At 49.3% G+C, this 123470-nt stretch overlaps 5 protein-coding genes across 14 annotated transcripts; 1 reads left to right on the top strand and 4 right to left on the bottom strand.

The window, feature by feature from the left end:
• Positions 1–2050: 2050 nt before the first annotated feature.
• On the bottom strand, positions 2051–29006 carry FLNC (filamin C; the record flags this gene model as incomplete). Its single annotated transcript, XM_081038123.1, has 48 exons — positions 2051–2929; positions 3042–3251; positions 3851–4069; positions 4269–4445; positions 4538–4670; positions 5369–5484; positions 5767–5904; positions 5998–6267; positions 6382–6624; positions 6760–6882; positions 6975–7127; positions 7566–7769; positions 7880–8041; positions 8661–8834; positions 8931–9059; positions 9359–9499; positions 9791–9890; positions 10211–10291; positions 10733–10980; positions 11090–11113; positions 11280–11469; positions 11544–11700; positions 12193–12316; positions 12395–12562; positions 13166–13326; positions 13565–13727; positions 13816–13989; positions 14684–15281; positions 15649–15911; positions 15999–16116; positions 16335–16504; positions 16596–16686; positions 16901–17061; positions 17261–17384; positions 17613–17756; positions 18390–18503; positions 18605–18798; positions 19014–19150; positions 19287–19413; positions 19833–19970; positions 21047–21247; positions 21416–21578; positions 21715–21792; positions 21962–22080; positions 22168–22318; positions 22471–22568; positions 24074–24322; positions 28652–29006. 48 exons carry the CDS (start codon positions 29004–29006, stop codon positions 2742–2744), a joined length of 8163 nt encoding a protein of 2720 aa, XP_080894249.1. The 3' UTR covers positions 2051–2741.
• Positions 29007–34826: 5820 nt separating this feature from the next.
• CCDC136 (coiled-coil domain containing 136) lies at positions 34827–61772 on the bottom strand. Of its 6 annotated transcripts, XM_081038801.1 has the most exons (18): positions 61634–61772; positions 60774–60881; positions 58963–59205; positions 58800–58874; positions 52974–53288; positions 50750–50861; positions 50009–50177; positions 49654–49794; positions 49159–49317; positions 48712–48882; positions 48110–48295; positions 46359–46553; positions 45695–45919; positions 43799–44299; positions 43222–43440; positions 41873–42124; positions 40899–41231; positions 34916–35164 (listed from the first exon to the last, which is right to left on the bottom strand). In XM_081038801.1, exons 1-18 carry the CDS (start codon positions 61683–61685, stop codon positions 35054–35056), a joined length of 3567 nt encoding a protein of 1188 aa, XP_080894927.1. In that variant the 5' UTR covers positions 61686–61772; the 3' UTR covers positions 34916–35053. The 6 variants fall into 6 exon arrangements, with proteins under 6 accessions (XP_080894926.1, XP_080894924.1, XP_080894927.1 ...); XM_081038796.1 differs by lacking the exons at positions 48712–48882; positions 49159–49317 and adding an exon at positions 39137–39243 and having other exon boundaries at positions 35027–35164; XM_081038797.1 differs by lacking the exons at positions 43799–44299; positions 45695–45919; positions 46359–46553; ... (1 more) ...; positions 48712–48882; positions 49159–49317 and adding an exon at positions 39137–39243 and having other exon boundaries at positions 35027–35164.
• A 443-nt stretch (positions 61773–62215) lies between these two features.
• On the top strand, positions 62216–78204 carry OPN1SW (opsin 1, short wave sensitive; the record flags this gene model as incomplete). The annotated part of the gene is given in 7 exon segments (XM_081038314.1): positions 62216–62605; positions 75261–75498; positions 75759–75966; positions 76290–76406; positions 76408–76457; positions 76853–77088; positions 78085–78204. Coding segments are annotated over 7 exon segments (1359 nt in total).
• Positions 78205–79281: 1077 nt separating this feature from the next.
• CALU (calumenin) lies at positions 79282–102692 on the bottom strand. Of its 5 annotated transcripts, none has more exons than XM_081038682.1 (8): positions 102574–102659; positions 95794–96025; positions 91430–91623; positions 91163–91356; positions 88110–88276; positions 87308–87368; positions 82942–83141; positions 79282–81696 (listed from the first exon to the last, which is right to left on the bottom strand). In XM_081038682.1, exons 4-8 carry the CDS (start codon positions 91353–91355, stop codon positions 81592–81594), a joined length of 726 nt encoding a protein of 241 aa, XP_080894808.1. In that variant the 5' UTR covers position 91356; positions 91430–91623; positions 95794–96025; positions 102574–102659; the 3' UTR covers positions 79282–81591. The 5 variants fall into 5 exon arrangements, with proteins under 5 accessions (XP_080894808.1, XP_080894806.1, XP_080894807.1 ...); XM_081038680.1 differs by lacking the exon at positions 91163–91356 and adding an exon at positions 101613–101812 and having other exon boundaries at positions 102574–102655; XM_081038681.1 differs by lacking the exon at positions 91430–91623 and adding an exon at positions 101613–101812 and having other exon boundaries at positions 102574–102655.
• Positions 102693–109512: 6820 nt separating this feature from the next.
• Positions 109513–122285, bottom strand: GARIN1B (golgi associated RAB2 interactor 1B; the record flags this gene model as incomplete). The annotated part of the gene is made up of 7 exons (XM_081038313.1): positions 109513–109572; positions 109954–110126; positions 112935–112972; positions 115451–115572; positions 118997–119249; positions 120816–121000; positions 122040–122285. 7 exons carry the CDS (start codon positions 122283–122285, stop codon positions 109513–109515), a joined length of 1077 nt encoding a protein of 358 aa, XP_080894439.1.
• Positions 122286–123470: the final 1185 nt, after the last annotated feature.

Raw genomic sequence — 123470 nt, 5'->3', positions numbered from 1 at the left:
ATGGGTTGGTTGGTTGGTTTGGGGAAAGGAAGCAGAAAGAGCCCGGGGGGCTTCCAGGCTTCCGGTCTGTGCAGCTGTGTGGACAGGAATGACGTTCCTGAGAATGTTCCCTTGCGAAGTGAATGTGTTGACGAGGAAATGTCCACTCTTTCCTCCTCCCTTTTTAACAAACCGGCACCCTGGCGTCTGGCATGTGATGTGGGAAGTGAAGAGTACTGGAGACCTCCGGAGGGTCTGGTCTGCTGCTTGTCTGTATGCTAGGCTTGGGCACGTCTGGTTTGCATCTCAGCCCTGCTACCTAGACGTGTGATGTCGGACTCCTCACCAGCACTCCTGGGGCCGTGGTTTTCGCAGGTAACAGTGTGCCCACCTCGCAGGCTGTTGGAATGCAGTGACGTGGAGCCCGTAAGTGCTCAGCTCCCAGGGCCCTCCTGTGACTGGGGGAGAGCAGCTGGGCTGGATAGCCACAAACACATCAACACACAGGTGGAGGGCCGCGAGTCATGCAGGAGAGCCCTCCCATCGGGGGGCCAGGCCGAGGGAGGGCAGAGAGGGAGGGGGGGTGTAGAAGCCCGTGGCTCATTCCCTGGCACGGAACTGGCCCTTCGTGGCTACGAGAGGTTGGGTACTTAAGAGGACAGATCCCGCCTCAGTGGGTCTGTCAGGTAGTAACGAGCTGGGACCGCCACATTCATCACAAACTCCTTCATTCAGCCGGCGTTTATCAAATGTGGCCACGAAGTGGCAGAGGACACAAGATTAATGAAATATCATTTCTGCCCTCAAGGAGCTCCCTCAGAATTAAGGGGAGAGTGAAAAATACCACGGGGAGCGGGGCAGACGTACAAAAAGAATTCTTCAAGGGCAGAATTCCGAGTAAGCGAGGGAGGGGAAGGGAAAGGAAAAACAGAGGAGCAAGGAGGCAGCTAGGCTGCTCGTACTGAGTGACGAGACGAGGGGGATTCGGAGCCAACCGACCACCACGCACTGCAATGTCCAGGGACGGGTCCGGAGTTGGGGGATCAATTGGGTGAAATACCTCTTTGCTTATTCATGTGTTCATTCCTCACACCTGTCTGTGTCAGACTTCCCAGGGTCAGGAAGCTCCGTCTGGCGGGGGGGACCGCCCCAAGGATCCAGTCACAGATCAGGGTAGTAAATGCAGCTGGGGATGTGCCCCAGGGAGTATGGGAAGTGGGGAGCCATCCGGGAGCGGTCCAGGAAAGCTTCCTGTTGGACAGGAAGATGAGGAGGGTGGAGAGGCGAGGGTGTTCCCTGGCAGAGGCCCAAACTGCAACCTGGGTGCCTGGGAAACGAGAGGCTGTGAAGAGGCCTTGGAGCTGGAGGGTGCGCTGGGGGATGAGCACACCGCCCAACTTGGGGGGCTTCTGGAATGAATAGGCGGGGAGACTGGACCTGACCCCAGAGGCCTTGGATGCCTTGTTAGGAAGAGGAGGATTGAGCCTGGAGCAGGAGGGAGTCACAGAAGGGCCCGGAGTTGGAAAAGGGCATAATCCCTTTAATAGGACCCTCTCTGGCCAGGGCACGGAAGGCGGGTTGGAGGAAGCTCGCTGGGGCCTGGAGGCTGGTGGGTCAGGGAGGCTAACGAAGAGGCCAGGGAGATTAAGTTAAGAGGTTGGTTCAGGAGCGCGGCCCTGATTGGACCCAGGACCTGGATGGAGTGAAGTTTCCAGGATTTGCCTGCCTGCTGGGTGAGGAGCATTCTTGTTTGAGTCAGTGCTCACTGTTTTAAGGTCCTAATTTGGAGAACATCCTTCGGCTCAGGCTACATGGAAACTGGCCTCCCGGGGCAGTCTTCTAGAACATAGTATCCACCTCCCCTCCACCCCCACCACGTCCCTGGGTCCTTTCTGGCAACATCCCAGACCTCACCAAATAGATGGCCCAGAGGGTGGCCCTCTGCCCCAGGCTCTTCCGCTTGCCCTAGGTCAGTCCTCCAGGGGATAGCTAGCTGGCCTCTGCCTCCCCAGGGCCTGATTTGGTGTCAGAGGGCCAGAAGGTGGCCAGCCATGGAAAGCACGCACACAAGGACCAGCCAAGCCTCTGCGACAGGCCGCACTTTATTTGGAGTTTTCCACCTAAGCGGCTCCCAGCTGAGCCGCATGACATGTGCAAAAGTCCCCCGAGAAAGCTGGGCCTCGCAGTGTGTAAAAAAGGCCCCCCATGGGGCAGAGCTGTGCAACCATAAAAAAAGAGAGAGAGAGAGAGAAATCCGTCCCCCAGGAAGCCTGGCTGGGATGTACATCGCCCGGGCCAGGCCAGCGGCCAGTGCTGCCACTGGTTCTGGGTCCTTTTCTCCTCCGATTGTGCTTCTTGGCCAAGTCCTTAACAGTCTGGGGTTGTGGCCACCAGAGGGCCAGACGCCGTCCTCAGGGCAAGGAGGCCTGGCCAGCCGTGCGGTTGAAGGGTGCCCTCTCTCACACACACAGACACCCCCAAACATGTGTTCCCCCACTGGGCTCATCCCCACCAGAAAACAGGGCTTCCCTGACCCCCTGAACCCCCAGCCTGCCCTCATGTCACGTTGGGGGGGGAGGGACACTCCCCTGAGACAGACAACCCTTGGGGGCATGGCAGTGCCGTTCATTTCACACCCCAAGGCCGGGTTTGTGGGGGCTCCTTGTGTGCATGTGCATCTGGGTGTGGCCCATGTGTGTGTGTATGTGAGTGTGTGTTTGGCCAGAGGTGGGGGCCGAGGCTGGGGGAGGCACTTCTGGGATTCAGGGCACGTTGACTTTGAAGGGGCTTCCGGGGACACTTTCGTCGCCCCACTTGACGATGAGGATATAGTCCCCTTTCTCCTTGACGGTGTAGGTGACGTTGTATACCCGGTTGCCCATGTGCTTCACGTACACCTCTTCACAGGGGGTCTTGGGCCCATGCACACCCACCATCATCATGTTGGTGCCTGGAGAGGGAGGCAGCAAGGGTGGGCTCACACCAGGGCCCCCACCCACAGCAGGCCCGCGCCCCTTCCCGCTCCGGCCCGCTTGCCCGCCCCCTCTCTCCCCGCAGCATGCCTGCTTTGCTGCAGTCCACGGTGAAGGAGTTCTTCTGGCCCACGAAGGCCTGCGACAGCCCGGGGCCCCGCGTCACCACCTTGCTGGCATCCGAGGAGAACTTGGGGATGGAGCTGTAGCTGGAGCCCCGGCTGGAGGATGACTTGGTCACTGTCTCCACCAGAACTGTGGAGGTTTCATGAAGGCTGTGGCCTCCAGACAGCCGGGGACCTGAGGGCAGAGAGGGACGGCCGTGAGCCAGATCAAAAGCCCGCCCTTTGACAGACCCCTGGGCTGCACTCCTTCACCTAGCGGCAACACCCCATTCCAGACGAGCCCCAGTGACGCCCCCGGGCAGGTGTCCCCGAGGTCTGGGCCTCTGCTGCCTCTGCCCCTCAGCCTTCTGGGCTCTGTCACAAACTCGAGTCACAGGCTAAGAGTCTTGCTTTAAAAAGGAACACATATCCAATGAATCCTTCAGGAAGCTTCCAAGAGGAAAGCTTGCTAACAATTTAGTGAGCTCTTTCTTTTTGGAAGCAAGAAATGTGGGAAGCCAGGAAGGCAGAATGTTAAGCTCACGCTTGGGGAGCCACCATAGGGAAGTGATGGACGACAAAGAGGAAGGATTTGAAAAATGATTCTACACGAATCCACATGTAGAATCTGGGAAATGGTGTGCTGTGTAAAGTTAGGTCCATCTTATTCCTGGTAACTTGACCGTGATGTTTGGGGCATACTGTGACCCGGATGAGAGTGGTCACTGGAGCCACCCAGGTTGGGATGGACTGCAGGTTGGTTTGAAGAGACCTTCCCCTACCCAGGGTACTCACCTGTGACTTTGGCCTTGAAGGGACTGCCCACGATGTGCTGGGGACCGCCATACTTAATGGCAATGAGGTAGTTTCCAGGGGCCATGGGAGTGTAAGTGACCACGTGGCCCTCAGGACACTCCCGACAGTCCAGCTGCACCTTGGAGGGGCCATCAATGGTGACAGACAAAGCCCCCGAGCCTGCGTTCAGGGTGTTGACGATGAACTCGGATGACACGCCTGGGGGCCAGAAGTAGAAAGGCTGTAGGCAGGAAAGGCTTGGGGCCCAGCGCTGGCATGGCCATGCCTCGGGCTTCCAGAGCAGACCTCTGCGAGGACTCAGGGCCCTTTGGCAGCGCCCCTCCTCTGGGGCTGGGCAGTATGGGACCAGACTGAGCACCCCGATATCCACCCTTCCTTCCCAGCCCTAGGCGCTCACCGGTAGTGCCTCCCTCGAGCCCAGGACCATAGGCTGACACCAAGCCAGGGTCCCCAGCCTGGCTCTGCTCCCCAACACGGATCTTGAAGGGACTGCCAGGGATGTGGGAAGCATTGAACTTGACATCAATCGAGTGGACGCCATTCTCGTGGGGGATGAAACGGATGGTGTGCTTGTCTGCGGGGAAGAGGGTTGGTGGGTGAGGCTTTATCTCTCCCCTCCCTTTCCCAGAAGATTCTAGCCCAGCAGGGGTGGCAGGGCCAGCTCACCGCTGTCCAGCTCGGAGACGTAGCACTCCTCCACCGCCCCCGAGGGCGTGTGCACCCTGGCGTCGATCACGCCCCGCGCGCCATTCAGCTGCACTGCAAAGGACGCTGGCTGGTTCACCTTGAGCCCCGTCTCCTGCAGAGACCGCAGAGGACGGGTGCTCAGATTCCTGGGAGGGTCTGGAGCGCTCCTCTCTGCAGCCCAGCACTGCTCACACTGTCCCCCGCTGTCCCCCAGTCCGTGAGGCTCCTACCTCCCATCCCCAGCCTTGGGGAGGCTCTCACCAAGGCCATGGTGGGAGGTGCGGATGGGGTCTGTGGCCTTAGCATCTACTGCTGGGGGTGGAGCCCCCTGGCTGTGCTGGGCACGGTGGAGGAAGTGACATGATGTGCCCTGTCCTGGCTGAGGGGGTAAAGCCAGCTGTGACGTGGACCTGATGGCAGAGAAGCCAGTGCTAAGGCAGGTGCGGTGTGGACTCTGATGAGGAAACGGAAGTGGCCTGGGCGGGCCTGGGAGGCCGCCCCAGGGGGGTGGGCTAATGGGGAGGCTCCCGGAGAGGCGAAGATGAGCGGAGAGGCGAAGATGAGCGTGGGGGTGGGGCATGGAGCCCAGTCTGGGGGGGTAATAAGGAGAGGCACGGGGCTCCTGAGGCTGATAAGATACCCTGAGCGCAGACAGAAGGCGGCATGGAGCCCCGTGATACAGACACTGGGAGCGAGAGAACATCTGGCCAATCCAAGGTCACCGCTACGCCCCTGGCCACATCAGCCTGCCATCCTTGACTTCTGCCCACCTCTCAGGGCAGCAGAGGGGTCCCAACCCTGGACACACACCTGGAGGCTGGTGACAGTAAGGCGGCGAGCGTCATCTGACAGGGAGGCCACGGGCACCACAAAGGGGCTGTCTGGGATGTGCTCGTCGTTGAACTTGATGGAGACCTCATAGTCACCTGGGGAGGGGAGGCCAGTCAGCACAGGCCCCAGGATCGGGGGTGGCAGGGGAGCGACCACCCCCACCCCAGCCTCATCCCAGGACAGGCTCCTTGGGTCAGGGCTCAGCTCTAAAGACAGACACACATTCCCAGGGGTGTGGGTGGAAGATGGGGCAGAGAGCAGGGGTGCAGGAGAAGAGTCAGTTCTGCAGCCCCAACCATCTCCTGCCTGGCTGGTGAGGAGAAATCCCATCTGGAAGGTCAGGCAAGCCCACTGCCCATCCCCACGCGGACACCCACCTGGTTCCTGGACAACGTAGGAGACCCCGCAGGAGCCATCTTTGCGGTCTTCAAATGCAATCTCTGCCTTGCTGGGACCCTCCACGGCAATAGATAGGCCCCCGGCACCTGCTTCTCGGGTCCAGATGCTGAACTCAGCTGGAGACAGGCAAGGGGGGGTGGCCCTTTAGTACCATCAACTGTCCTGCTGGCCGCCCTGCCCCCACCCCCTCCTGGCCACCTGCCCCTCACCTGGCACGCCAGCCACACCTCGCTCCAGGCCAGTGCCTCCTGCCCGCACCTTATGGGCTCCACCTTCACCCAGTGGCCCCACGGTGAACTGAAAGGGGCTGCCAGGCACGTGCTGGCCGCGGTACTTGACAGTGACCGTATGGGGTCCCATCTCCTGGGGCACAAAGCGCACACTGTATGCGCTGTCCTCCCCCTCGACGATCTCGGCAGCTTCTATCTTGCCCGATGGGCTGGTCACCTGTGCGGTCATGTCCTGAGAGCTGGCCTCACCTGCAGGGCGTGGGGATTGTCACTCCACGGCTCAGACCAGCCCCGAGTGGCTGACTGCACCCTCTCCATCCTGTCCCAGCCGCCCTGTGACGACCCCAGCCCAGCCCTGCTCACCCTCCTGCTGCCGGGTGATGCTGCCAAAGGAGCCCAGGCGTTCCCGGCCCAAGAAGTCCCCAAAGACCGCGGGGAAGGGGTCTCCGCCGACCTGGGTGGACTCCTCCACCCGCACCTCGCGCTTGGTCTCCCCGCCCCGTGTCTTGCTGATCTCTGTGCGCTCTGTGCGAGTGTACGTGTGGCTGCTGCGTGTGAAGGTGCGTGTCAGGCGCTCCTGAGCTGACACCATCTGGAACCAGTTCCCTGTGGGAGACACACCGCCAGGGAGACGCGGGAGGTGAGAAATGAGGAAGCAGGACAGAGACCCCTTAGGGCAGGTTCTGGGCTCATGGGCGCCCCCCACCTCGCTGCCCTGCCCAGGCTCTTCCTGGCTCATACCTGGGATCTTGAGGTTAAGGTCGCAGGTGCTGCCGATGGTGGCGATGGAAGGCGCCTGCCTGCGCCGGGTGATGCTTTCCTTCATGCGGCCCTCACCGGTAACCTTCACCGTGAAGGGGCTTCCTGTAGGGGCAGAAAGGGCAGGGCAGGTGGCTCAGACCACCCGCCTTCAGCCTCCCGGCCTCTCCCCGCCCAGCTGCAGCCCAGAGCCTTACCTGGCACGTGCTTGTCGGCAAACTTGATGTTGATGATGTAGGTGCCGGGCTCAGTGGGGCAGTAGGTGACTTTGCATGTGCCGTCCTCCATGTCTTCACAGTTGATGTCCACCTTGCTAGGGCCTTCAATACTCAGCCCCAGGCCCCCATAACCTGGCGGGAAACAAGAGACATGTCTTAGTCCCGCCACCTGCTCCCCTCGGCCCTCCCCTCCCAAACTGCAGGCTCCCTCTGCAATGGGCACCCAAGGTGTGTAGTAACCACTAAGGGAAAGATGGCTCCGTGGGAGAAGGATTGAGCCTGGCACTGACTCCGAGGGCAAAGGACAGGCAGTCTGGAAAATTCCCTAAGGTAGGCCGCTTGGGTTCCAGCCCACGAGGGAGAGACAAACTCAGGACAGCCGAGCCTTCCCTTAAACATGACAGAACTGACATGAGGACATTCTCTTTCCCCTAAATGGACTCTAGAATGTGAATCCCCATAGACACTGGGCCAGGAAGTTCAGGGAGGAGAGGGTGGCCAAGGAGGTACCGGGCAGGGAAGAAGGACCCGTCCTCACTGCGGAAAGGAGGGGTCTCTGGGGAGAAGCACCTGCGTTACGAGTGTCCACGATGAACTCTGCCACCTGGAAGGTGTGTCCCTCGGAGAGGCCCTTGCCCCAGACCCGCACTTTGCTAGCGTCCCCAATCTCCGACGGCCCCACCAGGATCTTGAAGGGGCTGTTGGTGACATGCTTGCCACTCTTGCGCACGCTCACCACATGCTCCCCAACCTCCTTGGGGGTGAAAGAGATGCCTGCGGAGAGGTGGGGGGTCAGGCAAGGAGCCCGGGGCCTGGTAGAGCAGCCTTCCCAGCTCATCGGGCCTCCCTCTCCCTGAGGCCCCGCCCTGTGAGCCGGCTCTCACCAATGTGCCGGTTGGGCAGGCGCTTCAGCAGGCAGGGCTCCTCGTTGCCCGAGGGGGCACGGATGCTGGCAGTCAGCAGGCTCAGGTCACTCTCGGTGATCTTCAGGGACACGTCCGTGGAGGTCCCTACATTTAGCTGTGATGTCCTCATGGAGTCATCGCCTGGTGGGGGAGTTGGGGTGTCAGGCAGTGGTGACGCCAGGCAGGCCCTGCCCTCCTGGGGCTCAGGAGACCTCCTGGCAGATCCCACTGACTCAACAGACACGGGGAACTGCTCAGAGAGGCCCAAGGCTCTGGAGAGCACAGTCGTCATTCACACGTTGGCTGTCACAGATTATGGGTGGACCCAGCACCCCAACTGCCCTGGGGAGGCCTGGGTCCTGAATGGGTGAAATCCCTGATCTGGGTGTTTAATCCTGAGTCACACGGTTTCGTGGAAACAAAACACTACACTGGACCCTACCACACAGACCCTTCACTCTCTCTGTGTGGCTCTGATCTAGTTGCTTAGCCTCTCTGAGCCTACCACATTTCTCATCTATTGAAGGGCTTATCAATACCCTCACCTCACAAGCGTTATTTCAAGGGCTGAATGAGGTGATGTGTTTCAAAGCATGGGGGTTGGCTGTTTCTCACCTGCTGTAGAGAATAGAGTGTTCCTTACATTTGTCCCAAAGTGATCTCTTCCACCCTGAGGCCCCCGTGCCTTGAACATGCTGGGCTTGCATGTCTGTGTGTGCGGGGCGTGTGTCACAGGCTGTACGTGCCCACATGTCCCCACCTGTGATCTTGGCTGTGAAGGGGCTCCCTGGGATGTGCTTGTCATCAAAGCGCACGATGATGCTATAGTCTCCAGGCGCTGTGGGGAGGTAGGACACGGTGCAGGTGCCATCCTTGTTGTCCTTGCAGGTAATCTCCGCCTTGGATGGGCCCTCCACAGCCAGAGACAGACCCCCTGTAGGTGGAGGGAAGGCTGAGATGAGAGGTCCTGTCCTCACCCCTGCACCTGGCTGGCCCCCCACCCCAGACCCCTGCCTGCAGCTCCCCTCACCTTCCCCAGCATCCTTGGTGACAATGGTGAAGGTGGCCGGCTTGTTGACCATGCCATGGCTCAGGCCTGGCCCGTAGGCACTGACATGGCGGCTGTTGATGGCATCCACATAGAACTGCAGGGGGCTCCCTGGAGGTGGACGGAGCAGGGGGCTGGGTCAGTAGTGAGGACAGGGGTTGCCGGAGCCCACCTCTGTCCCCAGCACCATCCAGTGGCCTCCCTGCCAAGCCTGACATCTCTGCCACAGGGACCTGACTGGGCAAGTCTGCCTCCCAGCAGACCATCAGCCTCCCCAGGGCCTCACAGGATGTCTGCACACAGCAGGCACTCAATAGATGTTTATTGAAAGAAGGCAGGCAAGAACGAAGTTGCCTGGGCTTCTCTCAGTCAGTCCAGCCCAGCCCAGCCCAGCCCAGCCCACAACTCACCGGGGATGTGGTTGCCATCATACTTGATCCCCATCTGGTGCAAGCCTTTCTCAGTGGGCGCGTATCTCACTGTGATGGTGCCGTCCTTGTTGTCGGTGATATTGGGCCGGGCAGTCTTCCCAGAGGGCATCCGCACCTCCCCTGCCAAGCAGACCCAGTTACGCGGGGCATGCCAGCTTCTCCCTCCACGCCCCCCACGCTATCCCCATTCCGGCGTGGCTCTGCTTCCACCCTGAGGTGAGGCACCAGCCTAGAGCAGTGGGATGGAAACTGAACTGGGAGACAGCAGGCTTGAGTCGGAGTTCCAGCTCTGCTCAACTTGCCGCATGACCTTGGGTAGCTCACTTCCCCTCTCTGGGCCCCTGTCCCATCCCTAAGACCAGCTGGATCTGGATGAAGGGCCCCTCATGCCTCAGAGCCCCAGGGCAGTACCTGTGAGCTCCCCTTTCTGCACGGTGAAGGGGATAACCAGGTTGAAGGGCCTCAGCATGGACTCCATTGGCTCCACGGGCACTACTGGCTCCTCTGTGGCCTGTGGTAGGTGAGAGGGAACAGTCATTGGTTAGGAAAGACCGGGTAGCTTGGCCTGAGCCATGACTGAAGTCAGAAAAAGTGAGGCAAGAACAAGATGGTTAATGGTGAAACCAGAGCAACAGGAGAGAGACGTCAGCTGCAAGAGAAGAGGTGCTGTGCCCAGCTCAGGGAGCCCTTTGCCTAGCCTGCTCCCTGCCTGCTCCCCGCGATGGCCCCAAACCATGCCCAGCCCTGGCTGCTGAGGAATAGAACAAAGAACTGAAGGGAGAGGAGGAAGAGGAGGAGGGCAAGGGCTGGCCCAGTGGGAGGTGGCAGTACCCAGCGTGGGGAGTAGGTGCTGGGCCGATGCAGCTGCAGGACGTCAGCGGGCTCCTCCACACGGGGCGCAGGGTCACACGCCTGGGGGCAAGGCACGAGCTCAGGGTATGGCGGGCCAGCACACCAGTGTGAGTGACCAGACGCTGACTCATGGAATGACCCCAGGACCTGAAGTCCTGGGCTGCCCAGGGGGCAGGATGGGTACCTTGGGTGCTTTAGCCTCTGGAGGGCTTCATCTTCCTGCAGAGCCACCTTGGGGAGATGTATGGGGACAGGGGGCCCGAGGGTCAGAGAGAAACATGGCAAGTTCCTCCGAGAGAGCTGAGCCCTGCCCGAGGAGCCCGACGCAGAGCTGCGCTCACCTCCCAGGTGGGGAGGCAGCGGGAAAAGCAAAGGCTTGGCCGTGGAAGACTCTGGGCCCAGAATCGTTCAGACGTAGGGGCACAGGTCCTGGGATTCCTTGCTGTTGCTAAGAGGGCCCGACCCACAGCCCTCTGGCCCCGCTTCGGCCGTGGCACTTACCAGCACGTGGAAAGGGCTGTTGGGGATGTGCTCGCCTCCAAAGCGGATGGTGATGATGTACTTTCCCGGCTCGGGGGCCGTGTAGTAGATGTCAAAGGTGCCGTCGTGGTTCTCCACCACGTCCACGTCGAGCTCTGCGCCGTCAGGTGTGGACACCGTGCACGTCACCTTCCCCTTGCCGGCTGCCTTGGCGTCTACTGTGATCACTGTCTCCTCCCCGATCTGGATGCGGGGGCCCAGGCAGGCACCTTCCACACACAGAGTCCTGTCAGGATCTGTGGGGAATGTGCAGCCCCTCCGTTCCCAGCCACCCCCCACCTCAGCCTACAGCAGGAAGAGAAGAGACAGGGCACTCACCCAGGCCGTGGCCTCCAATGGACACTGAAAGAGAGATGAGTGTCAGGCCATGCAGCGCTCAGGAGGAGTGGGGTGGGGGCGGGGGGGAAGGGCAGGCGCGCGAACCCCTGGGGACTGGGCCAGGGAGCTGGGAGAGCTATGAGGGGTGCTGGACAGTAAGTATGGCCAGAGGAAGCGGGTCGGTGCCCACCTGTCACGAGGCACTTGCTGGCATCCCCAGTCGGCAGGGCATGGATGCGGAAGGGTGAGTAGGGGATCTCGTCACCGCCATACTTGATGGTAATGGTATAGCGGCCACTCATGTCTGGCAGGTAGGACACAGTGTACGTGCCATCCCCGTTGTCCCGGATGTTGGCCTTCTTGGGCTTACCCTCGGGGTCCTGGGGGAGAAGCAGAGGTCAAGGCCTGCCTGTGCCCAGAGCCTGACTGGGAAGTAGGCTGAGCATGGACTCACCAGGATCTGGACGGTGAGCAAGCCCTCCCCTGCATCCCGGGCATCGATGGTGAACTCCACAGGCAGGCTGGCAGGGATGCCGGAGGCGTTGAGGCCAGGGCCACTGGCCCGCACCTTGCTGGCATCGTGGGCTGGAAGCACCTTGATCTTGAAGGGGCTTGAGGGGCAGAAGGGATGGACAGTTGGCTGGGGGTTGTGGGGGCAGGTCCCGTCTCATTTGGGGCCTGGAGTCTTCCCCAAACATGAGCAGGAGAATTGCCTCCAGAGGGCAGGGAGGAGGGACTAGTTCTCAGGAGTCAGATCACATCCTGAGTCCTGGGGGAGGCTCCGCCCTTGACAGAGCCTGAGCTTTCCTTCCTCATCCCAGGGAAGATGCTGTGGTTTGTTTCAAGAGGCGCGGGGGGTTAGAGGCTGTCCTCTCCATCCTCCTGCCTTTTCCCACGGCGCTAATGTTGTGGCTACATGGTGGGAAAGCCCAGCTTGAGGAGAGACCCTGAGGCTGTGCTGCCTCCAAAACAGAGACGGGCAGGGAGCCCTGAGGAAGAGTAGGATGGGGCACTCCCAGGGCCTGGCAGTGGCTTGCAGGTGTGGCCCTGGCAGGAACGCCCCAGAGCTCAGCACGGCACGGGCGCTCGAAGCTCGTCCTCACCTGCGTGGCACCTCTTGGTCGGCATACTTGACGGCTACCGTGTAGGGCCCATCAGTGGCCGGGGTGTAGTGGACAGTGTGGGTGCCATCTCCATTGTCACGCACCTCAACAGGCTCGGCCACACCTGGGCAAGGCGAGCTGGGTCAGCAGAGCCTCTGGCACCCATCCCGCCTCCCGCCATCCTGCCCCAGACATTCCATACCTGTGGGGCCCAGTACAGCCACCTGCAGTGGGGCTCGGCCAGCTTGACTGCAGTCCACTGTGAAGGTCTGGGGTACCCGGGCCCTGACACCGGCCCCCAGCCCTGGTCCCGAGCACTTCACCTTCCCAGGGTCTACCACGTCCTTCACGGGCACCCGGAACGGACTCCCTGGGAGGAAAAAGGAAATCAGCCCCTGCCCACCTGCCAGGAGGGTCTCTGACTCTGAGAAACCAGGAGGAAGCCTTCTCTGCCTTAGAAATGGCCCTGAGAGGCTAGACCAAAATGTGCAAATGCTAAGGTACTTGCTAAGAAAATGTAAACAAGGAGAAATAACCTGGGCTGCAGACTGAAGCTGGGTAAAGATGGGGGGTGGGGATTAGGGTAAATGTCGAGCAGCTTGGCCTGCAGGAGAGCAGGAGTTCTTGGCTTTACAGACAGAGAGAGGGCACAAGGCTGTCACTGAGCCAGTGACAGTGACTGGAACTGTGTCTGAGTTACAGAACCCATGAGGTCTGGTTCTCCAGGCAAAGACCTGGGATGCATTGGGCCTCTGGGAATGAACTGAAGATGTGGTCCCACCAACAGCACCCACCAGCCTGCCTCCTGGCCACGGCCTCAGTACCCATGACTGCCCGCTCTGCATCCCCCCTGTTGGCTGGGCTTGTGGCCATCCTGTCCTAGGGATGAATCTGCATATTCAACTCCCTTCCAGTTTCCCTCCCACCGAGCGGGCATCCTGCTGCCCTGGGGGGGGGACCCCACTCTGCACACCTGGAATGGGCCGCCCCCCGAAGGTGATGTTGACATCGTAGTCTCCAGGGGTGAAGGGGACGTACTCCACTGTGCAGCTACCATCCTTGTTGTCCTTGCAGGACATCTTGGCTTCTGAGGGGCCCTCGATGGCTAGGCCTAGGCCCCCAGTGCCAGCTCCCCTGCAAGAGGACACCCCCATCAGCTCTGTTAGGACCAGAGAGTGGGGACAGAGGAGCAAGACGGGGAGCAGAGCAAGCTGCTGGGTCCCCGACTGAGCCAGCACACTGGGAGGTTTGCTCCTGGTTGCCCTTGATGGGGAATGGGGACTTGAGGCACCCACAGAGGACAAAGGGGGCAAGTGGTTGAGACCAGGGTGGCTACCACATCAGGGTGCACGTTAGGAAAGGGGGAGGATACCTGGTCTCCACAGTGAAGCGGTTGGCTTTGTTGACCAAGCCACTCTCCAGGCCTGGCCCAAAGGCCCGGACGCGGGTGGGGTCACAGCCCTCGGTCACGCCCACGCGGAAGGGGCTCTTGGGCACCGCTACCTCATCATACAGCACCTCCACCAAGTGCACACCTGCAAGACGCCACAGGAGCAGGTTAGCGTATGCGGCCACGCAATGCTGGGATGAGACCCCCCGCCCCCCCGCAGCCCGGCTCCTCACCCTCCTCGTAGGCTGTGTACTGCACTCGGTAGGTACCATCCCCGTTGTCCGTCACATAGGTGTCCGTTTTAGCGCCCGAGGGGTTGAGCACTCGAGCGCTCACGTGGTTCCCACCCGTGGCTGTTAGGGATCTTGCGTCCACAGTGAACTCAGTAGTCACCTCACGCAGGACGCCTGGGTCCGAGGAGAGGAGAGCTCAGTGTGGGTTGGGGGCAGCTTCCTACAGTAGCTCATCCCCGCCTCCCTTCCCAACGCCCAGGCTGCTCCTTCCCAGAGCCTGGCCACCCTCTGCCCCTTATGAGCTCCAGGCCCCGTCTCCCACAGCCCCTGCCTTTACTCCCTTCACCATAGGTGACATTCTGTTCACATCAGTCAGCCCAGCAGGCTGTGTGCCCCACAAGGGCAGGTCTTGGTCTTATATCCTTCTGCACTCCCACCCTCACGCCTAGCTCAGGGCTTGCCCCCAGCAGATGGTAACTCATATTTACTGAACTGAGCTGAACCGTCTCTTCTGACTCTTGTCATCTCTACCCCAAAGCATCCCTCTGTATACTCTAGAGCAGGGTTCTTAGCTTGTTCAGATCAGGGTGCCCTTAAGCTGATGAAAATTCAGGATTTCCCCAGAAAAATGCCCAAAGGCAAGATGCAATTTTGCCACAAGAGCAGAGGCAAAGCTCCATGCCCTGCCCTTGCCCTTAGCTCCTTCCTGGGGTGTCTGAGCCCTAAGGACTCCGGGGCTGCCCCGAAGCCCCCCTTTACCTCACGTGGGCACCCTAAGCCCTCAGCCCTGCTTCCCTCCCTCCTGCTCACTCCTCTGGCTCCCTGACTGGCGAGTTGACAGGCTCCTGGCTCCTTCTATCTCACTCACCGTGTGGCTCCACACCAGGTCCAAAGACCTTGATTCCACTGGTGTCGACAGCAGGCTGCACGTGGACTCGGGTGGGGAACTTGGGTACGGGGTGCCCGCCATACTTGATAGTGATAGTGTAGGTGCCAGGGAAGGCGGGGCTGTAGGTGATGTGGTAGGTGCCGTCGGCATTGTTGTGGATCAGCACCTCGGCCTTGACGCCAGCGTCGGACAGGATCTCAATGGTCAGTTCAGCCTCCCCGGCCTCCGAGCAGTCCACAGTGAAGGTGGCTGCCTCGCCAGCCTTGCCACGCTCCAGGCCCGGCCCACTGGCTCGCACCTTGCTTGGGTCAAACACGGGCCGGATGGTGGCCTTGAAGGGTGAGCCGGGAATGTGGGCTTCAGCGAATAGGATGTTGATGGTATACTCTCCCGGCTCGGTAGGCAGGTAGCTGACAGCACACGAGCCATCACCATTATCCTGGCACTCAATCTTGGCTTCACAGGGGCCCTCCACTGTCAGCCCCAGGCCGCCGGTGCCAGCCCCCTTGGTGTCGATGGAGAAGGGTGCTGGGGTACCCACCAGCCCACCCTTGAGTCCAGGGCCATAAGCGCAAACCTAGAGGGAGAAGCAGATATGTGGGCTCCCTACACCAGGCCCCTCCTTGCCTAGCCTTCAAGGCTTCCCACCCGGCTAAGCTCCTTCATCAGTAGCTGCTACTATAGACTGAGCTGCTACAGACTGTGAGGAAACAGAGGCAGAAAGAGTCAATCATTTGTCCCAGTTCGTGGATCTGGGACTCAAATCCAGGTCTGATCCAAGGTTGGCTCTTAAGGCAGGTCCTGGGATGGGGAATTGCCTGGGCACTGGGTCCTTGGCTATGCCCGCTCCAGGACATCAGGCCCTCTGGCCTCTGCCCCTGTGTCTCATCCATCTTCCCTACAAGCCCCCAACTCCCAGCTCCCACCAGCCCCTATCTCCTCACCTTAGAGGGGTCAGGGGGCAGGACACCCTCCACCGTGAAGGGGCTGCCAGGTATCGGGTGACCATCGTAGGTGATGTCCACTTTGTAGGGCCCCTCCTCGGGGGGCATGTAGCGTACGGCCTGGACTTCAGCTCCAGCCCCGGGTTCCAGCTTGCAGGGGATGGGCCGTCGGGAGGGTGAGGTCATCCGCACGTCCAGCTGGCCCTGACCGCCAGCCCCTCGTGTGTTCACGGAGAATGCCTGTTCTTGCCCTACAGCCACCTCTGCACAGAGGGCAAGAGACGCTGTGAGCAGAGACTCCAGCCCACCCCCAACACCCTCACTCCCAGAGCAGCTCTTGCCCCACTTACTGCTGTTGAGCCCTTGAACTTTGACTTTGCTGAGGTCCAGCGGAGGTGCCACATTCACCACAAAGGGGCTCTTGGGGACGGGGTCTCCGCCATAGGTCACTGTCACTGCCATGTTACCCTGTTGGGTACAACAAGAGGTCAGAACTAGTGGCATAGACACAACCTGGCAACGTCTCTTTGGCCGGCAGATGGGGACTAAAGGCTCAGAGATCCACATCGAGCGAGAAAGGGAGGCAGGAAAGGGGCCAAGATCCAGAAATGACCCTGAGCGTGGAGGAAGGGGACCCAGCATCCTGTCAGCCAGGAGGGGCGGGGCCTGGGCAGGACGGGGCATACCTGCTGGACGGCCGTGTACTTGACGGTGTAGGAATAGTCGTGGTTGTCGATGATTTCAAAGTCCCGCACGGCCTCACCCTTGGCAGCGCCAGCAAACTGCACATCCAGCTTGGCCTTGCCCGCTCCCTTGGTCAGCACCGTGAAGTGAGTGGGCTTCCCAACTTCCACACCTGGGGAGCCACCCCAACATGGTGGTGAGGGCCTGGCGGCCACCTCGCCCAACCCCCACCAGCCTTGCCCGGGCCTTGCCCAGACACCCACCTGTGCGGTTCAGCCCAGGGCCCTCGGCCTTGACCTTGCTGGCATCATGGGACGGGTCCACCTTAATGTGGAAGGGGCTGGCAGGGATCTCCTGGATGAAGGAAAGGCTTGGTCAAGGTGGACCAGGGCGGCTTCTGAAAAAGCCCCCTTTTCTTTCCTCCGAGGCTCACTGCTCACGCACAGGAAGTGCCCAGTCGATGGCTGTGGACTCCTTTCCCCCACCCCCCGATGACAGCATCTCAAGCTGCCGGCTTAGACTTGGGGGCAGGGGTGCAGGTGACGGCCAAAAGCGGAGGGTGGGATACCTGGTTGGCAAACAGCACCATGATGGTGTAGCGGCCGGCCCCTGGCGGTGTGTACTTGACTGTGAAGGTGTCATTGTCATTCTTGATGATGTCAAAGTCAATGTCAGCCTCTGCGGGGCCCACCACACCGGGGGCGCACTTGATGCCAATGCTCACGTCGCCTGAGGAGGTAGGCACGAGGCCATGAGGGGGACCAAACGACCTCCCCCACCCGACCAGTCCCACAGAGCTCCACTGTGTCCCACAGAGTCCCACAGAGTACAGCCACTGGCCCAGATACCACCCAGGCCCCACCCTCCCACCCACGCCCCACCTCACGCCCACACCCCACCCTCACGCCCACGCCTCGTCTGGACGCACCTTGCCCCGCCTCACTGCAGTCCACAGTGAAGTAGGTGGGCTCGTTGGCCTTGAGGCCCGTCTTCTCCACACCAGGGCCGTACACCTTCACCCGCTCGGGGTGACTGCCCTCTCCCACGTTTACCTGTGGGGAGGGGTCGATGCTCAGCACACTGCACCTCCCCCGAGGCTCATCTTCTTCCCCAGGATTACCCGTCCCAGCCTTAGCGGGACCCTCTTAGCCTCTAGGAGGGGGCTTGGAGGTGGGGAGTGGTGATGAGGGTCCAGGGACAGCCAACATCTCCTGCCTGGGGCTCCACACATCTTCTGGGGCCACTGGTTTATAGGCAGGGGCAGGGCGAGGTAGACGTACCCGGAAGGGGCTCTTGGGCACGTTGACACCTCCCCAGGAGACGATGATGGTGTGCTTAATGGGCTTGGTGGGCACATAGGAGCAGCGGAAGGTGCCGTCGCCATTGGGAATGACTTTGATGTCAATGGGGCAGCCGTCAGAGTCCTGTGGGCATCACCAAGCAAGTTCTTAGAGGGCTCAGGCTTCCTCAGAGGACCGGCACGCTCTGGGGGCCTCGGGCCGGCGCTCCTTCTTACCCACCATCACAGGCTCCTTCCCCACCCAGATTTCAGGCCATGTGAGCCTAGGGCCATGTGCTCTGGTGGCCAGAGAGCACCCTAGGAGCCAGGAGACCAAGCTCTAGGCCATCTGCGTGGCCTGGTCTCCCAGCCTACATCTGAAATGTGTTGGCAGGGGAGAGGCCGGATTAAATCAAGGTTCCTAAAATTGAATAATGAACCTTTTAAAGAAGAATTACCCTTCTAGACCCAAGACTACGTTGATTAAATTCTAGGAGTCAATAGAGACAAGTTTGAGAAACTAACTTGCGAAACTAATGTCTTACTTAATCAAATCATCTTTTAATTGCAGGTTATTACTATGAAAATAGGTTTTTGATAAAGTATGTTTTTAAGATTATCAGTAAGAAAACACAGAATTTAAAATTTTCCGTAGTTCTTATGGACCCATGAAAATCAGTCCTGTGATTCCTGGAGGCGCCTGCCTCTTACCTGCCCCCACCGTCCCAGGGTCCCTGCCCAGGGCAGTGAGGGGCAGTAAGATTGGGCAATGTCCCACCTGGGCATAGAGCTTCAGGTCTCCCTTGCCAGCTGCACGGGCATCAATGGTGAACTCTGCGGGCTTGTCCACAATGCAGCCAGTGGGCTCGAGGCCAGGTCCAAAGGCCTTCACCTGAGTAGGGGCAAGAGAGGAGCGCTGGGTTAGAGACTGGAGACCTGGAGGAGGGTCCACTCGTGCCACCCCAGGCTGGTGTGCAGGAGCTGGGACCTCACCTTGTCAGGGAAGCAGTCAGGGGGGGCTGGCTGGATGTGGGCAATGAAGGGCGAGTCTCGGATGTCCTCGTCGTCACAGATGACATGCACCGCATACTCCCCAGGCTCCGTGGGCCAGTACCGCACGTCGCAGGAGCCATCCCCTTTATCATCACACTCGATCTTGGCCTGCGAGGGTCCCTCGATGGAAAAGCCTACGTGCAAGGTGGGCAGGGTCAGAGGGCACTAGAGGCAGCTCAGACACCCCGCCACTCCCCCAGCCTCCCCACCCCAGTTGCCCCCATGTCCTATCTCCTTGTCTCATCCCAACATGCGCTAACATTCCCACCTCTGGTCCCCAGTCACCCCTCGATGTCCCTCTCTCGTACCACTCCCCAGCATTCCCTCTTGCTGCCACCCAGCCACTTACCCAGTGTCCCCACCTCCGTGCCAATGGCCTCCACCACAAAGTCGGCTGACTTGCCCACCTGGCCAGTTTCCAAACCAGGACCCCAGGCCCGTACCTTCTGTGCTCCCGCCTCTGGGCTCACCTGTACCTCAAAGGGGCTGGGCGAAGAGAGAGCCAGTGTCAATGCTAGGAAGGGGTACCCCTCCTCTCTTCCCTCAGAGTCTCCAGCAGCTGGCTCCCTCCTCCCACCCTGTGAGGGCCCAGTCAGGAAGGCAGGGGGCACATGGTGCTTACCTACGGGGGATGGCATAACCGCCCCAGGTGATGGTCACCACATACTTTCCAGGCACCACGGGGTAGTACTCGCACTCGAACACACCGTCCCCAGCCTCCCGCACCTTCACCGGCTCCTCTGTGCCCTCTGAGGAGATGCGGGAAGAGGGAATCAACAGCGTGTGAGTCCCAGCTCCTCAGTGCCCTCAGGGAGCCCTGGGAACCCAGGCCCAGCCTGAGGGCAGTGCTACATGGGCAAAGCGGCACCTCAGGGCCGGGACCACATGTCATCCCTGTACATTACAGCCCAGGGTAGCATCTCGGGCAGAGAGCACCATTCTCAGCTTGCAGACTGGAAACTGAGGCAGAGTAGAGATGGTGTGCCTGAGGTCCCACCATGCCTCTGGTCAGTGTCCCTTTGGAGTCTTTCCAGGGGCCGTCGTGCTGACCGTCATGGCTCTCAGGGAGTCTTAAGCACTGGCCACATTCCTCCCTGCTCCCCCAGCCCCACCACCTCCACCCCCGCCACCCTGACCCCCATCTCCTACCCTGGGCTCTGGCACTCACTTGGTCCCTTGACTGTGACCTTGAGCTCCCCACTGCCAGCACCCTTGGTGAACACCTTGAAGTCAGCCACCTCTTTCACACGCACACCCTTGGGCTGCAGTCCCCGCCCAGAGGCTCGGCAGACATTGGGGTTACAGGCTGGAGGGTGATGGGGAGAGAAGAGGGCAGGTTGGGGACGCTGAGGGGTCCTGGACAGAGCCTCAGCCCCTCCCCACTCACCCCCCCACCTCACTGTGCAGTCCTCCTGACCCCCTCACAATTCTCCCCCATGCTCCCTGTTGTCCCCAACACAACTGGGGCTTCTGGGAGCAATCATATTGACCAGGGAGCCAGGCACAGGCCCCCATCGGGCTCATTACCAGAATCCCCTCCTGCTGGGCTCTCAGAGGCAGAGCCTGGATACACAGTGGGGCAAAGAGAGATAGGGAAGGGCCCTGCACCTTGCCCAAAGCCATCCACCCAGAGACATCTGAGCAGCTTTAGGAACTAAGTCCTGCCCACGACGTTCAGCAACACCATTAAATAAGACATATTCCATATTACATGAAGCCTGTCACAGATCACAGGCAATGCGTGGAAATCCGCCTGCCACAGAACACTGCCAGTGGCCATGAACCAGACCTTGCTCAAGAATGGTGACCTCAGGCTGCTACAGAACACATAAAATGACGTAGAACCCACAGAGTGCCACAAAACGGGCAATGGCATGTGATCCAGGCCCTCCATGAAACCCAGGCAGATGTGCCTCAGAACATAGGCAGTGGTGTGGAACCTAGGGCCTGGCACACAATGCCATGGAGGTGGGCTGATTCCATACCGCTTGGGTCACACCACATAGCACAGGGAAGGCCAGTCGGCTATGGCCATGCCTGGCCCCACCAGTGCTAGAGGTACCACCTGAGGGCCTGGTGTATGGTGCTCACCATACATGCCCCTACCTTGTGGCCCTGTTGCTTCCCCCTCAACCCTTCCATGGTGGCACCTGTCTGTGGTCCTCTGACCCTCCTTGGGGATAGGGGGTAGAGAGATGATCAGGATGAGATCTCTCCAGAGCCCCACTCCCTGGCTGTTCCTTCTGCTCATCCGAGGCCTTCAGCTTGCTCTGCACCCACCCCTGGATTTAGTGCTTCATTTCCCATAAATCCCCAGACCCGGAATTTGGTGGTAATTCTCTCTGTGTCCTGGCCTCGGTGGGGATGGTGAAGGGCCTTTACCTTCTGCCACATGGACGGGGAAAGGACTGCGGGTGATGGGGGCACCCGCGAAGGCCACGTGCACTGTGTGAGGCCCCTCCATCACAGGCCTGTATGTGCAGCGGAACGTGCTGTCACCCTTGTCCTCCAGAGCCACCTCCACTGTGTCCCGCCGGCCCTGCGGGTCCACAATCACCACGGCAACGTCACCAGTGCCGGCTCCTGCCAAGGACAAAGGCCGTCAGCCCCCACTCTGGACACACACCGCTGCTCAGGGCTCCCTCACCGAGATCACCCACCCTGTGGCTGGGACCTCGCCCCAGTCCCCCATCCACACCCCCAGGCACAGTCAGGGGCCACCTGCCTGACAGCCCCGAGGCCTGTCCTTACCCGCAGTGTAGATGTCAAAGTAGGTGGGTTTGTTGGCCACATTGCCCATGGGCTCCAGGCCAGGGCCACGGGCTGACACCTTGTTGGCATCCCCCAGCGCCATGCCCACATTCACCTCAAAGGGGCTGCGTTCAATGTTCTGGCCAGCAAAGAGCACGGTCACCTGGAGGTTAGGGGTCAAAGGTTAGAGTCTAGGAGAGAGCAGAGCCAAGGAGAGTGAGAGGTAGGCGGCTGGTGCCCTGGGGTGGGGTGTGAGCTGAGAAGGGGGTCCACGCAGCCAGAGCCTCGTGGGGAGATACCTTGTGCAACCCAGCGACCTTGGGCACGTAGGAGACGGCGTAGGTACGGTCCTTGTCGTTATTGGGAACCACCTTGGCCTATGAGGGAGGGAAAAGATGGGAGGTCACAGTGGTATATCCCCTCCTGGCCCCATAGAGCCTGGTGGCCCCATGGCGAAGCACAGCCGTGATGCTGGCAGCCGTGTCCAGGCCATTCCCATTGTTCCTGTGTCACACTAATCCTCCTGTCCCCATAGTCTCTCCATACCTCCTCTGTGTGGCCTTCGGGGTCCTCAATGTAGACCAGCACCTCGCCCACGCCGGCATCCGCAGTCTGCACGGTGAAGTGGGCGGGCTGCAGCACGGTGTTGCCCTGGGGCTCGATGCCTGAGGGGCAGAGGCAGAGGCACATTACTTAGGGACAGCCGTTCTAGCAGGCACCCAGCTGCCCGGGGATGGGGGCTCAACACATACCAGGCCCATAGGCGATCGCTTTCTTGGGGTTCAGTTGCTTAGAGCGCACAGGGGCACCAGGTTTGAGCTTGGCCTTGGGGAACTGGGACAGGTAGGTCATGACGGAATGCTCATCCACGTTGGGGTCCACAATCTCCTCGGGGGCAATCACCTACCATGGGAAGGAGTGCAGTTACAGGGTGCCCTCCTCACCTAGCAACCCCAGTTCTTACCCACATCCTGACCAGGAATCCTTCTAGACCCGCCTGCCACCCTTGGCCCTCTTACCCTTATCCTCTGCCCTCACCCCAACTGTGAGTGTACCTGGGGCACCCCGAGCCAGTCGTCCGCCTGCTGCATGGCCTCCCGGGCGTTCTCCACAGGCTGGTTGGGATCCCAGGCCGCCCAGTCGGGGCACAGGCCTGCAGAGATGTGGGGACAGGATGATTAGGGGGAAGCAGTTAGCCAGAGGCAGAGCATGTGCTCATCTCACACCCTCATGGGCTGTGGGTTCACAGCCAGGTCCCTGCTGACCCCGACATTCTGGCCCATCAGCTGGGATGCCCATTGCTGCTTAGAGGCAGGCAGCCCTCCTAGCACCAACAATGAGGCCTTTCTGTCCTGGCTGACGCAGCCTGGCACCAGCCCTGCCAGCCAGCCTCCCAGGCCCCAGTGCAGACCCTGAGCACCAAACCCTAAACAGCAAACCCCTGGGAGGGCACCCCTCCCGGGCCTCTCCACCTCATTCCAGTTGCCTCCGGGTGGACAGAGGAGGTCAGAGTCCACGTTCCACATATGCCTCTGGCCCATCCCCTAGAAGGCACCTCACGGCTGCTCCCAAACACTTCCCACATCAGCCTTAGGGCATAAGACACCCTCTCCTTCCTAACTGCCTACTTGGGGAAACTGAGGCATTGAAGGGCATGTTGGGAGAGGATGAGTTCTACTCTATGGCCACCCACAACCCAGCTCTTCTCAAAGAAGGGATGCTAAGGCAGCCCCAGATCACTCCTGTGAAGGGGTGCAGGGGTTAGGGGGTGCTTGGTCTAGGCTAGACCCGGAGGAGAGGGGCGATGCTCACTGGCGGGGAGGGGGCCATCTCAAAGGCTGGAATCCATGAGTGGCCGGAACAGCTGAGCTCATTGCTGGCAGCCGCACCAGCTGTGGGCAATGGCTCAGCAGCTGGGAATGCTTCCCAGGCTGCCGGTGCCCTCACCTCCCATCCCCTGCTCCCCAGTTGACCCCAGGCTGGGGGAGGATTCTCCCAAGGGGCCCTGGCTCCCCAGTGGCAGCGTTGACCGACCCAGGAGGAAGAAGCCCTATTTTCTAGGAGAGGAGGCAGGGTTCCAGCTGTGGTGCCTCCGTCTTCTTACGAACCCTAAGCTGCCTCTGCCTGACCAGGCCAGGCCTGGGTCACAGGCCACTGGGCAGTGCCACTCCAGCCTCAGCCCTCAACATCCTGGGCCCCACCTCCTTCTCAAAGTGGTTCCAGGGTCTCACGAAGAAGAGCGTTCTCTGAGTCTAACTCCTGACCTTCTTGCTACCAGTCCCACATTTCCTTTCTCTCAGCTCGGCAGAAACGGTACCCATGTGGCAAAGCAGGAAGTTCGTGGAGCAGGGAGTCGAGGCTTTGGGCTCTAGATCAATTCTGCCACCCAGATGAACCGTGTGATGTTGGACAAGTCACTAGCCCTCTGGACCTCAGTGTCCTGGTCTGGAAAAGGAGGGGTTCTACACCTCTTCCTGCTGCTGCAGGATCAGGAAGGGCCTGACTCCAGCAGTGATTCTCAGCTGGGGAAGGTGGTCCTGATCCGCCAGCTCTGAGGCAGGCATTCTGACCACCACAGCCCTCAGTCCCCGCAGCCCAGCAGGGTCCCAGCTCTCCTTCCAAGCTAAGGGACCCATGTGTGCCAGCTGGCCCACTCACCAGGGGCACAGTTGTCCACCAGGGCGCCCAGAGCCTTGCCGTCCTGCCAGTCGCGGTTGAAGTTGGTGATGGGCAGCTGGGGCACCTTGTTCTGGATCCAGCCGAGCAGACGCTGCTTGGGTGTCTGCTTTCGGGCGTCTTCATCATCCTCGTCTTCCCACATGGGCATGGAGATGGAGTAGTGCAGGATCAGCGTCCAGATGAGGCCCAGGATCAGCTTCAGGTTCCCATCCACAATGGCCTTGCTGTCTGCAGAGCAGAGGGAACAAGGTGGGCTCAGGAGGGCCCCACCTTCTACTGCCCAGGCCCCGCTGCCCCCAGGCGCCCTCCCTCCCCAGCAGCCTACTTCTGGAACCTACCGCCTTCTCAGCCTACCAAATTCTCTCCCTCCTGAAGGCCCTGCCCAGAAGTCAGTCCTTTCCGGGATCCCTCCCTTCTCCCTTCAGAATGAGGCTGCATCCCAATGTCTCCCCACCGCAGGGACTCTCACCTCTATCACAGCACTGGAGTGGCTCTCCTTATTGGGTTATAGGTATCCATGCAATTATCTGGTATGTAAGCCTCTTGGGGGCAGACACTATTTTGTTGTGTCTCATTTTTTAAGTTTTGTTGAGGTATGCTTTACATACCACGAATTGCACATATTAGAGTACAACTGGATGCGGTTTGACAATATGTAGGTATCCATACAGCCATTGTCTTAAGATAATAAACGTATCCTCCCCACCCCACCCCGTGCAAAGTTTCCTAGCATGTACCTTTTTGTGATCCATCCTCCTAACCGTCCTTGTCCCCCTTTTCCAGGCAACAACTGATCTGCTCTCCATCACTATGGATTAGTTTGTGTATTCTAGAGTTTTATACACATGGAATCGTACCGTACGCATTCTTTTTTGTCTGGCTTCTTTCACTCTAGACCCTGTACTTTATTTTTCTACACTCAGAGCCCAGAACTTAGTAGGGTCTCGATAAACACTGAGCGAATGAATGAATACTTAAAAAACTGAAGTTAGAGAGGAGTAGGACCCACCTGGTTTCAGCCAAATTCTACTCTGAAGGCCATAAAAGGCTTTAGGAACAAAGTTTCTGGGAGGAGGGAAGGGGTACAGACATGCTCTGTTAAGGCTTGGAAATCATATGTTAAAATACTGGGGGCCAGTGGGATTTCACAGGAGCCAGGGAAAATGTCATTATGTGGACTCAAGTCTCAGATGCTGAGACTCTCGACTCATCCCCTCCTTTGAGGAATAGGATGGACCAGAACTCTTTCCCCAAGATTTTGGGAGCCTAGTTCCCCTTTAACAGCCAGAAAGAAATATCCAGGAGCAGGGGGTGTCCTAGAGTATATAGATCTTTGGAAACCAGCTTATTTGTAAATATGCAGGCCTAAAACCCATCGGCTTCCCAGAGCAGTTTTTAGGAGGTTGGGAGGGGGTGGAAGACTCAGTCCTGTTTACCGGTGTTGCCAGAGAGATGGGAAAGGGTGGGGCTGGAGGCACCCCTTACACATTTTTTCCTGCCCCCCTCTGGATCTTGGGGGACAGCCTCAGGGGACCAAGGGCCTGGGAAATCCCAGCGTCCCCTACCCCACCCCCACCTGTCCCCAAGAGGGAGAATCTCAACTTCTCTTCCCTCTGGCCCAGGACTCTGGCCCCCTTGACTCCCCCACCCTTTCACTGATTCATCCTTCCTTCCCCAGCAGCTCCCCAGCCCTCCCCCGCTCCCCCTGGCTCCACTGCAGCACAATGGTTTGGCAGCTTTCAGATTCCATGACACACTCACTGCCGGCCTCCCGGTACTTCAGTGCATTCCCTCTCAAACACACAGGCCCACAGCACACACATTCGCAGTCTTGACACCCAGGGTCCCACAGCCTCTCCCAACCCTGACAGCCTCCAATCTCCATGCTGACAGAAGTGCTTCTAGCCAACTGGAGCCAGATCCCCAGGAGGGAGGCCTGGAGGCTGCTGGGGTTGGGGGATGGGGGCGTGTTTGGGGAGGTCATTCATATTTGCTGCAGGAAGAGGTTTCTCCCCAGCAACTGGCCCTGGGCCAGACAGCAAGTGGTCCACTGCGGCTTGGGGCAGGGGAGGGTGGGCCTAGATTCCCACTTTGGGAGCAGTGACCTTCCTTTCCCTTTCCCCCTTGGAGGCCAGGCAGAAGGGAGGGGAGCTCAGCTCAAGCAAGCCTTCCTCTCTTGTACCCCACCGAGCCACCAGTTCTTCGCCTGCCAGGGGGTACCCCCAAAGGGGCGGGAAGAGCCCAACAGCCACTGCCTGAGGCTGCCCCAGGCCCCAAGTGGAGGGGGAGGAGAGAGGGCTGGGCGAGGGAGGGGCTGGGACAGCTGCTGCCCCCTCCAGCCCCTCCCTCGGCTGTTGGCTCAAGGAGAAGGAATAGCAACTGGGGAACAGCTGCGGGACAGTGCTGCCTCATAGGTCTCTTTGTTTGGAGGGGCTGGGGGGGGCTGAGGTGGGGGGAGTGGGGTAAGAAGGGCACACAGCTCCTCCAACCCAGGCAGAGTACCCCCTTCTTCAGGTGGACTTCTCAGCTCCCAGCTCCCACACCACTCCTAGAGAAGGATGTGGGGAGTCTTTCTGACTCTTCTCCCAGGTGCCCAGACACTCCATTTCAGTCTAGAGACAATGCCTAGAGGAGGCCCCCTGGACGTCCCGTTCCAATCACTTATGGGAACCGAGGGCACTAGAGGAAGGAGGATGCCAGCCCTGGTGGGGACCCCGCTACGTCTCCTCAAGCTTGGGAAGCTCCTTCTGCCTGGGCTCCCTCCCCTCCAACCTCAGCCTCAGGCCCAGCAGCAGAATTGCTGACAGCTTATCTCATCACCGGGAGTGAGCCACTTGGCCCAAATGGGGAATGGTTCCCTTCCTTTCGGCGGGAACCGAGGCACTTCCCTCCCCACCCCAAACCAGCTTTTGCTTCTTCCCCCTCTACTCTGAGCCGGCCCCTCCACAGTTGAGCCAAGGGGCTGGAGCCAGGCACCACCATGGGGGAGGGGAGAGGTGCGCACAGGAAGGATGAGGCCTGGAGAGGGGCTAGCCGCCCCACAACCCAGAGGGGAGGGGAAAGCAGAGAGCAGCTTCCTATAAAGATATGCTGAGGCCCCAGGCTGTCCCCTGGAGACCCCACCTGGGACAGCCAGTCCTGTCCGTCAAATCCCAGCGTGCAGGGGGGTGACAGACCAAGGGCAGACTCCCCTCAGACCCCCGCCAACACACACACACTCTCAATAGCCCTCAGCCCCACTACACACCCCAGGGCCCCTCCCCCACTCCTGTCCTCAGGCTTGTCCTTCTGGAAAGCTCAGAGACATCTGCTGTGTCACGGAGGTAGGGCTATTTCCAGGCCAGAGCGGGTGGGGTGGGAGGGCAGTATTGGGGCAGGAGGGGGTAAGGCCTAGAGAGGGGACTGGACAGGGCAAAGGGCCCCCGACTGACCTCAGCTGCTAAATCAGGAGGCCTAGAGATGCCCTGAGGGAGAGTTGGGGGTGGACAGACATTCAATTATCCGGAATAGACTCTGGGGCAGTCTGGCAGGAGAGGCATCTGACCCTAAGTTAAACCCCTCTCCTGAGGCCTTGGGGTGAACCCTTCAAGGGACACTTTCCTGTAAATCACAGCTGGACTCTTTAAGAGCTCACCACAGGGGTACACAGGAGTAGGGGGTCTGGCCCAGGCCACCAGCCTGCAGAGAGGACGGCAGAGCTAAGAGGGGAGGGGCCGCCTTTGGCCACTCAGAGTCCAACCTTGGCCTCTGGTTCCCAAGCCTAGAGTCTCCCCACCCCCACCAAGCACAGACACACCTTCCAAATCTGGTTACACTGAATGACTTCCTCCCTTCTACAGGCCTTCCCCTCCCTCCCCTCGGCCCCGAGCGTTAGTTGCAGCCAATCCCAGCTTAGGGGGTGGGCTGGGGCCGGGCCGGGCCTGGACGTGCGGAGACCCCTCCCTGGCACGCTGAGCCCGAGGAGGGCTAGCGGGGGTTAAGGCTCCCGCGCTCACTCAGTGCCTTTTTAGGTTTCTGAGGCTGGGCTCTGCTTGCCCCTGCCCCCGGGCCTGAACCCAGCTGCTTAACACATGCGGGCCACCGGCTCTCCGTCTGCCCCGGAGCCCCGGGATCGTCAGTGGTTGGGACCTGCCTCCAGCCCGCTCCTCCCGGTGGAGCTGCTGCAAGGCTGGGAAGCCTTTGCTTTGTTTGAGGGAAGACGCCCCCAGGAATCAGTAATGGGTACTGGCCCTGTCCTCTCAAGTATGGCTGGGGTTGCCCGATGGCAAGCAGGCGCACGAAGAGTAGAGAGGCGGGTCGGTGGGAGCGGTGGGAGAAGGCTGAAGCTGGGGACTCCGGACCCTCCGGGTAGCTCCCCATCCCCCACGGCCCGCCGCTGAGCAGAGAGGGGCGTGAAGGCAGGGCCGTGTGGCCAGTCGGTGGTGGCGGCAGAGCCGGGCTTCCCTCCCCGTGTCAGGGGGCTGCTCTCCGCCCTCGCAGCTCCCCGCACCCACCGGCACCTGTGTCCCGTCCCCACGGGCCAGCCCGTCCTCGGGGCACTCCCCTGCCCGCACTGACCTATGGACACGAGTTTGATGTGCTCGCGCTCGAGGAACTCGAGGGCCACGGACACGTTCTCCAGCTTCATCTGGCGGAAGTTGGGGCGCGGGTGGAACTTGCGGTACATGCGCTTCTGGCTGAGCACCTCGAGCAGAGCGATGAGGCGCAGGCCGTCGCTGAGGTCGCGCTGCAGGTCGGTCAGGCGCTTGCCCACGCACTTGAGGTGCTCGTTGCACCAGCGCGTGAATGTGTTCTGCTGGATCTTCTTCCACGGAGCGTCCTCCGCCAGGTCCTTCTCCGTGGACGGCATGTCGTCCGCCTCGTCGCCCAGGCCGAGGCCCGCGGGCTCCGAGTAGCCGCTGTTGTTCATCATGCTGGCAGGGGCTGGGTGGGGGTGCGCTGCCTGCTGGGCGCGGGCTGGGCAGGGGCTGGGGGCGCAGTCGGGGCGCTGCCGGGGCGACCGCGGGACTCGCTCTGCGCGGCGCGGCGCTCAACTTCTCTCGCGCCCCTGGCTGGCGGGACTCGGCGGGACTCTTCGCTCCTCGGCCGCGCTCTCTCTCTCTCTCCCTTCGGGGGCGGAGCGGTGCTCGGGAAGTGCCGGCCCGGCCGGGGCGGGGGGTTTAAGAAGCCCCGGGCCGCGCTCCCCCCGCCGCACTCGCAGCCCCCGGGTCCACGTCAGAGCGCCGGCCTCCCAGGAATGCCGCCCGGCCTGCGGGTGGGGGCCGCGCACAGCCCGACCGCCCCGCCTCTGTCCTCCCCTCCCCCACGCGGCCCGATTGGCCCAAGGGGGGGCTCCCCGCCCCCCAGTTAGCGCCCCGGAGGGGCTAGTCCCTGGGGCGCTGCGCTGGAGAAGTGGAGCAGAGCTGGAAGGTGGGGGGTAGGGCACCCAACACCCCAAAACTAAGCATTGCCCGTCAGAGATTAAATATGTCCCCTCCACATTCCGCAGGACTAAAGAGATCAATGGGGAAACTGAGGTCAGTGGTTAGGGTAAAACACAGTGATCTAGTGTTGACAAAATTTTCTGGATGAATTGGCGACAGGGCCATTGACAGGGCCTGGGAGTCCTGGCTCCTAGCCCAGGGTATTGTCCACCTGTGCCAGGGAAGGGAAGTGTGTGTGCTCCTATAGAGATGGACTGAGAGGAAATAGGATACGGCCCAGGCCAATTGGGGAGAAGGTGTGATGGTGGTGATGGTGGGGTACTTCACTTTTACAGGTAGAAAAGCCTAGTTTGAAGCCCAAACCCAGGGTCCCAGGAGAAAGACTGAGGCTGTCCCTGACTCAGTGTTCCTGTCACCAGCCTGTTTGGCCTCATCTCCTCAGAATGAAGCTGAGCTCAGGAAAAGAGTACCCAGTGAGTCACACTGTGCACCCCCCCAAGTCTGACTCAACCAAGGTGATGAGTGGGAAGGGAGAAACTGCCCTGTAGTAGCAGGGAGCCCCCTGGGCAAGGTGCCCATTTGGGCCACAGGGCAGATCCTTCCAGTGAAAGGGCGGGTTAGCCAGACAAAGAGGGAGAGCCCTGCCCAGAGCAGCCAAGGGGAAACGTGACAGGGGCTGGTGGGCAGAGAGAGCCCAAGGGAGCAAGCCAGGAAGCCTAGGCATAAGCAAAAGGCGAGGGAATGGTGACAGCAAGGAAACTTGAGGCAGTCAAACAGGAGCTGGCCTGGGATGACGGAGCTATAGAATATATTATATATACAGAGAATATAAATTCCATAATTCTGTAGCATGCATGTGGTCCATATCCCCTGGTATTCCCTTTGCGCTGTATTTCCTCAGCTTTCCCATTCTTTAAGTAAGTTTGGGCCAGACATTCCCCAACTCAAGCTGTGTGATAATTGGAGTTTGGGAAGATTCTGGGACCTTAGAGGTATACCATTCTACCTTATTCCTCTTCTTCCCCCAGGTAGAAGGGGGATAGCGGGCTGTCTTCCAAGGACAGAATGAGGGCAATCTCCATTATGGAGCTCAGAAAGAAGTTCCCAGGTTTTGTGGGCGGGAGTGCTTATGTGAAAGGGGTCCATGAATGATTTCTTTCCCTTCTCATTATGTAGGGAGGGGGAGGAGTAGAGAAGGGGCCAGAAACAGAAAAGAGAACTGCTGTGTGTGGCTTGTGAGGGGGGAGTTCTGGGGGCCCTGATAGTGACAGGCAAGGTATAAATAGCTTGGGCCTTGCGGCTCATGTTCTGTCGGCTGTCTGTGACGAGGTGCTCAGGAATTCCACTCTCCTACTGGCACCCCCCTTCCCTATCTCCAGAATTCTCATTCCCCCATGCCACCTTTGTCCCACGGCCAAAACCAACCACCAGGCATCAGTGTTGACCATCCACTTTAGATGCTGAGCTCTCCTGTGGAGAGATGCCCAGCTCCTGGGGACACATGACACATAGCTGGGTCTCATAAGGGAAGTGTGTGTTTGTGTGTGTGTGTGTGTAAAAATGGCAGACTTCTGACACCTAACCTGAGGTGCCAGCTCAGGATTCAGCGATGTCTCTGAAGCCCTGATGAAGGAACTGAGGTACAGATCTGAGAAAGGATAGGTTCCTCTCTCTGAGCTGCTGGGGAGAAGAGAAAGGGGTAGAATGGGTTTCCTTGGAGCCATCAGCCCCTTTACAAATCCTAGTGGCTCATAGTCCTGTTTTGGGGCATTACTTGGTGTGTCCCCCAGTCAGTTAAGGTCCTCCGTTAAGGTGGGAGGGTTCAGAGGGAAGCCAGTGAGTGGAGAAGTCTCTTCTCTCCCCCCTCTCATTTCCTCTCTCCAAGAGAGGTCTGTAAGAGGCCCCTGAGGAGTAAGTGAATGGTCTCAGTAGAGCAGGGTACCCAGTGCCAAGGATGGTTCCCAGCACCCTTCTTACCCCCCTTCCCCAGAAACCTGAGCCTGTTGCTCTCCAGGATAAATCGGGGCCTGACTCAGGCCCCAGCCAGCCAGTCCCAGCAGCCTGACCCAGGCGCAGGCTGGTGACTCAGCTCTCAATATAGCCCATGAGCCCAGGCCTCAGGCCTGGCCATGAGGGCTGGAACAGACCGTGCACAATGCTGGTCCTAGGGCCTGCCAAGTGGGGCCGCCTCCCTGAGGAAGGGCCAAGCCAGGCAGGGGCACATAGAGGGGCTTACAGGGGGTTTCATCAGCTGAGTATTTGGGGTGACGCTGGCTGGGGCCATAGGCTGTTTATAACCCCTGACTCACCACCCGCTGACCTGTCTCAGAGGACCAGGTTGCCTGGCCTTTCACTTGACCCTACTTCTCCCATCAAGGGGCTCATCAGCCACGGACAGTGGCCATAATTAACTTGGGCTAAACAGAGTCTGAGTGAGCGAATCCAATGGGCCATGTTTGAGAGTCCTGTTTTTCTGGAGCCAGGGACATTTCCACAGTCACCCGTTATGAGAGGAGGCTGGCCAGGCTCACAGCAGGTCCTTGGGTCAATCGGTGACATTGACTGTGGCCATGACCTGGGTGCCAGGGACCGTGGGGTCGGATGGAAAGATCCATAGACTCTATAACCTTGGGCAGGTAATGTAACTCCTTTGGGTTTCAGTTTTCTCGTCTGTGAAATGGAGTTAGTGTTGTCATGGCGATGTTTTATGTATGAAGATGAAAGGAGGGAACATGTAAAATGATGAGGGTGGTGCCTGGCAGCTAATAGGTGATTAGAAAAAAAGTTCGTCTGCTTTCTCTGCTGGTATCTCGGGGACCGTCTGGGGTCTGGTGAGCAAGGCCTTCCTCCCGGCTCTGTCTCTATCCCTTGTAGAATCCACAGCCAGGATCTTCACACTACTCCAGTCTTCCCTTCCCTGAACCCTGAATCCACCTGCCAGAATCAGAACCAGGGTACCTCTGATCTTTAGAACCACCCACCCTGCTCCTTCATAGCAGTTGGCCCTTGACAGGAGCGGCAGCTGGTGTGCTCTAGCACGTGGCCTGGGAAGAGAAAGCCGAGGGGGGCTGTTGTGCTGGGAGCGAGCAGAAAAGCAGCAGTGACGCAGAGGGCAGTAGAGCGGGAGAGGGAGGCCCCGGAAGCTGCTTGGAGTCCCTGGTTCTATGTGTACCCCAGCCTGGGTGCACGCCTGCCTGTGGCTTCTAGGAGACACCCCTGTACACTTAAAACAAGCTCAAGGGACGGTTTCACATTCAACCCGGAGAGACCTCTTTGATCTACTCTGGTAACAGTGTATGAAAAGGCTAGGAGTCAAAGCCTAAAGGGATGAAGAGGAGAGCACTCTAAAATGAGCCAACAGGAGCCAAGTGTCCTAAAGGGAAGAGCTCTGTATTCGAAGCAAAAAGGCTACGGAAAAATGACCATTTTCCCATCGTTGCCCAGGCTCTAGATTTGGGCCCGGGAAGGACCTGATAAAGTCCCAACTGGGGGCCAACTGCCTACCAGACCGTGACCTGACCTTGACTTCTAATTCCAAGTTAAATCAGTGATCTTTGATGGTAGGTAACCTTCCACTCTTTTTTAAATTTTATTAAAATTTATTGGGGTGACAATGGTTCAGTCTTTTCCAGCCAACTGGTGGCCGGAGTAAAGTGAATAAAAAGCAGGGTTTCACTACACTCACCAGCAAGGGGCCAGTCGCCCCAGGTGAGTTGTGAAGAATTTCTTCCATTAGGTTACAACTGAGAACACACAATCTAATTGAGGGCAGTGCCTCTCAAATGTTATTGTGCCTAATAACTGGGGATCTTGTTAAAATGCGGATTCTGTGTCAGCAGGTCGGAGGTCGGGGCTGAGCTTCTGCCCTGCCTATGCTGCTGCTGCTGGTCTGTGGACCCGTGGGAGTAGCTGGGGGGCTACGCACCCCTAGGTCAGCACTATCGTCACAGAGTAGTCATTTAGAGGGAGGCAGAAGGGATGCGTGTCACTGCCCTTGATCTGGCTGGGTGTGGCCCTGTTTACAGGCACTGGCCCGGGACTGCCAGGGTGGACTCCCAGTCCAGCCTTGTCACTCCTCTGGGCTGCACACAACTTAAAAATCTAATTCGGAGTGGCTGGTTAACTCAGTTTGGTTAGAGTGCGGTGCTGGTAACACCAAGGTTGCCGGTTCGATCCCTGCATGGGCCACGGTGAGCTGTGCCCTCCTCAAGAAAAAAAAAATTCTCCTAATTCTAAATCTCGCTAGGAAAGGCCAGGGAAGAAATGAATTCATTTAATGCTTTGCAGTGCCCACCACTCTACATGCTCTATAGGTTGCTTTGGATTATTGGGGTGAATGAAACAGACTCCTGGTATCAGGTGGAAAGGAGACAGAGGTCCCAGGAAACCAGCAGTCACAGGGGCCATTCTGTCCACTGTGGCGTATGAATACACTTGGGGCCTTCTTTATGGAAACATTCACGATCAGAACAACCAATCACAAGGACACTCATAAATTATCATCATTCTGTTGTCCGCACTGAGACTCTCCATCCTTTGTCCTGCTCTGAACTCCAGGAGGCTGACCTTGAAACGGCACCTGGGCACCTCTGCTCTCTGGCTCCCAATGGGATCAGCCAATGAGAGACACCAACAGGAACTTGGCAGGTGGGAAGAGGGTGGGGGAGTACATAAACTCACTTCGTGGAGGCTTTGCCAAGAGCTGCAACCCCCTGTGCCACTGTGTGTGTCTGGGCCGCTTTTCAGGCTTCCAACTCCTGCTTCCTCCCCTTTCCCATCAGGCCTGGCGTGGTGGCCTCTCTCCACTGGTGCCTGGGGACTTCACTATTCCATACTGGTTCTCCTAGCTGCCTTCTGTACGTTGTCCCTTCATTAAACTTCTCAGTTAAAGCTTTTGAGCGTGCCACTGTTTACTGCCAGGACTAAGTGACTGATAAGTCATCTCTGAGAGCGAATCCCTGGAGAAGTCAGGACTAAGCCATGAAGACCCACACACTGACCTTCTCAGGGCATCCTTTCCACAGGAGACAGGTGTGGGCACAGAGCTTAAGGCAGGTCATTGGGCCCCCCTCACATAAAGTACCTGGTTCGTTCCATTTCTCTGTGCTCAGATGAGGTCCTTAAGACAGGGTTAATAGGCCAGACCAATCCACCTGCGATTCAGTGGGCAGCACAAGGAGCCAGGCTCATTTCATTTGTAGGGTGAGAAATCGTATTTGGGAGCCAGACCCTTATGTGAGGGCTTAAGGGGAACCGCTCCGTTCTGCTTGTATTGTGAGGTATTTAACAAATAAAGAGCCACACAGTCTCACGTAATTAGGTTGAGATTTAATGACAAGGAACCCAGGTTTTTATACAAGGCAGGAGATGGGAGCCAGCAGCTCCCCATAAGCCTTTCCAGCGTGGGTGACTGAGGCTAAGAAGATGGGGACACAGGACATCTGGGTGGCTGAGGGCTCTGGCACAGTGTGTCCTGTCCAAAGCTGAGGGTAGTGGCCACTGGGGATCTGCCCCTGCGGCGGGCCCAGGTCTGCCATCACTCCATGAGGCAGAACTCTGCCTCCTGCTGTCGCATGTTGGGTAACACATACAGAGCCACAGCTGCAAGAGCCAAGAACACCATAGGCTTCCACATCCCAAACATGTTCTGTGGGGACCAAAGACAAAGGGTGAGTGCCTCGCTTTCCAAACCCTTCCCGACGCCAGAGAGCCCTGCCTACTGGTGCCAGAGGCTGCTCAGGGCCATCACCTTCCGGTCCCTCTTACCTCATAGGGAACTGCTGCGTCCCGGCACCACTAGATACCTGGAGCACCAAGTGTATCACCTGAGGTGACTGCCCGTTTGCACGCCCCACAGGACAAGAAGAATGCCAGTTCCTGTGAGCCACACTTCAGAGGATCCAAATGGGTGCAGAGAAAGGGTCAGAGGCCATGGCAGAAAAAGGTCAATGTGGGCCTTTGGGAAAAGCAGCAGCACCTCGTTAGCTTCACGGGGGAGAATGAACTGAGTCAAGAGGATGTTAAGACTGAGGGGGAAGTAAAGAAAGGACACTGCAGAGTGCAGGCAAATATGAGGATCGTAGGCAGCCCAAAGCCTTTGTGGAGACCGATGTCGGCTCAAGGAAATTCAAGGAAGCTGGACACTGGCCCTGGGAGGCAAATGCCAGGGTCACTGAAACACCCCCAGTTGATGGGTGTGCTCACTGGCTTCCTGAGCAAGTGCTAATGTGCACGGAAGCTTCCAGACTCTGGTGGCCAGAGCAAACCCTGCTCATTCGTGAGACAACAAAAAGCATCATTTAGGGAACATGAAATCTTGGACAAAAAAATACATGCTTGGGGAAATATTTCTTTTTTTAAACTGTATTACTGGAAAGACAGAATTTGGGTTTTGAGTCGTAAGCTCTGGCGTAAAGTAACAGAAGAATGGTTTTAGGTAAGGACAAACAGCCCATTCATGCTAAGAATGCATTTGCTCAGAGAATAATGGATCTAAAAAGAGGATTTTAAGCCAACTAGAAAGAGCAAAGAAAACCTCCCACACCTGTAGAATTACTAAAAAGAATATAAGCTATGAAATGGTAAGCAAAACAATGTTGGAAGTGAGTATACAGAGCAATTCATGTAAGAAAAATACCAGAAAAGGGAGCTAGAAACAATATTTACATGCTCAGATGCTTCTATCCTAACGTGCACTACTAAAACTGTCAGGCTGATGCTCTTGAAGTAGGAACCCATCGATGTGAACTAACTAATGCCTGTTACACGAGGCAGAGGCAAGATTCTGGGGAAGGGCCGGCCTGGGCGGCACAAAGCAGTAAGACTTGTCAGATGCTCCTTTCAGACGGGGTTACTAACTTCACAGATCAGGAAAATCATGGTTTAGACTTTCCTCAAGGGGTTTGAAACAGAAGCAGACTCACACAGAGAACAAACTGACGGTTGCCAGATGGGAGGGGGGCTGAGGGGAATGGGTGAGAAAGGGGAAGGGATTGAGAAATACACATTGGTAGGTACAAAATAGTCACAGGGATGTAAAGTACAGCATAGAGCACACAGTCAGTAATGTTGTAACAACTATGTATGGTGCCAGGTGGGTACTAGACTTATTGGGGCAGAAGATGACTTGGTAAGTTAACTGTACATGTCTAACCACTACGCTGTACACCTGAAACTAATACTGAGTATCAACTGTAACTGAAAAAAACAATACTTTTTCTTGAATATTCTGGCAAACAAACAAAAGAGATGGTTGACAATGTTTTCCATGGTATCATTGGAGAGACTATTAGGAAATAAGAGTGGGATGACAGCACAGTTTGTTGTATGACCAATGAGCTGGATAGAAGTGCCTGGAGAGACGACACTGGAGGCTGGGCCCTCACCTGTAACGTGGATGACGATACGAAGGTGGGCTTCCGCCCCACCCCCCCGAGTATGTGAAGCTGGTAGGGAAAGGGAATAGCTTGAAACTAGAGTCAAGATTTAAAAAACAAAACAAAATCACTTCACAGGTTAGATCAACAGTTTATCTCTAATAGGGATGAATGGAAAGTTCTGCCATGGACCCAAAAAATCAACTGCAGGTAGAGAACGGGGCGGGGACACTTAGCAGATGGAATGTGCAAGGGGTTTTATCAACAATACGCGAAGTAAATTACAATGTGGTATTAACTATCAAGAGAGCTAATGTGAGCTGAAGCTGCATAAAAGCACGGATGGTGTCTTCCTAATTGCTGCGAAGCAACCAGGGAAAATTGCCCAAAATGAGGAGAGAGAAGGGGGGAAGCAGGATCGAAACGTTGTCTGTTGCTAATGTTAAGTCCTCAGACTCCGATTCACAATCTCCTGGCTCTATTACTTAACCTCTGTGCCTTAGTTTTATCACATATCGAATGACAATAATCATAGCTACCTCACAGGGTTGTTGCAAGAATTAAATGAGTCAATATACATATGGCGATTAGAACAGTGCGTGGCCCATAGTGTGCTTTATGTAAGTGTACGCTTTGTATTATTTGCAAAGTGCTTTTATATACATGAACTTATCTGATCCTCGATGAGGAAGGCAGAGGTTTTATCATCCTTTGCTTACATTCGAAGAAACTAAAGTTCAGATTATGCATTTTGCCCAGTGGGACTAAGCTATAAGAAGAGACACACTCAACCAAATTCTCGGAATTTGTCAGCCAGTTTCTACTGTACTACACTGCCTTGATTCCTGGCTGGGGAGCTGCATATTGGGGCGCAGTCAGGCTCTGGGCATAACAGGCTCCCCCGAGAGGACCCTTATCCTGGAGTTCCTTTATCTCTGCTTGGGCCTGGCGGAGTTTGACTTGGTGAAAGGTTATGGCTGAATGCTCTGGGTGTCATTCCAAAGGGACTTAGAATTCTGGAAGTGTACAGGGCAGGAACAGGTACAGGGACAGACTCTTGTCACTAAAAGAATTAAAGACTGTCTGTGGGGCTTAACTGGAATGCCTGAAAGAAATGAAAAAAGAGAAGCATGGAAGAGAAAAACAAAAGTGAGAAGGGAATAAAGGAAGGAGAGAGGAGGAAATGGTGATGAGAGGCACCAACAAATGCTTCAGCTGCCACTCTGAACCTATGTATCAGGCCACACTCCATTTACAGGAACATGAGGAGAGGGTGAAGGAGAGGAAATGGCAGGGGGAGCAGGAGAAAGGAGCCAAAACAGGCCAAGAGAGAACAGCTTGTAGGTTCTGGAAGGCAGGTAGAACCCTATCTCAGGCTGTAAGACCACATTCTGCCTCCTGAGTTTGGGACCCTGTTGACTGACCAGATCACATGACTGGCCAACTGGAAGGCGCCCTGCACATCCCAGCCTTGGTTCCCCGAGAAGACTTGCATCTCTGCTTGGAAGGAACATTTCACCAGTACCACACTCTCCCCAGAAAGCTCAGCTTGGGAAGCCAATTACAATAGAATCCAGCCCCCAAAAGGGAGAAACACAGAACTGGAAACTATTCCCTGGCAATTCTTACTCTGATTTTCCTGGAGACCAGAAGCCCCAAATCAGAGTTCTCAGTAGAAAGTATATAATATAGTAGAGGTTTCAGTTCCATTTTCCCCAAGGTTGAAGGACAAATTGAGGTTGCCCTCATACATATGAGTTTGGGGCGGGGTGGAAGGGTGGGGGCTGTCACAGCTCTCCAGACGTCCTCTCTCACCCAACAGTGGGGACAGTGATTCCTTGTTTGGCCATCCTGGTTAGTGACAACAGTAAGAGCTTGGCTCTGAGGTTAAACAAAGACAAAGAGTGCCCAGGCCAGCCTTGCAGGCAGCCATCAGTAGTCAGGCGGCTTCAAAAGTAGCACAGTGCTGGGGTCATGCCCATCTTTCCCAGCCAGAAGATAGAAACTTTAATCATGTCAGCAGTAAGCATTTCAACTCCCTGTGTGTTATGAAGACACACTCCGAGATGTCCCGGGCTTTGCAGTAGCCCAAGGAAAAGCCAGGGCTAAAATTCAGACCCGAGTAATGGCTGTTAAAAAACGGCAAAAGCAAGAAGCAGCTGAGAGAAAAGGGAAAGAGAAGAGGCCAGGGCAACCTGCACCCTCCCTCTATCCCTCAGACGGAGAGCACGCAATACCAGTACCTGCGTTAGGACGACGTCTCGGCCCACCAGCACCAGAGCAAAGCCAATATGACCACCAGGCCTACGAGAGGCAAGGAGAAGATGGGGGGATTGGGGGCAGGGGATGGCTGCAACATATCAAATGACAAAGAAGCACAAGGAGAGACCAGGAGATGAGAGGTGGCAAAAAAACAGATATAAACACATGAATCCAACAGATAATGAAGATGAGGAAACAAAGGGAAAAGAGAGAGAGATCAAGACGTTAAACAATTGGTCAGCGAGAGCAGTATTTCTTCTCTGCTACCTGGGCCTGGGTTTTCCCACCGGTAGCCTCCAGAAGATGTGAAATGGAACGGGTTCAATAGCAGCTTAAGTCCCAGTCAGGTGGTGGGTCCATCTTCCTGGCTCGTCACATCCCTCTCACATCTTGTCGAGTGAGGTGATTTGCACCTCGACCTTTCCTGTAGGTCAGTAACTGGGAAAGTGAGGCTCTGGCGAGTAGAGCTGGGCTCTCCAGAGGAGTAGGATGTATACTTTGCCTGGGTCACCCTAGGAAGCGCCAGTCTTCTCTGCCAGGCCCCGTCCCCTTGTTAGCCCCTTGTTCTGGCTGCTTCCCCCGAAGTCTCTCACTGTTCGGGGCTCCGGTCCCTCCAGTCCCCTAGGAGTGTGACACTGTCGTTGTGAGACAAAATGAACTAAGACAAGCTAAGAGTGGAGAAGGGCTAGTTCTTTCACTGCAATAATCTTCCAGAGAGAAACTGAGTTTGCAGACGGTAACACATATGCCAGTGGCTTGCACCCACTTTGCACACCCCAAGTAATGGCCTGCCACAAGGTTAAGAGAGCACTGCACGCTGGATCTTCAGCCAGTGCTGCGAATGAACTGCCGGAAAATTCCAGTTACTCTTACAGTCGACTGGGACATCTCACCACATGACACATATTTTCGTCCCCTGTGTTTAGAAGGACAGAAAGAACCTGTACTGTAGACTTGAGGATTCATTCAGAAAATACTCAAACTCTTCAGGGAACCAGAGCCCCCCGTTAACCTCAACCAGAGCAGAAATTCAGCTGCTACATACCTGGACAGATGTACCGGTTGTTAAAATACAGAAATATGTTTGTACAGTTGGTAAATTACCCAGGATACTCCCATCCCAACCTCTCAAGAACCAGCCACTAAAGGGTTAGGGCTCTGGCTGGTGTCCCTGGACTGGTCAATACCCCTGATGTACAGACTAAACTATTCTATAACTTCTGATCACCTCAGGCCCCTACGCTCATGCCCTGTAATATACAGAACTCAGTGGGTGACACCAGGCCCCCTCCCCCAACTCCTAACAGCAACAACAAAGGTCAAACTTTACAGGGTACCTTGGGAAAGGAGGACTGAGTGACTGGCCCTGGCTGATGGAAGGCCTTGTATTGCCAGTGTCCTTAGTGCAGGAGGAGGGGGAGCGCCCCCTTTGGTAGGGGGAGTGCTCTCCTGACATAAGTAACAAGGGCTACCACGTCCACGAAACTAATGACCCCACCTTGGTTTCCAGCATAGCTGGTCTTTGTGAGACAGTTCCCTATTGGTCTAAGCCTGCCACTTCCCACAGAGAGACCACTCTCCCTAGTCCCACCTCCATGTGTGCTTTCCCCAAGTGATATGCCTCAGAGCTCAATGGCCTCTACTCCTGTACAAGTCCGTCCTGGGGCTGTGTCACCCTGAATACTGGGCACCAAAGCCCAAGAGCCCGTTTCCCACCTTGGTCCAGCCTTTGGCTGCAGTTACCTTTTTGCTCTCAGACACTTGGAGGGGGTTGTTTTCCTCTGAAGCTTCGTCCTCCTCATCTTGGCTGTCTTCTTCCTTACCCTCCTGGTCTTCAGACTCTTCAAGTCCCTCCTGGTCTTCGAACTCTTCAAATCCCTCCTCCTTCTCATCTTCTGTAGGCTTCATGTCTATAAGATCTGAGGGCTCAGAAACTAGTTGATCCCGGGACTCCTTCTTCGGTTCCTCTTCAACTTCTTCCCTCTTTTCCTCCTCCATTTCCTCTTTCTTTTCCTCCGTTGTTAGAACATCTAACTCCCCGGGGCTGGCCTTGTAGTACAGCACCACCTCCAGACTCTGTGGGGCGGAGGCGGGGCAAGATGGGCAATGCTACCTGCGATGACCCCGACTCCCGACATGCTGACCTAGCTCAAGAACCTCTCAGGGTGCGGGCAGCATGTCTTTGGGACCGAGTGGGTCCCCTGCACAGTGTGAGGGCAGTCACACCCAGACAGACTGATGTCCCACAGTCTGTCTGGACATCAACCATTCCAGACAGCTCCAGGTTCTTGAGCTCTGCACCTCAACTGCTCTCCCTACTCCTACATGAAAGTCTTCCTTCACGTATGTATACACAGCTGCTTTGAATAAATTCGTCTTTTCATCCATTTGGTCCTTCTCTTGGTGGTGGGACCCAGGAAGAACAGGGGCCCCAGAAAATTGGGCTGAGTTAACTGAAGCGGTCATCCAGCCTAGGGGCTGTGGTCCTTTGGGGCTGTAACTCCAGATGTGAGCAGTCTATATCCCACTCTCTCCTTAACTTCACAGGAAAAGGGAGGACCAGATTGGTACTAAGATGGGACTACTCTAGACACCTCAAAGACCCCAGAAACTTCTCTACAAATCTCTCACCTGGTCGGAACGGTGGCAGAGATGATTTTTCTTCCCAGGATCTCCTCTACCTTTCTGCTTCTCTGGTTACATAGGTTACTACTCACCTTTCTGGTCTCACAGTTGCTCTCAGAACTCTCCAGGCTTGGTGTGCTCGACTTTTTATTTTTAATCCCATTCTCTCCCTTGATGTTTTTGGTAACAGAGGACCTCTTCTCTTTGAGCTGGCCAAGCTCTTCCTGGCAGCACTGCAGCTGCCCCTCCAACTGCTCCTGCACGGCCAGGAGCCGGCCCCGCTCGTCCATGCTGGCCTGGTACTGCAGCTGCAACTCCCGCAGCCTGCTCTGCAGTTCTCTGATCTGTTGGTAGTGGAGGGCCCATTACCCACTGGGCCCTGAGCGGTCCGCCTGGGCCCTGCCTGGCGCTCACTGCCGGGGCAAGTGCCCTGCTAAAGCCCACGAGGGAGTAGATAATAAAGAAAACACAGAACTGTGGAATATGAGCCTCTACAGCAGGTTTACAAACAGCTCCTCCCTAACTGGAGGCACCTGATCATTTATATCTAATATGATCAAAAAAGGAGAAACTAAATTATGTTTTTACTGTGACCTGTCTGGGGAACAACCATATGGCTACCCCTTCTGAACCTCAGGCTTTACTCTAATGTGATTTTTGATGGGAACTCTGACTTCACCAAGCTACTGCTCCACAAGGTACACTCACCTGAGGAACTGTTGGACATACCTGGGAGTGTACCTGGGCACCCGCAACTCCCTGGAAACAGTGGCAAGTCCCAACCCTGCTTCCTAATCTCTGGATCTGTCTCTCCTGACTTCTGGCAGCACAGCAGGCTCTCCTTGTTGGAGCCTATACTAGGCCCTAGACCCATGTGCCTACCGCTGTCTGAGCCTCTCCCGTGCACACACAGTGACCCCCACTGGACCGTGGACTACTCTTGGCCCTGGACAAGGCCGTCTGTCCCATTGCTAGTAGATGCAGAGCCCTCTTCTCGGCTTTAGGAGAGATCCAAGAGGAGACATGGCCCTGTCCCGGAGATGCTTACAATCTAGCTGAAGACACAAGATAAATACACACAAAATAACTAAAGAAAATTGGCAGGTGAGAAAACACAACTCTACAGAAGTGCTTTAGGACACAGAGCAAAAGAGAGACCAGAAGTCGCAAAGGGAAGGAAAAAAAAGAAAAACTATTCAGAGTCTTGATGATTAATGAATGCCAGCATGTGGGAACCTGAGAAATGTCCATCTCTGCTGCAGCAGACTGCCCGGCCTCCTGAAACGCAGCCCCTGCTCTGTCCGTCTGACCAGGAAGGGGGCAGCCATACTCAGTGGGCAGTGAGCTCCTGACGCTCTCTTCTGAGCCGCTCTGAAATGGCTACGACCTCCTCTGCTCCAGGGCCTCCTACAAGGAACCCTGCCTCCCTGATAGTAGTTACCTCCTTGTCGCTTTGGGAGTCAGCAGGGTTCTCCAGGCCCTCCATGCACTCCCGGAATTCCTTTTCGCAGGCATCCAGCTCTTCCTTCAGTTCCTTCTGCTTGTCCAGCAGCTTTCCCATCCGCTCGTGCAGCAGGTCATGTTCCTCCTGGCTGAGCTGGTACATGGCCTGCATGCCTTGCAGCTTGACCACCAGCTGGGAGACCAGGTCCTCCAAGTGCTGTGGAGGGTGGGGGAGTAATGGCGGCACCCTGCGAAGCACCTGCCCTCCACCCTACTCTCTTTGCTAGGCCCTTCCTTGGGGAGGAAAGAATGGCCACGGGAGCTGAAGCTGCCCAGGGGGAATACTGTATTCCTCCCCAGCGACGGCACCGTGACTGCACTGATGAAAAGTCCTGAGTCTCAGACCTCCATCCAGACAGAGCACCTCCACATTACGTGGGCAGCGTGCCTCATTTATGGCCAGTGAGCTCCCCAGCTCAGCTCTGACCCCACTGCCCACCTCACTTCTGTGACTTCTCTCTTAATAAGCTAAGAACCTTCTTTCCCGGTCTGACCTGTCAGCTGGCTGCTTTTACCTCTATATCTTCAAGCTCAGCCACTTCATCCTCAGTGCTGCTGGTGACGTAACTCTTGTAAGAGGTGACAGAAATACTGCTGCTGCCGTAACTCTTCTTATAGGTGACACTGCTGGCGCTGGGGGTGCGGTCACTCTTCACACAGGTCTCATTGGTGGTGGTGCTGTCATAGCTCTTGAGAAAGTTCTCGTCACTGGCCTGGGTGCTCCTGCAACTCTTGTAGTAGCTCTCGCTGCCGTCAGTGCTGCCATTGTAACTCTTTTGACAGTTCTCGCTGCTGGCGGCCGTGCTACCATAACTCTTGTTGTAGGACTCAAGGCTCATTTTTAGAGAAGGGGACTGGGCTTGGAGCAACTGCATTTCTTCCAGGCAGAGCTGCAAGTCGGCCTGCAGCCCCTTCCGTTCCTCTAGGAGCTTCTTCTGCTCCTGTTGCAGTAGCTCCTGCTTGGTCTGGCTGGTCTCATACAGCTCCTGCAGAGCCTGCACCTGGGCGATGATCACCTTGGAATGCCGGGAGGGGTGGGGACAGTATGGTTACTTGAACCCCGCCGTCCTCCTAGCCGCACCCCTGCTGGTGCGGACGTCTGAGAGCACACATTAGAGAACTGCTCATCTACACTCCAGTCTCACCACAGCCGAGATCCACGACTTGGCCTGCAGGTAACTGGCATGTGTCAGTTTCTTGCTCATTGGGGGAAACCTCCCCGGGCCGATAACTCCAAGATTTCTGGGCTCCCATTTCTGCTGTTTCTGCACTCCTTGGAACAGTGCTGAGTGGGTCTGGGGAACACTCAGGCTCCCCTACCCTACCCTCTTCTCAGGCAGGTGTACCCATTATCCTCACCTTTCGGACTCAGTCCCCTCCCTCACCCCCAATTCTAAAATCAGCCCTGGCCTTGAATGGGAGCATATGAAGAATTCCTTCCTCAGAGGATGGGGACTTGTCACTATGAGTCCCTGTCCCTCCTGCCCCAGTGGAGAATCTGGCCTCTGGGCATGTTTCCCAGGCCCTCTGGGACTGGTTTCTTGGCTGCTGATGGCCAGGATGAGATCTGATTGGTTAAGAAAGTATTTTATACCTGGTTCCGGTCTCTGTCATCCAGGCTGAAATCAGATGCCCCTGGAATCTGCCGAATCTCACTTTGGACTCCTGCTAGTCCCTGGATCTCCAGGCTAACATCTGAATGAATCGATTTTGTCTAAATCGAAACTGTCTACCTGTTTTTCCTTGCTCCCATCGAGACGTTACACCAAATTCATCCCCCAAACCTGAAACACTTCTGTGGAAATCTCCACCAGTGAGACGTCAGAGGCATCACCCCCGGGCTGGTGTTTAACCTCCCTGACCGGCTGTGATTGTTGCCAATGTCCCAGTGAAGACAGTGTGGTGACTGCCAAGAATCCCACATGCTAGCACCTCTGCCCTTGGAAATAAATGGCTCCATATTGGCGTCATGTAGAATACCAAATGGTTATAGAGTTTGATCACTGAAAAGCATACTTCTCAATTATCAACCAGCTCAGGAGAAAAGAATGACACCTTTAGAGTCAGTTCCAAGGAATCCAAACGAACATGAAAATGACATTATACATCTGGAAAATGAGATGTCAAAGGGATTGAGTCAAATTATCAGGCACTACAGACTTCCGGGTCATCCCGGTTCTAAGTGTTTACAGGGCTTCGGCTGGGCTTGCATGTGGATGAGGTCCTCAGGCCATATCTAAAGTCTCGTCTTAATTGAGCCCACGAGTGGTCATGGCTGACTCAGGCCAGGGCTTCAGTCCCATCCTTACTCCTGGCCAAACAGGCCTTCCTCACTCTGACTCTCTATGCAGCCCCTTTTGCTGCCGTCCTGCTGTCCCCATAACCTTCTCCCTGCCTCTTGCTACAGTTACCTTGTTTTGACATTTTGAGGATTTAGGCGCTTTGGAACCTTCCAGATTCTCCACCACTTCCCGAAAATGAGAGTCTTTGAAAAGATGCAGCTTTTCATGCAGCTCTAATTGTTCTTTTAATATACTTTCTTGACTCTGTACCAGTTTTTCTTGCTCCTCCTGTATGGCTTGGTAGAATAGCTGCAGTTCACACAGGTCTTGTAACTTAGAAAGCAGCTCCTGACTCTGTGAGATAGAGTGGAAGGAAGGGGGCAGGAACTGTGGGGGTCACATGGGAAGACCTCTGCCTTCCTCCTGCTAGGGACCCTTCCTTTAGAAATCTGCGGGGTGGGAGGAGGCCTTCTGTGGAGACCTGCTAGTTGATAGTAATGAACTCATAAGTTTGGTGGTATTTCGTAGTTTACAAAGTACTTTCAAGTATATTTTCTCTAGACGGACTAAAGAGCTAAATATAAAATGTTGGACAGATTCCAAGGTATAAAATGTATTTTAAGATGTACAACCCTTGTCAGCTATATTCAACTTTTTGGTTTGAGGAGCGTGGTGAGAAAGTAAGAAGTGGTTGGTAGATCCCCACCCTTTTCTTTTTCCCAAGGATAGTCACACCTGGGAAGCTTCTGAAAGCAGCCTGTCCAGGTGGCAGCCACTCCCTGCCTGTGGTTACCTTCTGGAGGAGACCAGATTTGGGTAGCGGGATGGTGAGTCTATGCAGCTCTTCTTGCAGCTGACCCTGCTCCTCCTGCATTCTCCTCTGCTCTTCTAGGAGCTCGCACTGCTCCGTCTGCAGCTGCCCCATCTCCTTCTGGCTGGCCTCGTACTTTTCCTGCAGTTCTGTCAGTCTGGACAGCAGTCCATCACACTGTGGGTGGGGTGGAGCATGAGGGGTGATCACTCTGTCAGGTAGTTCTCTGCCTGTGCGGCTAGCAGAGCACTTCCGGGTCCCCTGCTTCTTGCGATTGACCAGGGTCTCCCGCCCTACACGGGTCATCTCGAGCCACGTGGCACCCACACAGGTTGTGACACTGAATAGGGGACTCCAGCAGGCTGCTCAGGACTGCTTTTTGGCTGTGCTCTAAATTTCTTCCACTCATCTCTTCTGAGAGCATTCTGAGCGGGAGTGTTATCAATGCCCCTCCCTTCTACTTCCCCGCCTCCCTTTCCTCTCTTATATACCACTTTCCTACCCTGCTGGGAATTCGAGTTCCTGTTACTCTCATTAGCCTCAATTTGTTTTTATACCTAAGTATGCTCCTTACCAATAAAGACTTAATTTCACCCTAATTTTCCCCCATTTTTGGTTTTCATCATCATTTTTTAAAAATCTTTAGAAAAGCATGTGCTATTGCTGCTAAATTTGGGTTGAGAAGACTAAATTATCCCATGATTGCAAAAACTCAAATCTTCTAATAGCAGACTAATTTCAGTGCTGTTTGATGACCAGAGAAAAAGCGGGGTCTGGATGCCCCCGCTTCCTCTTCCACTAGGACGGGTTATGATGAGGAAGCCATGGATCCCCGAGCTCCTACACTGAACTCCAGCCATATCTAAAACTGACAGGTAGACTGTTGGGGGGGCCCAAACAACGTCCCCAAATTCTGTGTTTCCTGAAGGCCTTTCCCTGAGGACACAGCCTGCTGTTGGCTGTGGTAAGGAGCGCTACTGAGTATTCTGGCAGAATGTGGCTTGTTCCACTGTTTTTTGAGAATCTTGTGCCTGTTCTCTATCATGCTTCAACACCTTTCCATTTCCTATCAGCGATCCTGTAAGTGCTCAACGCAGGGTCACTGATAACGACTTGCATTTTACACATTACGGAAAAAAGAGAAAATGAGTAAGGAAGGCTTTATTTATCACTACCAAGATTTATCACTGAAAGGAAGTGAGATAAGAGTAGTCTCCTGTTCAGTTAAAAGAGGGGAACATTCAAGCTTAGAGGACTTAACTACTCTGAAGTCGCCAAATAAATCCCGGGACACCCTCGGTCCTTCTAACACCCAATCAGTGTTCTGGGCACAAGACCATGCCATCTGACAAGAGCATCTGCAATCTGCCTCAGAAAACTGGACCTTCTCTTTCTAGTTCTAACAATAAAAATTACATATATGGCCTATGTGTACGTTCTTCTCCACGAATGACAAGATACCACTACACACGCAATCATGTGCAAAACCTTCAGGTGTTCAGACTGGATCCAGATGTACTGATCCTACGAAGCTGTGGCTCAGGCCAAGGTCAAGGCAAACTGTTATAATTTATGTTAACAGTATGGGCTCTGCCTGTTTCCTGCCTTGCCACACGCAGCTGTGATTGGACAAGAGCCCACCATGGGGTGGATAGATGACTTTATCACTTGCCCTCACCTCCTTCCTCCAGAGAAAGTGCCCAGGAGATCTCACCTCTCTTAATCACAGTTACCTTATCAGCACATTTTCCCTTGTCCTCTGGGATGGGCGTGGTGGCCTTGAGCTGCTCCAGCTCCTGCTGGCAGAGCAGGAAGTCCTGCTCCAGCTGATCGTACATGTGCTTCTGCAGCTCCAGCTTGTCTTGGCTGCTCTGGTACAGCTGCTTCATCTCCTCAAGCTGGGACTGCATCTCTGTGTTCTGGGGCAGGGGAGGCAGGCCCCACCGTCATCCCAGGAGCCCTGGTGGCTGCACTCTCCTCTCAGGCAGGGACTAAGGGGACCCTACCCTGTCCTTTCCAGTCTCAATTTCATCTCATTGGAGGCTCCCTGAGATGGACCAGTCCCTAGCAGGCTCTACACAGGGCCTTCTTGGGCTTCCATTTCTGGGAGTGGGGAAGGGAAAGGACTTCCTTTTTTTATAGACTGACTTCCTGATTTAAAATCAAAGGAAGGTGAGAGCATCGTGAGTTTCTGAGGCCACCTTTCTACTTTGTATCCCCCTCTCTCCAGCAGCTACTCCACAGAACAACTATCATTCCCAGTCGTCCTCTGTACGGGTTCTGTCACAGAAGCTTCTGCCTTGCCACCTTCTCCCTCATCTGAAGCTCCTTTTACCTTCTCTCTGCTCTCTTGGAAGCAGTTCGCGATGCCCCTGAGGCGCTGTACCTCTGCGTCGTGGTACTGCAGGTTCTCTCGCAGTTGCCGCTGCACGTCCAGCAGCTTATCCTTCTCACACGTGACGGTCTGGTACTGGAGCTGGAGCTTATGCAGCCGGCACAGTAACTCCTATGATGGAGGGGGGCCTTGAGCAGTACCTCTGGGATCCTCAAGCCACTCACTCTTCCGCCTCAGTCATCACAGACACGGATAGTCTAAGAACTGCCTTCTCCCTGCCCTTCACTCACTGGTTGTCCTCTCATCTACTGTAGTGCTCGAGGGCGGCTGGAGTTCACCCATGGTGCTGCACAGGTGGTGGGTGGAATCATTTTAACTCGCTACTCTTACCCAGTTTCCCAAAGCCTCTTAGCACCTTTGCTGCCCCTCACCTCTGGTTGCTGTTACCTTCTCACTTTGCGTTTCTACAACTGTGGATTTCATGACTTTGAGCTGCCGGAGCTCGGCCTGAAGTTGGAGTTGCGCCTTCAAGAGCTCAGTCTGCTCATCCTGGCTAGCATCATACTTTTGCTGCAGGGCACAGAGTCTGGTCTTCAGCTCCTCGTTCTGTGGTGGGGAGGATGTGGGTAGAACAAGTTACTCCCAAGCAGCAGCAGACGCCTCTACAGACGAGTTTGGTTCTTTTCCAGACGCAGACATCTTGAGGCTCTCCCACAGGTCACTGGCCTGGTTTCTTCTCTAAGGCAGACACTCCATGATGACTACCATTTCTAGAATGCAATGCTATGTGACTTCTCCAGTGGGTCTCCAGGAGACTGTACCCCTGGTCGCAGGGCAAGAGTCAGCCGAGCACAGGCTTACTCTGCGCTCATCCTCCCCTGAAGCTGCGACTCCTTGGAGGCCCTTGTGCCCGCCCCAAACTCCCTTCCCATCAGTGTTTACCTGGGTGGCATGGTGGGAAGTCTGAAACCGAAGCACCTCATTCTGTGCGCACTTGAGCTCCCTCTGCAGCCGCCTCTGCTCCTCTTCACTGGCCTGGCGATGGTGCTGTAGCTCTTGCAACTCACAACACAACTGCTTACACTGTGCGGGAATCGGAACGGAAGGTGGCTCGCTACAGGTACCACATGCACTCCGAGAACAGGCTTGGGAGAATAGTTACGTCAGACAAGCAAGCAACACCCGAGTCCTATCTCCCGCCACGGCGCACGCCTCTTTCCTCAGCCCCGTGTCAAAGGAGATGTTTCTCCCGCAGGCCAGAAGGTAAGAGACGAGGAAAGGGGCTGCTTCCCCCTACCTGGTTCCGCATGTCATGCATCTGCTCCTCAGCTCCTAGCAGCTGCTGCCGCAACAGGTGAGTTTCCGAATCAGGCTCGAGGAAATCCATTTCTGAAGTCTGAGACTCAGCTGACAACATATTCTTTAGTGTTTGGGAGTCCAGCCACTTTTCTGTTGCTCTTCGTGTCCTGTAATCCAGAACCCCAGAGCCACGTTTGGGAGAGGGCACTGCCTGGCATCACCTGCCACATGTGCTTGGTCCTGATGCCTTCATTTTAGGCAAAAGATGGTAAGGAGCCTTCTATTGTGATTTACCTCTCAGAGAAACATGCTTAGAAGAGTACAGAAAAAGTCCCTAGCTCCTCAGTCTGCAAAGGCCTGCTGGGCTGTAAGAGACCCTAAGAGTGCTAGTCCAGTGGGTTCGAGGCTGGGCCTGGTGTCAAGCCAGCTCTACTCTGGAGGCCATTAGACTGAATCAAGTCCATATGGACAACAAAGGAATCACTTCTGATCTACTTTAGGGCACAGCAAAGCTGACCTTAATGCCTAAAATGGAAGAAAACTAATTTCAGAACTCACTCAAGTCCTAGACAACTGGGCTGGATGCCCATGCCTGCTTCTGGCGGTAGCCCTGTCCTCTGGACACCCTGGAAGGACCGGTTCTCCAGGAGCGGGATGAGGCTCTGCAGCCTGGCATCTGCCTTCACCAGCTCTACTCAGGGCAAAGCCCAACAGAGCCCCACCAGCCTCCTGGCTGTACCTCTCACTCTCCAGATCTGCAAGCTGCCCTGTGAGGCTGCTGTTACTCTCCTGCAGAGCCCGGTACTCCTCGTTCAGGAAGTGGTAGCGTTCCCGCAGTTGCTGCAATTCTTCTGCAGAGGACAACAGAGAGAAAGGAGGTCCCAGGGAGTAAGCACTGACGTCCAGTCCCCAATATTCCTGCCTAGAAATCCGAGAGCAGAAAGCTGAATAGTTGCGCTTTTACTAAAGACCAAAGGGACCCCACATGCAGAGGCTTAGAAGACAAGGCCCAGAAGATTCCACACTGCAGTGGGTCTTCATCCTCTTTCGGGAGGCTGCCCTCCTTTTCATCTTCTCAGAAGATTTGCCCTTGTGCCTATCTGCAAAACCCCAACCAAGGGAGAGTCTTGGGATTTTAGGAGATTGTGAGGGTTTAATTGTTTGGTTTATTATATTTAAAGTTTTCATCCAACTGTTTGATTACCTTCCTATTACACTTTTAGTACAAAAAGCTGAGAGATGTGAACTGCCAGGTATCACACCACCAGTCCTGGCCTTTCAGAGACAACCCAGGTATCCTGAATGTGCATTTACTTCCTTTATCACCCCACCAAATACACTGGCCTACATGTGGTCAAGAAGTCTTTCTAATGATCTTTTATCTGTTGACAGAAGGGCCCATTCTAATCGGACCCACATATCTTCCTCCGGCATCGGCAGAGATCTGGTTGAAATACCCCAGCACAGGTCCCTACGTACCCAGGTACCCATACTTCTTAATGCTGTGATAGTACAAACAGCCAAATCTGTTTTGTTTCTTCAGGATGAAGAATTAGTTCTCTTAGAATACTCATTCTACTGATATTTAAAGAACCTTAACTTGCTCTAATTAGAACACAAAGGCCTATCTCACTTGCTGTCAGCTTCAACACCCTGAAATTCACTGCTAATGTTTATTCCAATCAGAAGTCCTTGGAAGGCTGCAGATTATCATAGAGGGAAGGAAGGAAACTAACCTTTAATGAAAACCTGCCATGTGCTAAACAGAAGACTTGATGGTTTCAGCCTCGGATTCAGTTAGTGTGTGCGTGCTTTCAACATGCCAGGTATCCCATTTAATCCCCTAAATAGCCCTCTAGGGTTTTCTTTTCTTTCTTTCTTTAAGATAAACTTTCAGTTTTATAATAGTTTTAGATTTACAGAGACGTTGCAAAGATAGTGGAGAATTTTCTAAGTTTTTCTAATTTTCTAATTTTATAAGTTTCCCCTGTTGCTAACTTCTGACAATGGGTATCTTTGTCACATCTAAGGAATCATTTTCCTGTGCCAGGATCTCACCTGGCTGTAAAGTTTTATTAACCAATTTTTACAGATATGGAAACTGAGGTACAGAGAGATCAAAACGAGACGAAGTTCATGCTGCTACTCAGTGGAGCTGAGATACTGAACGAGGTCTATATAACACAAGTCCAAGCCTTTGCACTGGGCTGGCTGCCCTCTCCCAGCACCACCAGTCCAAAGGCTCTTCTGAGAGCCTTCTTACAGCTGGGAAAACCTGCAGTTCTTTGATTCCTTGTTGATTTACCTCGGCTTGACCTTGCCTAATGTAGGGCCTCCCATTATACCCAGATCATCAATCTAGCCCCAGAATAAAGGCATACTCTCTGATGTCATGAATCCTAGCAACTAGCTGGGAGACTCACTGTCTGAAAGCAGAGTTCTGAGCTTTTGAACACCTCATGTATTACTAGAAATAACCTCCCTTCCTCTCCAGCTGTCTTGTGCTCTGATTTGTTGCCCGCTAAAGCTTCTACTTTGGGGAGAGCTAAAGCAGCCTAAGCATCAGCATGCTGGGGCCTGGGAGCAGGACTGGAAGCAGTCTAGGCAAAGCGCCATGATGCCAGAGCAGCAAGAAGAGTTTCCCAAGGTGACAGGCCCCTGTACACCCGTCTCAGAACTGGAGATCTCCAGTCTTTCCCAGGAAGGGCTTTAGCAGAATCAAATCAACTAATGCCGAAGGCTCTCTGAGAAAGAATTCTCAGGGTACATCTCCATGGTGCTATTCCTTACACCACTACTGACTGGTTGTGTGATATTTGGGTAAGTTTTTCTCCCTTATAGTCTTGAGTTCAACCGAGAAGTTTTTCCTAGAGGTTCCTAATTCATCATTTAAGACCACTCTCCACCATCTCCCTCTGCTTGACTTTATTGGCAGACCAGGAAGAGGGCCTGTGCTCTCCTACCTTGCATCTCAGAGAAATCTGAGAGACTGGATGGGTCAGAGGTCTTCATTTCCATTTCTGCACGGAGGGAGGTGATCTCCAACTCATACTCTCCCCGGATGCGCTCCATGTCATCGAGTTCATTCTGCAGCCGGCAGAGGTCCTCCTGCAGAGATGCTAAATCACTCTCATGTTCAGTCGCAGAATCCTCTGCTGCTTGTCGCAGTGTGTGGATTTCCGTCCGGGCCAAATGCAGCTCCTGTTCTATTTCCTTCAGTTCACTTTCTTTCTCACGTTCTAACAGGGAAATCTCCTCCCGTAGAGACCGCAGCTCACCTGCAAAGCGCAAAGGCTGGGATGGTCAAAAGGATTAAGTGAACTAATCTACCATGTTCTAGAGGCACAAAGGTAAAGGCAGACTTATTTCTCATCTGGAAACTCCTGACAACCGAGTCTCTACTCCATCAGAGAAGTACAGCTTCACTTGGTATGGAATAAAGGGAAGAAATACCTAAGAAGGGAACAGATTGTGAATCTGCGTAGTAAGTAAGGCACAGTAAAAATGTAGATTTTGCGACTTGGCACCAAAAGCAACAAGATAGGCTACTGCAAACAAAAGTATTAAATGTTCGTAAGGAATCGCCTGACAGTTACAGACCAAATTTAATTTACAGTATTTTACTAACGCCCCAGCCCCAAGTCTTTCCAAAAATTACCTCGCTAAAAAAATTTACACAGACTATTCTCATCCAGTCGGTCTGCGAGGTTAGAAATTATAGAACCTCAGAACTTCCATGAACTGCCTGAAGTTCAGTACTGGCCCCCAAACAATGTATATTTAGAATTCACAGCTGAAATTCATATGTAGGTTCATCTCATGATAACCAAACATGGCAAAATAAACGTCGATCAATGAGGGATTGTTTAAATTGATGAATTAAGTAGAATATCAACATTCATTTAAACGAAAGTGACAGATTTATAGAGAAGACATGAAAAAGTTTCCATAGCATAATAACTAGAAAGAAAAATGAGGAGCGGCTAGTTGGCTCAGTTGGTTAGAGCGCAGTGCTCAAAACACCAACGTCACTGGTTTGAGTCCCACATGGGCCAGTGAGCTGCGCCCTCCACAACTACAGTGAAAACAGCGGCTTGACTTGGAACTGATGGGTCCTGGAAAAACACATTGTTCCCCAAGAAAAACTTAAAAAAAAAAAAGAAAAGAAAAATGAGCTATAAAATGTATGGTGTTATCTTATATTTGCAAAAAAAATTATATACATAACACAAATATGCAAAGACATAGAAAAAAGATCTGGAAAGATCCATGTGCCAAACCATAAAGAGCAGTTCCTTTTGAGTAGCAAGATAGCATGAGATGGGGTAACATCACATATACCGGTGCTCTTTGAATTTTCACAAGCCTGTATTTTATAATAGATTTTAATTTACAAAAGAAATGTTTCAGGACTCTCACTATCTGTGGAGCATCTCAGGGTTTCTGAATATGGGTACCACCTGGGATCAGGAGAACCTAAAAGTGGAAAGAGAGTAAAAGGCACTGACACCAACAGAGAATTCAAAATTTGGAAGCCAGGATTAGGGAATTAATGAGGATTGGACTGGGTCAGGACCTTCCACCGAACCCTTTGCAAGTGTCACTGTCCTTATCTCTCTCCCAGAACTCCTGCTCATTCTACTCACCATTCAGAATTCAACTTTCCCTAGTCGACCCCCCACTCCCTCCTCAAAAAACCAAGCACGCCTTCTATTAAATGCTCTCAAAGCACCTTGTAGTTTGCACTGCGGGTGTGTGTGTGTGCGTGTTTGTGTGTGTGTGTAAAACATTGGTCTCCCCCTCACTTGGTTATAAGCTTCATGAAGGCAGGGAACATGTCTGTTTTGCTCACTTTATAGCTCCAGGATTTGTCAATACCTGGCATAATGCAGGTTGATAAATATCTGCCGTATTCATAAATGAGGCAGGGATTTAGGTATTCAACAAACTTTTACTGAGTACTATGGATACAGAATCACATGTTTGGGTATTAAAAAAAATTAGAACAGAAAACAGATGTTGGAGAAAAAAAAATCTGGACGTACTGCAGATATAAACGCTGAGTGGGCAGGGTGTCTCGGGGAGGCAGAGGGGAAGGTCTCCTGGCCTACTTTCCCAAGCGCACATGTGCAGCTCCGGGCACGTCTTTTGCCAGTCTTTCCTTCTCTAGAATGACCCCAGCTGTCTCCTCTCTTTGGTCTACTCCACAGTATTGATTATCACCTCTATGCCATGCCCCAAGCATCGCTCCACTTAGGTTCTCTGACTTCTTTCCTATTTGAAAGGAACAAAGTCCTTGCTCTATCCACTACTGAACAGCACAGAGGTGGTCTGCTTCTTGGAGCTTACAGTCTTGTTGGGGAAGACACAGATGTCATACCATATTAAGATAAAGGCCCTAGGGCTTTTGTGGGGGGCTGACCATTCTCCACTTCCCTAATCTGCCCTTGTTGTTCAGGTTCAAATCTCCCTTTGGTTGTCCTCTGGGGTCTAGCCCTAAAAAAATGACACGCTGAGATCCATTGGGGAATGAAGAAAACTCTTAATTAGCAACCCAGAGGGGCAGGACCGCCGAGGGGCGGGGCTTGGAGGCCCGAGGGCGGGGCTTATCCGGAAAGTGAGCCGGTGGACCGCGGCTGGGAGTTGGTAGGGCGGCTTCCGAAGAGCTGGCGCCGGTTGAGTGGGGCTGGGACCGGTTGAGTGGGGCTGGGACCGTCGGGGCGAGTCCGAGGGCCCAGGAGTCGGGCTGGAGGGCAGAAAAGTCGGTTCTCACTTACAGGTTATGGCCTCCATCTCGTCGGCCCCCCGTAAGCTGTTACTGGGGGGGCCTCCCTCCTCCGGCCGGTCCGGCCCCGGAGGGGCTGTGGCGGCCCGAACCGCCTCGCAACACCAGCTACCTCTGCGGCCGCGCGCGCCCCGTCTCGGCGGAAACGGGCAACGCGCGCGCGTGTCATTCCCGCGAGATGGGGAATTGGAGGAGCCTTCACCATGCCTTCAGCCTGGATGAGAGCTAATGCTAGAAACAACCCTATTGAGTGGGGAATCGCTCTAGAATTTTATTTTCCCACGTTGTTGCCTGCCTGCATCTCTACTGAACTTCCCTGACTTCCCTCTTATTTGAAAGGAAGCATGTCCCTTCTCCAAGTAAAAGCCTTTTTCTGTTCCAGCTGGATCATTCCCTTTATCATACAAACATGATCTAGTGTATCCTATCCCCAAAAACCCAACCCCCCAAAAAACTTATTCCTTGACTTTATTTCCTTCCCTTTCCCTTATTTCTCTGCTTCTCTTCAAAACATGACTGCTGGAATTATCTGTACTCACCCCCCTTCACGTCCCCTTTCCTTTTCAACCCCCAACCCAATCAGGCTTCTATCTTCACTGAAATAGCTCTCCATCTTGCCAAATCCAATGGCCATCTTACTTGACTTAGCAACTTCTGACATAGTTGAGCATTATCTCCTTGAAGCACTTTCTGTTCTTGGCTTACATGGCCTTAAATGTGTCAGTAGTTCCTCCTATCTCAGTCTCTTTTGTTCATTTCTTCTATACTGGACCTTTAAATACTGGAGTAACCCCTGGGACTGGACCCTTCTCTCTCCTCCATGTGATTTCATGGTCATCTCCCATAGATTCAAATTCCATCAATGCTAATGACTCCCAAATTTACATCTCCAATTTCTCCGCTGGTTCTAGATTCATTATGTCCAACTTAACATATTTACTTGGACGTCAATGACCATTTCAAACTCAACATGTAGAAAACGTGTCTTAAATGCTTCCCCTAGCTCCCAAACTTGTTCTTTGCCAAGTCTTCCCCATCCCAGTAAATGACTCCACCAACCATCCAGTTTCCCAAGGCATTCATCTTTCATGTCTCTCTTATCCCCCATCCAATTCATCAGAAATCCTGAGGGCTCAACCTTCAAAACCTCGTGTGAATCATCTCCATTTCAACTGCTCTAATCCAAGCAACCATCACCTCTTCACTGAACTATTACAATAACTTGCTGACCAGACTCACTGTGTTGACTCTGTTCCCTGCATCCAATTTCCACACAGTGGCCAAAGTGCTCTTTTTAAAAATGTGAAGCAGATCACATCACCCAGCCCTGGTTAAGACCCTCCCATGTCTTTCCACTATACTTAGAATAAAAACCAAACCTCTCAGGCCTGCCAGGCCTGCCTCTCAGAACTCTCTCCTACCAGGTCCTCCACATGCACTTTGCTTCAGCCACAGTGGCCTCTGTTCTTTCCTTCAAATACAGTGGTACCTCAGTTTTCAAACGTAATCCGTTCCAGAAGACCGTTCGAGTTCTGAAACGTTTGAAAACAGCCAACACCTTCTGCACTCAGCAGAAGTCGCGTGACATGTTCCACTTCCCAGGCATGTTCAAAAACGGAAGCATTTACTTCCGGGTTTACGGCATTCGTAAACCAAAGTGTTCGTCAATGGAGACGTTCGAAAACCGAGGTACTACTGTACATGAAACTCATTCTTGCCTCTGAGGTTTTGCAGTTGCTATTCCTTCTGCCTGATGTGTTCTTTCTCATTATTCAGGTCTTAAAGTTCAAATGTTATCTTCTCAAAGAGGATTTTTGTAAGTACCCTATCAAAAATAAACTCCCGTCTCAGCCCATCTCTCTCTAGCATATTGTTATACTGTATTCGTAGCATTTATTGCCACCTGAATTTGTGTTGTTAATTTTCTGCCTCTCCTCATTAGAAAGTGTCCTTTCTTAGGATCTGGTCTGTCTTGTTCATAGCTGGTTAATAAACAAATAAATGAGTTCCATTTTACAGATAAGGAACCAAGTCTCGGAAAGCTAAAAGTGACTTGCCCAAGAACACAAGCTTGTTAACATGGCAGAGCTGGGCCCAAGAGTGTAGATTTTCCGCGGCCAATGCTCACACGCTTTGCCCTGTGCAACACATCTCCTCCACCTGTCCTCACCCTACCCCCTGCACTGTCTACTTCTGCATCTACCTTTGTGTACATCTTGTTTCCCTTCCTTTTCCCTCCCCCTCCTCGACCTTTGCTTGTTCCTCTACAGACCTGCTTCCTGGCCTTCCTTTTTTCTCCATTTAGACTTTTCTTTTGGCTTGATCTCTGTTCTCCCTGGAGAATCCCTGCCGTTTTCTAGGACAGCTCCCCTAAACCTTCCGGAAGCCCACAGAAGTAACAAAAGCTATCTCTTTATTTGGTGGTGCAGTGGAATGTGGGATGCCTGCCTTGATGCTTCCCAGAGACAAAGGGAATGTGGGCGTTAGAAGAAAGGGATTTGGGGGCCACAAGCTCAGTCCTAGGGAGCAAGAGAAGCGTTCTCATCTGCTTCACTTAAAAGATGCAGAGTCCCCTCCAGTCACTTCTCATTGGCTCACTGCTTTTCCCATGGTGACCTTGGAGGGACAGGAAAAAGCAATCTGGTTTGGAATTCAGTCCTGATCACCTACCCCTGGCACTGACCAGGAGAACAAGGAAAAGGGATGAAAGTGTGAAGGGAGGCAGCTGAAGGAGAGAAAAACGAGAGACTTAATCACGGAGAGAAGAGGTGAAATGAGAGGACAAGAAAGGGAAAGGGAGGACAGAAGAGCCAGGCAGAGATGCAAAAAGAAAGGAGATTAGGTTAAGAGGAGAATAGAGAGACAAGGAGAAAGGGCAAGAACAGAAGAGAAAAAAAGAGGAGAAAGAACTGAATCAGGTTATGTTTGCTATGCTTCAGCCAAACCATCAGGACAGAAGTAGTTGGATGGCCATCGCCTCTCTAGCTTGAGTGCTGGGATTTACCTTGGAGTTGCTGGATCTGCTTGGTGAACACCTCTGCCTGCTGGGCGCTGGCCAGCCGTTCATCCTCCAAGAGCCCTGCAGGGAGAGGGGGCCAGCATCAGGCCTGGGATCGTGAGCACAGAGCATCTGGGCGCAGCCCTCAGGCCCCAGCATGGACACTCACCCTGCAGCTCCAGGGAGTCATCCTCATGCTGCCCTGCCAGTTCCCGGGTCTCCTCCAGCTCCGTCACCAGCTGCAGCACCTGGGCCCTCAGCTCCTCCAGCTCTGTCTCCGTGAGGCTCAGGCCCCGGTGCTTCCCCAATGACAGGGAACCTACACTGCCACCTTTCTGACCTTGATCTTCTTCTTCCTCCTCCTCCTCCTCCTCTTCTTCCTCTTCATAGAGAGCTGGGAGTAACACTTCCCCTAGGAGAGACACCCATCCCGCCAGGGGGTCAGAGCCAACTTCCTTTCCACAGTCCTTCGAGGGCCCTCAAACTCACTGTCCCAGGGCAAAGATGGCATACTAGTGCCACCTGGTGTCCCCCAAAGAGCCCCTGAGGAGGACCTGCACTCATGAGTCCTCAGGTGTGAGGGTCATATTTGGAGGTAGCCCATTCCCCCGCCCAGGCCCTTTCTGGACCAGTGCTGCATCTGGTGGCCTCCTATTACTGCCTTTGGGGAAACTGAGCAGCTGGGTGCTGGCTCAGCCATGTGAAGTTTGCATAAGAATACCTGCTCCTTCCAGTCCTGGTCTCTGGGTCGTGGGACAAGTAGTCAAGAAAAGATTCTGACACTGGACGTGTCTTTAGGCCAAATGGGGCAAGAGTTACAGTTGGGGTCTTTGTAGAGAGTTAAAAAACTATCCTGGTAGCTTGTGAGAAATTAGCCTTTCCATAATAAGATGGCATTGCCTGTCAGTAGGCAAACAAAGAAAACAACTAAATGAAGTGAGTCTCAATGTTTTACTGGACAAACACGGGGGCCCTTTTAAATGTGCTCTATCAAATAGCCTTTTTGAAATTCTCTACAAGGCCCACCTTCCTTTTCCCTGCTGAGTATGTGTGTGTGGGGGGGGGCGGGTTTCCTCTCCCCTCCCTGAGTGTTAGGAGGCCTCTCCCACTGCTGATCACAATGTACAGAGTAGTTTTCAGGGCGGAAGTCTGAGGTACTTGTGTGCCATTTTAATGCATTAAGAAACTGGGGTGTGCTGGTCCCCAGCCTCTGGTTGGCAAGCACCCCCTCCTTTGCTGCAATGCAGTTCCTCCAAATAGCAAAAATCTTGTCTGGATGGTGATTGTTGGCTTTGTTTTAAAATTCTGAATCCCTGGTCTTACTTTCTCCGATAACAGCAGCCTAAGGTTCATCTGGGACCCCTTGCATTTTCTGTTCCCTTTGGGGGAACAGGGTTGCCCACACTGAGGGTGCACAGGGGTCTGAGGACACTTCACAGGAAGTCATGGAAAAACGACCAGCATGCTTTCAGGGTCCTGGTGTTGGCAAAAACTACGAAGGTGCATGGGTGTGGTGGGGTCACAGGGGTGTTGGGAGGTTGGCCTTCTCACCTGTCCCCCTCCCAGGCAATCTCTCTCAGGCATTAGGCGACCCTAGAGTACCAAAGGCACAAGGCTTGCATATAAAGTTAGTGGTGGTGACACCAGGAACACAATTCACATGCTCACTTGTCTGCTTTTCAAAAGAAGGGACAGGTTGGGATCTGGGTCGAGAGGCAGTGAGAACAAACCCCCTGCTGAAAGGCTGCTTCAAAGCTCTGTCCAACCAGGCCTTTCTCTGTCTGGCTGCTTCCCCAGGACACAACCTGGTTAGCTTGTGATTAAGGCCCCAAAGGGAGGCGCTGGGCACCTCCCTCAAATCCTCAGCCCTGAGGAGGGGTGGAGGGGGCTCAGGTGAACTGGGGAAAGGGCCCAGAGTTCTGGGGATCAGAGGGAGGAGGGAAGAGGGGGAGAGAAAGAAAGCTTTCTGGGAAAACTCACCCTCCATAGCTTGCATACCCCGCCTCTCCAAGGACCCCCAGCGTTGGCCTTTCTTCCTCTCACAGCCCTCGGAAACCTCGTAGGAGCCCAGAGTGGTTACTGTGGGTCCTGTGAGCAGGGAGAGAGGAGGGATTGTGGGATGCCAGGGGCGGCTGGGGGCTGGGGGCTGGCATGCCTTCTAGCCCTTTGGCGCCCTGAGGGTTTTAATCCTGGCGGAAGTGCCCGGCTCACTCTGCCCGGCACGGCGACTCTGCTCCTCCAGCCGCCCCTCGAGCTGGGCCTGCGGGAACCCCGCCCTGCGCGGCCCAACCTCCTCAGCAGCCTGCGTTCAAGGCTCCTCTCCCTTGCACAGACGGAAGGGGCGTGTGTCTCTTTAGCCTAGAGGGGACAGGAGGAGAGGGGAAAGGGTGGGAGAGAGGGCAGAAGCGAGTAAAGAAGCGGCTGAAAGGGTGAGGTGGTGCGTGGAAGGGAAGGCAGGTGGTGATGGGCAGGAGGCGCTGTGGGAAGGGGTCTGGCCCAGGGCCGCTCCCCTCCCCTCCATTCTCTCCCTGGACCTCGCCCGCCCCACCCTCGCCCTGCGCTAAGAGGCCTTCGGGGGTGCAGGGTCTGGAGCCCCCTGGGCTGGAGAGACGTGACGGAGAGGGCTCAGGGACAGACCTGCCAGAGAGGATGCAGCCGGTGGCGGGAGACTCGGCGGGAAAGATGGAGACCGGCCCGGGTGAGGGGCGGGTCGGAGGGAGGAAGATTCAGGAGGGGAAGGTGGGAGCACGGAGGGAGGGAAGACGTGGGGGTCTGCAGGGAGGAAAGATGGAGAAGAGGAAGGAGCGGCGGTGGAGAGGTGAGGGAGGGGCGGCTCTGACCTGGGCAGCTCCAGCCCTCGGCTCCCGCGCCGGCCTCGGCGCCCGCCTCCATGGCCTCTCGCGCTGGCGCCGCCGCTGCTGCCGGGAGCGGACGCCGCAGCAGCGAGGCCGGGACCCGGAGCCTGGCGCGCAGGGCTGGGGGGTGGGGGGCGGGGCCGGGCCGAGGGGGCGGGGCCTAGCGCTCAGGGCTGGGGGCGGGGCGGGCCGAGGGGGCGGGGCCTGGCGCGCAGGGCTGGGGTGGGGGCGGGGCCTGGCGCGCAGGGCTGGGGGTGGGGGGCGGGGCGGGGCCGGGCCACCTGACGCCGCCGCCCGCGGTCCACCGCTGCCTGGAAGCCCGCTCCGCTGCGCGACCGGGTGCGGGAAGGGTGAGGGAGCGCGTCCCCGGACACTCCCGTGGCCTCGCCGAGCGAGTGGGGCGAGCGGGACGAGGCTGGTCGGGACTTGAGGTCTCCCCAAGAGGTAGAGACAAGATCCCTTGCTCTGGTGATGGGTCCTTCCTGGAGTCGACCGCGCGCGAGGACCCGTCTGCGCCATTTGTCAGGTCCCCGTCCCTCTCAGTGGTGGGGGAAGAAAAGGTCAAAGATGGACAAATGCCCCCGGCCTGTTCCTTCCGAACGCGTGGACACGCGCACATCACTCAGGACCAGTGCTCCCACCTCCGTTGTCAACGCTGACCCCGTTTCGCCCGCCCCACGCGGCGCAGTGGCCTCTCGCTCCCCAGAGCTGCCTGAGGAATGGACGAGGGAAGCCAAGGCCGGAATACGCGAAACGCGGGTCCTTGATCTCAACGCTTTCCTGACGCCTCCACCAAGCCAGAACCAGGGGCGCCCAGGAGCGCCCGCTCCACGGCCCCACGCAGCCTTGGCTGCCTGGAGACCTCCTCTCTCCACCACTCGGCCTTCCCAACTGGCCCTACACCCCGTGGGCTGCAAGCCACGACCCCCACCACCCTGCCGGTGTAGCCGTCTCGGAGTGGGTACTGCTGATTTTCACTCTCGCAGAAGGGAGAGGTGGAAGACCAGAGGGCTGGTTTCACTTATTCAATCATTCACTCAAGGAATGTCTACCAGGAGCCCAAGGCAGTTGGTCTCACATCTTTGCAGGAAAGAAGTGGTGACACACTTGGGAACCCGGGCGTCCCAGCAGATGCAGAAAAGTACCAGGAGATTCCTAAGCCAGGGACACACACCAATTCCTTCTCTCGCATACCCACTCACAAAGTCATGGGTATCTATTAGCTGTGTTCACCCACCGTCTCCCACCTTCACGAGCCCCCCATAATACTCAGGAAAGAAGTCCTCCTTTGGCTGGGTATCCCCTACTTATCCTTCACCCCTCCATCGGGGTCACCTGTGGGCAGCCTTCTGTGACATCCCGGTGAGATGCCCCTGCTGGCTCCACCCGCCCTCCTTCCCTCTAGGGCAGTGTCAGTCACCCTGGGTTGTCAAGGTCAGGTGTTTACTCCTCTGTTTGCCCACTTTCTGGAAGGTTGGGGAGTATCTTAGTCATTGTTTTCTTTTTATCTCTAGCATCAGACAAAGCACCTGACATATATATATATATATAGAATAAATGAGTAAAGGTAAATCTCCCAACTACGCAGTTAATAGTCTTATCATTTAACATATGATTTCACACTTAGGGAGTCAAATGTTGCCTAATAATGATAACGTTGCCCTATAAGGGTCTCTCTCTCTCTCTCTCTCTCTCTCTCTCTCTCTCTCTCTCTCTCTCTCTCTCTCTCTCTCTCTCCCCCTCCTCTCCTTTTTTCTCTCCCTCATACGTCCAGCCTGGTGCTCTGAGAGATGACGAGCACAGATCAAGGAGCAGGGCAATTGTCAGGGATGGTGGAAAGAGGCTGGCATTGGGAGGGTGGGGGTGCATAGAGCTCTGGGGACTGACAGAGCCTAATGCTGAAAGCTCAGTGGCTATTTGTTCTGCCACAGCACAGCTGTGGTTCCGGCTCAGCCAGTAGGGTCAGTGAGCAGTTGACCTTGATTGCTAACTTTTTGGCTGATGGAGGGAGGGGTAGGGGAGGACATTGTCAACTGTGATGTCCAGGGGTCCAACCTGTCCTCAGGGAGCTCTGATCCTGGGCATTGAGATTAATCTCTTCTTGGCTTCAGGGGTGCAGGTCACTATTCACCCTTGATTGGGTGAGTATTCAGGGGAGACCTGAGCCAATCTATTCTCAAGACCCAAATTTGGGCAATCCCTGGCCAGACCAGCACTGGGTTGAGGGTGGGGTGAAGTTAGGAGGCAGGAGGAAAGGGCACAGTAGGTATGGGTAAGTGGCCTGGGGCCCAAGAATGCAGCTCTGAAGGGGCAACAGTGGTTGGAATGCCAGCCAGGTGACCAGTTTAGGGGGATAATCTGAATTAATCCTCATAATCCCTGGACTCAGGACTCAGCCTCCCTCCTAATCCCTTCCCAATCCTCTCTGAGGATTGATGTGGCCATTTATCCACGTTTACCCTTATTTCTAACTGCCTAGATCCCTTCATTAAAAAGAAAGAAAATGTGAATCTTTTAAACATGCAGAAAAGTACAGGACAGAGAATAACATAACAAATACCCATGCACACACTGCTGAAATCCAACAACTGTTCATGTTTTGCCACATCTGTGTCAGAGATAGCCTTTCGATTTATGGTTTTACAGTTTTACTCCATATGTACGCATCCACAAACAGTACAGAAGATTGATTTGTGTGCTTAAAACCCTATCTAAATGGTGTTCTTTCATATACATTTTTATGTAAACTTTCTTTTTTCTCAACTTTTTTTTTTGCATGTATCCATGAGGTTTCATGTCGCTCCTCCGATTTGTGAATTTTAACTACTGAATACTATTTCATTGTTTGAATATACCACAATTTATTTATCCATTCTTCTGCTGATGGGCATTTAGGATGTTTCCAGTTTTCTGTATTATAAACAATGCTGCCACAGACAGTGATATGCATGCCTCTTTGGCATATATGTAAGCACTTCTCTAAGGTGGGTACCTAGAAATAGCATTTCTGGGTCATTGAATATGTGTTTAACATTGCTAGGTAAACTGTACTAGTTGTTGCCAAATTGCTGTATCAGGCAGCTGGACCAATGGACACTCTACTTACAGTGGCTTTCGATGCTTGTTTAGATTCACTAACACATTTATTAATTTCTCTTTTCACCATTGTTCTTGTAGTCCACGCCTTCCTTCTTATGAAGTATATCCTTTGGTGGCATTTCAGTGAAAGTGTTTGAGTGGTAAACAGTCTCAGTCTTTGTGTTAAACTGTCCTTATGTCACACCATTTAAATGGAAATTTAGTGGGCGAAGAATTTGCGGTTGACAGTTTTTTTTCTTGGTCTTTTGAAGATGTTCTATTTCTTTTGTATAAAATTTTGTGGCTAATAAGAAGTCCGCTGCCAATATAATTGTTAACTTTGTAGGCAATGACTTTTTTTTTTTCTGGTTGCCTTTAAGTTTTCTCTTCCTCTTCAGTGTTCTACAGTTTCACCCCAATGTGTTTATAAACTAAGGACTATTCAACCTGAGGACTCTGTCTTTCTTCCATTTTGGAAAATCCTCAACCATTGACTGTTAGAATGTTATGTTCCCCCATTCTTTCACTCTCTCTGTCTCTTTCAGGAACTCCTATTTTATATATATATATATATATATATATATATATATATATATATATATATATTTAATATATATATTTTATATATATTTTATATATATTTTATATATATATTTTTAAATTATTTAATATATATTTTAAATATATATATAAAATATATAAATATAATAGCAACTCCTATTTTATTTTATTTATTTATTTTTTTCAAGTCATTTGCTAAGCACTTTATTATTATTTTTTTTTCATGCTTTCTCTTTTTTTTTTCCTTTCAATTCCATTTTAATTTTTTTTTTTACATCCCTCACACCATGAACCCCCCTCCCCCCATCCACCACCACCCCGACCTCACACCGAGCCATCACATTATACACATAAAATTATAGTTGGCATTCATTAATGTCCAGTCTCTGGTGTACAACGCCATGACCAGGCATCCACAGCATCCCTGAGGTGGTCTCCCAAACAGGACACATGTCCATCGGACACCCAACAAAATCCCCAAACACTATTGAATAAGTTCCCCAAAGTAATTCTCAAAAAACCCTGAGGCCATAGGAACTCCTATTTTATATATATATATATATATATATATATATATATATATATATATATATATATATATATATATATATATATATATATATAAAATGGTATGAAAGGCAATATATATATACATATATATACATATGCATTATTCTTTCTCTCATGTTTTTAAATTATTCTTTCATATTTTCTATTTCATCACTTTCCCCTCTCCACCCCCATTTTGAATGACTTTATTACCTCTATCTTCCAAGTCATTAATTCTCTTTCCAGTTGGGTCTAGTCTACTGTTTAATGGATCACTGAGTCTGTAATTTCAATGGTATGTTTTTCACTTCTTAATGTTTGATAGCCCTCCAGTAAACTGCTTTTTTCATCGTACAATATTTTTATTATGGTATATTTTCTTGTCTTTAATCTTTAATGCTTTTAAGTATTCTTATATAGTGTTATTCATGTTGCTCTATTATGCACAGTTTTTGGAGTGTTAAGTCTCCTGTTTGCTGTGTCTGCTGACTCCTCCTTATGGTGGATTGCTTCCTTGTCTAGTTGTTTATAATATTTCATTGTGAGCTCTTCTTCAGCAGGTGTTTTTGTTTGTGTTTTTGTTTTTTAGTGAGAGTCCCATATGCCCTTGGTTATGAAAACATTCTTACAGAACACTTCCTTGCTTCTGTGGGGGCTGTGTGGTAGTTTCCTAGGGATTTCAAGGGTCCTAAACCAGGATTATATTTAATTTCTCTGCTTGAGGAGCAAGCAGCACCATGCAAAAAATATCAATCCAGGTGCAGTACACGCAGACGTGGCACTTCAGTCTCTCAGAGTTGACTTGTATTTCTTTCCTTTCTCTCGGCTTCCTTGGACTGTGTGCGTCATTTTTAGTTTTCTTTCCAGGGACAAGGTAGATCTTTGATGTTCTGAGCTTTATGCAGGAAGTTCAGCTCCAGCTCCTTGTCTCTGGTGGGCTGAAGCCACATATCCTATAACCAGAAGCATTAAAATACAGCTCTAGGTTCCTGGGCATATATCTGTATCTGAAACCCACCATGGGCCACTGTGACAGCCTCTTCTTTTTCTTTTGGATTTGTATTCCTTCTTTCATGACATCTGGGAATTTCCTTTTTTTTTTTTTAATCAACACTCCCATTATTTTGTTTAACCCTTTCGGTTTTTTGTTTGTTTTTAAGATTTTTTTTTTTAATTGGGGAAGGGGAACAGGACTTTATTGGGGAAGGGAACAGTGTGTATTTTCGAGAGCTTTTTTGTTGTTGTTGGGGAACAGTAGTGTGTTTTTCCCAGGACTCATCAGCTCCATCCAAGTCAAGTTGTCCTTTCGATCTTAGTTGTGGGGGGCGCAGCTCAGCTTCAGGTCCAGTTGCCCTTGCTAGTTGCAGGGGGGGCAGCCCACCATTCCTTGCGGGAGTCGAACCGGCAGCCTTGTGATTGAGAGCCCGCACTCCAACCAACTGAGCCATCTGGAAGCTGAGCAGCAGCTCATTGACTTCATTCTAGTTGCAGAGGGTGCAGCTCGCTGGCCCATGTGGAAATCGAACCTGCAGACCGTTGCCCAGAGCTCGCACTCTAACCAACTGAGCCACCCATCCACCCAATTTCGTTTTTTAAAATAAATTTTTGCTCTTGTCTATATTTTAATTTTTAAATTCTATTTTACGCACCGTTTCTGTGTGTGTTTTACCCAGTGCTGGGTGAGGTGATAGCTACATTAGTTCTGTCCTTCCTGTTGTCAGCAGCTCTTCTCTCCATTCTCTGTCTTTAGTATTCCTAACACTGTCTATGTCTGGAAGGTGCATTATGGCTTTGCAAAGGGCTTTCACATAGTTCCTGACTTAATCCTCTCAACAAATCCGAGAAATACATATTGTTCCCATTTCACTGAGAAGAAAACTGTCACTCAGAATTGTAACTTTAATCCAAGCTTTTGGATTTTGAATCCAGCCCATTTCATAGCTTGGGTTTTAGGTGGAGAGCTTGTCTTCTCCTGACCTTCAGCTCAGACCTACCCCCACCCCAAATTGTCCTGATCTCTTGGTGTTTATCTGAGTCCCTCTTAGAGGCTCTTTGTGCCTCACACAATGCAGCCTGGGTTCAGCTCCTGATACTACGCCAGTCTCCTCCTCCTGCTTGGTTTGGCTTCAGTGGAAATAACGGGATGTACACAGGCCAACAGGCTAGTGGGGAGACTGACTGGCAATTTGTTCCCAGGGTCCTTTATTGACGCACCTCTAGGCCATCTCTTTGCTTCTACTCTAGAAAGGGCAGGCAGTGTATATGTGCTATGGGAACAGAAAGAAAAATCCAGCAAAAGCAGGGCTCGTCCGGGATTTGAACCCGGGACCTCTCGCACCCTAAGCGAGAATCATACCCCTAGACCAACGAGCCAGTTATAAGTATGCATTTCCAGATGTGCCCTCCCTACCACATCAGCTTCAGCCATAGTTTGCGGTTTCTAGAATCAGCCTCTCTTCGCTTTCCAGGCTGGCTCCCCGCCCAGGCTGGCTGCACTCCCTAGGCCTCCCCCTCCCCTCGGCTCTCTCCTGCTCCTTTTTGGTCTGCTGCGGGAGCCAGATACCCTGTGTTTCAGGCAGGGCCCTTTTTTTCTCTGGATGAACCAGTTCTCCCCCAGGGCTACCACGCAGAATTCCTGAGGGTGCTGCTGGGGAAAGGTGGAAGGGAAGCCAGGTTCCTCCACTTTCCAGGGAAACCCCAAGGCTGAGGGAGCCTGTCTGGCAGATATCTCCTGCACCCAGTGAAGATCCCCACTTCTTTCTTACCTCATGATCAGGTCACCAGAAAAAAATCGTCCAAATCCATAAGCCTCCTAGATGTGGATTTACAAGGCTATTCCAGATCACTCTCACTAGGAGACATTTGCTAGATTACTCAGTTTCTTCATCTGTCAGTTGGAGAAGTAACACCTGACGTGTCTGCTTTACTGGGTAATTTGAGGATCCCGTGAGACCATGCGAAAACACTCTGCAAACTGTAAAGTGCTGTGAAAAGAAAGGGGTTTATTATGATGGCAACATGAGGGCAGGGGGAAATCCACAGGAGACCTGTCACTTATTGCTCGCTATGTGTGAGTCAATGTGCTGTGCTTTAGAGTTTATTTAAATCTTATAAAAGCCTTGTGAGATAGACGTCATCCCCATTGTAGGAAAAAGAAACGTGCCTATATTCAGCTCATAAAAGGAACATTTATCTGACTCCAAAGCCTGTTTTAAATGCAGTGCACACTGCTACTCAGACTTTCTAGAAAACCAGAGATAGAAACACATCCTGTAAATCCCTTCACTCCCTCCCCGACCCCAGCCTGCACTGTTCCACCTGCTCAGGGAGGCCGCAGGGGAAAACTTGCCAACAGGCTAAGGGTGGCCTGGGTAGAGTTTCCTTGGGTTGGGAGTTTCCCAAATGAGAGTGACAGGGGAAGTCACGCCTCACAAACTGGGGCCTTGTAGGAGGCCCCTTGTAGAGCCCATGGGCGGGCCAGGCTCTCTCTTTTGTGCTTTCACTGTACCACATCCATCACACCCCAGGGACCCTTGTTTGCTTCCAGGAAAAACACCGTCCATAAGCCTGGGAGACTCAGAGTTCAGAGAACTGTTTTATTGACCTTTGGATCCTGCCCTGTGTCCAGCACTTGGCAGTCCTGCTGACAATATAAACGATTTCCAAACATTTCTGTGTACCGGGCCTTGTGTTAGCGCTTTACCAGATGAATCTCATTTCATCCTCACAGCACAACTGTGGGTGTGGACACCACTTAGCAAATGGTGGTGGAATGAATGAATGAGACAAAGAAAGTCAGGAGTGTGCACAACATATTGCTAGTGCCACAGACATTCAGGTGAGTCCTTGTCACCTGGCTTGAGGTAGAAATCAGAAAGCCTAAAGAAACCCTCCCATCCTCTGTCCTTCTAAGCAGGCTTCCTAATGAAGCAATCCCTGTCTTGGATGAGCAGGAAGAACGTCCCCACTTTAGAGAATGAATTGGCCGGCATTCCTTTGTACCCACGGGATAAAATTTCATTATCTCCATCCAGGAGTATCTAGACCAGACAATTGGCTCTGCAAACTAATCGAGGCCAGAGAGAAAGGCAATAGCTCATCTAGTCTAAAGCCAGAGAGACTTTTTTGGGTAGCTGTCCTGCAGCTCTGAACTGGCTTATAAATAAAAGCACACTCCAGGCGTCATTCCATTACCTCAGCAGACATTCCCTACATTGTTCCTCTTGGTGGGTGTGCCAGGAGTGAGGTTGCTCCCAGCGAGGGCTGCTAGGGGGATTTTGCGGAGAATGTTTCAGGGCTGAGGCTGAGGCTGGGCCCCAGCCAGTGCTTCACTCTGGGGGTGCCGTTGGAATTTGAGGCAGGATCATTCTTTTCTATATGGCCTGTCTGGAGCAGTGCCCTGCCCACCAAATACCAGTAATCCTTCCTCTGATAATGAACGTGTCAGCCATACATCCCCTGCAACTGCAACCGCCACCACCACCATCACCACACTTCCAAATGTCTCCAGGATGGTGGGGTCAAGGAAGGGGAGTGCTGCCCTGGTGGAAATCCATTGGCACCTACCATGCATTTTTTTTTTTTCCAGGCTAAAATTACGGTGGCCTTCCTCTAGACAGTAGGGTTTCAGGCTCGCAATGGCTCATTTGTTTGTGTTTAAAAAGCCACAGATGGAATTCTCTGGAGAGAATCGTGGCTCTACGTCTGAGTCTCTTTCCTTTCCTCCCAGGCAGGAAGGTAGTTTTCAGTTGGTCAAATTCTTGAATGATTCCTCATTTTCACAAGAGCATCTCAACTTTTCCCTTATCTCATCACTTATATGGAGACCATTACGGGTCAGTATTTAACAGACAACTTGTCATAACGTATTCATCTCACGCTCACTATCAGCACGTTAATATAGATGACGAAGAGACTGAACTTGTTAAAGGCTTTGCTTACCTTCCTTCAGTCATCAATTGAAATGGAGACTGCAGCCAAGAAATCACGAGAAGGCTGAGACTCAGAGGGGCAGCAATGGATGAATTAGGAAAGATCAGGAGCAAAGATGTGTCCTTAGCGACCAAGGCTAAGATCGTCCACACCCTCGTAGTCCCAATGACTGTGCTTGGATGTAAAAGCTGCACAGGGAAGAGGGCTGATAGAGAAAAAATGGTTTATTTGAAATATGGTGTTGGAGGAGAGCTCGATGGATACGCTGGACGGCCAGAAAACAGTGTTCTAGAGCAAATTAAGCCTGAAGCATTGCTGGAGGCAAAAATGACAAAATTGAAACTGTCTTACTTTGGGCACATCGTGAAAAGGCTGGGTTCTTTGGAAAAGACACTGATGCTGGGAAAAACAGAAGGCAGCAGGAAAAGAGGAGGACCACATGTGAGATGCATTGACTCCAGAAAAAAAGCCACAGTCATGAGTCTATGCGCAGGGCTGTGAGGACGGGATGTTGATGATGTCACTCATTTGTAGGGTCACCAGGAGTCCGAGCCGACTGAAGGGCAGGTACCACACACATACACCAAAAAACACAGCAAAAAATGAACACTGGTTGCCTCTGGAGAAGAAAACTGGGTGGCTGGGGAAGAAACGTATCTTTCACTGTATATTCATTTGTACTCTTTACATTTTGAGCCCTGGGTATGTATGCATATGTATATAATCTACTCAAAAACAAAGATTAAATATTTAAAAAACCAAGCAGAGGGAAGCAATGATTAGAGAGGATAAGGGCAAATGCTTGTCAAGCCTCCAGAGAACTGAAATGTCCTCTGGATCAAAGCAGCCCGGCACAGCTCGTGTTGGCCCCCCATCCCGGTGGCTCTGTTATGTCCATATTGAGGGGTAATAGACAGTTGTAGACCCAGTCTTGTGAAACTGGTTGTGCCTACTCAGGAAAGTTGTTGAGGACATTGTTTATTATGTCACACCAATGTCTCCATTATGAAGTCCCTGGGGAGGCTTTCTTGTTTGTCAAAATCCCAACAACAGTTGGTTTGCGTTTACTTTCTGGACACTGAATTATGTACGTGACTAGATGGTAGAAAGCACGAATGTGTGGTCCATCCATAGTGACCTCACGGGGTGGTCCTATTTCAGTGTCATTCCTGACTCTTGTTCCTCTTTCTTCTTTGGCTCCTCCATTTGATGCATACTTTCTGTTGTGTCCCTTATATTCCTACAAGCCTCCTTTAAGCTATTTCTGGAAAAGGTGGGGGCTTAAATGAATGAACGCCTAGAAAATGGGGGGGGGGACAAGAAACTCTTCAGAAAATATCCTTTTTCTAGGTCTTTCCTTTTTTTCTGGGCAATTAGAATGAGTGGAAAAACAACTTTTCTCTCCACTGTTTTCCAGTCAGCTCTGGGCATTTATAAATTTAAATCAAAATCAATGTTCTCAACCAGAAGGTTGGGAGAGCAGCGGGAGATTTTGTCTCTCGGGGGACTTTTGTGTCTGGAGACATTTTTGGTTCTCACGACTGGGGTAGGTGATACTACTGGCCTCTAGTGGGTAGAAAGGCCAGGGATCTTGTCAGACATCATACACTGCACAGGACAGCACCTACAACAAACAGTTGTCCAATCCAATATGGCAATAGTGCCGAGGTTCAGAAGCCCTGGTCTCAATACACCTAACATGATCTTCCATAAAGGCTTAGTGTATTATCATGTTCCTGATTAATAAAGTGACTTTAAATCTGAAAAGGGCACTATATGTATTACATGTACTTAAAATGTCTCCCGTTTTTCTATCATTACTTTCCTCCTTCATTCCATGCTCCCGTCCCCCTACTCCATGGCTTCAATGACTCTGGAAATCTTTTGTCCCTTTGCTGAGGTGCCAGTGAGACTCTCTCCTTGGGTCAGGCTGTTTTCGGCATCTGGCCCCTCTCAGCTGGGGCTGGTTGCCCCTAACTTGGACCCATTGCCCCTACTTGTGAAGTAGGGTGGAATTGGGTGAGAAGGGACTGTCTGGGAAGGGGTCAAGACAGTGCTGGTAGAGGCCAAAGATACAGCCACTCGGCCCGGATAGTGGAGTAAGATGGCCTGGGGTATCTTTTACCCACAGCGGTTGGGATGGGAGCCCAAACCCAGGAGCTGCCCTTGCAGGCTCCTGTCAGAACCACTGGCAGAGGTGAGCACCTCAGCAGAGCCCTGCAGACAGCTGAGGCTGACTAACTGCACTCAGCCCAGGCTAAGCCCTGCCCAGGGGTAAGTACTTTAAACACTTACTTGGGGGGTGGCCCCTGGTCCTGGTCCCTAAGGGCCTGCCCAGGGCAAGGGATGCACTGACCCCCGCAATCTAGGGGAGGCCAAGTGGCTGCATCATTCCTGGACCCTTCGCTGGATCTCACCAGGAATCTCTGCCCAGAATCCTATCTGTGGGTGAGTGCCTGTGTGGAGTGCGTGTGCGTGTGTGTGTAAATGTCAGTCTTTCAGAAACAGCTGACAACTCTCCATCTAGCCTTTGTAGCTCAGGATTCAAGGGATATAGATTTTATTCCTAAGGTGTGGCCTTTTGGGAGGTTACAATGAAAAGCCTGAATTGTTTGCCCAGCTCCTTTCACTTGGTGGGATTGAACTCAAACTCCTTCCTTGCTGCAGTGGGCATCAGCCCAAATCCCCAGCTTTCCCACCTCCAGTTCCTGCCTTCTGTCAGGTTCCTTGGAGATTCCTGCCTGCATAGCTCAGCAGTCAGCTAGGATCTGACGGGAGTTTATATGCAGATTTGAAGAATTCCCCCTTCCGCACGCAGCCCACTCTTTCATTCCGGGAAGACCACCTTCAATTTTCATCTGGTCTGGAGTCCCAGGCTGTTCCCTGACTTCAACCCAATAAAGGCTGGGGCATTCAGCTTGAGTTCCTTCTGTCATTCAGGCTGAAGCGTGCAGTCTGGAAGAAATCCATTTTAACGTAGATGGTTCCTTTCATCCAAGGGTTGAGTCATTTCAGTTTCTGCCTGATTTGGAGTACTTCATAGTGCTTTCAAGTAGTTTCCCCACCCCCATATTTTGTCCAGAGTTTATCATTTCTACCTGTTTGACAAATACTACTTACCCTGTCACTACTGGGCCATCCTCTCACTTTTAACTTATCTATATTTAAAGTGTCACTTTATATATTTACAGCTTAGTGAGGTGGGGAAGAAGATACAGTCCTAGGGTGAAGTGTCGTGTGGAGTGTAAGTGCAGGTGGAGCTTCCAGCCGAGCTGGCATCTCTGCGGTGAGCTTCATAGAGGGGTCTTGGCAGGTTAGGCTGCGAATCTGGGCAGCTTGGATGAGCAGTCAGGAGGAAGACCCTGGCAGCTTGGGTGCTGCTGAGCTAAGGGCAGGGACTAGCATAAACATTGTGTGAGGGCCAGCCTGATGGCTCAGGTAGTTGGAGCTCTGTGCTCCTAACTCCGAAGGCTGCCGGTTCTATTCCCACATGGGCCAGTGGGCTCTCGACCACAAGGTTGCCAGTTCGACTCCCCTAAGGGATGGTGGTCTGTGCCCCCTGCAACTAACAACAGCAACTGGAACTGGAGCTGAGCTGCGCCTTCCACAACTAAGATTGAAAGGACAACAACTTGACTTGAAAAAAGACCTGGAAATACACACTGTTCCCCAATAAAGTCCTGTTCCCATTCCCCCAATAAATTCTTTTAAAAAAAGAATAAATAAAGGTGTGAAAGGGACCGTGAACAAACCAACCTTCACCTGGCTGGGGGAGGTCTGAGCAGGAAGGGTACACTCTCTGGGCAGACTCAACATGAAGAAATAGAGGCAGCCTGGCACGCCTTTCATTGTCAACTTGCCCTGTATTCTTCCAAGAAAGCTGTTCCTAAGGTGTTCCCAGACCGCTCCCCATTCACCGGCCCTTCCTGCAGCCTGAGGCTGGTTCCCAGACTGGCTGAGAGCCCAAGATCTCTGCAGAGAAAAACGAAGGGGGCACTTTCCACAAAGGGGTAGATGGCATGCAGACGCCTGTAGGGATGGATGGTGCCAGAAGCCAAACGGGGATGAGTGCCCTCGGGAGCTCCATTGAAAGGGGAAATAAAACCGTGGTGGAAGCACCTTTAGTAAATACAAGTAAGCCTCTCCCAGGGCCCAGAGAGTGGACTCGTTCACTCCAGCACCAGTATTTCATGCCCAGATTCTCTGAGCCCAATCTTTTATCCTCTGAAGAACATAACAATGGATTTTGGGGGTCATAAAAGGAGGTTTAGGTGAGGGCTAGGGGATCTCTAATCCCAAACTTTGGTTTTAGGAGGTTTAGGATTAAGAAGCCCCAAAGTGGCTTTGAAGGAGGTGTTCTTGGTGGGGTGGGAGAGTGGTGGGGGAAGGATAATCTCTAAGAGGGATCAAAGGGGCGGGGGACATCCATAAGCAACCTGTCAGGGGAGGAGGAGTTTTATCTGTTCAAGAACATCTCATCTTCCGCCTCCAGGTAGCCTTCTTGGGTTTTGTCTTCATTGCAGGAATGCCACTCAATGCCACGCTGCGCTACAGAAAGTTGCTGCAGCCACTCAACAACATTCTGGTCAACGTGTCCGGCGGGGGGGGGGGGGGGGGAGGGGTTTTCTCTTCTGCGTCTTCTGGCTTCCCTGTCTTCATGGCCAGCTGTCAGGGATGCATCTTTGGCCGCCGTGTCTGTGCTTTGGGGGACTTCCTGGGCTCTACGGCGGGTACTGCAGGAGAAGGGAGCTGGGGGCAGAAAAAGGACAGTGTGCCAGGACTGGAACCAGGGACCTGGCTGTTGGGTTAGAGTGGGTCCCGAAAGAGGAATATGGGGGAAAGAAGCGTGGTGCTCTTTTGCATATTGGGGAGCAAAGCAGCCCAGACTACAAGCTTGACCAGCTGAGTCTCCAACTCGACTCCGTGGGTCCAACCTGCCTTCCTGTGCTGGCCCCACCTTGTCTGTATTCCACTCCACCTGCCCGGCTAGGCGGGCTGTCTACCCCATCACCCTCATATTTCACTGCTGGTCTGGTGACAGGCTGGTCCCTAGGTTTCCTGGCCTTTGAGCATTACACTGTCATCTGTAAACCCTTCGGCAGCTTCCGCTTCAGCTCCAAGCGCGCAAGGATGGTGGTCCTGGCTGCCTGGACCATTGGTATCGGCGTCTCCATCCCACCCTTCTCTGGCTGGGGCCGGTTGAGAGCACAGGCAATGGTGCTGACTTAGCTCAGGTTGGCGTGGGTGGACAGTTGGGTATAAACTTTTAGTCTTTGATCTCTACTTTTTAAAGACCGGTGGAGTAGGTGAGGGAAAGAACTGTGGGCGACGAGTGTGGAAGTTTACTCTGTAGTTGGAATTGCTCTACCCTCTCTGCTGGTGAGGACAGAAAACGCTCCCTGCCCAGTCGTTGAGCTTCCTCTGGGTTCCAGGAATCTCAGTCCCCATTCCACTAATCCTTGAGGTGAGCCCCGCAGCAAGCAGGTGCTTGTCCCATGGGTGAGTCCCCGGTCCCTTCCAGGTTCGCCCCTGAGGGCCTGCAGTGTTCCTGTGGCCCCGATTGGTACACGATGGGCACCAAATATGGCAGCGAGGACTGTACCTGGTTCCCCTTCATCTTCTCCGTTACTGTGCCCCTCCCTCATCTGCTGCTCCTACTCTCAGCTGCTGGGGGTCCTCAGAGCCATGAGTGGCTTTTGTGAGGGTCGGAGAGGCGGGGTCAGGGGGCTATAGGTGAGACAGAAGCGTGTGTGTTGTAGAACATGACATCTGGAAATGCCATAGCCAGGTAGAGGGATCTAAAGGCAAAGAAGAAAGTGGAGGCAGGGAGAATGGTGAAATGGAATGAAGGAGGTGGCGTCATCCCGTTCAAGTACGGGTGCCAAGAGGTGCATGTGATCCCTTCCAATGTCGCAAGAACGCCTCCATCCTGCCTTCCTCAAGGAGGGAGAGCCAGAGGGACTAGGCCAGAAGCTGGGACAGAAGAGAGGCCGTTGGAGCAGATGCCCCCAGGTAGAAAAGCGTCCAGAGATCGAAGAGTTGAGGGCCGGGAAGAAGAGGACATGTTTTCTGTGCTCTGCCCAGGTTGCAGCCGAGCAGCAGCAGTAACTTTGACCCAGAAGGCTGAGCAGGTGAGCCCCATGGTGGTGGGGACAGTGGGATCCTTTTGTCTCTGGCATGTGCCCTATGCTGCCCTGACCATGTCTATGGTCAATAGCCATCCCCATGGGCTGGACTTACGGCTTGTCACCATTCCTGCCTTCTTCTCCAAGATCGCTTGTGTCTACAATGCCACCATCTACGGCTTCATGAACAAGCAGGTGAAGCCCGTTTACATTCCTGTGAGACCCTAGTCCGTGAGACCTGGTTCTTCTCACCAGTGACGTTTAACTCGGAACACCCTGAACTCTACTCAAAGGGTTAGGGGTGAACAAGGGAAGCCACAGAAACCCTCAGTAGGTGGGAAGCTCTAGCTGAGCACAGGGAGGAAGGTGTGGTCGAGACAAGACAGAACTCAGGGAGGACAGAACTCAAGCCATAAATATTGAGTTGCTCCAAAGGGCCAGATGAGAAAAGGTTTTGTTTTGTTGAAAAACTTGAAGATCAATTGTTCCCGTACATCTAGTCCTTCCAATTCCCGAGTTCTTAATCCTTTCCTGTCCAACTTCTAGCCTGCAGCAAACACCAAGCATGGAAATCTCATCACATTCATAAATCTCTAAAGCAGCTTATGAGGGTACCAGGTGGCCTCCTACCCCACATCCTGAATCTGAGCTAAAAAAAACACACACACAAAAAAAACCTCAGACAAATCTAGGCGAGTTCCTCTATTTTAGGGCAAACACTCTGCTTTGAGAATTATTGTTTTGTTTCTTCAATCCCCGAGATGGATTCAGAATGTGTGAAACCTGGATAGAAACAGAATTTGCAGTGCTCTTCCCACTGGGAGCACCGTCCAGGAACGGGGGAGGGGAGGTAGGTGGGCGGGCAGGCCTACTCTGGGGCTGTGCTGCGCTCCCAGGGGACAGGCTGTTTTGTGAGGTTTCCGCACAGTGACGCTTCTGAGGTAGCCAGATGTGTAGGGATTAGGAATATAGACCAGGAGAAGCGAGTAGTCCTAGACTGGAATCTAGCTTTCGCTCAGGATTGGGAAGATATACTTAACAGCGCCTGAGATCCTGAGCATTGGGCATCATTTGAGACTTTAGGGATACAAAACATGAGATTTCCCCCGCCCCCACACTTCCTGATGTTATCTCCTCTGTACTGTCCCACCAAAGGGGCTGTCTTCACTTCTGTCTGCCCTTTCTCTCCAGTTCCCAGCTTGCATCACAGAAATGGCGTGTGGGAAGTTCATGACCGATGAGCCTGACATGTCCAGCTCCCAGAAAGCAGAAGTTTCTACTCTCTCTTCTAGCCAAGTTGGCCCCAACTAAGGCACTGTATTGGCCGATTTGCAGCAACTAGGATTTTACATTTAAGGAAATTTCTACCTTCTCTGTTAACAATGCAGAAAACAGATGGGGAGTGATGGCAATTTGGGGAGTCAATTTTCCATTTTCCTATTATTCCCTCCCTACCCACAAAGCTACTGTTCCAGCTGGGTCCAGCTGGACACCCCAAACCCATTTCAACAACCACCAGTTTCCACTCCTAAGTGGCATGGTTCACAGCACTTGGAAAACTCATCTCTACATACAGGGCAAACCCAAACACTGAGTTTTCAGTGTATGGATAGCAATTATTTTCCTTTTTAGTAACTTTTTTTTCCCCCTATTAGGGATCTGTTCTGAGATGATACATTCTAAATTAGGACAAATTTAAGAAAATACCTTAGAAAGGGGAGACATAAAGAAAAAACAAATAAAATCTTCAGCAGGACCCAAATGAGTTTGAAATAATTTTATGCTATTTCTGCCAAGAATTGCTGTGGCTTTGGCAGGGAGACACGTCTGTGAGCCCCTGCTCCAGCATGACTGATTCCAGGTGTGTCCTCTCCCCCCTCCTCTCCTATTTGCCTAAACCCACATATGTCTTATGCTGTGCATTCACTGAAGTTAACAGTTTAATTCCGTTCATGTTCTCAAAATGAAATTGCACATCTTAATACTATTTATAAACTACAAAGTGTCCCAAAACTTGTTTTACCTCCTACTTTATACTCCTCCTCTCTACCCCATGAAAGAGAGCCTTTTTGAAATAAAAATCAAGATAAATGTTATGTGTACATTTAGCAGTGGCTTGTTTTTGGTATCAGATAATTATGTAATGTGCAGTTAGTATACACGGCCCAAGGAAAGAGAAAAGGATTACAGCTGTAGTGAGGATGCTGAAAGATTTCAAGAATAGGAAGAAAAGGGTAACCAATTAGGGAGAAGGCTGCAGCGTCTCTGGGTTGGGGAGGGGCTACGGTAAACCTGTTAGGAAAGCTCCTTTTGACATTTTATAGCACCCATAATTCTAAGCAGGAGTTTCATTTCTTAAGAGAATAAAAGCCGTACATACCCCACAACGAATGTAAACAGTTTTATTTAGAAACAGATAGGTACCTGTTTGCATTATAGAATATAAAACTTGGTTTACACTCTATAAAAAATACCCAATATCCAAATTCCAGAGAGCTAGTGTTCACAGGACACGCGATGTGGCTGTGCAGTGACTGTCCACCAGCCCCAACCTTGAGTTAAACCGAAAACACAACCCAGGGGGATCATTAGAGATTAGAGTACAATGCTTGCTGCGGAGCACCGAGCATCCAGAGGTTGGTTTTAGCAGATGAAGGTTTGCTTTCTAAGTGCGTGGCGTTAGCATAAGGCCCGGGTTCTCCGCCCCTAGTAAGCTGAGATGCTCTCCTGCTGCAGTCACAACGTGCTCTCTCTCACACAGCCAGGGTTGGTGGCATTATTAGCTATCTCTGGTCTCCTTAATGATAAAAATGGGGAATCTGGAGAGCAGAGAATTTCCATCCCCCTATACTGGGGTTAAACATAAAAGAGTGTATCTACTCTCAAGAGCTCATTGTGAAGGCCGGGGTGAAGTTACATAGTATCTGGCCAAGTAGCCCACCTCAACTTGATCATGGAAGACCAAAGGATACACCTAGGTTCAGATTATAATAATCACCCAGCACCACCTGAATATTATCCAGAAAGATATATGAAATACTAAAGGTTAGATATACATATATTTATCTTAGTAACCTGAGGGCTAAAAAAAATTAGAATATGATAAATTCTCTCAAAAGAGGTCCATCTGTAAGAAAGGGACCAAAAAAGACAGTTTGTGTTATGTAAAATATGGGTAAAGTGAGTTGGGAACAGAGGGTGGTTTCTTCAGCTCTTTCTACAATGTCCCTTTCTTTGATAAGGATTAGGAATCTGTTGATCCAACATAAGAAGCTTTTATTTTGGCAGTGGGGAGAGGGGGCGATGGGGGAATAGGGAGAGACAGGTCAAAGGCAGGAAGGGTGAGCAATGGTCCTCAAACCAAAGAGCCCTCTCTGCAGGCCCTCCAATCTCTGAGTCTGAGCTCAGGCTCTCCAGCTGACATGGAAACAGGCCTGGTAGTAAGTGGTTAGCATTCTGAGGTATGAGGATCCCTGGTAAATTCAGCAGCATGTGGTTTTTGGAAACCAGCCCACAAAATAAGAACACTGCAACCAAGCTCCTAACTAATACTGCTATTTAACCACTGTCTGAAAGAGAAAGAGAAAAATTAAATCCCCACTAATTGGGAGGTTCTAAGTGTTCATATGAGGTGGACCAAGCAATCTTCTCTTTATTTTATCTTAGGGTTTCTTAAGAAAATCCTCCCTCAGGGATCAGCTCTCTCGTTAAAGGCACTTTCAATGACACAATTGTGAAGGAGTACATTTTAACTGCAGTGAAAGCAAAATTAATTCCTCCAACACCTGGGGCGACAGGAGCCAAATGGGGCACTTACAGTGAGTGACTCAATAGGCAAGACAGTCTTGAGCACTTCAGCAGATGCACACCCCATAAAAAGCGTGTGCCCTGAAAACACATGTATTTTTCCTTTAATTTTCCGGCTGTTTCTATGTATAGCTCTGTGAAAAGCTCACACTCACGACTTGATTTTCAAGACACTGGCCCTAACTCTTCCTACCACAGCTGTGCTTGACAAAATTAGCAAACAGCTAGTCCTACAGGGAAGGGGAAAAGGATGAATGAAATCAAGTTAAGCCACGCTTTCATACAGCACACGGGCCTGCCCTTGCCCGGGTAACGCCAATGTCAGTTGCTGGCCCTAGAGCAACTGAATGAGTCTACGGCCCCTACCCTACTATCGCTGAAATATACTTTTCAACAGGCAAGGTTAAGTGTTCTCTCTCTAGATATAAAATGTGGGGTATCTTGTTTTTTCCTTTTTTTCTCTCCTGGACGTTTCTTACGGATCTCAGGCTTAAAAAAATGAGTTCAGTCAGAATGATAAAAACTACACGGTAAGGGTCGAGAAAGAGTGAAGGGCAAACTTTCGCCTCCAAGTATGAGTTGAGGACCTCGATCCTTCATATCATACTCCCAACCAGATAACAAATACAAAAATAAACACACCATGTTATACATAATACAAAGTGTAAATCTACAAACACAAGTGTACTAATTAGAGTTGTTCCTCAGAAGCACGGTTCTCCTCCAGTCCCTCAGAGAGGAGAAGGATGGGGACGGGACGGTTCTCGTTACGCCTTTTCACGGTTTAAAAAGTTTGTAAGAACAGTCTCAGTAGCGCAAACAATTTCATGTGAAACCAGAGGCTGTAAAAATAAATTACTTTCGAGAAACGTGGGTTCCTCTGTCTGCAGCTCAGAACTCATCATGTCGTACTAAGGCCTCACCAAAATCTGTGGCCTGGCTGCCCACAAATAAATCATACTTGTCAACAATCTCCTCCTTGGTAAGTTTGCCATCCTGAAATAGAAAGAACAGCGAATTGAGGCAAAATTTATTTCCCATTCCAAATTCAGAAACACTGCTCTAGAATAACACTGGTTAGTCAAGATTTAAGGTTCTAATTCGCAATAAATTAAATGTGAACTCAACCTTCACCTCCACCCCACACACACACAAAAAGAGGGGAGAAAATAGCATGTAATACCGTTTTCTTATCAAGAAAGTTAAAAGTGGAAGGATGGGAATAATATAAACTCAATGCTAGAGATAACAGGTTTGTTCTTGAGGAGAAAATGCCCCCTTTCAAGCAAAATGTGGGGCGTCTCCTAGATGTGGATAGAGATAGTCAACAAGAACTGGGCAAAATACTCCAGAGTGAATCAAGTCATTGCCTGACAGGGACAACAAAATCTACTAATATAAAGTGTGGTCCTCACTGCCACAACGCCCTAGCTAGCAATCAGATTCCGGACACGACCCCAAATGAAAGCTCAGACACTTGGCTCAAAAACTATCGAGGCCAGGTTCCCAAGGGACTACATGAGTTTCCTTTTCTCACCTCAGGACACAGCACCTACTGTAGCAACTGCACAAGAACTCACAACCGACTGACTCTTAAAAGGACTCCATGATAAGAAACTGCTTTTGAAACCAAAGATGAGCCTCGGTAAAAGAAGGCTCAGAATACTACAAATCTCCAAATGTAGACTGATATTCAGACTATTCTAAGCAAAGCATTCAAACCTCTGAAAAAGGTGTCCGGGCTTAGGGCTAATACGACTCTTTTAATGAAACATGCCTCAGATAATTGATGAAGGACAATTTTACCAGGTTCCAGAGAAAAGCTGATTTATAACCTACTATAAAGGACTTAAATTTTAAAAAGCCTATTTAAGAAGGAAACTACCATCTTTGAGTAGGCAAAATGAGCTTGTAACAGATAAAAGAACCAAGAAATTAACAAAGAAAAAAAGGACAAAATTTCTTGGGGATCTAAACGCAGATAAGAGGATGCGTGGGAGGCACAGGCTGCACACACAGGCGCTTTTCGGAAGCCGAAATTCCTCCAGCGCCATGTGCACTGGGCGAAGGGATGAGATCACACAGTGCTGCCCTCTAAGTTTCCAACTGCCAACTTTAGGTCCGTAGCAGACTTAGACTAATTAAGACCTCAAATGTTCATGTACATGATAGGAATTAGGTAATGAATGCCCTAGAGTAATTTCCATTACTGCTGGGTTGTTTGGGCCTAGCCAGACTCACCTTGTTTTGGTCTGACTCATAGACTAGGTGCCTGGCTTCCGCCTCTGCATGATCATAGTCTGAGGGGAGGATCCAGTCTTTGGTCTCTTCCTTGTCCATCTTCCCATCACGGTTCTTATCGCGAAACTCAACAAATTGTTCTCTCTCTGTCTTGACCCATTCTGGCTCATCGGCATTTCCATCATGGCTATACATGTCACCTGTGTGCACAGACATACATAGAAAAGATGGGTTTGCCTTTTTCCAAAGACTGCCTCATGCTCAGCTGACCTAATCTTCTTTCCTCATCCATCTGTTTGGAACCCAATAGCAGTTACAAGGGTAATTTAGGTCAGAGAGATCTTAGAAAGCAACAGATTTTTCTAAAACTTATTGATCTTGCAACAATATTTCCAGATGTTGATTTTGAGTGATACGAGAGCAGAGTGCTTATCTCTTAAAAAAAAAAAGGAGAAATTAAGGGAGATGAGAAGCATCAAGTGAGAGATAGACTAACTTTTATAAGATAGATGTTCCCTACATTCCATTGGTTTTAGAAAGGTGGTGCTTTAAATTCTCAAGGAAGCTTGAGAAGTGTATGTTAAAAGCCAAAACTGTCTACCAACCAATTACTTAAGTATATTTTAGACTGTATCTCTAAAAATGATGGGTATTTTCTACATAGCCATACATAAACCCATTACTGTATTTTACAAAGTCAACTTTTTTAGGGTATTATCTAATATCCAGTCCAAATCTGAATTTCCTAATTATTTTCTAATGTTGGTTTGTTAAAATTATTTATATGAACGATGGTGGCTAAGAAGTTACTACACAGCAATACAATTTTATGAGATTTATTTAAGAGTTAATGTACTTTAAAATATTTACAGATTATTCTACATAACTGTTTAAATTTCTATTTAAGTAGTTTAGATGCCAACTTTAAAATGTGTAAGGGAATACAGCTGGTCAAAATTTTTCAAGGAATTACATGAGTGAAAAAGTCTGAAGACTTCCAAGTTAAAATACATCTAAGTGTAGGTACATTTCGTGGAAGGTATAGGAACACACCTAATATAAGCCTAAAGAGTTACTAAGTAAAAGTAGTTATTCAACTGTGAGAAGGGTCATTTGTATGTCTGGACCCATAAAAATGAAGGCCACCCCAGTGGCCCAGCCCATGCCACACATCTAAACCTAAATCAGCCCACAATTAGAGGAAACACACCTAACTGCCAAGGAATCACAATCCTCCAGCTTACCCGACCCTACAAAATAGGACCTGCTAACCTCATAAGCAATTCCCACCGTCCTAGCCAACCTTGCCCTGTTTCCATATTGCCTCTTCCAACGCTCTGTAAAACTCGCTCTTGCCCAAAATCCCTTGGGAAGAGGCTCCCCTGCTTGTGAAGCTCTGCACTCCCCCAATACGAGGACTGTTTTCCCTTGAATAAAGGACATCAAACTGTTTATTAAATTATTTTTGTCATCTGACAGATGGGACTGTCATTTTTCTGAATTTAAGGGTTACGAGTAGAACTAGTCCTTCTGCCTTAAACATAAAGAAGTTCCTCAGAGTAGGACTTGATAATGTTTTCCCCCACGACACAGTACATTCAGAAAACGTAGTATCTGTACGATCCATTGGGCCAGCACCTTGCTCTAGCTGTCCCAAGGGTCAAGGAGACCTTTCACAGAGAATGAACAAATGTGTACTGAAGTGCTTAAAAGACATACTTTTAACAGAAGCAAGACTGTACAACCTAATGTAAGTGCATTTGAAAGCTAGATGAGTAGAGAGGATAAGAAAAATACAATGTAATTTTCTATTTAAAAAGGATTCAATCTACATCGTGATATTAAGAAATTATTAATATTTTTGAGATTGTTAAGTTTTATTTAAAAAGGATTCAATCTACATCGTGATATTAAGAAATTATTAATATTTTTGAGATTGTTAAAAGTTTTTAGAAATACGTAAGTACCTTAAGAGATACATACTCAAATGTTTACAGATGAAATGAAATGATGATTGGGATTTACTTTAAAATAACAGAAGTGGCAAGGAAGTGGATGCGAATTTATAAGGATTGGCGATGGGCTGAGGGCTGTTGGGAAGGGGCACAGGAACCTGGGGATTCACTATATGTTTCTACCTAATTTTGCGTATGCTTGCGATGCTCTATACTAAATTTAGAGAATTAAAAAAAATTCAACAGTAGAAGTCTAGGAACTTCTTATTAATGCTGAATGTCAGAGGCAAAGACCATTGTTTCCTTAGGATCTTTCCTGAAAAGGACCGAAACTACTGTGTTTCCCCGAAACTAAGACCTAACCGGAAAATAAGCCCTAGCATGATTTTTCAGGATGACATCCCCTGAACATAAGCCCTAATGCACCTTTTGGAGCAAAAATTAATATAAGGCCGGTCTTATTTTCGGGGAAACACGGCAGCACATCCATCTTTAGTAACTGGAAGCTACTGGGAGATTTTTAGTTTTACAAAATCCAGCATCCAGGTGTGAAAGTGTTTGCATTAGTTATGATTTGCAAAAGTAAGCAACACATACAGTTAACAGTTTCAGTAGTTTCAAGATACAATTCCTCAGCCCTTGCATTTTTGGGATGTGGAGGGAGACAGAAATATCTCCTTATTTGGCCTCAATGCTTGGTAAATGATGGTACTTACCAGTTATAAAACTTAATTCCTCTCCTCAGGAGGTTCAAATGAGTCCCTCCATTTTAGCAATGGTGAAAAAATGGCAAAAGCCAAGAACGAAAGATAAAAAAAGTAGAAAATGTCAACTATGAAATGTGCTCAGTAAATGCACCCAGGCATTTATTTCCACTGTGCTGATGAATTCCACTGGAAAAAAAAAAATTCTGGAAAAAAACCTTATATTCCATTACCCCACTTTCTTTAAAAAAACTCAAAGTACATCACTGAGTCAGAAAAAAGTTAAATTTTCAAGGAGTAATTCAACTGGAATAACTCTTGAAAATAGCAGGTATTATTAGACAAAATCTGAGTAAAAGAATGATTTGTTCAATGCAGTTTAAGTGATAGGTGATAAAAGCTGGGTTTAAGGCTCTCTTTCACTCTTAAACATTTTAGGTAAAGGTCAGAGGACTGAAAACAAACTGGCTTATGAAACACAAAACGAGTGGTGTAGCAGAATTAAGTTACTATGAGTAAATATAAGAATGTGAAATATAAAATTATCTGGCATCTTTCAAAATTGAATGACAAATAATTATCTTCTACCTCTTCTCCTTTACTTATTTTTAGTTTCCATCACAGTAATTGTGAAGCAATTTGCTGAACTACTCAGTAGAGAGACAGCTCATTTTTTTAAGGCAATGGAGAAATCGTGAAACTATTCTGATAATAAAAACATCTTTACTTGGGGAAAAACTAGCCTTGAAGGTGCAGTACCCAAATAAATTGTTTAAACAAGACAACTACAAGGAAAAATAGCAGAAAAGGAGACTTAAAAAAACAAAAACAAGAGAAAACTAGTCAGAGAACCCAGATGGTAAATACAAATAGAACATACCAAGTTTCCCCAAACAGAAGACCTAGCCGGACCATCAGCTCTAATGTGTCTTTTGGAGCAAAAATTAATGTAAGACCCGGTATTATATTATTTATATTATATATTATACCTGGTCTTATAGTAAAAAAAGACCAGGTCTTATACTAATTTTTGCTCCAAAAGACGTATTCGAGGTGATAGTCTGGGTAGGTCTTATTTTCAGGGAAAACACGGTAGTGATAGGCTGTAAGAGGAATGAAATCCTGGTCACTTATTCACACTCACCTCACTCTTTTATTCTAGCCCCTATCTTCTTCTCCTGGGTTTCCTAATGCCAGTCTAGGCTCCCTGCAATTCTTTACTGTTGCTTCTATAGGGCATGCGAGATACACTATTATCAGCGCTGTCCAGTATGGTAGCCACTGGCCACATGTGGCTACTGAGGACTTAACATGTGGCTGGTCCAAACTGAGATACGCTATAAGTGTAAAATACCCTTTTAAAGACAGTATGAAAAACAAAAACTCTTAAGAATTTGTAATAACGTTGAAATTATAGTATAGATATTAGGTTAAATATACATTATTGAAATTAATTTCATCTGTTTCTTTTTATTTCACTTTTTGATGTGGCTATTAAAAAGTTAAAATGACATGTGGCTCACATTTAAATTTTGAATGGACAGTGCAGTTACAGATACTTTCTCACAACCCGCTTATTCCCACACTGGCCGGGCTTACTGATGTGTTTGTTGAGAGTTGACCCGTGAGGTACATTGTTTCTATGGATAAACATATCTTTCAAAGCTTCTTAGCCTCTTTTAAGAAAAATGCTAGAAACAAACTTACCAATATACTCTTCTAGATCAATGAAACCATCAGAATTCTTATCTATATCCTCCATTGTTTCCTAGACAGAAGAGAATAAGAGGAGACTGGTAAGGTTAGCATCTGGATGAATTAGTTTTGACAATTATTTAGCATCATTAAAACACACACACACACACACACACACACACCTGTTTATGTGTTTATGTGCATGTGTGTAGGTATGGTTAAACCATAGGAAACTGTTGTTTGTATAGTTGAAAAATGGTAAAATATTATCAGTGTTTTATGTTCCAACCTAAAATAACCATGTATCTTCTTGAAGGAATATGACCATGGCTTCATCATGGCACCAAGCCCATGATTACCAGGCAGTCACGGTCACGCTGACGTCATACTAGCAGATGTGACCAGTGACCAGTGAGTATGTCTACAGCTGTAAGTCTGTGTGGTATCAGTACCTGCCTTCTGTGAGAATTCTTCAATATCACTGTTATTATTCAGTATCTGATTACTGGTCATGGGATATTTTAAAAAGTAGGATTTTTCTCTCATGCTTACAATCTGAAGCCATTAGTGAAATGGCAAAATACATTATCTAATGGTAAGTACTGTCATACTAAAAAGAAAGCCTGAGGCACCTAAGATAAATGACTTGATCAAAGTCACAGAAAAACAGAGTGACACAGCCTAGACTCAACCTGGCCAGCACTTGTACAGCAAATCATTCTTCCAAATGCAGAGGAAAGGCTAAAGAGGAAAGACAGCATAAGCAACAAAGAGAGCCCCTGAGGTTCTGTTGAGAATCCTTGCTCTCGCCCACCTGTACTACTATATCCTTCATGTAGTCGTACTCCTCAGGGTGCAGGAAAGCTGTGAATTCCTCCTTTGTGGCAATGAGGTCTCCGTCCTTGTCTGCCATTTTAAACCTCCGCTCATCTCTAACCATCATCTGTTTATAGTTAAATCCATCATCAGGGTCTGGATCATCTAGAAAACAAAAATTCAGGTTAAATCTTAAAAGACTTCCAGAAAATATGAAAATGTGTAGGCCAGGAAATCAATTTGCAAGAAAGATAAACCAAGAAATGAAGAAATAACTTTTGATTACACAGGTAAAATTGCAGCAGTACAGACATTCCATTTTGGTAATCAATGACCCCAAAGTCAGGTCCAAGTTGAATGCAAATGTTTGCCATTCAACGTGGAACCCCGGTTCCTGCACTATGAAACCCATTATGTAATGCTTCACTGGTAGTGGTGTTAAGGGTGCTTGAGGGCTCACGTTTCCAGTTATATCTGAGGGGCAGCGGTGTTTCTAAAGGCACACTGTCTGGGTTTGAATCCAAACTCACCCCTTTCTACCTGTGTAACCTTGGGCAAGTGCTTCATTTGTCAAATGGAGATGACAACACTGCCTGCCTCAAAGGACTGTTACGAGGTTTAAATGATCAGGTAAATCTAGTACTTAGACCAGTGCCTGGTATATAGTTGGCCTTCAATAAAGGTTAGCTATTGCTATTTTTATTAAACATTAGGCTCCCATTAAGAAACTAGATATCAAAAGGCTTCTCTCCTGTTATAAGCCACTTGGATCCCAGCAGCAGAACATCACCACTTAGAAAGTAAGACACTACATTTAAGGTAAGGAATAACTGTTCCTACGATATACTGACCAAATGAAAAAAAGATAGGGTAGTAGTTTTATAAAAAGACCCAGAGGATCCCTTTAACAACATCACACTGCTGACTTTTGACACTGTAGTTCAACCTTTGTATACTTTAAACAGAGTTAAAAAAAAGAAAAAAAGAACTATGCTCTGAGAGTTGAGCAGCTTGAAGCTTCACTCTTTGTTGAGTATCAAAATTCAGTAAGACAGCTTATCGAATCATGAGGCATTGAGAACCCTACACGTGTACATTCAAAACATAGGAGGTTGAAGATAGAAACTAATGTTTCAGTACCAACTACGTAACATATACAAGAAAAGTAAGAGAAGACAACTTATACATTAAGACTAGATTCGTAGCTAAAAGCCCTTTTCTCCTCCTTAGGGCAAAACATGGTGCCTGGAATCAAGGAGCCTGCCGGCATGCACATACATATATATAAGGATGGAAAAGGGAGCTATAAACTTTATTCCCAGTGACCAGCTCACGTGCCTATCCTCACTGCTCGGGTACGGATTCTCGGCACCAGTCTGCTGTGCTAGCTGCCTGCTCACAGCTTCGGGGAGGCTTGTCATCTACTTTTGGTATAGGCACAGTGAATCTTTGTTTGTTGTATTTTACTTGTGGCAGAGACAGGCTTACCGGTCCTTTTGTGGAAAGCAGATTCATTACGACAGATTTTAATTAAAAGCTAAGATGACTGATACCTGAACTCTAAACTAAATCCAGACATCCTCACAAAACACTCCTCAGCACTTCTGTGAGACAACCCATTATCCCCTGGACGCTGTCCACCCACACGCCTCCAGGAAAAGACGCCTTATAAAGACATCGCTTCTCCAGCCAGGGCTTCAGCTTACGTGGTCTCAGTCAGTAGAAATACCCATTACATTGAATCATTTGTCCAGTGAGGCAGCAGAGCTCTCAACAGACTTTTATGCATGTAAATCATACAGAGTTTAAGATTCATTCGGGGCAGCGAGTGCCTAGATTTGAGCTGAGATTTATTAACACACCATTCTGTTTAGATCACCAATAGCTTATCCTTTATTTTGTATTTATAATTAATTCCAAATAAATCAGGAGGGTGTTGAGTCCCCAGCCAGAGAGCAAGAAGCACAAATGCCTCTCCATCTGCCCTGACTTTTTAATACATGTGTTCTTAATTGGGTGAGGATATGTTTGGACTTGGCTAGGTGTCAAGCTTGGAGAGAGACTGCTACTTTGGTCTTAGGAATGAGAACAAGCCTGACACATAAATAAAAGTATCTCACTAGAAATGCATGCAGTCTTGTAATTAACACCGACAGCTGGCTATCCAATGGGGGAAACAGACATTATATACTCACTGCCTGTTAGTCAGTGGTGGAAAACGCCCACTTCAACTCAGAAATTTGCCTCATTTCCGGGAGAAAAAGGCAAGAAGTAACATTTATGCATTCTTGTCTCAAATTGTGACCATGTAAAACAGAACACTCACTAACAGAAACACCCTAAGTCATCAGCTCTGTAAGAGCGCCACCTAGCATCCACCAGCAGGCAAGTGTACTAAGTACAAGAAAATTACTAACAGGTGGCCCAAGCACACAAGCTACCAAATCAACAGAAAACAATCAAAGTCACATTTGTTTGCCTTGAAGCATTTGCAAAGCAGGCTGATAAACTCATGTGCCAGAGAAAACAAATGGGAAATTTTCAACTCTAAACTTCAGTAAGCAGACATACTGAAATAGTTAAATTTTATCAAGGTAACCATGATATGTGATCTTTATTTTAGTAAAAGACTAATTTGACTCCTATTCTCATCAGTTACAAAGGAATCTAATTTGGTTTGAGATTCAGGTCCAACAATTTAATGTGACCATGTCAAGAGAAATCTCAAAGCCTCTTGCTCTGCATTGTTGAAACAATGCAGCCTTTTAAACAAGATCTACTCCAAAACAGTCTCTCTGAAAGATGACAGAAAGAAAAAAATGGTAAAATATATCTGAAATGCTAAAGATGTAGAAGATGTCAGAACTTCGAAAACCAAAATTAAGCAAATTTTTAAAAAATATACAATACACAAATTTAAAATGAAAGGGAAATCAGCTCAGCATTGAACTATTTAAGATAAGCAGTTTCTTCCTTTACTTCTCTGCATGACCCATTTGTTTCTTTGACTCAAGACCATGGTCTCTGCCAGGCTGACATCTTGCCCCTTACCCAGGTAAGTGCCATAAGTCACGTTTCTGTACTCATCCCAGGAGATTAAGCCGTCTTGATTCATATCAAACTCCTGCCACTGGTTTTCAACATTGTCATATATGTATTTCTTCTGGGCGTGCTTAATCCAGGATTTCAGCTCCCCCTCCGTCACAAACCCATCTTTATCCGCGTCTATTTTATCTACAATCATTCTACAAGACAAAACAGTTACGTTTCAAGGTGCCGGCTCCACAAGGCTTTTTCCCCCAGATATTAGGGACCTACCTAAAACGTAGCCGTAGGTGGCATTTTTATACTCTTCCCAGGAAACGAGGCCGTCCTCATTGAGGTCATGCCCCTTCCACTGTCGCTCTACATCCTCGTAAATCCAGCGCTTTTGTGCAAATTTAATCCAGTCTTTGAGCTCATCCACAGTGACAAACCCGTCCTTGTCGCCATCTATTTTACTTACAATCTTTCTGTAGAAAATGCAGAGAAATCCAGCAAGAGGTTAAAAGGACAAGGCTCCGGACTTATTTAGCCAGGTGTTGCCCAGGGTTAAAGCATGGACATCAAAACTGTCTCCAAAACAAAACTGCCAGACAGGCAACTGAAAATTTTTCTCGAGTGGCTTGTTATCGGTCTGCAATGAGCCATTTGGATAAAGGCAAGCACATTCCATGGCTGGTGCATTTGGACCCAAAAGCAAACCCAGCCTATCCTTTTAGAGGTAGGTTTCAGCCGATGGTCAGGATTCAGGAACGAATATCCATTCCTATCTGGATTCTCGATCTTTATATCAAACAACATGCAAATTTTTACAAATTTTATTGCTTTTAGGAGAATTTCAATTCCTTGGTAAATAATCACAACCACTGGCATGGTTTTATAAAAACTCAAAAATTTAAAGCAGACTTTGAGAAATTCAGCTGCTTTAAAATAAAGATAACACTTTTGTTAAAAACATATCAAAAATAGTTCTGAAATAACTTACACCTCAAGTCAAGATTTTTTAAAAAATAGGTTTACAAAGACAGAAGCATGCTTATCCTAAAGAATGGCTAGTAGCTTTTTATATACTATATATTGAATTGGATTTTTACATATAAACACAAAAACAGAGAACTCTTAGAAAGGAGAATGCATAGGGAGAATGGGAGCATGCATAGCTCCGATTATGAAACTGTTAATAAGCTGAGAGGGTTAGAGTGCAGATGATAAAGCAAAGTGCAAAGCTGAAGAATCAATCTACTTCACCCTTCATGAGCTCCTTTCTTCTAGATCTGTTATTTTAAGGATTTCAAAATATGGGCATGATATGAAACCTGTTGAAAGATGCAATCACCTATTCATAGAGGCTAAGACAACACATGTAAAGTCACACAAGTAAGTGGCCCAGTTTGAAACAGGACCTTTAACTGAACACTTCTAACAGAATTGAAATCGTGGCATATCCCTATGCTCTATTAATTGCAGCATTGAAAAAGTAAATAATGTGTTTTCCCAGTTTGTGTTCCTTTTATGAATACAGTGGCAAGTGATTAGAATCATAGAGTATGAGCAACACTAAGAAAAGAGATTCCTCTTGATGTTGATACGGTGTTTGGTATAACTTAAATCCTATAATTAACAAGTGTTTTCCTTCGGAGAATGTGCAATTTGTAGCTTTTGATCTACAATGCTAATAGAAAAGGTAAAGCAGTAAGGTGCCATCTTTTAAATCTCCTCCTCCTCCTCTATCTAGATGGACACAGGACAAAAAGAATTTTTTTTTCAACTTTAACCATGTAGAGTTTTAACAATATTAAATTAAGTAATACCAGTATTAACAACTTCTGAATTATCTATAATGAGATCCAGTTTGTGTCCAAATTGTATTGGCTGCCAATAGTGCCAGGGTACTATTAAGAAAAGAAAGGCAAGGTATCAGAACCCCTTTCATTCCCAAAAGGAAATGTTTAATTATTATGAATAGTTTAAAGAGAAGCATCACTCGGATTTAGAAAAAGGCAGATGACTATTCAAGATGGGTTTTTCTCAATGAAGTTAGCTGAACGCCTTCTATTTATTCCAACAGAAATATCCCAAACGGTTTAACCCAGAGGTTGGCAACCTTTTTCTGAAAGGGACAGATAGTAAATATTTTTGACTTTGTGGGCCACATACGGTTTGTCGCATTTTTAAAAGCCATTTGAAAATATAGCCATTCTTCTTTCGCTGGCTGTCCAGCCTGCAGGCAGTTGTGAAGGTACACTGGAAGTGGGCACGTCCTATTTCAGGCATGAAGCTTTAAACTCTGATCTTTAGCTAATGGTGTTGTATTCCTATGACACTGGAGAACCCCACAGATGCAGTTATGACGCCACTAAATAAGCATTTATTCCACGAGAGCACAATGCACTTAGTGGACCTTGTGTTATTTCTGCTAAGAGGTAACACATGCCTGTACATTTCAAGAGGCATAAAGCAAAGCCTTTGGTTTTTTAAAGAACCTGGCTCAATAAGTGGCCTCCATTAGGGTTCACAATATTCCCAAAATTTTCAGCATGAAAAATTTTATATATATTCATGTGTGCAATTTTCTGAGGAAGAGTCTTTAGCTTCCATTAGACTCCCACAGGGGCTGGGCCTGTGACCCAAAAAAAGATGATGAACTGCTCTAATTAATTTCTGCAGCAAATATCAAGGGTGAGAACGTTTTTATATCAAGGACCACCACATCAAAACAAATAAATCCTCATTGAAGGACATATAAATGAAAATTAAGTATACTGAGACTTCTTTCGGAGGGGAGAAACCGAGAATACACACAAGAAAAACATTTTCTATTTGTCAACATTCTTAATGAGAAAAGGGACTAAAAACTATTCATTAAAATTGTTTTAAGACGCTTCCTGTGGTCTTTTAGATATTATTACTAAAGATTTAAAAATAGTAGTAATTTTTTATAACTACAGCTATGAACAAGGATCTCGTCTCTTTAATAATCACTTGACTTCTGGAATAGGTGGAAAAGAGGAGGAATCGGTTCCTTCCAACCTCTGATGTACCAAAACAATGTTTAGAAATGCCACAGTTAAATGTTTTAAGAAGTTCACCTGGAATTTCTGCTTCCGATAGTATGTTGCCTTATAAGTTGAGATATCTGTCATTATCTCCAAAATTTGGGAGAAGCAAATAGTACTTGGTTCATTCATCCATTAAACGAAAAACATGATTTTAACCATTTTATTTTAATTGAATATGGAGTCTGCTCATGTGTTGAACTTTTGATATTTACTGACGACAGAAAGGAACATCTCTACTGAAAACTGCTAGTGGAGCTCTTCCGCTACCTGCAGAGCTAGAACATTCTGACTGACACCAAATCCAAGGGCCCTTCATTATTTAAGAGTAATTCTGCGAAGAGCTGTGCACGCTCTTCGAAGGGCTGTCCACGCACATTATTAATAGGCAGACACGAAGACTGAGAGCACTCATGCAGCTCTATTTTCAGCCTGGAATGTTAGCAGCTATAAGATTAAGATGGAAAGTGAGCATGGTCGCTCAAAGTTAAAAAAGCAACCTAACAGAAAACTGACTTTTTAATATATTTGTTTTCACTATCTACTTTCAATTGTTTTAAGATAGTTTCTCATTCTACATAGCAAAATCTTTTGATTATTTGTCAGTGTTTAAAAATAAAATATGGTACACATCTGTGAGCAGATAACCCAATGAAAGAATAAAATGAATTTATCCCTCGAGTATCACTCAAAGCAAAACCTATAATATCTTCTAATCCTAACACTATCCATGACAGCAAAATATTTTGGGAAACTTCTATGTGGTACAATCTTCCAAGAGATTTGAAAATCTCTTGAATGTAATTCAGAATATTACACCAATAGTGTTCATTGAGGAGAAAATGTCCACTAAATTAACCTGCATTTTTCCTTTAAAAGCAAGGCTTTGGGAGAGATAAAAGACATTCTCAGATTCTCAGTTAAAAATAATCAAATGGGACTCTACCAATTTAATGCTTTAGGTAGAAGACACCTGCTGAGAATGTCACAGGTCCAGCTGTTACTGAAACAGGAACTTACACTCTGATGTTAAGACCTTTACTTTATAATTTTCTAAAAGGCAAGGTTGGTTTGCTTTGGCATTTGTTTTTAATTAAGCAAATATCTGAGAATGAAAACAAAGAGGGTGAAGGACATTCTTGGAAATCATAAACTTTACTCCAGGGATCTAATTTGCAGTTTATTATCCATTCAAAGACTTGGCTTGGGAAACAATGAATAGGTCACAGATAGTTTTTAAAAATTAAAAAGGGCAGGGATGAGCATCTCCTCTTTCCCCCAACAACATAACGTTCCTTTGGGATCAAGATGACGCAGCTCAAAATTGTTCCTTTAATATTTGGTACATTCATGCAAAAATGACTTTGCTTTGTAGAATGAGGTAAAACTGCTATTCAATGGAGAAATGCAAGAAAGCAAGTGCTGAAATTAAATCTCAGTGGTAGCAATTATGTGATTAGCTTTTGGAAGATGGAGTTCCACAAAGCTTTCCTGGGTGATTGAGCCAGAAGAGAAAAAAAGAATGAGCTGATTTATAAAGAAATGTCATTACCCTAACTAGCCCCCTGAGAGCTGCCACCTTACCCAAGTCTTTCCTTGCTCTCTTCCGGTGTCAGCTGATCAAAGGTCTTTGCTTCTTCAGCGCCCAGGAAGGCATCGTGGTCATAATCAAAGCTCTGGGCGTCGTTGTGAACCTTGTCGCTGAGCTGAGGTTCGTGGTGGACGCGGTCCTTCTTCTCTGTGGGCTTGCTCAAGGCCAAGGCAGTGCACAGAGAGAGGCACATGAGAAACTGCCGCAGCTCCATGGTCAGCAGACCTTACGGAAAGGGAAAGCAGTTAACTCATGGGGCAGTGTGCTTAATAATCAAACAAGATGTTAAAAGCTCACATCCAGTGAAATTAGTAATTTGATATTATCCCAATTATTACTTAACCCACAAAATAAGTATGGGAGAACATTAGACTTCCCGGTTTTATGGGGAGAAATTTCCACCAATTTCCTTCATCTGATTGTAGGCTGACAAGGAATTACAGTTAAAACATCCACCCTGTAAGTAGTCTCCCTTTAAAAAACACCAAAGTAGAATTTTAATCCTATTGCCCAAGTTTGTAAGACTCACAAGTGAAAGGACCAAGATTTAAATCCAGGCCTACTGACTCCAAATACTTCACGAGTACTTTTTATACACCAGTGGTCTCGTCTTCAAAGCTGGTTATTAGAATCACATAGGAAGCTTTGAAAAAGTTTTCCCTACTGAATTAGAATCTCTGAAGTTGAATCCAGGTATTTGTAGTTTTAAATGCTTCTCAGGTGATTGTGGTGATCATCAGAGTAGGAGCCACGGAAATATGTGAGCAGGGTCCTTGGCCTATGGCATTAAGCCATCTCCCACAGGCTCAATCTTAAATCACTTTCAAAGATCAAAACATTCAGATGGTACAGTGATGGATAACAACTGCTTTATCATTCCTCCACATGCGTTTCCCAAACTTTCCCAAGCAGAAGGGTCACCTGGAGTATCATGTATGAAATGTAACACACATCCACAAAAATGGTGTAGAAGGACAAACATCTGTCTGGAAACAGTGGTAACCCCCTGTTACCAACAGTGGTAACCCCCTGTTACACTCAGGGGAGAAGAGATGAGGCTGGGTGGTAAGGCTGGTGTGGAATGAACTTTAAAACTATACTCTGTTGTGTTGTCTATTTCTTATAAATGAGCACACACTTCATGTATATTACCTTTTTTGTATGTATTACTTTTTAAACACTATTATAAAAATTCTTTTCAGTATTAGGTAGCAAAGCAAACATTTTCAAGTCATTTCTCCAGAATGAATAAGGAGACTGAAAGAAAAACATCTATTCTTAAGACACAAACCCTATTGTTAAAGTAAAACATACCGCTGTAAAATAACACTCCAGCCTACCCTCAATAACTCAACCGATCAATCAAATCAGTGGAAAAATGAAGAGAAAATCATATTTAGTGGCTGTCTTAAATATCAAAGTGAATATGCCTTAAAGGCAAAATGAAACTTCCATCTCAAATTACTAATAATTCTTTAGACAAAACTTGAGACAAGGAACAAATTGTACGTTGTTGATATTTTGTGATATATAAAAAAATATCTATAATGTTAGAGGCTTATAGAATCAAGTAAAATCAAGACTCATTTGCAACAGAGGATTTTCCTTATGTCTATTAATAAGCAGACGTCACATTTAAAGAGATTTTATAAATGATTAACTACATCCCTAGAATACTGTAACAATTCTTGCATAATACCCAACAACTCTTGCAAACCTCAAATGTTACAATATGAATAAATGCTTAAGCCCACTAACACTATCAGGGCCTGAAAAGGATACTGTACAAAGTTCTGATACATGTGACATACAGAAATGTAACAGATTGATTCATTGTTACTAGAGGGAAATTTACACTTATGTTTGAGGCTTAACCTTGATACAAGGACAAGAAAAGAATTCCAGAGTAAAAGCCAAGTCCTCTGGCTTTATCACTGATCCATCTCTTTCCTTCCCCTCTCTCAATTAAACTTTCGAACCCACCCCTCTATAGGCTCCTCCATTCTGTCCAACAATACTTCTCACAATTGGTCTCTACAATCCAAATCAGTCTTTCCCAGACCACTTGCTCTTCCCTTTCCTTCACCCATAGTCTCTAGGAGTTGTCTCTGTTGCTGTCTCTGCTTCCTCACAGCCTATTGTTGCCCTGAAATCTCCCTACCACTGATGAAACTACCTAAAAGGGTCATTAAGGACCATCTGATCGACAAAGCCGAGGGTCCTACCTTCATTGCTGCAGTGGGCAATGAAAAACCTGCATTTTAATTGTGTGTGTGTGTTGCCAAAAAATGTATACACATTTTAAGAAAGGAAAACTGTATCAAAATTATAATACTCAATATATACTGATAACAAAAGATGACTACAAGTCACTTTTGACTTCTGCAATGACCAGAGGTGCTTAAAGTGGTTACTATCGGAGTCAAGACTACTGATTACGGCGAACTAGCTTGAGCAACGCTGACCAAAGTGTCCACTTGTACATCTTTTTTTGGCACCCCAGTAATATGTACTCTTTTTGCCCACATGTAAATATACCAACTCTTGGCTATTATAATAGAAACGTTAACAAAACACCTCTTGTTTCATGATTACAAACACTAAAAGAGGACTGTACTAGATTTACCTAAATCCACACACATATAAAAATGTTTAAGTAGAAACAAAGGACATCCCCCGAGACACGATTTTATGTGGGAAGATGTGAGGAGTACGAAACCACTTTTTACACAAGGCACCTGAAGAACTACATTAGTGCAGTTATTTCTGAAGTGTCTTTCTCTTTTCCACCAAACTGAAATCAAGTGATAGAAAGTTAAATGACCCTTCTCTTTATCCTTCCCCGATCATCACAACTACACATCAATGGAAAACAAGGTATTAGGAAAACATACGATATACATAAATGAAAGATTGGTTGTATGAGCTTTTACCATGTGATCTAGAAGGTTAGGTAAATCAGTGGTTGCCAAAAATGCATCTCTCCATCTCCCATTTCTTAAATGACCTATCTATCAGCTGCACTAAAATTCTGCCCCTGCCCCACCAAAGGTAACATCTAATATTTTTGCTTAAAAAAACAAAACAAAAAACTAGACTTGCACTACCTATGACGAGAACAGTAGCTACTAGCCACATGTGACTACTAAGCATTTGAAATGTGCCTGGTGTGAATTAAGATGTGGTAATAAGTGTTATACTTTATTATTGAACAAGTGGTATTTTGTATGTATTGGATTAAATAATTAAAATTAATTTCACTTGTTTTAAATTTTCCCATGAAAATTTAAAATTACACATGTGGCTTGTATTGTGTTTTTATTGGGTTAGCACCATGTTAGAGACACAAAAGGATTAGAACAGAAAAGATATCAAATAACTATCATCCTTTTGCAATACGTCACCAAAAACTGTCTTCTGCAAAATTATTTTCATAAATTGTTCCAGTAAATTTATAAGAAGAGATTAATGGCATAAGCTTGAATTTATTTCAACAACAATGGGCCTTAAGAATCAGTTTATTTAGGGCTGGCCCGGAGGCTCAAGTGGTTGGAGCGCTGTGCTCCTAACGCCCAGGTCGCCGGTTCGATCTGCCAACCGACTACAACTGGCACCCGACTGCCTCACCTGGGGGGCCGGGGATGAGGAGGGGAGCGCAAGGCTCATAATACCACCAGCATGAGCCAGGGAGCTGTGTACTACACAACTAGACTGAGAAACAATGGCTGGAGGGTGGAAGAAGGCGGGGTGGGGGGGAGGAAGAATCAGTTTATTTTATCCATTCAAAAATTGCCTCGAAAGCTCTAAATTCTTGCCATTCCTCCCCTTTCTTCAAGATATTTTTTTGTAAAACTCCACTGGTCACAGAACACTTAAGAGAGATTGTTTCAGGGAAATGTAGGTGCCTGAATGCAATTCAACTTCTCAAACACATTAGCACTGAGTGATCCCACAGTTATTCTGGTTGACCAAAGACCCGTTGCTCAATGTTAACAAGTGGAAGAAATGGGTGTGGTGATAAAATTCCAGTTCTCTGAGCTGGACAGTCAGGAAAAAAGGCATTCATTCCTCTCTAATGCAGCAAAAGCAGGATCTCACTGCTTCCGTGTCTACTTCAGTTGTGGACTGGGGGGAACAGGCTGATAGTCATTTAACTACATGAAATTAAAGCCATTTAGTTATCTATCTGACATTCTTCACTTACCAATTCTGCTACAAGTACCAATAATGAATTATCACAAAGTAATAATGTCTTCCTTCATGATTTGATAAAAGGTATGATGACAAACCATTTTATTCAATGTTTCCCTAGTGATGGAGTAAATTTACATTAGTTCATTAATACATTCTAATTATTTGTGTGACTGAGGACATACATTTATAAGACAGCTGAGTATATAAAAGAGCAAAATTTGGCTGCAGAAGAAAAGCTTTGAGAATGAGGAAGTATTACTCAGGCTTCATTAGTTCTGTAACCAAAGCAACCCAGTACAAACTTGAAATTTTTGTGGCTACAGAGTGAAAATGTTTAAGAAAAAAAGTTCTAGAAATTCGGGGAGGGACAAAAGTCTCCTTTTGGCTGATGAAACTTTAATGCATAATTAATTGCCATAGGAATGCTATGCAAAATGTAGGGACAAGAGCCTTGGTTTCTAGTTGTAATTTTGCTGTGCACGTGTAGCATGGATAAAGTCCTTGAGAATTTGGTAGTTATTTTAGCTCAACCTCCCTTCAGTGCCAGATGTCTATAAATAATTTTTAAATCCTAGATGAAAAGCCTTATCTCCTATTATCGCTCCAGCTGGACGTGATCTGTACCCATTCCTCTAAACTTTTATAAAACTTGTTTCTACCACTCCACAATAGTCATCAGAGGCTACTTCAAGTTGTCTCCTTAACTCCCCTACAGATCATACATTTTTGGAAAGCAGGAATCGTGGCTAATATAAATCAATATCCCTTTACAGTTCCTAATACGGTGTCTTACAGTTCTTAGATACCAATATAGTCCACTAGATTAGTTGGACGGTACTTGGCAGCAATGTAGTTCCTGCCTGTGGATACTCCCAACCCCCAATTCCCCTTACCGGATGTGGCCATCAGCCAGCAACAGGCAAATTGTTATTTCAGCGGTCTTAACTCATACATAAATTGCAACACCAACAACATCCATATTTAATAAGAGTTCATAGAGAGAAGACCTAGGATCTTATGGCCTAGCGAGCATCTCCAACAGTTATCCCTTGGCTACACCTTTGTCCTTCCAACATCCCTGGCACAGAAACTGTGTCAGTATCAATGTACACTGGTGCAATGTACGTAAAATACCACCAGTAAGTCTCTTTTGACACATCACGGGATGGATGGTAGCGAACAATGATTATATTGAGAGTGATGATGACGAGCTGATTTCAAGGTTGCATATCCGAGTAGTACCATCCATTCAGACATACCCAATTAATTGTTGTCAGCTCCCAGTTCTCCCAGTTGATTCTCAAGTGGATCCTACCGAAGACCCTTGATCCCTGTAAAACTCGGATTAGGCCTAAGCAAATTCATCCTCTCTACACACAAATATAATTTACAGGTTGCCTCTGGACCCCCATTTGCACCATCCAAGTAGCACATAAATTCTTCAGTGACGGTTATCACTCGGGACTTGGTGCATGAACCTACTGAAGGAGCTCAAACGCCGTCTGTCTTGTGTCAACTTCCATCCTATGGCAAAGACTAATTTGTCAGAGAGGACACAGTTCTCTACCTGCCAGCTACAAAAACAAACCAGAAGCAACCTTACTTATGATTCACTCACGTTGCCTTTATTGTCCACGCCAGGAAGTGAACGAAATTCACTTCTCCAAGAATTCTGGCAGTTTTTACCCTTAGGAATTGAGATCCAAGGCCCTCAAAGGTTATCCGGAGACCCAAGCAGCTTTCGCCGGGATGCACACGCGGCTTTCGAAACTGCAAACCACACTTAATCAGGGCAGCCACAGGTGATTTGGGGGCGTGCTAAAAATCAGAACCGAGGTCAGGGGCTAGAAGCAACAGAACACGGTGAAAACACAATCCCCCAGGAAAGCTTTGAAAACTATCTTCCGTCGCTGACTTAAGTATGCAGCTAGCGATGCACGGAAGCGCGAAACATCCGGCTTCTCTTCAGAAAGAGAAACTTATAGACACTTTGTTTTAAAAAACCACTTGGCGTCTACACTTTGTTTTAAAAAACCACTTGGCGTCTGTGCGCTGCCTACTGTCCCCCTCCCCCTCCGCTTCTTCTACCCCCTAAAAGTCAGCGCGCGCTCTGGGGATGTGGCCTTGGGGCGGGGCTGGCAGGCGCGAGCAGGCCCGCGAGGAGGAGGTGGCGGGGAGCTGTGAGAACACCACTCCGCGACTGCCCTCCGACCTTCACGAGGTAAACAAGAGTGACCCTCCAGTCCGAGGGACCGCGTGAGTGGCCAGGCCCCGGGGCCGGGGACGAGAAGGTCCGCAAGCCAGGCGCCCGCGGGACGTAAGGCCGGGAGCCGGGGTTCGCCGGGACCCGAGCCCCTTCCCCGAGCGCGCGGGAAGGACAGCGGCGGCCTTCAACCCAGGCTGCGCGCTGAGGGCCAACGGGGTCGCGAGCCGGCTCGGGCCCCAAGTCCCCGAACTACTAGCAGAAACACAGGCGGGGAACGAGGGACATCCGTGCCGCGCCGGGAGCGAAGACTGACGACAAAGAGAGCTAACGAGGAGGAGGCTCTGGAGACAAGGCCGAGCACCGCCATACTTACCCTTCCCGGTAGCGCCCACAGCCCCGGCTGCCGCAGCAGCAGCTCACCCACCGGCCCCGCTCACGCGCACAAGCACCTCCCCACCGGAAGCGCCTCCGCACCCCGCCCCTCTCCGCCTCACCGGGCGGCCTCCCAGCCAATCAGGAACAAAGCCGCTGCTCGCGCACATCATCGCTGGACGACCATTGGTCGCATAATCGCGTAGCCCCCATTGGCTGGAAAGCGCCACGTCCCCGAGCGCGCCTAGTTGCGTGGGCGAATTCCCGCCCAGCTCTGGTCCCGGCTCCGGTTGGGATGGCGGGCCCCAGCCCCCTGCTCCGGGCGGCGGTGTGCGAGGCAGCCTGGCTGCCACGTCCTGGTTCAGCGCGCGTGACTGTGTCCTACAGGGCTTCTTGGATTACTCCGCTAGTTATCTTCATGCCCTTGGCCCCTTCATAATCTGGCCGTATCATGAAGGAGAAATGGGCCACGTGCTAAGCTGGCCAAGCTCAGGGGAGGCCTGCCTGGCAGGCCCTTTAAACTCGGGCCAAAAGTAATCACAAAGTATGGTGTGAACATAAAAATTCCTAACTAAAAGGGGGTCATGGTGGGTAGTTAAGTGCTAGGCCTGTAGCTTCCTTGACAAAGGTCTCTCTTTGCCTTAAGTGAGCCTATTATCTCTTTTGCATCTAAGATCACATACCTTTTAAATGTCAGAGTGATGTTTTCCAGACCTCCCAGGGCACAACCACAAGCACCAGCGCATGAGACCACGGAACCCCTCGTTATCGTGTTCCCCCCACGTGCCATCGCTACGTGCCGTAAGTGTTATTAGCTATCCTGTACGCACCAAGGTAAAAGAAGTACGTGTTGCTCCATTTTGCCTTTTTATCCGATCCCGTAGATTGCCCCCACTTTGCTTTCTCCTGACCCCTTAATCTACCACCACTGAATTTCATGAAACCCTCCTTTTATTCTAACATATTAAAACAAGCTCCGCAACTGCAATTCTCCAGAGCGTTTACTTAATCTGTTGAGATCTTGCTTCCAGCAAGTGTCGTCATTTTGGCTCAGATAAACTCATAAAAATTCTCTCCGGGTTTGGATGTTTCTTACGTGGACAGTGTCAATCACTAACTGTATTGAACAACCCCAACTTCTTTCCCTTCAGCCCTACCGCCATGGTGGAGTAGCCTACGGCAGGGTCTTTACTCTTTGGCTTCAGTGTCTCTTTCTACTTTACCTCCCACCAGTCCCTCTAATATATCTTGCTCTCTGGCCACCATCATCTTGGTGTTCCCTAATAGCCTGCCTTTCACCTCTCTATGGTCTTTCATCCTCAATTGACCTCCTATGGCTGGAGTAAGTGCATTGTCCAGATTTTCTGCCAATAGAAGTTCCAGTTTATAGAAATTCTGGTTCAGGTGTTAGCTCTAGAAGTTTTTCCTGACCCCATTAGGCATAATAAGTCCTCCCTTATTTGTCTTCGTAGTACTTTGTATCTTCAATATAGTTTGCCAAATTTTGGTATAAAACATGGCTTTCCATGTGTCCTTCTCCAGACTAAGCTCCAGGTTAGAGATCTGCCTTATTCATATTTGTATCTACAGCTTTGAGCTTATTGCTGAGTTCAAAATAAATGCTTAAATAGTGTTAAGAGAACAGAATACATGTTCCTGATTTAAGAGGAACACAGGAAATTATTCACTTTTTTATTTTATTTTATTTTTTTAAAGATTTTTTATTGGGGAAGGGGAACAGGACTTTATTGGGGAACAGTGTGTACTTCCAGGCCTTTTTTCCAAGTCAAGTTGTTGTCCTTTCAATCTTAGTTGTGGAGGGCGCAGCTCGGCTCCAGGTCCAGTTGCCATTTCTAGTTGCAGGGGGCACATCCCACCATCCCTTGCGGGAGTCGAACCAGCAGCCTTGTGGTTGAGAGCCCACTGGCCCATGAGGGAATCAAACCGGCATCCTTCGGAGTTAGGAGCATGGAGCTCTAACTGCCTGAGCCACCAGGCCGGCCCTCACTTATTTATTTTCATGTCATAAAATTAAAACAAATATTAGATAGGGACTACTATGTTTGCAACACAAATGGAATATAAACCTGCTGTGTCCTTAGCACATAAAGCCTCTATATTTTAAAATCCAATTGTAATGATCTTAACTTCATTTAAAAAAAAAATTTATTGGGGAACAGTGTGTTTTTTCAGGACCCATTGCCTCCAAGTCAAGCTGTTGTTTTCACTCTAGTTGTGGAGGGGCAGCTCACTGGCCCATGTGGGAACTGAACCGGCAACATTGGTGTTATGAATACTGCCCTCTAACCAACTGAGCCCAATAATGTCAACTTCAAAAGGCTGACATCAAGCGTCCCAGCTCTGCTCATATGATGCTACTGAATATTCACTCCACAAATGAGTAGATTACTTCCTGTGTGCCAGATACTGTTCTAGGTACTGGGGATACAGCAGTGAACAAAATGGACTAAACTCTCTCACCGTGCTTATATTCTGGCGTGTAGCCAATTAACAAGACAAAAAAGCAAAATATATAGAATGAGAGGTGGTAATAGGTTCTAAGGAATAAAATAAGGCAGGAGGGAGAAAAGGGAATGTTGGGACTATGAGAAGTGGTGTTGCAATCTTAGAAAGGATGGCCAGGGAAGGCTCATGAAGAAAGGGATATGGGAGTCAACATTTGAAAGTGGTGAAAAACATTCCAGAAAAAGGGAACAAGGGCAAAGGCTGTGAGCTGAAGCATGCTTAGAGTGTTTGACAAGCAGCAGGAAGCCAGCGTGGCTGGAGTATAATAACAGAGGAGAGGAGAGCACATGAGGTCATAATAGCAGCAGGGACGGGGGTAAGAGGGAGAGGGGCACTGTGTAGGGCCTTTGGACCATTGTAAGGACTTTGGCTATGAATGAGATAGCGTGGAAGAGACTGGCTATTTACCAAACTGTTTCCTCTTCATCCTGTGAATATAGCTGAACTACATTTCCCAACCTCCCTTGCAGTGTGGCCATGGGACTGAGTTCTGGCCAAAGGAAGAAAGGCAGAAGTGATGTCCACTACTCCCAGTACTGGCCATACAAACCTGCCATGTGTGATTCTTCAAGCTCTTTCTCTTTCTGTGGCCACCCTAGAAGTTGTGTAGTGCAGTTGGCAGAGTCACAAGATGGAAAGAACCCAGGTTCCCGTTAAAGAGCCACTCACTGAACAGGAACATCCTTTTTAGACTTTGTGAGTGAGAAATGGTCTTCTATTGGTTATTTTATGCTACTGATATATTAAGGTTTATCTCTTACAGAACTAGCATTACCCTAATACAGATGGGGAGCCATTGAAAGGTTCTGAACAGAGAAATGACATGGTCTAAGATTTCTAAAGGGTCATATTACCCTGAAGAGATTGAGGTTAGAAGCAAGGATTCCACTTACGAGCTTTTGCAACAACCCAGGTGATGATGACGATGGCTTGGTCCAGGGTGGTAGCAGTGGAAATAGTGAGAAGAGTCAGATTCTGCTTATATTTTGAGAGTAGTTTAAAAGGATTTCCTGATGGATTGGAAATGGGGTGGAGAAAATACTAGGAATCAAGGATGACTCCAAGGTTTTGAGCAACTAGAAAACCAGGACAAAGACGACTTTGGGGGAACAAGTTTTGAGGGATAATATTGAAAGATTAGTTTTAGATATGTTGAGGTGCCTATTAGACATTCAAATGGAGATATTAAGTAGGTAGTTGGATATGTATCTCTGGAGTTTGCAGCGGTCTGGGGTACAGATATATATTTGGGAGCAATTAGTATATATGTGATATGAAAACCACGAGTTTTCATTAGAAGAGACCCGAGGACTGAGTCTTGGGAATTTCTAATATTCAGAGATGGTGGAGGGGTGTTGATGAGAATGAATGGGCAAACGAGACTCAAAAGAAAAGCCAGAGAAGGAGGAGGAAAGCCAGGAGAGTGCAGTGTTCACGAACCCAGGTGAAGAAACTGTTTCCAGGAGAAAGGAGCAGTCCCATATGTCCCATGCTGCTAACGGTGAGATGTTGGCCATTGGCTTTGCAATGTGGGGATCAGGCTTGCTGGGGTAGTGGGTGCACAAACCTACTAGAGTTGTTCAATAGAGAATGGGAAGAAATTGGAGTGGAAACCCTTTCAAAGAATTTACTATATAGAAGTGGAGAAAATGGAGCAGCAGCGGCAGAAGGGCCAAGAGTGGTTTTGTTTTATTTTGTTCGGTTTTTAAATGGAACAAATAACAGTATGTTTGGAAGAAATGCCAGCTTTCTGATTGCTGGTGGGAAGGATCTAGGAGCCAGGATCCAATTGATGACATAGGAAAAAGAACAGAGAGTTGCTGGAGCAATGTCCTTGAGTAGGTGAGATGGGATGAGATCCAGCACACAAGGGGAACCGTTGGACTTTGCTTAGAGGGGAGACAGTTCTTCCATAACAACAAGGAGAGAAACTAGATCTGTGGGTCTGGTTCCAGGTAAGTGGTAGACATGGTGGTGAGAGCTTGGAGTTCTCTTTCAATTGTTACTATGTTCTCAGTGAAATGGGAAGCTGGGTCATTAGGAGGCACTGGGTTGGAGGAGAGCGAAGATGTGAAACCGCCATTCAGCAGAGAGAATAGATACGGAAAACACAGTATGACCTCCAGGAGACGTTAAGGACCCTCTTTAGGCTTGTGATTATGACTCTGAGGTGAGACTGGTATCTCATGCGGTTTTCTCCAGGCAAGTTTAGCGGCATGGTGCAGACATTGAGCGAGTAGAGAATTGGACTCAGCCATGTGAACAGAATAAAGAATAAAGACTCAAAGGGGTTGAGGTGCTGAGGGAAGGGCATACTTCAGAACGGAGTGGTGCGTGTAAGTTTTCCTGAGCAGCTAAACTCAGGTATATAGTTGGAAAAGGGCCTATTCGTAGTATTAATGTGTTTGGAGCTGGGTCCAGTTTACAGAATTTTCATGTTGCCTTTCATGTCAGTGCTGAGGAACATGCAAGGGAGTGATAATAATGGTTCATCACAGAATCTAGGCTGTCAGCAAGGAAAATGAGGACATGAGGAGAATGGGGGACAGTGAAAACCCAGAAGGAGTCATAAATTGTAGGATCGGTGGGGTGGAAGGATTCCTGGACTCAGAGGGAAAGATAGGAGGTAGGATAGCTGGAGAATGGGAATAATGGGATCGGGTACAGTTATGAATGACAAACTCTAGGGTAAAATCAGGGGAGTCAGTGGCTGAGGACAGTGAAGGCTGGGACCATTGGGCAGCGGTTCAAGGAACAGTGATCAAGATACAGGAAGGACCGTCTATGTGGATATTGAAATCACCAAAAATTAGGACCTGACTCATCCTTGGAAAGCATGACTGATCTAGGAGCTTACTTTTTAGCCCTCCAATATTTTCAGTCTGAAAAACACTTTGGTGAAGATAAAGACTCTCCTAGGAAATCTTAGATCAAAGCAAAACGTCCAAAATGCTTTCAAGTTGGAAGATTGGGCATCCTTTCTGAAATACTCACAATCTGGTTTTTATTGAATGTGAAATATTCCACGTTAAACAAAGAGGCCAGCCCATGGATCATTTGACAGACACTCCTTAGTGACTCTCTTGATTTATAATTTGTGAACCTCTGATTTTATCTGTGCTTTGATCCTGTATTTCCTCTCTTTGGAACCGATCATTTAATAAGCACTAACAAGGTATGTCAACATTTCAAGGGGGTGTCATATGCAAAAGAAATTGAGCCAGTGTTTGCAGGGCTGAAACAGCAACAAACTTAGAAAGTTTGAACCCAAAAGAGAAATACCCCCTATCTCACACACCTTGCCTGACTTTCTCCTGCAGGAATCTTTCTGCAGCCTCAAACCCAAACCTTCATTTGGAACACAAGGGCCAGGCTAGGAAGTCCAAGTTAGGGAACAGGCTAAGGAAGAAGGGCCAAAACTTGAATCAGAAAAGAGGAACTAACAAGAAAAACTGGCAACAAGGGAAATTTATGGAGAGGCCCTTGGGTGGAAATCATTTCTGACCCTTCATACTTATCCAGAGTAGTCTGAGCAGAGAAGAAAACACATTTCTTGTTTTGGTATATGGCCTTACTTTCAAGTTTTAAATTAGATAAATAGAAGCTGGGTGAGGCATCTCTCAGAGGTGTATTTCTTCTTCTGTCCTCTTCAGCTTTTCTCCAAAGTCTCTTCTGTTTCCTTCTCTTACCACCTCTCTGTATCACCCTTCTTCTCTGACTTCCTCCCTTTACCTTCCTCTTCATCTCCATTTTGTTTTCTTCCACCTCTCCTCTGGTCCTGCATTCCTTTCCTTCCTTCTCTCTATCTCTTGGTCCTGGCCCTTCTGAGATCATCGCTTTTTGTGACTGCCTGGTGGCAGGGAGGTGAGGTGTGGTGAGGTGTGGTGGTGAGATCACGGAAGTTACATGCTGAAATATTGCTTCTCATCCAGAAGTGACACTCCCAGATGGTTCTCCAAGGAAAGGCTATGATATCCGCATGAGATGAGTCTAGTGTTTCCTTGGTTGCTGCTTTCTCCTCCCCTCCATCCAGATAGTCCCTCAGAAAGCTGAATGCTGCACGGTTGGCGAGGGCTGCTTAGTTCCTCCCCAGTGTGAAAGGATGGCTCACATAGAATTTCCTGTTAGTGTCAGACAGAAAAATATTCAATAAGATATAACTCGCCTAAAAAGCTCTTGTGTGGGCACATAGCCATTTAGGTTAATTTTTTAAATTGCCAACAATTACTAACATAGCTTGAAGAGTTAGTGGTTTATTAATAATATTTTACTTTAGAAAACATAAACCACTCTATCTTCTTTAGGGACCTATCTCTGGTCAGATAGGCACATAGGAAGTAGTTAATGAATGTTTGTTAAATGAATATATGGATGTGCCTTGGAGCATGGAGATAAGGGCTTAGCCCACCCCACCTCACCCCTCCTGGCCTAGCTCCTTCTCACTCTGCAGCAGATGGTTGGGGTTCCCCAAGAGCTGTGGAAAGGAAAAGGGAGAAGCCATGGAAACTCTGCAGAGGCCGCCCTCATGTCTCCACCCAGCAGGGAGAAAGCAGCTCTAGAGACAACAGTAATCTCTTAGTCTCTATTCCCTCAAAGCCACTTTGCAGGAACTTCTAGGGGCCCCTGGGGTCTCTCGAGGTGCCATACCTAGGGTCTCACTCAACCCAGCTGGAGATAGAGAATAGAAATTGGAGATAGGGCAGGAGAAAAGAGGGCTGAAGGGGTTGTGGCTGGCACCCCCCACTCCCAACCCCATAGCTTCCTGGAAGCACCCTTAGGACCCTAGGATCTGAACCTAGGCCTGAGGTCAAATTCCAGGCCTATCCCATGGAGGCCACCAGACTAATCCTATGACCATACCTATGAACAAGGCCAGCTGTGGCCCTGTGGAAGCTGCCAGAGTGCTGAGGAGTGAGAGGGGCTGCGGACCAGAGGGGTTCTCTCTTTCCCACTCTCCATAGGTGAAGGAAGCCCTCCAACTGAGGTCGCGGGTACACGGGATGCTGTCTTCCCTGGGAGTGCTTTTTTCTAGGTCAAGAAGGGAATGCATTTGTTTGTACTTTAGTTTGCAGAGCACACTCACAGATTATGGCCAACATTCATGGGTGCTTATAACGGGCCAGGCACTGTTCCAAACAATTACATGCATTAAAATTCATTGAATCCTCACAACAACCCTGAGAGGCCAGCCCATTTTAAGGATGAGGAATCTGAGGCCCAGTGAGGTTAAGGAACTTACTCATGGTCATATGATGAGGAGGCAGAGACAGGACTGAAAGCCAGGCAGCCTGGCTCCAGAGCCCATGTTTTTACCACTACATCGTGTGAACGAGGCAGAGCCAGCAAAAGGAGGGAACCTACGTGGCTTGGAAAGGTTAACTGAATGAATTTCCCCAGGACACTCAGCTAGCTGAACTGGCAGTGACCTTGAACCTAGATGGCCTTAAGCCAGAGCCTCTATTAGTCCACTTGGCTTCAGCTCCTCAAAGGGTGGCTCACAGCCCAGCAGACTTGGCATCACCAGAGAACATGTTAGAAATGTACAGCTTTAAGTCCAGCCAGACCCACTGAATCAGAATCTGCATTTTAACCAGAGCCCCCAGGGGACTGTTCGCACATACATTCAAGTTTGGGAAGCACTATAATTGGCCAAACAACTAGCTTATTTGGGGCGGGGAGGGGGGGGAGGGGGGGTGGGGGTGGGGGGAGGAAGTTGAAAGTTTCAGCCATACAGGTAAGCTTTGGGATGCTGGTTTTTTCACATGTAGCTCTCTCTTTTCATCCAAAAGTTCCAAGAGGTTGGGGTATGACTGTTCTCCCAAACTGAAAGGGTATTTACATGGCCAAAGAAAAAGGAGGGTTTTTTTTTTTTTCAGCTTCAAGGAAAGAGAAGTGCCCTGAGGACATTCCAGGATGATTAATTGAAATCATCTTGGAAGTGGTGGTTCCTGTGACACCTGATACCCTGCGACTCTGAAATTCTAGCTGTTCTCTCAAGTCCCAGAAATAAGTTTGAAATATTCTCTACTTCTGTTTTCCTCAACCCTACCTGTGTGTGTGTGATTAAATGTATGTGTAAAAACACAAACGAATCACAGTTATATTATCAGTCACATAACATGAGAAAGCATTCATAGACTTGGAGAAAATGTGGGCCAGCGTCAGCTTCCCTCACCATTTAGAACGAGGGCTGTGAACTGGCAGCCTCCAGGCTGAATTTGGCCTGTAGATATGTTTTGTTTGCCCACTAACTGTTGGCTTATACTGGGCTGTAATTTTTTATGGGTGGGGGATACGTCACATAAAAATCCAGAGTTTTGGCTTCTCTTGAAAAATTAGAGTATCTAGCCTGTGTTCAACAGTAGGCTTGTGTTCTAGCATGGAAATAATCAATCGAAACTTTCACTTTCTCATTGCCACTGTCCCCACTACTCCCTATTGTCTCCTCAAAGTTGAAACTAAGTGTCAGCCCAGCTGTTGTTTTTACTTATAATAGAGTTGAAAGAAAAGGCAACCATTTCTTATATTTATGACATCTAGACTTTTCCCACATGTATACTACCTGCAGACATTTAAGTTTATAATCCCTAGTTTGGATGAAAGTTGGCAGAGCTCCGCCTGTGATCTACACACTCCTCTAAATTTCTAAATATAACATGATATTCCAGCTGCCTCCTGAACAAATTTGGAGGAAAACTATATTACTGGTGTGGTGCACGGATATTTACTGAGCTCTTATTGTTTTCCTAGCCCGTTGCTTGCCACTGTGGATAATTCAGAGGCATGAAAAAAAATTAGTATTGGTTGAAGAAACAAGATTGAAACCTATGAAACTATTAGGGAATAACAAAAGAGAGCTTACGACCAAGGCAAGATTCATGTGGCCAAGAAGGTGCCTGTGAAGATATGTACCTGGAAGGATTAGTAGGATTTGGAGTGGGGAGGGGGTGGAAGGGGTATGAATAAAGCATTGGGAAGGATAGCTAAGGTGTGACTAGAGCAGATTTGGGCAGGAGAAGGAGATCAGGCAGAGGGCTCCTATTAGAGGAGGAGAAAGTGATCAGGCAATATGGGTAAGAGGGGGGAGGTATATAGAGAATCATGCATGCCAAAATGAGTGGATTTGGGGTATACTAGAACGTGGAAATAAACAGGGAACCGGCTGCTGTTTCCACAATGTGTCATGCTCTCTCACACAGACTCTGTCTTTTGGCAGAACGCCCTGCCTCATCCACTTCAGCCAGACCACTTGTCCTCATTCTCTAAGACCGGGCTCAAACCCTAGGCTTCTAGGACAGCTTCCTGGGAGGAGTGAAGTGCCCCCATCTTTGTGTCCCTGTGACAACGCAGGCATGGGCTTTAAATGTGCCTGAAAAAAGAGGTGGTATAATTTGGGGGATTTACTCGTCTGATTCCACCAAATTATAAACCCCTTGAAGGGAGTACTGTGTCTTCATTGGGACTCCAAAACCTTCAATAGCGTTTGGCACTTACCAAGTGCTCAGTGCGTGTTTCTGAATGAGCAAATGAATGAATGAGCTAGAAGATTGCTGCAGAAGTCCAGGCAAGAGGTGATAAGGTGGACTAGGGTAGGATCTGTGGGGGCAGAAATGAAGTAAAGATATAAGAAACATTTCGAAGAAAAATTTTTAGGATTTGGTGCCAATTGCCTATGGTTGCCAAAGAGCCTAGAGGAAGTAAAACTAAGATAGGAGAGGACATCTTGACAGCTACGGGAAAGTAGGGAGGGAAAGCTGAAGGGAATCATGTTCCTGTATCTGCAGAGCAGAAAGTTCTCCAAGACAGGGGATACCGGTGCCCTTTGTCCTCTGTTACCTGAGCTGTCCTTTTTGGCCTTGGTCTTTTTGCTGCTCCTGGAACTCCAGCCATTTCAGGATCAAGGAAATGAAGGGAAAAAAATAGGGAAAAAAATAGAACATGAAATTCTCATTTTAAATCTTGTTTCTAGTTATATTTTTCCTGATGCAAAAGCTTTGGAGGCAGATATAAATCTGAAAAGGGCCAGCTGTGGTTATATTGGACGGATGTGACCCATATTAAAGTACCAGAAGGAAAAACAGGGAAGGGGGAGGCGGGATGGGCTGCAGGGGGTGTGGGGAGCAGAACCGATACTGCCGATTTTGCTGAGAAGGAGTGGGTGTGACTCCATTTGTTTGGTCCTGTGTCTCAGCCATTTATTTTATTTGTCATAAGTTGTGTATTGCTGCCAATGTGCAAAAACTGATATAATTGCAACCAGACTAGTGCCTGCCTGAATGAGGAGAAAAGTAATCACACTCAGGGCTTCGTTCTGGGGAACTAAAGAGAAGAAACTAAATATCTCTACGAAGCAATTATTGAGATAACAGCAGAGCAAAATTAATTTTTCTCTGCTGTCATATCTCTCTGCTCTGTTTTGTACATGACAGCCCAGGCTACGTTGCCATAGCTTCCTGCCTGGTCTATCTACACCTACTCTATCGGTCTTCAAATCAATGGTCACTGCAACAGCCAGCATGACCTTTTGAACACGTAAATTGGATCACATCACATCCCAGTTTAAAATGGTGCTAAGCCTCCCATTACACTTAAAATCTAAATTCATTTGCATGGCTTCCCAGACCCTTCTTGGCTCAGTCTCTGTCCACTTCTAATTAGTCCCTTTACCACCATCCTGCTTCCTCACTGGCCTTCCTTCCTTGTCTCTAAACTTAAGAAGCTTCTTCCTCAGGGTGGAGCCTCAGTCTTACATTCATTTGTTCCCTTAACCTGCACAGCTTTCTCCACCCTTTATCCGGCTAGTGCCTAGTTCTCCTTCAGGTCTTAGTCTCCTCTGACTGTCTGGAAATGTTAAAAGCTGTCTGTGCCAGAGACTGCTAACAGGCCCCCAGTATTCCTTCTCCCCTTCTCCTTTGGGGGCAGAATATCTAATTCTGTGTTGGGCACATGGTTATGCAGAATGGAAAATGCATTTCCCAGCTTCCCTTGCAGCTGGATGTGGTCATGTGACTGAATTGCGGCCAATGAATGAATATAAACAGAAGCTGTCCTTCAAATAGTAACTTAAAAATTTTACATTTTTTAACATTTTGAGACAAACAGTTGTTTCAACTTGCCCTATTAGAGTCCAGCGCTTTCCAGTTTAGAAGTATAACATCTTACCCAGAAACTTCTTAATTACAGATCTCTATATGATATGCAGAATGACAACCCTAATATAAATTCTGTAACAGTGGGCAACTAAGTTTTTTTCTCGTGTCAATGCTTTTCTACGTCCAGCCCTAGGTAGACTTAAGAGTAAAAATTGATATTTATTAAGAGTTTACTTACATCTGCTTCTAAATCTGCAGAGGAGCGTGTCAAGCACTTAATGCATTTGAGCTCATTTAATCCTGATAATATCTGGATGAGGTTGGAACTACCATAATTTCCATTGTACAGATCTGAAAACTGAGGCCCAGAAGAATTAAGCAATGTGCCCATAGGCTCACAGTCGGAGCAGTGACATGGACCTAGTTCTTTGTGAACCTTTACCCTCTACAAGAAAGTACCTCTTCTGACAACTGGTTTTGAGTTTACTCAGAAAGACACCTTTCTTTTCCTTGTTCTGTCTCTGGACGGCTTTCCCTGTTGTGACAAAAATCTCTCTGACACCTAGTTTTTATCTTCTGGTGATATTTACTAATTTATTTCTGTTCCCTCTTTTCTTTTAAGCCACAAATAAAGTTTACTAGGACCCAGTGTCCCACTTAATCTTTGCTCTCTGGCTGCTCTCTGGTTGTGGTGCCCAGTGGTCTAAGTATCTCAGCTCCTGTCTCTCTCATACCAACCAGTTTTAAGACTCAAACCCTGAGTCATCTGTATGTTCAGGGACGTTTCCTCAGGCACAAAGAGAGTCCTGTACAATGGAGCTTTCCAGAACAGACAATCCATTGAGAAAATGGCCACAGAAGCTGCATAAAGTCCAGGCAGAGACCAGGTGAGTAGGTGAAGGAACCCAAGAAGTAGACAATGTTTTAAATAATATTTTGGTTATTTCTATGTAGGATTAGGAACTGGATTAGAAATTAGGTTTTACTTTCCCACCAGTGTTACTAACTTATTATCAGAGAGTTACTTTTCATTCCTCCCGTGGAGTCAAGCCCACCATGCTTGCTATGTGGAGAAGGAGACTAAAGCAAAGAGAATTGGGAAAAGGTTGCCCTAAGTCCAGGGGAAACACTGGGTACTGAGTACCAGGATTCCAAGATCCTCCCTTCCCTATGCTTATTAACTTGGTTTTGGGATCTCAAGACCCAGACTACCTACATAGTAGGAAGGGATGTAAGGCTGTCCTGATTTAAGTCACGTACCTGAAGAGCTTGTGCTGGTGCAAGTCGGCAAAAATCTGAGACAGGGCCTCACTCTCCCCCACGGCCATCAGCCGCATGAGGCTCTCGCTGGGCTGGGAGGCTTGGAGTTTCTCCTCTACTAACTAGATGGAGGAAAACAGCAGAGTCAGTGGTTCAGGCCATAGGATATCTGCATTTTCATAATATCATGGTCCAGACACTAAAGTGTTAGAACTCAAACTTCCATTGGGCAGCCATGTCAGCTGCTCAGAAAGGCAATTCTGAGGTCAAATCTGTTTGTTTATACCCCCTGTATATTATAAATATCCTTTGGTGCCCTAAGGATAATATTGTCACTGAATACTTTAGACATAATTTAGTAGATAACTTATTCTCATTAACATATCTTAATATGTTATTGAATAGCCTATTCATATAAACTTTAATAAAGCTTATGCTACTTGGTTTTATATTTAAATGTCGGGGCATCAAATATTTATTATAGGAATTTAATGAATGCTTAAAAAATTAATTTAAGAAAAATCTTATATTGAGCTGCCTTTTACTCCTAAGTAAAATTGCTTTCTTGCTGTTACGTGTGATATCCCAAAGGCATTCCAGCTGTGCAAGCTGCTCATATTCATTCATGTATTCAATCAGTTGTTCAATATTTATTGAATGTCAACTATGTGCCAGGTTCTGGGGATCCAGCAAGGAAGAAGACAGATTAAAAATCCCTGCCTTCATGGAGTTTATATTGTAGCTTAAGTCAGTCTATGTCACACTGGAAGGCCTGGGGCGGAATCGCCCAGGTAGCTTCACTGATGAATTCTATTAAATAGTTAAAGAAGCAGTAATACCCATTCTTCACAAACTCAGAAGATAGAGGAGAAGGGAACACTTCTCAAATCATTTAACGAGGCTAGGATTACTCTAATACCGAAGCTAGGATATCACAAGAAAAATTACAGATCAATATTTCTAATGAAATAGATATAAAATTCTTAATAAAATGCTGGAACATCAAATCCTGTGATATTTAAAAGAGACAATATACACACATACCATAATCAAGTGGAATTTATTGTAAGAACATAAGGTTGGTTTAACATCTAAAACTCAATTAATGTAATATATTATCTCACTGAAATAAAGGGCAAACCACATGGTCATCTCAATAAATTCAGAAAAACTTTTGGCAAAATCCAATACCCATTCATAATAAAAACTCTTAAACAAAGAATAGAAGGGTGCTTTCTCCACCAGACGAAAATTCGACAGTTAGCATAATACTTAATGAAAGACAATGCTTTTCTCCTAAGATTGAGAACATGGCAAGGATGCCTGCTTTTGCAACTTCTCTTAAACATGTACTAAAGGTTCTAGCTAAGACAATAAGCAATAAACAAACAAAATAATCCAGATTAGAAATGAAGTAAAACTGTCTTTATTTGCAGATGACTATATATGTATGTAATTCAAAGGAATCCACAAAAACTATTATATCTAATGAACAAGATTAATATACAAAAATCACTTGTGTTTCTATATACTATCAATGAATGATGCAAACATAAAATTAAGAAAACCTAACGCCATTCATACTAATATCAACAACAATAAAATACTTGGGAATAAATTTAACAAAAGAATGTACAAAGAAAGCTGCAAAAACATTGCTAACAGAAATGACAGAAGATCAAAATGAATGGAAAGACATTCTATATCCATGTATTGAAAGACTCAATATTATCAAGATGGCAATTCTCCCTAAGTTGATATAAATTCAACATGTCCTTATCAAAATCCCAGCAAGCTATTTTATACAAATTGACAAGGTGATCCTAAAATTTATATGGAAATTCAAAAGATCGAGACAATGGTGAAAAGGACAAAATTGGAAGACGTACATCACCCAATTTCAAAACTTACTATTAAGTTACATTAATCAAGACATTGTGGTATTGGTTCAAGAAATGGCAAACAGATCAACAGAACAGAATTGAGAATCCAGAAATAAATCCTTACATCTGTGATCAATTGATTTTTGACAAAGGTGTCCAAGACAATTCAATGAGGAAAGGATAGTTTTTTCAACAAATGGTGCTGGGACAATTTTATATCCACTAGAAAAAAAGGAAGAAAGAAACAAAGAAGGAAGGAAGGAAGGAAGGAAGGAAGGAAGGAAGGAAGGAAGGAAGGAAGGAAGGAAGGAAAGAAAGAAAGAAAGAAAGAAAGAAAGAAAGAAAGAAAGAAAGAAAGAAAGAAAGAAAGAAAGAAAGAAAATGTAGACCCTTACCTTACACTACATATAAATACTAACTCAAAATGTATTATAGACCTAAATGGAAAAGCTAAATCTATAAAACTTCTAGGAGAAAACATAGAATGAAATATTTGTGATTTGGGGTTGAACAGAGTTCTTAGATATAACACCAAAAGCCTGATCCATGAAAGAAAAAAATAATAAGTTGCACTTCATCAAAAGACACTTGATCCTGAAAATCACCATTAAAAAAATGAAAAGATAATTCACAGACTTGGAGAAAATATTTGCAAATCATATATCTGATACAGGACTTGTATCCAGAAAATACAAAGAACTCTTACAACTCAATAAAAAGACAAAACCCAACTTAAAAACAGGAAAAAGATTTGAACAGACATTTAACCAAAGAAGATAAATGACTAATAATCCCATGAAAAGTTGCTCAACATCATTAGCCATTCAGGAAGTCCAAATTAAAACCACCAGAATGTCTTTAATCAAAAACATAATACCCGTGTTGGTGAGGATGTGGAGAAACTGAAACACTCATGCATTGCTGGCGGGAATATAAAATGGTGTAGCCTCTTTGGGAAACAAAAACTTTAAAAGTTCAACATAAATTTACATGACCTAGCAAATTCATTCCTGGGAATCTACCCAAGACAAATGAAAACATATGTTTACACAAATATTCATGGCAGCATTATTCACAAAAGCCAAAGAAACTGGAAACAGTCCAAATGTCCATCAACTGCTGAATGGATAAACAAAATGTGGCATATTTATACAATGGATACTAGTCAACAATTAAAAGGAATGAATTATTGATAGTCTGTAACTACCACAGAGTAGGCCCCATGCTACGATACGGGTGAAACTGAAAATCACTATGCTGAATGGAAAAAAGCCAGACACAAAAGACTATATATAGTAGGATTTCATTTACGTGAAATGTGTAAAAAGTATGAAATTATTGAAACTGAAAACAGATCAAAGGCTGCCTAGAGCAGGAAATAGGAACAGGGAATGACTGCAAATGGGCACAACGAAATTTTTTAGGGTGATGGAAAAGTTCTAAACCTGGATTGTGGTGATGGTTGCATGACTCCATACATTTACTGAAAGTGTTGAACTGCACACAGTGGGTGAATTTTATGGTTGTAAATTGTACCTCAATAATGCTGAGTAGCAAAGGCCCAAGGTAAGGATTGCCTTCACAGGGTGCTCACATACCAGTTCACCAATGCCCTACAGTTCAGCTCTGACCTTGGCTGGAGGCAGCAATGGTGCCAACTTACCTTAGAGTCTCCGGCGGGGCTGCAGGTGTTCTTGGGTACCAGACAGTGGGTGACAAGAATCCGAGGGTCTTTGGTGGTGATGGACAGGCCCTTCTGCAGAATTTGAACCAGTCGGATCCAGAAGTGGAAGACAGTCTCGGGATGGTCAGGGTGGAGCCTTAGGTAATAGATCTTCTCAGTCACTGTCCTCAACTGCAGGATGCGTTGAAGGCGGTCACAGACCTGGAGCTCCACGAACTTCAATGGGAGAATCCTGAAGCCACAAGGGAAGACAAACACTGACAACCCCCTTGCTTCTGATCCGAACCTATCTTTCTTTTTTTTTTTAAAAAAAAGATTTTATTGGGGAAGGGGAACAGGACTTTATTGGTGAACAGTGTGTACTTCCAGGACTTTTTTCCAAGTCAAGTTGTTGTCCTTTCAATCTTACTTGTGGAGGGTGCCGTTCAGCTTCAAGCTGTTTGTCGTTGCTAGATGCAAAGGGCGCAGTCCACCATCCCTTGTGGGAGTCAAACCAGGCAACCTTGTGGTTGAGAGGATGCGCTCCAACCAACTGAGCCATCCGGCCCTCCCTTGCTTGCGGGAGTCGAGGAGTTGAACTGGCAACCTTGTGGTTGAGAGCCCACTGGCCCATGTCGGAATCGAACTGACAGGAGTTAGGAGCATGGAGCTCCAACCGCCTGAGCCACCGGGCCGCCCCCGACCCTATCTTTCTTAAAACAAGGAATGTCTCCTTCAGGAGGGAGGCTTTTGTGGGTGGGAGAGAGAGTGCTTAGCAGAGTGGTTCTCAAACTTTGGGGAGATCAGAATCACCTGGAGAGCTTGTTGAAAATGCAGACACCTGAAGATAGCCCCCAAAACTCGGATTCAGTAAGTCTGGGATGTGCCCCTGGAATCTGCATTTTAACCTCTACCCATCCTGCCATGATTTTCGTGCTGGTGTCCCAGGATCCCACTGGAGAGAGAGGCAGCCTAGGAGTACGGTAGCTGGGGTCATTGGGTTTTTCAATTTCCTTCTTGATGGCACACAGACAGCTGTCCTCCTCTGCCACAGAGCTGGCCCCACTGTCCAGCTCATCCATTCATTGACCCTATTGCTTCAATTACTCTTCCCAAAAGAGCTAAAGTACTGGCGCTGGCTTCGGGTCGAATAGTCGTCAGCTGGGGCTGGGCTGTACTTGCTATAGGTACAGCAGACCGTCATAGGGAGGTTTATCACGGAGGCAACTGGAGAAATGAAGGGTTTCCCTGGACTTCTGGGAATATCTGGAGATTCTTGAATATCCTACAGATCACTTTAAGAGACTTAAACCTCAAAAGGGGCTGTTTCATCCCAGATAAATATGATGTCACTATATGTTACAGTTCTAAGTGACACTTAGTTCCACTCATTGTACTGGTAGGGAAACTGAGATGAAATAAGTAACTTATGACTCAAACATTATTTGCGTCTAGCTAGTTGCACGCCAAGACTAGCATCTGCAGCTCCCAACCGGCACTTCCTGTGTCAGATCTCACTGCTTCCTTGCCCCTCAGCCAAAAGCAGAGCGATCGCCTAAGAATTCAGCGGGGTGAGTGCAGCGAGAAGGCAAGTGAGCATGCAGACAGCCCCTCACTCCGGTTCACCCCATGCCTCCCTGTACCCCACCTCACCTAGAATGCTTCCAGGGTGTTCACTGTCTTGAGTTGCTGTTGTCTAAAAAAAATGAATGCCACTGCTGATGACGTCTCTGCTTTCTCTCACCTTGATTTTAGTCACAATGCAGCCTTCCCTTGGGGTCCACCCCTTCCCCCAGCTTGTCCGATGGGGTTTGCTTACCTCTTCAGGATGATGTTTGGGGCTTCAGATGGTCTGTTCCATGTCTGGCTCTGCCCCTGGTGCCATTTGACGTGGGCCACCAGGAGGATGTTGGGAAGGGGCAGACAGGGCACGGAGGAGGTTACCCCAAGGGCCATGGTGTTGGAGGCTTTGTAGATGTCCACCCAGTTCCTGCCCTTTTTGACCTGCAAAGCGGCCCCGCAGGCACAGCTTGAGCATTTGGCAGAAGCAGCAGAATGTGTCAGCCGAGAGTTTCTCAATAAACAGCCCTTAATATTCCCATTGTGGGCAGCATTATTCTTTGTTTGGGGAGGGGCTGTCCTGTACCCTGTAGGATGTTTAGCAGAATCCTTGGCCTCCGCCCACTGGGTGCCATTAGCAATCCCACCCCCATCCTCCCAAAGTTGTGACAACCCAAAATGTCTCCAGACACTGCCAGATTTCCCCTGGTTTTGGAGGGCAAAATTATGGCTAGTAGAGAACCACTGTTTTAACCTATATTGGTTAAATAACTGTAATGGTATTTATACCACCTACTATTAGCAATTGCCCACAAGAACTGTAACCCAGGAGTTCCCTGACATGTGTCACGTATTTGTGAATCTTTCCCAGACTCTTTCCTGGCTTTTCTATGAAACATTTGTCCTTTGCCCCTTCTTTGAAAGGCCCTATATCCTGTAACTTCCCTGAACTGTAAATCCCCTTGCAACTCGCAAGTTTTATTTATTCTGGGCTCCATCTGGCCTGAGGAGAGCCCAGGTGGGGAAACAAAACTGCACCAAGTGCCTGATGTATGAAGGCCTTTGCCTCTGTGTTTGCAGTCACCCTCAGGTCAGCCTGACCCCTTTTATAATAGAGGATTCAGGGAACTCCGTCACTTGCAATGGTGCCTCCTGCTGAGACAGCATTGGACTGGCCCACTTCCTGTTCTCTGGCCAATCAGATTCCTATTCCGAACCCTCACAGGGCATCTTGTGTCACTGCCTCTTTGTTAATCTGCTTTGGGCGGACAGCCTGGAGAAGGAAGTAAACTGAGGGATTCGGGTACCAAATCCTCCCCTCAGAGCAGAGCAAAGTCAGGGTTCAATGGGGGAGGCCTTGCATTCCAGGCCCACTGACTTTCCCTTGCTCAGGAGAGTCCAATCAGGGACAGACTCTCCTGGTCCCACTTTGGGAACTGGTTTATAAGAATCAAGGAGTGCCACTGTAGCGACCCCAGAGTACCTGGACAAAGTTGCTTTCAAACACCGCTGAGTCAGGAAACAGGTTGAATTCTGGAGAATGAACCATCTGGCAAAGCAGTCCGTCCTCCACACCCAGGTCCACTCCAGGGTTTGGTTCCCCATCCACAGGCGTGAGGCCCCTGAATTCTTTCCAGGCATTCAGGGCAGGGAAGGTTGGATAGGATCTTGTGACTTTTACTGTCTTCTTCGAGTTCCACCAAGTCTTTCCATGTGGAACTGATGACATTTCCGCACATACTCAGGGGCCTGCTGCACATTTGGCCTAGGATCTCTCTCTGGCCCCTTGACCTTGGGCCACTGGCCAAGGCCTGGGACCACCAATCAGCTCACAATGATGAATGGATGACATCATGAAAAACCAGGGCAGCCTGCAGGAAAGGGAAATGCAGAGGAGCCTCCCTTTGCCTCCAGAGTGTTTGCTGGCTTGTTTGTGCCCTGATATTCTCCAGCCCTTCTCAGGACCCGAGGACAGGGATCCCCTAAAACTTGCTGATAAGGTAGTGAGCCAGATAGAAAGCAAGGAAGGAAGGCCGTTGGGAAGCTCCTACCACGGCTAAGAGGAATATACTGTCCCTGCTTTTCAACTGTCCCTTACTCTTAATGCAATCCCCCGCCAAAGAGTTTTAAGGGCTATTTATTTAAAACCCAGCCTTCTCTCTCTTTTGCACATGTGTTTCCCCCCACCCCCTCCCCGCCATGTATCTACAGTAGCCTTTTCTGGTTGGAAGGAGTTGCAGGACTACTCTCTGCTCTGCTGCAGCTGGCTGGTTACTTCTGCAGCCTTATGTCCCTTAGGAAGTCAAACTGTAGGAGCAGAAGAAGTAATTATTTTCTTACCCCAGAGGCTGGCTTTGTGAGGGTGCCAGCTGGGAGAAACAGAACCCTGGTGAGCACCACTGCTGCATCGAGAAGCCATTAACGGTCTCAGGGAGGGACAGTGTCCCTCATTCCTGAGCCAGAAGAAGAAAGAGCCCAGATGCTGGAGTGGCTGGATCAGAGGCAAAGAACCAAGCACACTGATCACCGTGCAAGTCCATTTCAGGGAGAAGTCAGATTCCAATTTGGACAAAACTCTGGAATTTATTAAATAATGTATTAACCATCAAAGTCAAATGTGATCAATTTAGAAAAGCAATTTGACGAATATATGCAATGTACTAGCTTGGAGACTTATTTTGATTTATTATCACGTCATGGAGAAGGCCGAAAGGTCATGAGGTCATGAGGTCATCTGATTCCATCAGCCCCTCACTTAGTCATTTCTACGTATTGTGTTCCTGCTCCAACCCCTGTAAGAGCTCCCTGGTTGGTAAAGAACTTCTGCACTCACGTCCCTCGTTTTTGTTTTTTTTTAAAACCATGTGGAGAAAATGTCCTCCATGGTAATATTCTCTAAGGATGGAGTCAGAGA

Source organism: Rhinolophus hipposideros (assembly GCF_964194185.1).
Source record: "Rhinolophus hipposideros genome assembly, chromosome: 25".
In the NCBI taxonomy this organism is placed as follows: domain Eukaryota; kingdom Metazoa; phylum Chordata; class Mammalia; order Chiroptera; family Rhinolophidae; genus Rhinolophus; species Rhinolophus hipposideros.
This window is presented reverse-complemented; position numbering and strand designations above follow the sequence as displayed.

What these genes read in the sequence shown, in the direction of transcription:
- CCDC136 (XM_081038801.1), bottom strand. Translation starts at nt 61,685, where the DNA reads ATGGAGGCGGGCGCCGAGGCCGGCGCGGGAGCCGAGGGCTGGAGCTGC. An exon ending in GCAGATCTGGAGAGTGAGAG is followed by an intron (nt 50,178 to 50,749) that starts GTACAGCCAGGA and finishes TCTGGATTACAG; the next exon opens with GACACGAAGAGCAACAGAAA. An exon ending in AATCTGGTCTCCTCCAGAAG is followed by an intron (nt 45,920 to 46,358) that starts GTAACCACAGGC and finishes TCTATCTCACAG; the next exon opens with AGTCAGGAGCTGCTTTCTAA.
- CALU (XM_081038678.1), bottom strand. Translation starts at nt 96,014, where the DNA reads ATGGAGCTGCGGCAGTTTCTCATGTGCCTCTCTCTGTGCACTGCCTTG. An exon ending in GAGAGCAAGGAAAGACTTGG is followed by an intron (nt 91,624 to 95,793) that starts GTAAGGTGGCAG and finishes CATTTTCTACAG; the next exon opens with AAAGATTGTAAGTAAAATAG. An exon ending in CACCTACGGCTACGTTTTAG is followed by an intron (nt 88,277 to 91,429) that starts GTAGGTCCCTAA and finishes TTTGTTTTCTAG; the next exon opens with ATGATCCAGACCCTGATGAT.